Source organism: Harmonia axyridis, chromosome 3 (genome assembly GCF_914767665.1).
Source record: "Harmonia axyridis chromosome 3, icHarAxyr1.1, whole genome shotgun sequence".
In the NCBI taxonomy this organism is placed as follows: Eukaryota; Metazoa; Arthropoda; class Insecta; order Coleoptera; family Coccinellidae; genus Harmonia; species Harmonia axyridis.
Window position 1 is genome coordinate 36,156,482 of NC_059503.1, and position 105,995 is coordinate 36,262,476.

Sequence of the window (105,995 nt, forward strand, 5' to 3'; positions counted from 1 at the left end):
TTGAAAAACGTCATGAAAATCTTAACTAAATAAGCACCTAAAAATTAACAATTGAAGTTTAAATATTCCTCCAAATTATAGGGTTCAATACCAACAAGAAAATTAAATATCTGTCTCTTAAAAACTTTCAAACAATCTATAATTCTCATTTGCACAGGCAGCTTATTGAAAAATTTCAAACTTGCATAATATGGCCCTTTTTCATATCTACTTAACCTATGTATAGGCAGTGAATACAAATTGACATTACGGGTACTGTACGAATGACCTGATGCAGATGTTGAAAATTTTTGTTTATTCTTAAACATAAAAACTAGACACTCATATATATAAATAGCATATACTGTTAATGAACAATTATTTCTAAAAATTCCTCTACATGATTCCCTTGAATTTATGTTGTAAATTATACGCAAAACCTGCTTCTGAACTACAAATATCCTATCTACATCATGATTTCTTCCACCACCCCAAAACAATATACCGAATCTAAGTTTTCCAACAAAACAAGAAAAATAAACAGCTCCCAACGATTTCAAGGATAAATATTTTTTTGATGTTCTTATGCTATAATTCACGCTATTCAGTTTTTTCCTGAGTTCATCAATATGTGATTCCCAATTCAAATATCTATCGACTATCACACCCAAAAATTTGGTGTTATCTTGAATATTTTCTTCCTGATCATTGATACTGATTTTCCTGTGGTCCAAATTCTTGTTGATACTGAATAATATATATTTTGTTTTATTTTTGTTGATTACAAGTTGATTCTGCTGCATCCAGGTAAATACCTTATTCAAAGCATCTGTTGCATTTATTGCAACTCATTGAAGTTGTTTGCAGTTATCAATATATTAGTGTCATCAGCATAATTCACTATTCTTTGTCCACTACCATCCAGTACACTGCAAAGGTCGTTGATGAAAATGCAAAACAGCAGAGGACCCAATATACTGCCCTGAGGAATTCCTAGTGAAACCTGGCTCACTTTCGACCTTACAATAGAGCCATCTTTCCTGATAACAACTTGTTGCGACCGATTATCAAGATAAGAAGCTATCCACCTATTTTCAAGTCCTTTTATTCCGTAACGGTCTAATTTTTTCAGTAAAAATTCATGATTGATACAATCATAGGCTTTTGAAAGGTCCAAAAACATTCCAAGAGCCATTTCATGATTTTCATGTGCATTCAATACATTATTAACATATTCAAATATAGCAGTTTCTATATTCCTTCCTTTTATAAAACCATGTTGATTTTCACTGAACATATTGTTTGTAATAAAAAATTCCATAAGCCTATTATAAACTATCTTTTCGAAGATTTTTGAGAATGTTGTCAACATACTAATAGGTCTGAAATTTTCATTTAACTTTGTATCCCCTTGTTTATGCAAAGGTGTTACAACTGACAACTTCAAAAGGTCAGGGAAAATTCCGTGCTGAAGGGAACTATTAATTATCAACATTAAAGGTTTAGTGATTGATTTGATAACCTGCTTCATAAGAAATGGCGACATCTCATCATATCCTGAACTCTTCTTATTTTTGAAGGATTTCACAATTTCTTCGATTTCCTGTTCAGTTGTCATTTTGAAATTTAAATTAACCTCATTACTTGGTATTTTATTGAAAGATATGGGAATTTTCACTTGCTTTTCAATTAAATTTGTAGCTGAATTAATAAAATATTCATTCAAACTATCAGCTTTTTCCAATAAATTATCACTTAAAGGGATCACATCTCGTTTTGACTTTCCCAGCCGGTTAGTCACTTCCCCAACAATCTTCCAAGTTGTTTTTGAAATATTGTCCGATTCCAATATATCTTGTTCGTATTTTTGTTTTCTTTGATGAATGAGCAGTTTTTCTAATTTTATTTTTTCTCTATTATATTCTTCCCGATATTTCTTATCGTAGTGTGTTAACAGTGAAAGTGAACTTAGATTTCTTTTACTTTTTTCTATTTCATGAGATGTTATTTTTTTATTTTTGTTAACATTCCGTTTGACCTTTGTGACTGGAAATGCTTGATCAAACAAGGCATAAACGGCACTTGAGAAGAAACTCCAACGTTCATTAACCTGGCCTTCTGAAAATTGGGATAACTTTTGCCAGTTTTCAACAGTAAGGAAATTCTCGAATTGTCGAACTCTCTCATCACTAAAACATCGAACATACTTCCAAGCATTCATTTCATCGGGTATCATAAAATGTATTACTAACTCAGTGGATCTGTGATCAGAAATGTTAGAATCAAAAGTTTTTGAAGAATATTCTTTGAAAGATGTGAAGAAGTTATCCAAACATGACTTTTTTCCATTGTAATGAGTTCTAGTGTATTCCTTGATTGCAAGTTCAGTATCGAACGATTCCAGCAAAGATTCGAAAGATTTTACTCCCACATCATTTTTATTGAGGCTATCAATATTGAAATCACCTCCGACAATGAAGTGAATTTCATTTTCACTCAGAATTTCTAACAATTCATGAATTTTCGCCAAAAAAACATCCAACTTAGTCTCTGGTTTTCTGTACACAGCTACAATCACCAACTTATAACTTCCCAACTTGAATTCTGCTGCAGCGCACTCAAAAATTTTATATACACTAATTTTATTTATGTCAGTTCTGATTTTCACAATTAGATTTTTATCACAGTATAAGGCAACCCCTCCGTGTTCATTCTCTTTTCTGCAATAACTCGTTATGAGTTTATAATTTTGAAATTTGTGATTTTCCAATTGTTCCTTACTTTTCCAGTGTTCTGTTAGAATCAAAACATGACCGCACTCTTGCATTAACAAATCTTCTATTCTTTCTTGGGCATTTCCAATTGACTGAGCATTCTGGTTTATAATAATGAAGTCTTCTTTGTTTTTCTTTACTCGGTCCGTTTTATTTGACCGACTTTTTTTAAAAAAGGATTTATTACGACATACTCAGGCCAAATATTGGGATTTCTAAACTCTTTGTCATATTTTAATGCAACGGAAACCTTAAATGAAGAGTACTCATCAGGATACCGCGAATTCATTCTCTCGCATTTCACATCCTGTATATCTTTGGACTTCAGATGGTTAATCAAATCGGTATCTTCGAACTTTGGTGGGAGCCGATATACATGATAATCTTTGTTTTTGACCACCCCTTTGAATTCGAATTCTGTCGCCTTACCATAAACTCGATTTCCTCTTCTGTTTATATTTATTCGTCTCCTGTACTCATATCGTGGAATTTCCCATATGCCATCATCTAATCTGTTGCCACTTTTTTCTGATCTCACAGATGTCTGTCTATCGAATGTTGTATTCGGTTGCGTTTTTTGTGGAACCGATAACTTCTTTGCATCTTGATTGTTTACTTTATATTCCGTTGTTTTGAATGAGTCATTTTCTATACCTGCATGCATTTTATTTTTATTAGGATGTTTATCGATTGGTGATTCTTTCTTCAACAGGGATATAATCAGTTTTTGATCATTAACCCTCTCCTCAAGTTGTTGAATGAGTTTTCCACTTACATTCAGTTCTCTTTGAAGTGAATTCGAAATTTCTTTGTAACTGGGTTCTTGCACTCCATCAACTTCACTCATTTTCTTCCCAAAACTATCTGGTGAGCTATGAATGCATTTATGCAATTCCTCACTAATTGATAAACCTTCTGGTACAGTTTTCTTAATTATTATTTCAATTAATTGCGATTTATTTAACTTATTTAACTCCGCTAACAACGAACGATACTGTGCACTTTCAGCCATCTTGAACATATCTTCTTCGTTTCCCAGAGAGAGAAGTGGCACTAGAGCTAAATGATGCACATTTTGAAGGAGAGGTTAAAGTCGGTGTTTCTCCTCAATAATTGGTAGTTGGAGTGTCAAATCTCAATCGTTTTTTTGATGGAGATTGTATTTTAGAATCATATAGAGATTCCGTAGAGTCCTGTACTTCAATACTTCCATTGTCTTCTGAGTAAGGCCTGCAAGTTGTTTTATGTTATATGGTTATATTCTGAGGAAGATTTTCATTGCAAGGAATTATAATAAATATGACAAATTATGAAAAACGGTTTTCGTTACAACTTACAAAAGTATTTCCAATTTAATTTCAGAAGGCAAACTTCCTTGGATAAGCCTTAGGTTCTTAGTCTCACTAGAGCTAGAAGATGCACATTTTGAAGGAGAGTTAAAAGTAACTGAAGTCTCAAATCTCAATTGTTTTTTTGGTGGTGATTGTGATTGATTTTTTTAAGTCCTGTGCATCAATACTTCCATTCGCTTCTGAGTAGGTCCTACAAATTTTTTCATGTTATATGAGGAAGATTTTCATCGCATGGAATTATAATAAATACGACAAATTATGAAAATAAGTTCTCGTTACAACTTACAGAGGTATTTCCAATTTGATTTCAGAAGGAGAAGGCAAACTTCCTGGGATAAGTCTCTTTCTTAGGAGGCGTTAGTCGAAAGCAATCTTCAGGAAAGTGATTTGAGCAAAGAAAATTTTTTTTTTCCAAAATCGGTCGGTTCCAAGAAATTCTCTGCAATCATTTTTCTCGTTCAAGTTGATTCGATAGAAGTCTTAAAAAAACATATATTAGTCGTATAAATTAGTTTTGGATTGTTTTGAATTATAACTGAATATATGCTTTAAGGAAAAAAAATCAGGATTCTGCACGCCTATGGATGGAACTCACCTGTGAAGACTAATCTCACCTCCCACAATATAAGTGAAACCACACAAAAAACACTTGCTAGGCATATCTAATATCACTTCTAATGGTTATAATTGAAAATACAAAACAATTAAAACAAGGAATAATGAAGATTTAGCCAACTGAGGTGGTCTAAAGCCAGAACAAAATGACAGAATTCCCGAATGCACGTTCCACATCAACAATTTATCTGAATTGTCGGAAAAATTTTGATATTCTCCTTCGTTCATTCCTTCGTACTGAAAATAGAGCTGGAAACGTTTTCAATTCGTCTAGCTCAATTGTGATTGGCGCGTCTAAGCTTTCATCTCTCTTGTATTCGGGATCGGGTTCAAATGTTTATTTTCCGTTCCTTCTATCTATATTCTAAGACCTAAGCATATAGCAAATAGGATACTTGTAATGAAATACACATGCCAATCAATCTCACAACCAGCGGGGTGAGGTGTTGTTGAATGTAAGATGTCGGCTAGATAAAGAAATTGAATATGAAAAATTCATTATATAATTCGGAGATTGAATTGAAGGTCGAAGTAAATATTAAAGATTATAAAATAAATAATTTTGAATAGGTATTCAGATTTTATTATTTCAATCTCTTGAGGGTAGAATAAACCCCCCGATAAACCAGTAAGCATAGTTAAAATGGATGTACTCGGCTAAATTACTTGCTGAACTACTCGACTAAATTTTCATTGTTCAGACACGTTTAGTTTATAAATAACTCTTCACACTGAAATAATAGTTTAATTGCACGCTCTCAAGTAGGAATCTACATCTAGTATCAGAATTATGCCACAGGAGCGATGAAGTAAAAACAAATAAATGTGCCATTATATTTATTAAGTCTTGAAATAATTTTTATTCTTTGAAACTATGTGCCTAGCTAGATGAAAAGATATGACATGAAAATTTGTTATACTTATTACTGTATACATTATAAGGAAGCCGATTGGATGCATTTTTTAAATATGTTTTACCTACTTCAGTTCTGATCGATACATCTAATATTGTCAATTTTTCAATTGATATCACATTGTAAAAAATTTTTATTCTCTTGGCTGCAGAGTAACTTTGAATCCATTAGATGGTCTCATCATCAAATTAATTTTCAGTTGAATTTCTTCTATGCTTTTATATTCCGTCTTGAGTTCGAATTTTCTTACTATCTTCGACAGAATTAATTTCATGACGATCATGGCATATCTGTATCCTGGATAAAAGATATTATCATTGATTGAATTAATGTATTCAAACTAATGATGTACGTTACCGATACATACTCTCGGTCCTCCAGAGAATGGTAAATAAGAGTATGGGTGCACCTTGGAGAATTTCTCAGGTAGAAATCTGTATGGGTCGAATTTTAGCGGATTTTCCCAATATTTGGGGCTTCTGTGTAAATGCATAATGCCAATAAGAATTATACTATCCTTGGGTATGGTCAGATCGTCTAGAAAAGAAAATATTCAGTGTTTCCATAATTATACAGGGTGTTTCATTTTATACCGGACAAACCTATAAAGTCATGTAGATGACATCAGGAGAATCATTTTTGCCTTATGACAAATACTTCGTTTTCGAAGCATAAGCGAGATACAGGGTGTGCAACGTCATTTCTGGCCAATAATCTATTGAGTCTGGTCAGTTATGTATAACCTTTGAAGTTACAATTTTTGATCGAATCATAGTATTTTTGAGTGCTCAATTCTGAAAAGGTGAAGCTCGAGGTGAAGAACCTCGAAAAAAAATTCAAAATGGCGGAAAACCTGCCACGTTTGAATTTTTTTCCTCGGTTGTCAAATTGAATTTCATTTTCTGAATCAACTCATTTTTCTAAGAATTTCTGTGAGAAATTTTTTTTTAAAATCGAACACAATTTTTTTTTACATGTAAAAAGTATTTCACCCGAAATTGGTGTAAATTTCTCACGATTATACTCTTTTTTATACCTAACACGAATATGAAAACAGCTTTGAAAAATATCAAACGGTTCCTACATAAGGGCCATCCAAATTTCTTCTTCAGTCCTATAACATAATTGGAAAAAACAACTGGTTGGGCTATGAGGTCCAAAATTTTAAACATTCCAGATGGAAGTATGTAATGTTTGTGCGAGTTGGTAGAAGGATGTAGGTATTCTGTTTAGCTCTTTTGTGTCCCAAGACTTAACTAGATCAGTACTCTTTTTTTTGGTTATGAATGGTTATGAAATAAAGTCATAAAACGTTTTCCAGCATCGTTGTCAACATGGATTTTTTCCAAGTTCAACATCAACAATTATTGGTTATCAAAATATTCTCATGCTTATTTTTGGATTTTGTATTCGATTTAAAAAAACTGTAGATTTTGAATAGTTTGGCACAATGTTATTCGAGTAACCAAACCAATTTACGAATTTGTTGGATATTAAGAACTCGTATGTCCATACCTGAAATGTTGGGGGGAACCTTGGTCACAACAGCGGATTAATTGCATATTGGGCTCCTGATGCCTTGTAATGTGGTGTTAATAAAATGTTGTGTATATAGTCTATTAGATATTTGAGTGTATATATATATTGTGTACATGAAGAGTGGAACAAATAATTTCAATGTAGATGCCTCAAACAAGGTGCCTACGCACCTTCGAGGTAAAGAATAGTTTATTGATTTACCTTTGTATCCATATTTAGGTTGAATTGTACTCAAATATGTTTGGTATAAGAAACTGTACTCTGAAAAATGTTTTAATTTTGCTCAATTTTTGCTCAATAAACTTATAATTTTGAAGCAATAGATTCAACATCATTAATTGGTGGCAACAGTAGAGAATTATTTGAATCGATTTCGAGCGAATAACTTGGTTATCATTGGTAATTACCAACCATAACCAACTGCATTCAAGCTCTTTCGATCATTGTTATTATCACATGACATCATGAACTAGCCCTTCAACGTCTCCAATTTCGGCCGCATATGACCGAATTTAACCACAATCAAGAATTAGGAAAAACTTCGGGTCATTAAAAAAGTAAGGTTGAATTTGATCAAAATAATTTCTGAAGTTGATATCTTGCTTTCTGAATATTCATTTATATATTTTGGCTGTGTACTTGGGTCAGTATGTTATAATAATATTTTTTTTTAATATTCATATGAATGTTTGTTTAATCGTAGTAATAATACGTACTTACTTAGATTTAACAAGCACTCCAACATTCAATTGTAATATGGTCAATTATGAAACATTTGAAACATATTCTTTGATTGAACGAGTTTAGATTTGAGATCCTAAAGTAGGCCCTACACTATCAAGCGGCTTGATCAAATGCTTGAACCTCCGATTGATGGGAGCTTCAAGCGTGCTTCAATTAACACTTCAATCTTTTGATCAAAACTCTCTTGTCAGTCGAAGCAGAGAAGTTAGTTTTACGATCTAGCTTTCGCTTTTTCGCGTTACAATTGTCGAATTCAGATTTGGCCTTCCTAATCACAACATTGGTTGCCGTGAAGCAGAAAAAGAAGGAAAAGAAGGTGGTCTAAAGAGTGGTACAAAATGAAAAACCGCTTCACTCATGAACATCTCCTAAATACATGTCATTGTAATACCAAAGCAAAGGTTCAGGGATGTCATCTGTAGATGTCCCCGACACTTTTTTAGCCTCGATGGCTTTATACTCCCGGTTGAAGTTAGTTCTGAGAATATTAATTTTTTGTTTCAATTGTTTCACGCTGATGAAATCCGGTTTTAACTTTCTCAATGGTCCCACGATTTTTTCAAATTATTTCTATTGAAATAATCTTTACTTTTTTCTTTCCACAACTCCGGACAATCACGATATAAATCAATCAACAAACTAATAAACTCCCGCTCCGAGTTTTCTGGATCGGTTTGGAAGTGAGACGCGGTTTGGGATGTTGACGCCATGGTTTCCAAAGAGTGACTGACTTAATGCTTGACGAAAATTGCCCTACACTATCAAGCCGCTTGATCAACCGCTTGAGTCATTCAAATTTTCTATCAATCACCGTCAACGCTTGCTTCAAGCGTCGAATGGGCTTCTACACTATCAATCACGCTTGATACAATCAATTTGCTCAAGCATTTGATCAAGCCGCTTGATAGTGTAGGGCCTCCTTAAGATCTCAAATCTAAACTCGAATTTTATCCATTAAAATCTTATATTATTCATCTAAATGAATAATATAAGATTTTAATGGTTAAAATTTATATCAGATGATTATGGAAGAATATGGATCAGGTTGACGTCATAAAATTTGGTAGTTTGAACTCACCCATTTTGAAATCATCTGAAGCAACCCTAAGAAGAAAAGGTCCGATCGGGAAGAGTCGTAACGTTTCCTTGATAAACATTTCTGTGAATTTAAGCTTTGGTAGATCTGCTTTGGTTGGATATCTATCTTGGCCCAACACTTCTATCGCTTCTTCGTAAACTTTTTGCTGATGGAGAGAATAATGAGTGTAAGTATTTCTGTTTGGGTCTTTATTTGCTAAAAATAACCAACGTTTACATAGATTGAACGTTGTTATTCGTGGATATACAAAATTAACAAATTTTTCAGTGGGGCAAGATACCCAGGAAGTTGGCAAAAAATCAAAAAATTAAAATCAGTGTCCAGGATTTTTTTTGTATAGAATACGTAGTAAACCATCCTACGGATTAGATAATACCTTTATTTCCCCCACCGAACTTTTAAGTGACTTGTGAGTTGGCTATTATTGTGACTGTATCAAAATATTTTGATGAGCTGTAAACTTCAGTTCATTGTGTACTCAACTTTTGAATAGTTAGTTTGTTATTATTTCGTAATAATTCTTGAAAACCAAATATGGAAGCTTCAACCTCAGGTAAGTGACGATAATTGTACTATTGGAAAGTAATTATATTTTCAAATATAGTAGGTGAATGAGGCATTTTCAAATAAGATGTACAAGTGTTGAAATTTATGCATGTCACGCATATATTTTGGATTTTTTGTTATGGAGCTCCACCAGATACCGCTTTCATTTTATATTCAATCGAAAGCTTGAGATGTCCTCTTTGAAATATACTTGTCTTTGTTTGCCTTTTGTTGCCTTTTAACTCAAAAGGACATTAATTTCATGAGTAGTTTTGATACATAATGATAATGCAACGTAACCTGCCTCGGAGTTCATACTTGTTTATATTTATTTATTCAATTCATTTGTATGTTGAGAATGTTTTATGGAATAAAAAATAAAGTCTTATATATTAATATTAATAATAATACTAATTAGCAGCCCAAATTGTGACCCGAAAAATATTTTAATTCAAGAAAGGTCTCGATACCATGATTTAAAATATGTATTTAATTGTAGGAACTGAGTAAAGTCTATAGTTCAAAAAACTAATAAGTGTCTTTTCCTTTCTTTTATAGGTTCATATCTTCTGCACAACTACCTATTGGATAGTTGAGTGAGGAAGCTCAGGAAGCACGGAATAAGTATTTCAGAAGATGCATAATTCTAGAAAGTGTAGTAGATCTAGAAGAAATGAAGATATTTTCAATTTATTTTTGATCAGTAACGATCCAGGAATTACAAGCAAAGGGAAAATAAAAAAAAAGGAAACAATAAAAAATTCCCAGAGCTTGCAATTGTTGAAAGTTTCATCTCCATTTGATTCATCATCAGAAGAAAAAGAGGAGAAAGAAAAAATTTATAATGATACCGATTCTGATTTCTAAATAATCAAAATATGTATCAAAGTTGTTTTTTTTTCGTTTTTCATTGGAGAAAATCATTCATTAAAATTCTTAATTTTTAGTAGCCTCGAATTCTTTTCTGTCGGAAATCGATACTCTACCCGTGGTTTTTTTATACTTTTATTTTTTAATGGGCTTCATTGTACCTTATTAATGAATAAATAAATCATTTCTTAAGTTAAAAACAGTTTTCTGATTTTTTGCCAACATTCTAGGTATCTTGCCCCACTGTGCGCCGGGTCAATTTTATCATTTCCAAAAATGATTTTATGGTGACCTCTTATATTTGGAAAAATATCCTCAAATTGGTCTATAAGAGATATACCTGGTATTCGGGATACATTCCTAGCGTCATACAGCAAAAAGACAGAGCAACAGCGGTGGTATCTGAACCCTGAAAAACAATTACGTTACAAATTTTGGCGTTACTGATAATCAAAAATCCAAACTTACAGCAGATATAAAGGTATTCACCTCATCTTGGATTTCTTGATCTGTGAATCGGATACCCTTGTGAGATATCTCAAGTAATAACTCTAAGAATGTCTTAAAATTTTTGTCATCTGAAAAAAAAATTAAATCATGTCCTCGTCCGCAAGTGCCACTCTCGCATTTTCGAGATTGTGTTGTGAAAACAAGGCGCTTAATAAAAATGATTCACTAAAATTCTTTGAAGGTATAATTTCAGTTTTAAAAATAAAAGAAATAATATCTACTTATTTCAAATTTTGAAACGGTTATAACTGATCGTCCTAGTGCAATAAGTTTCGTAAATCTTTTGGACAAAAAGTCATCCATATGGTTCACCGATGGATCAAAATCAGAGAGAGGAACTGGCATTGGGGTATATGGACCTAAACTGATGATCTCTAAAGCCCTAGAAAGTGAGCCCTCTATTTTACAGACCGATATGATGGCTGTTTACGTAATGAACCCCAAAGGGGAGCACATGTCTACATCCGCATGGACAGCCATACCACGCTGAGATCCCTGGAATCATGCTGTTAGGGGTCTCTGCTGACCTGCTGAGTGCCGTAATACCATAAGGCAACTGGCCAGAGGCAATGAAGTAACTCTACTATACGGGTACCAGAGCATTGTTGTATGAAGGAAATGAAAAAACCGATTAACTTGCAAAAAGGGCATCAAGATTAACACCTCCTGGACCTGAGCCTTTCTGTGGGCTAGGAAAAGACCACATGACATACATGTATGTCTGACGTGTTATTCGGTCGGTCCCCTAAAAATTGGAAATTCTCGTATAAAAATTCGCCAAGAAATTATAAATTGCAGTTTGTTGTTATTTGTCACTGTGCAGTGATCGATCTGAGTGTGATTCGGGGGTTAGTTGAATAAATAACTATATTTGGTTTTTGTTTTGTGTGTAAACAAATATGGCAAGCAACGATTATAACTTGTTGTTGTTGAAGTCGGAACATATCAATCAGGCGATTTCTTATTTCAATGTTCGTCTGGACGAGGCGATAAAAATGAATAGATCACGATCCAATTCTACAGGAAAATCATCTCTGGAGACAATATCTAAACAGTTCAGATCAGATACACTATTGTTTGTGGAGAATCTAAAAAAAGGGTTAAAAATAACTGTAAACAGATAGATAATCTCGAAAACTGTTCTAAGCAAAACAGCGATGAACATAGAAATCGACCTATTATTGTGGGGTTTGTAATGTATAATTCGAAACGAGAGATATGGAAATTTGAGAAAAACTTGAAGGGTACCAAGGTCATGATTACTGAGTCACTCTCAAGGATTCGTTTGATGGTCTTCAAGGAGGCTAGACTGACGTTTGGGTACCAAATACTTGGACCTTTGATTGTAATATTTTTGTGAGCAAGGTTATTGAAGTTCAGTTCATGGATCAATTGGAGGAGATAAAGTTGAGGAGTTCACAACCAAATTCGAAGAAGGTGACTAGATTTCAAACATCTGTCAGTCAAAAGGCTGAATAATGTTATGTTTATGTCGAGGACCGGCTTGCAAATGGTACATACTCATACCTAAAGTAATTAAAAGGCCTTACTGCATACTATATATAATTTTCATTTATTATTATTATTATATATTATTATTCATTGTTCATTATTTTTCATTCATTTTTTTTCCGGTTTTAAAATTGGGGAATATTCTCTATTCACAAAATATTTCTAGTTGTTAGTATTGAAAAGGTGGGATAGGTGGAAGTGAGGTTGAGGGAGCAGTCCTGTATTTTTTTTTCTAGGTATATGTGAACTAATTGTCTTTCCTCAGAATATCTTCAATATTTTTCAATTTGAAATATAAACTTGTATATGTAGATATATTATTGCTTTCAGGGTAAATCCTATTAGCATGATATTTTGCTCTGTAGAGCTCTTAGAAGATATAGAATAGCGAATTTTTTATTATTAAATATTAAGAAAAAACCGAAAAAAAGAGGGAATTTCCATAGTCAATATTACATGAATTATTTTTAGTGTGAGAATCCTATGCATATACTCGATTCACGTTCTCGAACTAGAATGATGTAGGAATATCGTGCTTACCTTGAACTTGAAAATTATCATCACAGGGTGTTTCAAATATTGTGCCAAACATTGTAAACAAAATTTGATCATAATTTTCGATTTTCAAATTAGAACCCAATTTTTTTATGATTGCGTTGGATTCTACGGAGAAAAATAAGAGTAGTATCCTGACATGATTATACTCCCAAATACAATAATTCAAGAGTTATTCGAGAATTTATGAATTTATGTATACGTAGGATCAATTTCATTGATGCTGTTTCTAGAGTGCGTTTCAGAGCAGTATTCTATGATCATAGAAATTAAGGACAGGTGTATTCATTATAGTCCAGGAGCCAGGTGCAAATTTGGTTGATTATTTCCTCTCGAGAGATACTTGTTGAGATGCATCAGATAATAATAATAAAAAGCCTCGTGAACGTCAGCTACGACTCGGTTGGGGGGGAGAGCGGCGGCAGCCCCCCAAACAAGAAGAAAAAAAAATTACATTCAGTCATTTCCTCCCAACTGAAAATTTGTCAAATTGTAGCTAACCCAATATCTAGACGAAAAAATACAATCAGCTGGCTATAGCATGGTGGATAATACGTCAGCTGGTGCCTCAAACATGAAAAAAAAATTATATTGAATGATACTGAACCAGAGAGTGGAAGTAACTAAATATTATTGTGCAACATGTGGAGAAAGCCCTTTTCTCGCGAGTGTGGCACTCTCTGATTCATTATCAGAGTCGCTGTCAGAGCTGTCATTGAAAATTTTTTTTTTCATGTTTGAGGCACCAGCTGACGTATAATCCACCATGCTATAGCCAGCTGATTGTATTTTTTCGTCTAGATATTGGGTTAGCTACAATTTGACAAATTTTCAGTTGGGAGGAAATGACTGAATTTATTTATTTTTTCTTCGTGTTTGGGGGGCTGCCATCACTCTATCCCCCCCCCCCCCCCCAGCAGAGTCGCAGCTGACGTTCACGAGGCTTTCTATTACTATTACATGATGCATTCTACAAATTACCGTTTGAGGGGAACTTGGTCATGTATATCTGTTACTGGCTCCCGGACTATTATTGAAGCTAGTAGATTATAATTTCACGAAATGAATCCCTGTTATTCAAATAATGAAATTCTGGATCTACGAGTATTCCATATCCACGGTGAATGCAACAGAATTGTTTCGAGAACTTGTCGAGTCCAGCAATGGGAGTTGAATAACAGGATAACCCACTGGACAAACACTCCTGGACTTACTCAGGTCAAGAAATTCGCGATGATTTCACCTACCAATGCCAGAAAGCTCTTAAGTTGTCGCGAGCCGAGCTTCGGGTGATGGTGGGACTGCCGACGGGGCACTGTCGGAAGAAACATCATTTGTACCGTATGGGAAAGTCAGCAGATGAGATTTGCAGGCTCTGTGGATCAGAAGCAGAAACAGCTAAACACATAGTATGCAAGTGTCCAGAGCTGACTAGCCTAAGAACCATTCATATGGTGAAGCCGGTCCTGGATACCCGAGAGGTAATGACCAAGGCCCCTAAGTAGGTTGTCAGTTTTATCAACGCAATTGACGATCTCCTTAGGTTTCCATGAATGAGTAGGGTAGTAGGTAGTAGGGTACATGGTCGCAGTTCCCGGAAGGCTTACCGAGCCATAACGACCCCAGTTCAAATAATAATAATATTTCAAATTTCGAAGAAGTAAAATATCTTCACGAAAAATAAGACATTTCGATACACGATAGTCAACGTAAGACAAATAAATAAGTCAAATGCTGTAGCTAGAATCTAGTTGTTATCTCTTGTTGTTACGAAGAGATTTGATTTCAAGAAACTGCATATTGTTCTAGCATATTTCAGAAGCTCAAAAAAAACACTACAATTATGTTTATCATATACAAATTTCGAACAAGTAAGTGAAAAAGGGTTCGTATTCAGAAAAAAAAATCACCTTCTTCTTCAATGCAGTCTCCTCGTAACTTTCGCTCGAATTCAGTTCTTCGCTCAGCAATAATCTGAAACAAATATGAATTATATTTTTAGTGCAACCACATAGAGCCCCAACCTGAATTGCTTAATTTATTTGGATTCATAACACGAGCGGGCTTCAAGGCGCAGCCCTTTCCCCCAAAAAATACCTACAATTCAGAGAATTATGTCGATGGAATGAGCCTTATGTCTCCAATAGATTTTCGTTTATTATTTATGGTTATATACCGCTGGCATCTCTCTCTAGAAAGGTCTCGATCTTTCTATCGAGCTCTCGGTGCGTCCGGTACCTTCTAGAAAGAGGCAGTGGCGTAGGGCTTGCGAATTCGTTACAAGTGCAGTTTCATCAGGAACGACACTGTTTGGAAAATTAGGTCATCAGTGATGGAAACCTTCATTTTTCCTCTGAATAAGTACACCCAAATATGTCTAGCCATTTAATTTGAAAAGATCCATTACGGTTTGAAATCGTAGTGGCAGTAAATTTGTATCCAGACTGAAGTTTCCATAAATTTTCTAACTATGAAATATTTTTTGCATCTGATAAAGAACAAAGAGAACTTCTTTACATTAATTTCCATTATGGTCGACATTTCAAGTCACTTCGTAACTTCATTTCACAACTGAAGCTTGTGGTGCTCGTACAAACGACATCGCCTTACAATACATAAGCAATTTGGTCATTTTCATGACAACACGCTGTCATACAAAATTATCGGTAATTTGTGCAATTACACTCGATAATGATCTACACCAGCCATACTCAACGTGCGGCTCTTTGCCCCTTTTTATGCGGCCCTAGCAACGGCCTAGTCCAGTATTACAATTTTCACAATAGTATCACAAATAAAGTTTCGAAATTACGCAAAAATAACGGTTACATTATTCACTCATTTACCTTTGTTTTCTCCCTTATTGCGTACACACAGAACACTATATCCATAATAAAGGGTGTTTTTTTTAGAGCTATAGAACTTTAAATAGCAATAAAATAACGATGGATTATTCGATTGACATGAATTTTATTTATCTGCAAGATAATCTTGTGGTATTACATTTTAAATATGATTTCTGCCATATGACCGCCACGGCTGGCTCGGATGTAGTCCAATCTGGACGTCCAATTTTCGATGACTTTTTCCAACATTTGTGGCCCTATATAGGTAATAACACGGCGAATGTTGTCTTCCAAATGGTCAAGGGTTTGTGGCTTATCCGCATAGACCAATGACTTTACATAGCCCCACAGAAAGTAGTCTAGCGGTGTTAAATCACAAGATCTTGGAGGTCAATTCACAGGTCCAAAACGTGAAATTAGGCGGTCACCAAACTTGTCTTTCAATAAATCGATTGTGGCACGAGCTGTGTGACATGTTGCGACGTCTTGTTGGAACCACAGCTCCTGGACATCATGGTTGTTCAATTCAGGAATCAAAATATTTATTTATTGACTGTAACGTTCTCGCCATCATCGTTTTTGAAGAAGTACGGACCAATGATTCCACCAGCCCATAAAGCGCATCAAACAGTCAGTTTTTCTGGATGTAACGGTGTTTCGACATACACTTGAGGATAAGCTTCACTTCAAATGCGGCAGTTTTGTTTGTTGACGTAGCCATTCAACCAGAAGTGCGCTTCATCGCTAAACAAAATAAAATGGACGTAGTGCGCGATACGTATTTAGCACAGAACCATTGTTTTCGAAATAAAATTGCACTATTTGCAAGCGTTGTTCAGGCGTGAGTCTATTCATGATGAATTGCCAAACCAAACTGAGAATAAATCACTTGACAGCTGATAAATCGGTCGCCATCTTGAACAGTAATGCCAACTTAAAGTTATATACCTCGAAAAAAAAAACACCCGTTATAAACAATGGATTCTTTATGTCATAATATACCTAATCTTCTTAGCGAGAATACCGTATCTCGCGTTTTTTGCTCTTGTAGTTCTCATTTCTATGGATTCTTGGGTGCGTTTTTTTAGCTGATTATACGGTTAAATTGTCATATTATTGTGTAATTTTTTTTCTGGTCACTACCATGATTTTTAAAACCTCTTATTAGCATTATTTCGTGAATTATGCTAATAAAAGGGTTTAGAAATCATGGTACCTACCAACATAAAAAATTGCGATAACAAAAATTATTCCAATTTTCTTAAAATCGTCAATAGTACCCCTATTTTCATTGTTGGGAGCGTTTCCTTAACACCCTGTATATTTTTATTTTCGCACTTCCCTACTAAAATTACAAATGCAAAAAACGTAACCTGCCTGTCTGTTAACTTTGACGCATAAACCACTGAATCGATTTTGATAAAATTTGGTTCACAGACAGGAACTACTAGTGCTTAGGAAAGGACTAAGGCTATTTTGAAACCGGTTAAAAAAAGAAAAGTTTTGATTATGCGCGATAAACTAAAACTGCGCGGGCTAAAGCTAGTTTTACCACTAGGTAAATTACTGCGGCCCGCAAGAATGAACAGTAGCAATTACGCGGCCTGAGGTGAAAAAAGGTTGAGTATGGCTGATCTACACTGTTAAAACTTGATCAGTTACGGAAAAGACTAGACGACTACTGGAAACGGCAGAAATGCGGGTGCTTAGGAGAATAACTGGGAAGACATTGCTGGATACGGAGCGGAGCGAGTCGATCAGGATAACATGTATAATGGAGAATATAAATGAGTGGATAATGAATAGAAAGGTCGAACGGAACAGGCACATTAACCGAATAAACGATAACCGAATGGTGAAAATCGATCGTGATAGGAAACCTTCAGGTCGCAAGGAAAAGATGGAGCGACAACCTAAGACCTGACTAGGCAAGGGGGCGAAGAATGAACAGGCAACTTACCTTACATTGGGTACTATGGGTACCAGGGCACTGTGGGGTTGAAGGAAATGAGAGAGCGGATGAGCTTGTAAAAAGTGCATCAAGGTTAAGACCTGCTAGACCTGAGCCTTCCTGTGGGATAGGAAAAGACCAATACAAAGCTGCGGTCCAGCTATGGGAGTTGAACAGTAGGATAATCCACTGGACTAACACTCCTAGACTTGCTCAGGCAAAGAAATTCGTGAAGATTTCACCTACTTACACCAGAAAGCTCCTGAAGCTGTCACGAGCGGAGCTTCGGGTGATGGTGGGACTGCTGACGGGGCACTGTCGGTACAAACATCATTTGTACCGTATGGGTAAGTCAGCAGACGAGATTTGCAGGCTCTGTGGATCGGAAGTAGAAACGGCTGTACACTTGATATGCAAGTGTCCAGAGCTGGCTGGCCTAAGAACCATTCACATGGGCAAGCCGGTCCTGGATACCAGAGAGGTAATGGCCAAGGCCCCTAGGGAGGTTGTCAATTTTATTAACGTCGTTGACGACCTCCCTGAGTTTCTATGAATGAGTAGGGTAGTGAACAAAAGATCTGCATGGTCGCAGTTCCCGGGGGGCTTACCGAAGCAAAACGACCCCAGTTCAAATAATAATAATAATAATACCTTAAATTGGAGAATGAAGAAGAAGAAGAAGTTCTGTAATTGTAATGTAATTCTTTATATTACAAGTTTTCTTTAAAATTACGGAAATGAGAATATTGCTAAATAAAAGCAGGTAAAAAACCATCAAGGAGTTATTGAGAATCTCGCCAGTTCAGAGAATTATTCTATTTGGACTCATCAAATTACACTCAACAACATTTTCTATACTCACTTTCTGCGAAAATCCATTTAGTTTGGTTACCAATTTTCCAAGTTGCTTTCCCATTGGATTCATGTCGAAAATTATCTTTGGATGGTAGTAAAGGTGAAACATTCTATATGTTACTAATTCCATTGCTCTGAAATAACCGTGGATTTATTCTCTGTATATAAACCTAAATAGGAAATGTCCCTTTCTTGATAAAAAACTCACTTGTCTAATAATCGTCCATAAAAGTTTGAACTTGTTTGAGCTTCAACTTCAAGGCCCATGGCAGTTTCTGAAAAATAATAATTATAACTGATCTTTATTGATAACTAGTTATCAAGGGGTTCTAACTAAGGTTACAACGAATAATGTGATGTGATTTGCAACAAAATTCGCATTATATCTACATTATACTGCTTGAATTTGAGGATGGATTTCTCATCATCGTTTGAGACCATTCCCGGCCCAAAATTCGAAAATAACAGAAATAATGACAAGCTCTCAATAAAGGAATAATTACCGCATATTATGTCTAATGTGCATCCTGCCATCTTCTCGTAGATGTTGAAGTTCGACTGGCCCACATGTTTCCCGAGAATTCCAATCAGAATATCGCATTTTTCGGAGAAACAAGCAATGAACGAATTCAATGCCTTCTGATTGAAGACTGGGTTGATCAGTTTACGATGTCTCTTCCAAATATCCTCTGCAATGTAAATAAAAGATATAATCACATCGTCAGAAAACCGCAGCCAATGGCTGCGTTCAGCGGAAAGAGCAGTTGCAAATCTGATCCCCGAGCTCTCACAGATCCTTTAGTGATCAGTGAGCGGTTAGAAAAATGGAGTCCGCTCATTAAACATGTTGAGCATGCGCTCACTGATCAGATTCATTCAGCGAAAATTCTTCCAACTGTTTTACAACTGTTGTGTCCGCTGAACGCATCAGCCATTTTATAAAAGCTGAAAGTTTTTTCGGTGCATATTCCCTACACATGTGAAGCAACCAGCAACTAAAGAGTTTGGATTTAGGTTACTTTGGCAGATAACAGGTAGTAAATGTGTATAAAATTGTACCTTTACCTTAAATTCGTTAAAGTATAAATCTCATTTTTTTTTCCTACAATTTTGCATTTGGAACTGGTTAATGTTAATTGCCAAATATTTTCATCTGAACACATGTTTGTAATCCCAATTATTTCATTTCTTTTCATTTCAATATGTTTGCATTCACTAGAATGTAGATTTTTCATCGGAAAGAGAAAGTTCTGTATTATCATCGGAGCACGTGCTTTTTTTTTTGTTGGGGGTGCTTATGAGGAAGGTCATGTTGTCATTGATGCTTTTTCATCAGAGGCGCCGAAAATTCTTTGCTTCAGGTGCCAAAATTACTCGCGCTGGCACTGCGTAGGCTGGAGAAGAATAGAACTCTCAACATATCATTCGACAGAAAAACCGAGTAGATCAGAAACAATATCAATTTATACTTCATCATGAAATTTGGGAATTGTATATAATATGGTTGAACTCACCAGTAGCAGAAAAAAGTCCATCGCCCATATACGGTTTGGTGAAGGCTACAAGATGACTCTTATTCATAGTGTTGGGATTTGTTAAAACTATTTCCATGTGTTCTGGTTTGCTAACTCCTATAAAAAGTATATGGCCCAGCCAGAACTTGAAGATATCTGGGCTGTTTCGATAATAGCTGAGAAGTATTTTCAAAATGTCTGAAATATTAATAAACATTAATCGATCTGAGAGTGAAATTGTGAATGTGCTTTGATCATTCTCATTCAAACTTCCAACCCATTATCTATATTACCTCAATTACGTGAAAGCGGAAAGATCGGTTGTATTTCAAGTTGCGAATACGAATGAAGGCGGAACGATAGTGAAATAAACAATATAGAAAATAATTTAAGAACAATTAAAAAAATTCTACAAATACAAAAGAAAATGCTGAAATGTTGAAGAGTATTGGTTGGGACTAGATAGTGATTTTTACTGTTGAATATAATTCATATGGAACTCGGAACATTTTTTCAATCTATGCAGATATTTTGAAGTATATACTATGTAACTAAATGAAAATACAAGGTAAACCTGATAATGTTGTCTTTTGAAAAGAAGTGCTTACAGGTTACTGGATAACCTAGATTTGTGTTTGAAGAAGCGCTCGTTCTCCGAATTGGACGCATAATTTCAATGGTCCCAACCCTGTTAACATTTTTACTCAAGGACGTGAAAACAACGAATCTATTCATACACCAGGGAATTTCTTTCTTTAGTATAGGGCAGAGATAAGGTAATCATGTGGCGACACAGCTCAAACTGATAATTAAATTGAACAGAAGAATGGCAGCGTTAACTAATAGGAAAATATTCTTGTTGAAATGAAGACGAAACATAATTTTTACTAACCACATAAAAACAACATGAAATGTCTAGATAATTTAGCTTTGGAATACGAGAGTCCTTATTGTGATTCATGTGGTAGATTGGTGAACAAATTCAGAAAATCAATACTGAATATAGAGATCTAGATCACTATATGGCAATTAGAGAAAACCCAAAATGAAACAGTCAGCATAACCCGATTGCAATCACACCTGCCTGGGACCCTATTCTCGACAAGTGATGTTTCAAAACATATACGAACTTTTCGAATGTCACACGTTTTGGTATTCTTGACACGTTCTCAGTGCGAATCCTTACTGCGAGCGCTTTTTGGCATTCGTTTTGATAGTTTGACAATCTGAAGGCCATAGAGATATATTCATAAGTCATATTTATTCTTTTGATATAATGTAAGACAAAATAGTACAATTGTTATTGATGGATCTATTGGATGATATTAGAGATATAGACAGCGCGGAGACCTATTCAATGATTTGAGTGAGAAACAATTTGTTCAAATGCTTATGGATATCCTCAAAGAACATGAATAATGACACCTCTGGAAAATGAACCAGTAGAAGGAACTCCAAAATATTTATACAACAAAAAACAGAGAGAAATCGGAAGCCTGAAAGATGAAATGGGGTTCTGAAGCTGTGTACTAAAGCATAGGGTTCTTCATTGTACTTCGGAGACAGCAAGTAACATTGTCAATGCTTGTGTAATGCTCCATAATATTTGCATTGAAAATACAATGTACCAGAACGATGGTACATCACAGGCTGATTTTGGAACATATGACTTACTCATCAATAGTAGAGATCGAGTAGAAGTGAATACTCAAAGGATAATTCCGGAATTGGCAGAAGATTGGTCGAAGATTGAGATGCATTATTTTATTCGCAATCATCAAGCCGAGTGATTTGAAAATTTGTTAACATTATAATATATAACAAGTAAATCAACCAAATGCATAACATAAAACATTTCTGCTGAAAGTCTCCTTATATCCCTCGAAAAATACTATTTCAAATTATCTATTATATTCTTTTTGGTTTTGGATAATTCACTTTCCATAGGAGGCCCACCGCATGTTCCTCTTGCATGCTTTTTTTCGCTCACTTTGGTTCTTGACTTTAGGTCTTACCAAGTCTACAAATTTTACCTTTCTCCAATTCTTCCAATCCCTAGAAGCACCTCGCATACTTTGAGTATGTTACCAATTTCTGCCCATTTTCTTTATGCGCTTTTCTAAGTATATTGATTAGAGAATTTACCTTTTTAAAGATCCGCGTTATTTTAAAAACTCAATCAGAAAATATTTGTGACAATCAGTTTTCAATTTGCTGGGACATGTTTAAATATATTAGTGAACAATTTCTCTTCGAATTTTTTTTTTCAATTTTAATTGACGGAACTAAGATGCATCTGAGCAGTGCTCTTTTAATTTTGACTAAGATGCATAGAATACCTGGTGTGTCTACCTATACCTGTAAAACTTTCAGACAAAACTGGAGATTTTTCGGATTTATACCTACTTGATTTCGAGGGATCGCGGGCTTTTCAGATGGCGCATACATCGTTTACATTTGACATTTCTCTCAATTCTCGACTCTTGTGAACCAAGGGCGTAGATCTTTTTTTCTTGGGAAGGGATAATCGAAAAAACAATTTTTGACGACAACTTTTATTCATATCTGTAATGTTAGAAAAAGAAGTTTGATAATGAAGTTTGAAACAAATTACTCGAAATAATTTTTGTTGTTACTAATTCGGTTGTTCTTACCTTGTTCTCAAATAAGAGTTACGAAAGAAAATGAGAAATTACTAAGATAATTTTGAGAAAAAAAAGTTTCATGAATATGAGCCGACAAAGGCTTTGCTTTCAATATACAGGTTGTTTCTAGTGTGTAGTACAGTTTATCAAATATTTATTAATCTTCGCTACAGATTAGGTAAATAAATAGCAAAATTTATAATTAATGCATTCATTAGAGCTTACTAGCTGGATCTTTATAATAATTTGGATTTTCCTGAGGATTACTAGAGATTTTTCTCGAAATCGATAGCAGATACGACAAAACTATAACAAACCAAAAAGTGTAGTACTGGACCAGAGTTTTTTTTTCTACATTTTTCTAAAATAACAGCCATTCACCAAAATATAGTTTTGAAGGAAGGAAGCAGGCATCCTTCCAGAAAATATATCATCCTGTAGATTTGCATTCAAAATTAGCATATCACAAAGTGAAACCTTTAAACTGGAATATCTATGGCCAATTCATATCAAATATCTTGTGAAGGGAAGGTTATATGAGAAAATAACTTGAACTTCAACACATGTATCTCAAAACAAAATGTTTGGGGACTCATGTTATAGGACTTTTTTTCTTAAAATGATCCGGAAATCTGTCATTTTCATTTATATCTCCAATTTAGGAGCACCGTGTAATTACCCCCAGTATCACCCTATTTCTACGCTCTTGTCGTGAACTTTGAGTATAGAACAATAATATTTTATATTCTATGGTCTGTCATTATATTCCATTCATTTGATGAAAAATTCGATATGAACTGAATTGTAATTTATTGCGAATGTTTGCAGTGTCTAAAATCAGTATTTCCTTTTTAAACGGCACCAGACAGATGCGGGAATTCGAAAAATTTTAAAGAGCGCCACCTTACAGCACTCTGGTGAAGCAGACCACCAAAGCAACAGGTGGGTCTCTCAAAAAGTCTGAAACAAAATCGAATCAGTAAACACACCAGGTATTCTATGCATCTTAATTTTGACTGTCAATATGACACAAGAAACTTTGGAAAACGTCATGCGTTTTTCGACTGCAAGAGATGTTTGGCTAGAATTGCAGAGACTTATGGATAGAAATGTCGAGAAAAAGACATATGATGTTTGTATGCAATTTTTCAGTTACGTAAAACAAGCAGATGATTTTTCTATATCAAGTATGGTATGCCCCAAGTAAAAAAAAAAAATGTTTTCAACATAATCGGCACAAGATGAAAACCCTGACAGTGAATTTGTTTCTAAGGCTGAATAATGCTATTTCAAATTATCTGGAGAAAAATTGATTGTGGAGAAGTCTCTCAGGGGGCTTATATAAACTTGATATGAAAGCCATAAGAGCAGAAACTTCGAGTGAAATCAATTTTATTGATAAGGAAAATGCATTACAGCTCTACCACGAAAGATTTGGCCACCAGAACAAAAGACATGTGAGAGCGGTATTGAAGCGTGAACTAGGCATAGAAGTCAACCTAGGTCCTAGATACCTAGTGACGTTTGCGAGGGGTGTGTTTATGGAAAAGCTCATGTAATAAAGTACAAGGGAACGTGCCAGCTCACCTGGTTCACTGATACATTCAGATGTTTGTGGACCTTTCGAAAACAAGTCAAAATCTGGTTACCGCTACTATGTGCGGTAGGACGACTATTGCAGATACCGCGTTGTCTATTTCATCAAGCACAAAGCTGAAGTCGTAGAAAAACTGAAGATAGCATTGCTGAAATCAAAGCTGAAGGATGTGGCATAAGAGAGATTTCACCAGATAACGACAGTGAATTCGACAATTCGGCATAAAGCATGGTAAGAAATTTCCCGTTTAAAGAATCAGGTAAATTTTCACTCTTTTTAGGTTTATTCAAAATATGACTGTAATTTCAGAACTTTCTCCACCGATTATTTAACAGGCTAGTTCCATTTAATCATTTTCACGATACTAAAATAACCACTGCATCATAATTTAAATAACCCTGAATTAGCAGATCTTTCGCAATATCATAATCAGTTCTGAATAAAGTGGCCCATCAATTATGATTTTCTATTTTTCAATGTTCTGATAATTTCTTCTTTAGTTAGGTACTTCTTTTGGATCTTCTTCCATTTCATTGTAATCATTTTCTGTTATAATTCCATGTATTTTAACTGATTGGTTAAATTAGTAGTCGTTGATTTTTGGTTCCGGTTGAATTGACGTTCCAGTGATTCTGTAAACATTTTTGCCTCTCCTTCATTTGTAATAGCTATTCAATTTTCCTTCTTGCACCAAAAAGTGACATATTCAGGATCGAAAGGAGTTTCAACAATCATTCTCGGATTTTACGAGCTCCAAATGTGACAATTCTACTTAACGAGGCTCTTAACGTAGCCTTCGAGGTAAAATGGGGCTCATCACTAAAGATTTACATTTTTCGAAGAAAATCCGGATCATTTTGATGCATTTCAAGGAACCAATCAGCGAATACAGTGAAACCTCTACTTGAGGACATCTCTATTAAGCGGACACCCCCTTTAACAAATTCTCTGGAACGAAGGTTTTACCTATGTGTACATACAAACAAACAACATATATACAAAATCAACTCCTATAACCGGACACTCTAATAACCGGACGTGGACAATTTTTTTGGTTCCAAAAATACTGAGACCTTTCTTAACCGGACGTGAACCTCTAACAACCGAGTTGTATGTAGTAAAATGATATTTGTATATTGGCTGTAAAATAGCGTAAGAGACATGCGATAAGCTTTAAGTGTATTTCGGAGAATCAGCAGATGTCAGTCAATATGACGTTAATCAGTTTGAAATAAAGTTGCCATCGCTTCTTCTTGGGTATTTACTAGATGATGTGTACAATACCAATGAACCAGGCATTTTCTTCCTAGCCTTACTGAAAAAACCTTCGCCTTTAGGCCTGAAAAATGTTATGGTGGAAAGCTTTCCAAGAAAGAAGATATGTTGGTGATACGAAAAGCGGCCTGTCCTGGCATTCAAAACTGTATGTTATGTGTAAGTTACAGTATCAATGAAAGATTTACCGGTTATGTGAAAGTCAAAAAAAAGCATGTATGAGAGGGTATCATACAAAATTCAAATTCTTTATCGAGGCTCAATACTAAAGCACATTTTATTACATACAAACAGCTTAGAATAAAGTTTAATTAGCAATAATACCAACAAGGGCGGCCCCAGCCTTAAATTTTGGGGAGGGGGGGTTTTGATGGGACCATTTCCTACCTTGTCTGCTTGAAACGCATATTAAGTGTTAGGTGGTTTCATTTGGGGGGGGGGGGGTTTATGATCCCCCCCCTGGGACCGCGCTTGAATATCAAATTGTATAGAAAAGCTCGTTTTCACAAAAGTAATGGCGGTTCTGCATCGAACGAATGGGATTCAGAAGATTATCTTCCAAAGAAATGAAAATAACACAAGAAAATCTTGAAACATATGTTCAGATCGACACTATTGCAGCAACAAAAAAATTGGGTTTCAACTTTGACGAGGCGAGTGAAAATTTGATTGACCAAGAATATAATTCACCAGAAGAGAAACAAGACAGCGATCTCAAGAATCACATTGTTGAAAACAGTAACATTATCACTTTAGAGTAAAGTGAAAGTAATAAATGATTTGAAAACTTTTGCGAAGGACGACTTCATCACCTGAAAAAATTTAGACGATCATTATTTATCTATTATTTTAAGAGAAAACAATGCAAACATGCGTCGACCGAGCATTTCGGAATTCATATATAAGAATATTCGATACAAAATGTGTATGAATAATATGAAGGTATTTATAATTCTAATGAATGTATGTCTTGAGATTCCTACTTTTTTCACACCCATTAAGGATGACAACTCTTATAAGCGGACACCTCTAATAAGCGGACGAAATCTGAGGAACCGTGAGTGTCCGCTTATTAGAGGTTTCACTATATATAGGGTGTTTTTTTTCGAGGTATATAACTTTAAGTTGGCATTACTGTTCAAGACGGCAACCGATTTAACATCTGTCAAGTGATTTATTCTCATTTTGGTTTGGCAATTCATAATGAATAGACTCACACCTGAACAACGCTTTCAAATAGTGCAATTTTATATTTCGAAAATAATGGTTCTGTGCGGAATACGTATCGCGCACTACGTCCATTTTATTTTGTTTAGCGATGAAGCACACTTCTGGTTGAATGGCTACATCAACAAACAAAACTGCCGCATTTGGAGTGAAGCTAATCCTCAAGTGTATGTCGAAACACCGTTACATCCAGAAAAACTGACTGTTTGGTGCGCTTTATGGGCTGGTGGAATTATTGGTCCGTACTTCTTCAAAAACGATGATGGCCAGAATGTTACAGTCAATGGTGATCGGTATAAAGCCATGATTACTAACTTTTTCATTCCTGAATTGAACAAACATGATGTCCAGGAGCTGTGGTTTCAACAAGACGGCGCAACATATCACTCAGCTCGTGCCACAATCGATTTATTGAAAGACACGTTTGGTGACCGCCTTATTTCACGTTTTGGACCTGTGAATTGGCCTCCAAGATCTTGTGATTTAACACCGCTAGACTACTTTCTGTGAGGCTATGTAAAGTCATTGGTCTATGCGGATAAGCCACAAACCCTTGACCATTTGGAAGACAACATTCGCCATGTTATTGCCGATATACGGCCACAAATGTTGGAAAAAGTCATCGAAAATTGGACGTCCAGATAGGCCTACATCCGAGCCAGCCGTGGCGGTCATAAGCCAGAAATCATATTTGAAATGTAATGCCACAAGATTATCTTGCGGATAAATAAAATTCATGTCAATCAAATAATCCATCGTTGTTTTATTGCAATTTAAAGTTCTATAGCTCTAAAAAAAAACACCCTTTACGACGTTGCTGGTGATCGAACGGCTTGAATATGAGTTCTTGTGTTAACTGAACTTTGAAAGCCTTAACACTCTTCAAGCAAAATACGGTGTATTACCGTTATTGAAACGCCTAATTCCCAAGATCGACGAGGAATTGACAAACCTGGTTTTCGTCAACAATGCAGACTCTAGCGTAATTTCTCAAATGATCTTGAGTGACGCACCCGATTTCGATTCTACACATCACTTGGTTTTCCCAACAGGTCAAATTTTTCTACTATTTTTCACTATTACCGGTGATTCACGACGACCCAAATGTGCTTCAGTTTAGAGAAATGTGACGTCAAAATTTTCACAATTTTTGTAGTAAATTTTTACAATTTCATTGCATCGTTGAAGCGTGTATCGTTTCATTATCAGTGAAAGCATAGTTTTTACTAGTCAAATGTCAAAAGATAATATCTTCAAAGTGACAGCTTCCTAGATAGCAGGCTATTTCAATTAAATCTCTTATTGGAAAACCCTATATAAGAAATTCAGGAACTTTCATAAATTCCAATTTGAAATGACGACAGACGCCCTTAACAGAATTGAAATTAGAAAAAACTATAGTTTGATTTTTGTAGTGCCAATTCTTTTAAAGTTATCAATTTAATATTCTTTATTGCTCTCCAAATATTATTATTCTTTCACTTGTGCACCAACCTCTCTATACTTCTATATGATTTCGATTACTGATGAGCGAAGACTATTCAGTTCCAGACTATTTCAGTCTTCAATTTAATAAGACACAGTGTATAAAATGGTTATTAATTACTTACCGTCCCTGGGTTTTCCAATAATTTCTAAAGCAACACCAAAGAAAGGTATCTTCTCAGGACCAGGAATTCGTGATGCCAAAATGAAGAAGTGTCTCCTATGCCAGTAAAGTTTGACTAGCCAAAGTGCGAGTACTAATATCCACAGGAAAAGAATCATTCGAATATCGCTGCCAAAAATTTGCTTGCCCAGTGACCTCTCCATTTTTAACCTCTAAAAATGTATATTGAAGTTGTAGGCGATTCTCTCTCCATTCGATTTTTAGTGAACGTTAAAGCAAATTTTTTGCCCCTATCCTGAAATTTTCACTTTAATCATTGAAGCATTTGCTTCTGAAAATATGAGATTGATTTGGTTGATTTGGAAATATATTGCAGGAATAATTCCAATATAATTACATATACCGTCTTTACGAGTATGGTGAATAGATACAGCTGATAGTGCTAAATCTAGATCTAGAAGAAGGAGTTTTGGACTATTCCAGTACTCTACCTTATGTTAATGAATAATTTTGTTTGGAACCTGAAATCTCTTCAAATTAATTAACGTAAACTCAGTAACCTATTAGATATAGTAGATATAGTATTTATGTGGCATTTTTGTTGGAATATATACCGAATACATAAAATAGTATTCTATGTGCGCCATGCGCAGTATATGTATGCTCTGTGCACTTTTTGAAATCCTAAACGATACTCTCACTCTTCTCTCTCGACCTGTGCTAGTGTAAGTTCGTTGTTATACCATCTTTGTAGTATTATTCAGTAGGTACCTATTTTCACAGCACGGTTATTTCTGTTGATATATTAATAAAGACTCTGTGAATAGAACAAGCTACGTTATTTCTTGTTTTATATCAATTTTTATAATTTTACCCACTGGTAACGAAATGATGGAGACAAATAGGGCGAAGAACTGACGTTAGGAGTTTTTTCATTAAAAAAAAACTTTTTTAAGGTCCCCATCTCTTTAGATGGCGACCTTGAAATGTTTCTTTTTCTCGAGATGGTTTCAGTGAGCATCGAATTTGGTACACTCTGTACAGTATGAGTTGTACAGTTTCCCTCGAATGAGCATTTTTCGAAAAAATATTTCTTATAAAGAAAACCAGTGGATTTCGCCATATGGTAGACTTGATAGAATTTGTAGAGCATTCGTTTGTGCATCTTATCTCTTAAATATCTTATCAATCGATAGTATACGAAGTATTCAATTTGAAATGAGGAAAAATTTTCAAATTTTTATTCACAAAATTTGGCAAGCTGTTTTTCATACCTTTAATAGAACTGATCTATATCAGATATACCGTTCGGAATAGTAATTCATGAATAATATTCGATCCGATAAACAATTTCTATTAGACTTGCCATAACTTTGAATTATCAAATATTCCGATTGATCAATTTCGGACAAAACCTGTCGAGCTAAATATCTCGAAAACCGTCAATATTTTCGGAGTCGGGATTAGCATAAAGTAACTATAATTTTATATTACAAACCGAAAAAGTGTAAAAAAAACTTGCTTCCCAAAGTTGGAAACACAGGGAACAGACCACCCTATGTGACCTCTGTTTTATTACGTACTACTCGAGTAATAAGGATATCTGATAAAAATTGGATTTCTATCTCTTTCCTAAATGAAATATGGAACAACACGCCACTACTGCAGATTATTATTAATTGTTTCAACCCAGACTCATATTTTGCTCATTAAGGTACTCGAGATATGAACACTATATTTTGTCCTCAATCAACAAGACATTATCTTTCAGACGGGATCTAATTTGCTCAAAATTATTGAGCCAAACTGAAGTTACAGGCGTTTCAATCAGTCAGATTTCTCCCTTTCACCAACCATTATTTGATGTCGTAAAACCGAAAGTGACAATTCAAAAAAAAGAGAATTTTCCAAGGATTACAGTGATGATATTTTTTCTTCAACTTCATATGAAACATTTTCGAATAAAATTCATTTTTGTACTCGACGGTAGCTATTACGCCCCCTAGCGGTAGAGGTATGAACTTCAAAACAATTGCCAGTGTGTTCTCTTGTACACGTTATTGGTAAAATTTTTTACCGCAAGTCTCTACGATGAGTGGATCCTGAGATATAGCCGCTTACCTCGCTTATTTGCCCACCCTGTACATGAATTTTTTGGCAGTCAATACAGGTTAACATAAATTCTTCTGATTTAACTTTTTTTGATGAAGTAACCTTGTTTTCGATCACTTAACTGAGGTTTGAATTTGTTTTGAAAGATGTTTTTTCAGAAATGCTTTCGGTAATGGAATAGTATATTGTGCAACAAGTGGGGAAAGTCCAACTTTTCTCGCGAGTGTGGAAGTTTGTGGCACGAGCCTGAAAGGCGAGTGCCGCAAACACACGAGCGAGAAAAGGACTTTCTCCACATGTTGCACACTATACTTTTCCTACAACTGCACAAATTTCAATAATTCAAGTAATGGACTTGATTCCAATCAAAATGGCCTTCGTTGACAGTATGTGCTAATTTATTGCATTTCCATAGAAACGACTCAAAAAGCCCAATTTCATTGGTCCACCAAGCTAGGTGTGGGCAAAGTGCCGTGGGGAATAATATTTCCCAATGTATGCGCAATACATAGTTTTGCAATTGAGTAAGCTATGAAGAATACGCTACTTTCCATAGCAGTTGTAGGAAAATATATTTAAAATTTAATTAGAACATCGAAAATTTTACCCAATATTTCCGTGACCACTCAACACATTGAGTTGAGATTATTCTTGGGTGTAGATATAAAACCAAAATGATCACTCTAATGTCATGCAAAATTTTAAAAGGGTTTGTATTATCTGAGCGCTGAGCCCCTCATCTAGATACATTGACCGACAATAATAATAAATCACATCTCTTATAGTATTCTGTGGTCTCCATGGGTTCATGTGAATTCATTAATGAACGAACGAAGTATAAATTTACTTATGTATTTGAGACATTCAAATCAACATATTTTCAGCCATTCCGGAATAATAAATGAAAAATATAAAATTGAACGAAAAACACATCATTAAATTATTCATACTAATCAATTTCCCACATTTCGACAAGAATAATTATTCATTGCAGTTATTTATTGATAGTAATTCAAAGCTACGGCTTAACATCGAATATTTATCACCTACCATGAAGAGACAGTATCTGCTTTAATGATAATTTATGTCGACAAGTCCACATTTTTGGCAAATTCTATGCAAAATCATTTTTTGTACTGGAATAAAATTGTTGGTTCGTAAGTTAAAATTAATAGCAATTAATTGTAGATATTTGTAGCTAAGAATATACATAGCCGAATTTCTAGTATATAGATAGTAGCTTACCAAGAATATCACAGTATATACTAACACTTGTTTAAGCTCCTACAGAAGATTACCTTTTGAACGTTACCTATATATAAAAGTTCTTTTATTATTGTGAAGTGTGATTAATTAAATGATTGTCGGAAGATTCTGCTTACAATCCAATGCGTCAAAAGTTATTTGCCACTTGTATCACTTTTTTAGATTCGAACAGTGGCTTAAAATGTTTTTTTCGAGGACAAAGATAATTGACGATTATAAACAAATACAATGTATCGGAATTTTTCTCTTACGAGGTCTTAACATGCTTACGGGAGCAGGCTATATGTTTTCAATGTATCTACTTCATTTTTTGAATATGAAATGTATTAATGGAATAGTTATCTGTTATTTTTGAATTTCTTCAAATCACTTCTCACCTTAAGGGTGTTCAATACCTTGTTCATACCACTGCTATTTCAGTGCTAATCAACTACATTTCCAATTCCAAAATACAGGTCGGATTCATTTCATTTTTTGAGTGAACAATGACGTGATAGTGAACTTGAAGGTCTCGTCTCGATTTTCAAAAAAAAATCGATAGTATTCCGAAAATTGAACTTTGAAATTAAACACATTCTTTAAATGTAGGTAGTCAATCACTACTTTGTCGCCTAGTAAAACAAATTATTGTGTGAATTTTATTTGGCAATAACCCTTTTCATCCGATTTCGATGAAACAAAGCTTGAATATTGAACTTAGATGAGCTGAATATATCTGTAAAAACCCAAAGTGACACCCGATAGACAGAACAAAATACAACTTTTCATTCCTATTCTGTTACTCTTTTCTTATTGCCCTCACTAATTTTTGTTCACGACTTATAATACGTGTCAAATGTCAAATGATCATTTGAATAATCATTCTGAATTTCAGGAGAATATCAGAAATTCTCATCTAGATAAAGAGACCGACAACAATAACCTACTAAATCGCATATCTTATATTCCTATACACAGTGTTGTGGCCTCCAAAGGCACATAAAATGAGAACTCAAAAGCTTTTCGAATTTAAATTCTAGAAATCTCAATATGCAAATTTTTCTGATTTTCTCTGTGAAATCATACAACCAGAGATGATCATATATTTTTTCTCAATTCGAATAAATTGCTATTTCTATTATCCATACTCAAAATAAGTCCATGACAGTGGTTCATTGTCATTTCTAACTTCACAATATTTTCAGCGATTTTCTTATTAAGTATTATATACCTAAACAGTGGCGTACCCAGACATAAGCCTTGGAGGGGGGATAAAGGAAAAAAAATCAAATTTTCCTTCTTTTGAAGAAGTTTTCCAAAGAATTTTGCTTACTCATAATAAGATTGTGATATATAAGGTTGTTACATATAATGGATATTCCTCCTGGGGGTATATATCCCCCTTATCCCCCCCTAGTATACGCCACTGTATCTAAACTGAACTGAATTTCTAAAGTTTACAGAAACACAAATTTACTCTTTGCTGGGCTTCATCGAGAGTTGAGATTTTATTAGGGGCAATAAATACCAAACAGGCGATTCTTCAAGTTGAATGGGTGTGTCAGGTACAAATCTACCAAAAATTTTTGGGTAGCTCCATCTAGCGGAATTGCAGTTTCAGCGCAAAGTAGTCTACAACCTTAAGAACTGCTGACAAAAGTAAAAACTATGAAATTACTGCTTATGCTTACTTAACGAAATACAGGGTGATGAAGTAAGAAATATCGTTTTTCCTTGGAAACCACAAAATATTTCAAAATAACCTTTTAAACATTGCTATAACTTTTCAAACAATACAAATTAGTGTTGGAATTCTTACAAAAAATGGTGAGGGGTCGGAGAATACAGGGCTCGCGTGAGTTTTATTCACCCATATTTTTGAAGGAGCATCTGATTGGTGTATAAGAGTAAAATTTAAAATGAATTTGTCTATCGCATAAATTTTGTTTCTTCCTGCAATTTGATATTCACAAGCGTTTCCAGAAAAATAAATCCTGAAACTAAGGCTGTCATAGTTTTCGCAATGCCTCATGTTTCAAATATCATAATTAATTAATTGAAGTATTCATTATCATTTCAAACCAAAAAGACAAATAAAAAATTTTCTCCCTGTATTATGGTATGGTAAGCATATAGCAAATAGGATACTTGTATTCAGGGCCCCATCAAGGGACATCACTGCCCGCTTGCGGAACATATTTTGGCGCCCCTTAAAGGAGGGAGGTGGAGAAAAGTACTACTGTATAATCGGAAATTTTTTTTTTGAAGTTTTGTTGAGAATTTAGTATAGAATGGTTGAAAATCTATCAGCAACCTTCATTGCCTTAAGAACTTCATGGTGTTATTTGTAACATAATACATTTCAAATGTGTTTCAAAACTTAAGCTGTATTCTTCTATAAATCATTATTCATAAAGGCATAAACATTTAATTAGGATCAATCCAGAAATTGAATGGATGTTTTTCTAGATTTGGCTGCTGCAAATTCTGTTATATTATCAATCAATCAATTTTATCGAGTATCTCTTGCTCTATATCTAAGATTGCCAATCCAGAAAATATTTCTTGAGACATGGTAGACTTCAAATAGTTTTTAAAAATTTTTAATTCAGTGAATGATCTCTCACCAGAAGCAACAGACACAGGACACAGGTAAAGTGGGACGGATTCTTGAGGCAGTACTAAGATTCGGTAGAGAAGAAGTTAGATTATTTTCAAAAATATATTGTAGAATTTCAAGAGGATTTTCGCTTCAGATAATGAAAACAATCTTAGGGCTTTTATCTCGTTGAATAAATCATTTTCTTTCACGTCAGTCTCTTTTTTTCCTGTCATCAGTTAGCTTTTGTTGAAGAGCATGACAGCATTTCAATAGATATTTGTCATTTAATTTAAGAATATCACAAATAAAACAAAAAACATTAACGTTATCTACTATTTAAGGAACTTAGTGTTTGATCAATTATTTTCTAAAAGAAATTTATTTTAAAAGCGATTTTTGGATCTTCCGTCTGTTCATAATCGAACAATTTTGGTATATACTTTCGTCTTACAGTATATAATGGAGAAAACCCTTGATCTATCTCAAGAACAGCCGCTAGTTTTCCAGCTCCCGCAAGTTTTTCCTTGAGAACATTATCATCCCTATAATTTTTGAAATGATCAACTAAATTCTTCAAATGGTTTTGGCACACTTTAATGTCAATCGCTACACTTTGCATCATGTTGCTTACAATATAAATCTGGAATGAAACATCATAAGAAATTATGATACTTCAAATAAATTTAAAAGAATGAATATTTAATAAAAGAGAATTTGCTTTATGTCTAGTTTTTATGTCAAAATTATCATTTTCTGCTATTTCTAAAAGGCTATCACATATTTGAATAAAATGAAACTTTAGCATCAATTCTACTTGACCATCTAGTATCACTTAGGGGTTTTAGACTTAACTGAGGATCATGCTTTTTTATAACATTCCAATCTCTTTGTGGATGAAGAGAAATATATATAAAGTTCTTTTACAATATCAAAAGAGTCCACTGTTTTATTTGAAACCTTAGCAGCATCATTTTCAGTTAAATTTAAGCTGTGTGCAGCACATAGCGCAAAAAATGCCCTAGGATTAGCAAGGAGTATGCGTTTTTGTAAACCAATATCTGGCTATTTCATGCCGATTGCGACGTTCGAAAACTTGTATAAATTGCAAGAAAGAAGTTTTGAAAAAAAAATTGTTGAAAAATTTGAAAGAATTTTTTTCGAAAATCTTTGGTCCATCGGTTCTTCATGCGGTCTATAAGAGGTTTTGGCGCCCTTTTAGAGTGGCGCCCGCGTGCGGTGCACGCGTTGCACGCGCGGTTGCGGGGGCCCTGCTTGTATTAAAATACATATGCCAATCAACCTCACAACAAGCGGGGCGGGGTGTTGTTGACTGTAGGATGTTGGCTATATAAATAAATTGAATATGAAAAATTCATTATATTATTTGGATATTGAATTGAAGGTCGAAGTAAATACTAAAGATTATAAAATAAATAATTTTGAATAGGTATTCAGATTTTATTCAGGTGTTCCTAGGATATCAAATATATTCTGAATATCGAATTGAAAATCATAATGAATATTTAACAGAGCGAGCCCAGTCGATCTCTTACTTCCCATTGTACTTCATAAATACGTTTTCAATCTCTTGAGGGTAGAATAAAACCCCCTTGTTAAGTCGATAAACCAGTGAGCATGGTTAAAATGGATCGACTCGGCTAAACTACTTGCTGAACTACTCGACTAAATTTTCATTGTTCATCAGACACGTTTAGTTTTTAAATAACTCTCCACACTGAAATAATAGTGTAATTGAACTCTTTTAAGTATGCATCTACATCTAGTATCAGAATTATGCCGCAGGAGCGATGAAGTAAAAACAAATAAATGTGCCATTATATTTATTAACATTTGAAATAATTTTTATTCTTTGAAACTATGTGCCTAGCAAGATGAGAAGATATGACGTGAAAATTTGTTATATTTATTACTGTATACATTATAAGGAAGCCGATTGGATGCATTTTTTAAATATGTTTTACTTAGGTACTGATCGATACATCTAATATTGTCAATTTTTGAATTGATATCACATTGTACAAAATTTTTTACTCTCTTGGCTGCAGAGTAACTTTGAATCCATTAGATGGTCTCATCATCAAATTAATTTTCAGTTGAATTTCTTCTATGCTTTTATATTCCGTCTTGAGTTCGAATTTTCTTATTATCTTCGACAGAATCAATTTCATGATGATCATTGCATATCTGTATCCTGGATAAAATATATTATAATTGATTGAATTCATGTATTTATATCAATAATGTATATTACCAAAACATATTCTTGGTCCCCCTGAGAATGGTAAATAAGAGTATGGGTGCATCTTAGATAGTTTTTCAGGTAGAAATCTGTTTGGATCGAATTTTAGCGGATCTTCCCAATATTTCGGGCTTCTGTGCAAATGCATAATGCCAATAAGTATTATACTATCCTTGGGTATGGTCAAATTGTCTAGAAAATAAAATATTCATTATTTCTATAACAATATACCAAAATTTGTAGGACGTTGAGAAAGATGAGTGTATAGATTATTGTATAAAGCAATTTCCGAAATCATCTCTGCTGTCAGCTATAATCCCTAGAAGATACTCCCTAAAAAGGCGCTCTTCAGAAATATTTGGAGTATCCTCATAAAATTTGATTCAGAGTATGGTTTTTCATGACAAGTATTATTATTGGTACTTGGTACATAAGAATTCGCATATTCCAACATTTTATACTTCTTGCGTGGGTTTATTTACTTCTTTGTCGTACAACACATTTAATAGAGTCTGATAGAACTTTTTGAGCAGAAGCAAGAAATAGAAATAGTAATTACGAAATCAAACCTTCGATGGAAGAAGTGATGATATGATTGAAGATCTCATATAATTAACAAAAATTTCATTGTACAGGGTGGGCAAATTTGGATGTTTTAGCACTACAACTTTTAAACCAGAGGTGATAGACAAAATCTGATACCCACTTCTCGATCTCTTTTTCTGAGAAACTATCAAGGGTAGTATTCATTTTTGGCCACCTTCTTTTGTTTTCGAGTTATAAGCGAAAATTGGAAAAATGGCGATATCGAAAAACATTCATATCTCCGTTGATATTGATGATAGAGCTCATAAATGAAAACATTATACAGGCACTTTTTTACGTAGAATCCAGTGGCGTGCTTGTCTTTTCAAAATAATTTTCAATTACGAAGCTATGACCCAAAGTTATGTTTTTTTAAATAGGAACACTATATTTCTGTGACATTTTTTGAAACCTCAATTTTTCCTGATTACAAAAATATATAACATCGTATAGTTTGTATCAATATAAATAATGGAAAATGATCAAAAACTTTTCTCACCTGAGTGTCTCAATATATCTATGGTTTCAAATGTTGATGAGCACAGAAAAATATAGCTTCTTATAACAAGAGCAGTATCCTTCCGTCAATCTGATTATTTATATGATTTTTACTAATTTCGACAAAAATGTTCATTGTGCCTGTTGAATATCCCAGCGCTACTTAAGTGCACTTCATCCGACCATATAATTTTTTCAAAAAACGACGGGTCTTCTTCTAGTTTTTCTATATACCAATGGCAATATTCTAATCGGCAGGCAGGATCCCTAGGCCGTAGAGAAGGTTGTTTCTCTAATTCTGTGGTTACTCCGTTCATTCTTCCACATCTTGTAGAACAAAATCGTGCGAGAATATATCAGAAACGCACAGTTTTCATGGTTATATTTTATTATTATATGTTGGTACTCCGAACTTTCCGCCACGGCTTTATCTGTCAATTCATCAATTTGCCTCGAAGAAATCAGTTCTGCCAACCAAATTTTTTCAAGCCAAAAATCACTAAAGGATATTTATGGAAATATTTCATTAATTTCAATAAGAATGCAATGAATTAGAGAAAATAATGTATAATACTCGTACAGAACGCTCATTCTATCAAGAATATCAATGCCTTCTGCACTTGTATTAAAAATAACTATTCCTATAGGTATAGGGTCGAAATTAATTTTTTTTTTAATATCCAGAGCTCGCTTTCTAGCTATACCAGTTTCTTCTTCTATTTGACGACTCGAAATATTAGGGTTTGCGGATACAGTACCGATTACACTTAATACACTTTTTTCTTCGTCATGTATATTATACTTCTTTGGTCTTTTTTTTGTCAAACTTCCATGTTCAATCAAATTGTTTTTGATTCGTTCAAATATTGACTTGTGCGGTTGACTTCTTTCTGGAAAACTATTCAAATAGTCTTGTGATGCTGCATCCTCATTATAATTGCATCTAATGTAACATTCGAGCATATTGAACTTTTCGTTATTTCCATAATTCATTTTGAAATAGAAAAATATACAAGTATTTCGAAACAATGATACTCGTAGCGCTGATTTGATTTCAAATGATATAAATTGATGATTTGACAGTCAAAGCTCGAATCTCTATGATAGCAGTCCATTATTCTGTGAGAAATTGAGTAAAAAGCATAGCAATGAAGAAACTAATAGAAGGAGACTGTGGCAATGATACAATGCTAAATTTTTCTGTGCTCGTCAACATTTGAAACCATAGAAATATTGAGACACTTAGGTGAGAAAAGTTTTTGACCATTTTCCATTATTTATATTGATACAAACTATACGATGTTATATATATATTTGAAATCAGAAAAAATTAAGCTTTCAAAAAATGTCACAGAAATATAGTGTTCCCATTTAAAAAAACATAACTTTGAGTCATAGCTTCGTAATTGAAAACTCTTTTGAAAAGACGAGCACGCCACTGGATTCTACGTAAAAAAGTGCCTATATAATGTTTTCATTTCAGAGCTCTATCATCAATATCAACGGAGATATGAATGTTTTTCGATATCACCATTTTTCCAATTTTCGCTTATAACTCGAAAACAAAAGAAGGTGGCCAAAAATGAATACTACCCTTGATAGTTCCTCAGAAAAAGAGATCGAGAAGTGGGTATCAGATTTTGTCTATCACCTCTGGTTTAAAAGTTGTAGTGCTAAAACATCGAAATTTGCCCACCCTGTACAGTGCATCCCATTTTGGGTGAGACAGCCAGGTTTCTCGCTTGTTATTTAAGATAGAGCCTTGCGGTTTTCACGTTCCGGTCCTACTTTTTCGTGAAACTCAAGTTGGTCTAATCAGATTTTGCATAACTCTTTCCGTTCAAGAGATACAGGGTGATTTTGGAAATTGATACTTTTCGGAACCCTCCTTTATCTCAGAAGTTATCAGAAATAATGCTGAGCTAAAAACTGCGTCTGAATCATAATTCTGCCTAGAATCCAGTGGCGTACCCATTTTTTTTCCGGGGTATGGTTTTTAAGATTCAACACAAACCTATTTTTTTTTTGATGGAACACCCTGTATTTCATAACTTCGTTGAATTCGTTATTTTTTTCCCTTCAAAATGATGTATTATATTATGTAGGTAGGATGTTAAATTGCTGGTTATTTAAGCTTAAAAATTATCTGAAATTTTTCAGCTGTGCTTCAATATGACCTGAACTTCAATAAGATTTTATCCACTCTCGGAGGTCTCTGAGAAACCTCCCAATACTTGTGCGAGATGGTAGAATTATTGTATTCTGTGTAGGTTTTTTGTCCCAATATTTTACTGGATCAGCACTCCTATAGGCTATTCCCTTTAGCTATGAAATGACGTCATTAAACGTTTTCCAGTATAATTGTCAACATGAATTTCATGAAATTCAGAAGGATGATGTTGAAATAAAACTTGGTTGTCTTTGGTTTTATTACAGCACCTTACATTAACAGCTTCATTAACAGCTTCATTAACAAATATGGTGGTCCATAACCCTCGCCATAACCCATACTTGTGCTTGTGCTTGTGATGCTTTAACTGCCTAGTTTAAAATGATTGAGTAAGAACCTTCACCAACTTGATAACTAAAATTATTACTTTGGATTAACACAACTCCATTTCTTTGTTAGTTTCATTTTCTGAAGTTGGTATCTTGCTTTTTGAATATTTAATGTGCTTGTTTAATCTTAATAATAACACTAAGATTAAACCAGCCCTCCAACATTCAATTATATTTATACTCGAAAATGGTCAATTATGAAACACTTGAAATATATTTTTTGTATGAAAGAGTTTAGATTTGAGATCTTCGATGAAAAAACTAAGATTTCAATTGTTAATTATCAGTATAAGATGTGATCATCTGATATTAATTTAATTATTATTGATATCAATTTCTTCCATATTTGGAAAAAAATGGATAAGGTTGACGTCATGAAATTTGGTAATTTGAACTCACCCATTCTGAAATCATCTGAGGCAACCCTGAGAAATAAAGGTGCAATCGGAAAGAGTCGTAAGGTTTCCTTTATAAACATTTCTGTAAATTGAAGCTTCGGTATATCTGCTTTGGTTGGATATCTGTCTTGGCCCAACACTTCTATTGCTTCTTCGTAAACTTTTTGCTGTTGGAGAGAATAACAAGTGTGAATATTTTTGTTTGAGCCTTTATTTGATGAAAATTCATTCATATTCAGTAGTAGCTGATATCTGGGAGCTTTCAAGCACCAAAGGTTTCAAGAGTGAGGAGAATATTATAAGTTTTCAGCATTTTCTGATTCTATATTTTTTTAAAAAGGAAATGTTCAATTTCATTAGTGATAAATAAATGCTTTCGATGCACTACATTTGCAGGTACCGCAACCAATCGACGCCCTATCGACGGCATCTTTGGTGTTTAATTGCCGCTTCATCATTTTACAAATCTTCCTACCCAGTAATCTATCTAGCATTCTAGCTCATAAAACTTGCGAAGATTGCCAGGATTGAGTGTTTCTTACCCTCTTGTTCTTAATGGGGAAAGTTTTCCAAGAAAATGAGAAATGGCCAAGGCCACCGAAATTGGTTCACGTGTACCTCGTCGATTATGTGCTTAGGTAGTTTGAACACTTTTCATTATCCGTCTTACCAGTAGGTTGGCATTCCTTTGAATATTCAGGTTTATGGACAGATTGTAAATTGAAGATTGAAAATTTTCATTTCCTTTATTCTCACCATTCTCTGTCGCCGCTGTCTCGCTGTCACCGTTTCTGCCCTCGTTTCTGCAGCATATATGAGAATCGGTCTCACGTATGCTTTGTACAGGGTGGGCAAATAAGAGAGGTAAGCGGCTATATTGAAGGATCCACTCATCGTAGAGACTTGCGGTAAAAATTTTTACCACTAAAGTGTACAAAAAAAACACACTGGACACTGGATTGTTTTAAAGTTCATACATCTACCGCTAGGGAGCGTAATAGCTATCGTCGAGTAGAAAAATGAATTTTACTCGAAAAGGTTTCATATGGAGTTGAAGAAATAACATCATCACTGTAATCCTTGGAAAATTCTTTATCTTTTTGAATTCTCACTTTCGAATTTACGATATCGAATAAGGGTAGGGGAAAGGGAGAAATCTGACTGATTGAAATGCCTGTAACTTTAGTTTGGCTCAACATTTTTGAGCAAATTAGATCTCGTCTGAGAGATGACGTCTTGTTGATTGGGGACAAAATATACTCATGATAAATTTGTTTTTGCTGCTTTCGATAGGGAGCGCTAACTCAGAAGTTCATCATTTTGTTCATTTTGCTCCGAAATTTCAAATGAAATGATAGGATTTTCTCAACAGAAACAGAAGTTCAATCAAATTTGCATGAAAAATCCTATAGGTCGCAAAGCGATAGTTCCAGGCGTTCTGGAGTTATGGCCGAAAGAAGATATTCTTCAACTGATGCACTGAAAAACCAAATTGTTTCTTCAAGTTCTGACAGAAACATAAATCCCATCAAATTTGTATGAGAAAACCAAAAGGTCGCAAAGCGATAGCTTCAGGCGTTCTGGAGTTATGGTCGAAAAAAGTTATTATTCAACTAATGCACTGAAAAACTAAAGTTTGTCTTCTTTGGTCCATAACACCAGAACGCCTGAAGCTTTCGCTTTGAGACCTTCTAGTTTTTCCATATAAATTTGATGGGATTTCTGTTTCTGTCAGAACCTAAAGACCCAATTTGGTTTTTCAGTGCATCAGTTGAAGAATATTTTCTTTCGGCCATAACTTCAGAACGCCTGAAACTATCGCTTTGCGACCTCCAGGATTTTTCATGCAAAATTGATGGAACTTCTGTTTCTGTAAAAAACTGGTTATACATTTATGATTCAAAGTATTGTCCATCGGTGGCCACTATTTTCTCCCATCTTTCGGGCAGCATACGAATCCGGCATTGAAAAAACTGATGATCATCTCTTGAAGCGATCCACGAATCGATCCAATTTTTTACTTCTTCATAAGACCTTCGAAGTGCTGGTCAGCCAGGCGGTGTGCCATTGATCGAAACAAGTGGAAGTCCGAGGAGGCAAAGTCTTGAGAATGCGGCGGGTGGGATAGGACTTCCCATTTCAACGTGTTCAAGTATGTCTTGATCACTTTCGCAACATGGGGTCGAACATTGTCAAGCTGTAAAATCAATTTATCATGTCACTCGTTGTATTGCGGCCATTTGTTTATCAATGCTCGACTCGAACGCAGTAATTGCGTTCGATAACGATAGCCTGTGATTGTTTCAGTCGGTTTCAACAACTCATAATACACAACGCCGAGATGGTCCCATCAAATACTAAGCATGACTTTGGAACCGTGAATATTCGGTTTGGCCGTCGACGTGGAAGCATGGCGAGGATATTCCCATGATTTTCTGCGCTTGGGACTATCGTAATGAACCATTTTTCCTCTTCAGTAACAATGCTATGCAGAAATCCCTTCAGTTTTTGCCTTGCCAGCAAAGTGATCACAAGCAAACAAATGCCGTTCAATATATCTCTGCTTCAACTCGTACGGAACCTAATTTCCTTGTTTCTAAATAATTCCCATGACTTTCAGGCGTTTTGGAATGGCTTGTTGTATCACTCCCAATAATCCTGCCAATTCTTTTTACGTTTGACTCCAGTCTTGATCAAGTAATACCTCCAATTCTGCATCTTCGAAAAGCTTCTCTCCTCCACCGCCATGCTGATCCTTAACGTCGAAAGCACCATTCTTGAAGCGTTGAAACCATTCTCGGCATGTTCTTCCACTAATAGCGACCTAACTATAGGTATTTGAGAGCATTCTATGAGCCTAAGCCGCAGATTCTTTTATATTAAAGCAGAAATTCAAAACCTGCCTCAAAACGAGAATTTGGCTCGTAAGCTGACATGTTTAATCGAGAATAACTTTATGATGCAGACACAAATCGACTAATATTTCGATGGCGATATGTTTACAAATACCTAAGGTTATTCTATCTACGATCTATTTATTTCAACTACCGCTTGCCGCTACAGTCATCTATTGCTAGACGGCGGAAGCAAAGTTGTACACCTTATATATAGGTACGAGCTTTTGTTTTGTGTTTCATGGTCTTGTTTCTCCAGATGATATCTCTTAGGCATCCAACAATCTTTGCAGTCCTGTACGACTATGCTCTGACTTCTCCCATACAATGTTCCGTTCACTAGATATTATTACACTCAAATAATTAAATCGTGTCCTTTGTATGATTTTACCGTTTATTACCAACTCACATCCAAAAGCGTTCTTCAGCGACAACCATTGCTTTGGATTTCTCGCAGCTAATACTCAAATTCTGCATCATTGGCATACCATAGAATCTGGAGAGAGCAGTGTTCAATCTTCTTCGACGGAAATACTGCCCTGGGCTCGTAGCGCGAAGCATTAACAGGAAAACTTCCAATCGATGGTAAGTTAAAATCCCCAAAAACTTAGGTTTCCCGCTTGATCGATCCTCTGGGTCCCCAGATTCGATTCCTACGTATCGGAAAAGTTCATCTTGTACCCAAAATCAATTGAGTGAATGCTCACTTTCGCAAAAAGCTCAAAGCTCAGATTTACCAAGCAGTCGAAAGCTCATACTCATCCATCGTGGAGACCAAAAAACTGGCTTGAGCTTTTGATGAATTAAGTGTCAGTGTCCCATTTTAGAAAAGAGCGTTCATACTCTATAGTCTTCTTTTTTAAACTCATATATTTCATAAGCTGCATCTAATTTTCTCTTTTACAGCAATATCTAATTGGAATTTCTTTGAAAATTCATCTTTTTCAACTTTTATTACATGAGATGCAATTAATTTTCTCCAAAAAATGTTTTGCACAAATTTACATAACTAAAAAATTTTCGGACAATTTTGATTGAACAATCGTTATAATTTGGTTAAAGTCACTGAAATAATCTTGGGCTGATATCACATGAAGATGATTTCAATTAATATATTAACTTACTAAGAAACATTTGGTGAAACATAGATAATATAGCAAGGAGTAAATGATTGAAATTTGGAGAAAAAACGGAGAGTTTACAATTTTTTAATGAATGTATTAATAATTGTTTGTCCCCCGCAATTATCTATACACTCCCCAACACGTGTCGGCATTAATGCAATAAGATGGTCTATTTCTCCCTTAGGGATATTATCTCAAGCTACAAAAATCAGTGAGGGTTGGGGTAAATTTCCAAGCCTTCTACCCATGATGTCCCAAACATGCTCTGAGGGCGAAAGATCAGTTAAAACTAACTCTGGCAACATGAGGTCGGCCATTATCTTGCTGAAATATTGGATTCTCGAGCCGGTTAAGGTAAGGGAGAACATATGGCTTCACTATTTCTTGAAGGTAACGCAGCGCTGTCATGTTACCTCCAATAAAGACCAAAGGTAACCTACTTGCATGTGCAATAGCACCCCATACCATAACGCCTACTGTTCGGTGTACATGATGCTCAACGTCAAACTGAGATTCACGTCTTCCTCTCCGAAGTCGTCTAAGCCTTCTGCGGCCATCATGTGCACCCAAGGAGAATCGGGATTCATCAGAAAATACGACCTGACGTCATTCCACATTCCAATGTTGACGTTCCCTGCACCACTGTAATCGTTGCCGCCGATGCTCAACCGTCAGAGGTAACACAAAATGGGGTCGATAATGCTGCAGTCCAAAAGACCTCATCCGGCTGACAATTACAGGATGGCCTTGTTCTCTTAACCACTCATTAGTCAAAGGTCGAGTTCGGTCTCTAATAGTCTTAGACGTCGATCTTGAACTTCATTTGTGCACTTTCGACGTCCGGTGCCTACTCTTCTTCGATTTTGGGCATTATCAAACCACGATTGGCAATATCTCATAACAGTAGTTGAATTTCTGTTCGTACGGTTAGAGATTTCTCGATATGACAATTCCACCTCCCCTAGACTAACAATTCATCCTCTTTCAAATACACTCAGCTGGCGATAAATTCCGCGTACACATGCTCTATTTATTTTAACAACTAAACATCGACTTTGGATCCCCTCGAACAGCTGGTTTGACGTATTCAAGTCACAAAAATTGTTGTTGGTTTTTCTCAAAATTCAATCATTTACTCCTTGCTTTACTATGTTTCACAAAATAAAAATCAATTTAAACAGCTCCTTCTGGGTGTTGCAGTTTCTTTCTCAGTTCGTATATTATGCAATTGTTCACGAAAAACGAGAATATTTATTTTAGTCAATATATGAATCATTTGATATTATTGTTTTTCAGGAATGTTTACCAGCTGTATGGACAGTCTCTGCGTCAGATGATCCGATAGGTGATAATTATTATTATTGAAAACGAGGAATGATCGAAATTGGTATAAATATCCTCGATACCTATAATTAAGTATTTGACTTCCGTGAAATACGTAGATAATACCTAAACACAACAAGCATACCTATCTGGTGGCTCCATAAAATGTATGTTGAAAATGATTTATGTCAATTATGTTTACCGCCAATCATACTTATGGCTCCATCTGGGCAGGATCGACGCCAGGATCGCAAACCGGATATTTTGCCGGGGCGCCAAATTTTAGGGGCGCAGTCAGTTGAAAAAAAACAAGACATATTTTTTGACACAATGTTCTCTAAATTTTAACCTGTTGTGAATTTCAATATACTTTTTCTGTTTATTTCTATTTTATTCATTTTGTTTTATTTCTGTTTATTTTTATTTTATTTATTTGTCTTCTCTGATTATTTTTCTAAATCTTAAAATTCACTGAGCTATCGTTGCAACACGTAAATGTTTTCTCAGTGAAGATACCACTGCTTGTAGTAAAATAATAAAATTACCAAGAGCAAATTTTTTTTGAATCGAATAGGCGCTTATGAAAATACGAATAGGTACCGAAAGGAACCTTTAAAACCTACGTTGTCTTTTCAATATAAACGTATAGAGCGTCGTACATTTAAACAATGCAGGACGTTTTTGATTAAATCGACAAAACGTCCTTTGATAAATTTGAAAAGGTGAGTTAATCTTAAAAAATGCGATTTCATATGAAATTGAAAAAATGCCTGAGGGGAATAACCAAGGTTCCATTAAAGAAAATCCAGATAAATAATGCAAAGCAGGGCGGAAAAATTTTATTTTACCGAGGAGCCAAAATGTCTGGCGATGGCCACAATATTGATAAATGAAAATATGTTCAATTTAGAACGGAAATATGTCGCTTAAATACAACTCAAAATGGTATTAAGTTGCTTAATAGAACCTTTTCAGGACTTGCCCTCAGATATGTTCAAGCAAATAAATGAGAATCTACTGCTTCAATGCGCTTTTTATATGTAGTATTGATGCAGATTTTCCGTCAATTACAGATATGTTATTCTGCCCATTTACGCCAGATATCTACTTTTTAGTACGTAAGTAGGTATCTACCAATAGCGGGCAGAATGAAGATTTTGAAACGCTCTATGATTGCGTATATTCGTAACAATCTATACTAACTGACAAAGAAACTGCAACACCCAGAAGGAGCACATGTTGCCAGAATTGGTTTGAACTTTTTCGAAGCGACCCATGTGAATATTTTCCCATGGCCGCCCAGATCTCCCGATCTTTTGCCCATAGAGCATGTTAGGGACATCGTGGGTAGAAGGCGCTTGAAAATTTACCCCAGCCCCACGGACTTTGGCGGATCTCACACGTGAAATATAGGTAGCTTGGGATAGTATCCCTCAAGAAGAAATAGACCATTTTATTGCATCAATGCCGAGACGTGTTGAGGAGTGTATAGATAATCGCGGTGGACAAACACATTATTAACAAGTTTATTGAAAAAAATTGTAAACCCTTCGTTTTTTTCTCCAAATTTCAATAATTCACTCCTTGCTTTACTTTCTATGTTATTTTAATTTAAACAGCTCCTTCTGTTTGTTGCAGTTTCTTACTCAGTTAGTATATTTTGTTTTATCTTCGTCTCCTTCGTTTATAAATAAGTCCAATTATTTTCGGTAATTTTCCTTGTAACAATCTATGCAATATTCTTAGCTGTTTTTCTTATTCTTTTTTCCTCTTCTTTCTTTTATAATAATTTCGAGTATTATTGTTCAATTAATAAAAATACCTATCATAAATTGATCCCTAAATAGAAATCGCGATGGATACTGCGTATTCAGTCGCCTACGGAGGACCAAACTATCTTATTGAAGTGTATTTTCATCCACACAAACACACCGATTTTGGACAGCCGGCATAAAAGCGGCCGATATTTCATCGATAGCAGGTGTTTTTTCATACGCACTGGATTTTTAACGGTCAAACAACCAGTTGTTTTTTTGTTCGTGACACGAGGTTATTGAATAATAATATTAAATAGTGAATCCTATATGGTAGGTTGATTATTTAGGAATGATGACTATAAGCAAATTTTTCAGTTAAAAAAACTTTTGATCAAATTAGTGTTACAATTGCTTCTGGAAATCGATAGAGGCACATCTGTATCGTTGGAAAATATCTCTGATATTTTGCGTCACATATTTAAGTCTATTGGAAATATTTGAAAATATACGGGGTGATCCATTTAAAAAATCAATTTGAACAATCACATTGTTGAATATTTTTTATAGGGAACACCCTGTAGATTAGAAAATAATTTCTCGCTCCTATCCGTTTCCTAATGGATCAAAGCACCTAGTTGCGCTAGCCCTATAGGAAACGGAAAAGGCTGCCCGGTAAGCATTTTTCCGTTTCCTATGAGGCTAGCGCAACCAGTTGCTCTAATCCAGAGATAGGGAACGGCGACGCGCGAGACTACTCCGTTTCCTATGTGATTAGCGCAACTTATACCTACACTAGTTGCCTACTCCGAACGCATGCACTCATTCCTTTTGTGTCCATTGTATAATTGCAGTCAAGTCATATATAGGGTGTCCCGATTATCGATTTGGAGACCCTATATATGTCTTAATTGGAATTATGCTTGAACACATAATGAATTTAATATCGAAATAAATAAAAAATATTTATATATGAGATGTCCCAGCAAAAAATTAAGTAAAAACTCAATATCTCTAAAACGGGTGATATTTTTGAATAATATGGGGTAAAGAACTGCGCGAAAAAAATATAAGTCTCCTATTTCAAAAACACCAACTCTTGTCTGTGAAACGGTATAATTGATTTGTATCACAATAGAATACTATTGTTTCATATAAATTTATTTTTTCGCATGTGACAAAACTGGCCCTAAGTTTTTATAATTTATAACGCCGGGTCAATTTTATTATTTCCGAGAATGATTTTATAGTAACACCTTATATTTGGCAAAATATCCGAAAGTTATGAGTAAGGTTTTTCTCCTCGGCGACTTCAATATACACTGATCAACAATTGCTGGGATCACTTATGAACTTCTCTTCATTTGTATTTTTTTCAAGTTATCTCGTGAATATCTGTACATTATATGTTCTCTAAGGAAAAAGTAAGATGTTTTGAGTTGATTATATCAAAGTCTTCCTCACTTCATCGGCTCTTGTTCACAAAATCGATTATTATCTGTAGGCTGTTACGGGTGGAGTGAAAAGCAATGTGGTATTTGTTATTAAATCTGTTTTTTTCTCTCGTTCAAACACATAAGGTGACAATAATTGAAGAAATAATAACAATATCCGCTTATCAGTCATGCCGAGAAGACGTTCGGCTCCTGTGCAACTGGACCAAATCATACGGTGGATACAGGAAGGTTTGTCCCAGCGAGAAGTGTCCCGGCGGTTGAATGTTTCGCAAAGTGTCGTGAGTCGGGCTTGGAATAGGTTCATCCAAAACGACTCAGTAGCTTATGTTCATGGGGGAGGTCGGCAGCGCAGTACAACAGCTGCCCAAGATCGTCTTTTGATCCTCAATGCTAGGAGAAATCCCACTTACCCGGCGTCACGGCTCAATAGATCACTGAGAGTTGCAACAAGAGTTCTAATTTCGAACCAGACTGTAAGACGACGACTACATGTTCGTGGTTTGAAAGCACGTAGGAGGGTACAACATCCCCGTTTGAATAGGGAACACCGGGTTCATCGACGGCAATGGGCTGAGGAGCACCGCAATTGGACACTTGAAGATTGGAGCCGATGTTTATTTACGAATGAGTCTAGATTTCGTTTGGTCAACTCCGATGGACGTATTCTTGCTTGGAGGGAAAGAGGTCGAAGGTATGCAGAACAGTTTATGGTACCCACAACAGGTTTTGGCGGAGGTTCTATATGTGTATGGGGAGGCATTTGTTTGAACCAACGCACAGAGTTGGTTGTTCCGCAGAACACCACCATGACCAGCCAGAGATATCACGATATGATTATTGAACCCAAATTGTTCCGTTTGTGGCTGCCGTGGGCTAGAATTTCATTTTAATTGACGATAATGCCCGTCCACACCGTAGTCGTCTGGTTAATGAAGCGCTAGAAACTCATGCTATTGATAGGATGGACTGGCCAGCTCGCTCTCCAGACATGAATTGCATCGAACATGTCTGGTCTGAGATGTCTAGACAATTGTCAACCTTAGAACAACCGATCAATAACCTGGAGGACCTTTCTAACGCATTACGGGATATTTTGACGAATTTGCCCCAAAATTTTATAAATCGTTTGATCGAAAGCATGCCTCGTAGGGTAGAATGCTTGAGACGAGCTCGTGGGGGACCAACTAGGTACTAGCTTAACCGAAACTTCAGCCTTCTTGTGGTTTCATCATAAAATTTTTATGTTATTCGAACACAGAATTTTGAGTGTTACTAATAAAAACTTTTTTTCTCTCCAACTTTCCATTTTTTCATTATTTTCTCAAGTGAACCATATTATCAACTGAAAATACTCTGATATCTGACTAAATTTATAATCTTGGAGCGAATATTTCAGAATTAAATTCAGAACAAGTAAGTGATCCCTATCAATTGTTGAGCAGTGTAGACCTATTAAAAACCAATAAAAGTCAAGCTGAATTTGTGAATCTATTAAGTCTTATAATCACCATCACTCAATATTCCAGAACACAAAATAACACCGACGTCACAAACCTGTATAGATAACATCTTCACAAACTACAATAACAGTTATACAGTGCAAGTTATAAACTCTAAAGTTTCAGACCATACTGCTCAAAAATTGAAATTTTGGACGAACCACGAAGACCAGGGTACATATGGAAGGATATACACAGTCCAAAGCAGGCAATCATTCAAAGAAAAATAAAGAGAGCTGTGTTGGAGTGAAATATACGATATAAAGGAAGAGTACGTGAATAGTCAGTGGATGGAGTTCTATGGTAAGTTTCTTCAAATTTTCAATGAGGTGTTTCCCAAAAAAAAAAGAGAATGAAAAGGAAGAAAACCTATATCATCATGAACCATCCTGAAATTGTGAGTATAAAGTCTAAACTAGATCTCCTATTCGTTTTAAGTTCAAAAGATGAAGATTTCAGAATTCAGTACAATCAAACAAAAAAAAATATAATAAAATTTTGCAAAAACATAAAAGACAGAACTTTGAAAAGATGATTTACCACTCCGACAATAAAAGTAAAACCGTATGGAATATTGTGAATTCTATTAAAAATAAAACCCCAAATGAACTACTAACAACTGAATCTCCTCACAAACTTGCAGATGAATTCAATGAATATTTCATAAATGCCGCTCAAAATATACAGGAAGAATCTAAAACTACAGAATTTATGCTAAAAGTAAGGAATAGCAAATCCATGTACTGATATCCAATTACTACAGCAGAACTTGAAGAATTAGCCAGGAAACTTAAAAATAAGAACAGCAGTGGAGATGACGACATCCCCACAAGCATAGTAAAGATTCGATTGAGGAAATAGTGGAGACCCTTACATATATATTAAATAATTCAATTAAGTATGGTATATTTCCCGAAAACCTTAAGATTGCACTCGTTAAACCAATATTTAAGAAAGGAGATATAGAGGAGATCTTGGAAACTATTGGCTTATTAGCCTGTTGCCGTCTCTTTCAAAAATCTTCGAGAAAGCAATGGGAGAAAGACTAATAAATTTTTTGGTAAAGTACAAGATACTGAGTAAAAACCAACATGGATTTGTCAAGGGCAAATCGACAAATACTGCTATTTTTCAGTTCGTCAAAAAAATAGTGGAAACAATGGAGGAGGAGAAAATGAACATATTTGGACTATTTTTTGATCTCTTGAAGGCATACGACAGTGTTGATCATAAAGTATTGTTAAAAATAATGGAGCAATATGAATAAGAGGACAGATATCAAAATGGTTTAGGTCTCACCTAACACACCGAGAACAGAGGGTAGGTATTGATAGTAGAAAATGGGAAAGAAATAAAATCAAACCACAAGGGAGCATATTGAGATGCATTCTATTCGTATTGAATATTAATGATCTAATAGGCATAACTGATATGGGAGAACTGATTATACAAATTTGTTGCTCCGGGATGAAAACTTTCAAAAGTTGTTGACCAACACAGCAAATACTTTCCTCAAGATAGAACAGTGGTTACAATCTCGTAAATTGAAACTCAATGCAGACAAGGCAAGCATAATGTGCTTCAGAACTCATTATTCAAGGCAGAGTAAACCAGAGGAAATTAAAATCAATGAATCAAACTTTAAGCTACATAAAACAACTAAGTTCTTAGGAATAACACTTGACTCGACACTTGATGAACACCTAACATGGAAATAACATATAGAAACTCTAAATAACAACCTTAATTCAGTATGCTATTCCATCAGGGTATTATCCAAATACCTAAGCAAGACGTCATTGAAAACAGTATATTTTGCCAACTTTGAGTCGCGAATGAGACATGGAATGATTTTTTATGAATCTAATCTAATAGGAACATCAACAACATCTTCACAACTCAGAAGAAGGTTCTGAGGATTATATTCGGTCTCAGATATAGAGAATATTGTAGTGGTTTATTCAGAGATAATAAAATCCTCACAATCTATGCAGTGTACATCCTGGATTGCTTAATTTTTTTTCCAAAATAAACAACTTTTCATCAATAATGTGAATTCAAGCAGAAAAGAAAGTAGAAATCCACATTAAGTATATACTAAACACCACCTCACAATAACTGAGAAAAACTGTCATTATTCTTGTTTAAGAATATTCAATAGATTGCCTATGCACATACGTAAAGAAACAAACTAAAAAAAAAAAATCAAAAAAGCAATATATGAAATGTTAATTAATTTAGAACCCTATGATATGAATGAATTCAATAACATGTAGCTCATACATTGTTAATCTTTAATGACACTATTTCTTCTTGCTATTGTTGTTGAATCCTAGAATTAGAATAGAATATATCTTCATTTCTGAGTACTACAGAAATGAAGATATATTATATTCTAATTCTAAGATTCATTGATCACTTGGACTATAAGATATATACCTGGTATTCGGGATACATTCCTAGTGTCATACAGCAAAAAGACAGAGCAACAGCGGTGGTATCTGAACCCTGAAAAAACATTTATCTTATAAATTTTGACGTGACTGACTTTTTTTTTTTTTGCACTGACCAAACAAAACTCCAAACTTACAGCAGATATAAAGGTGTTCACCTCATCTTGCATTTCTTGATCTGTGAATTTGATACCCTTGTGAGATATCTCAAGTAGCAAATCTAAGAATGTCTTAATATGTTTTTCATCTGAAAAAAAAACACATATTTTAAAATTATGTCCTCATTCGAGTAGCAAGTGCCACTCTTGTATTACCGAGGTTGTGTATATGAAGACAAGGTAAGTCGCCCCTCTCCCCGGAAGATGGCCAGAAAGACACGAATCGGTATTAGCTTTCATTCCAAAATATCATAAAAGCCCTGCAACTTATATCTCACTGGAAAGATGCAGACCCTTCTTCGAAATCACAATTATTGATGAATTTATTGCTACGACGTCAAGATTCATTTTGTCCATGTTTGGTTTCGCTCATTTGCTAAGCTTTACAGAAAACTTGAGTAGAATTCTACAGAAAAAAACGCTTGATAAAAGTGTTTCACAAAAATTAGTTGAACTTCAGTTTTCAAAAATAGGAGAGTACTTCCGTCCTTCCATTCGATTTTTGAAAAAGTCAAAGGTCTTTACGAAAAATTGGACATTTCGATACACGATAGTCAACGTGAAACAATTAAATAGGGCAAATGTTGCAACCAATGATTCTAAAAAATATTCCACAATTTCAAATATGATTTAAGGAGCGAGGACGAAAAAGCATAGTCACAAAGTAACAATTGGGAGATTGGAAATTAATCATTTGCCACTACCAACATTCTCACAATTTTTGATTGATACATATAATAATAAAAACAGTTGCTAAATTTATTGCTGAAGCAACTAGGGTCCTGTTGTTATCCTAATAATAAGAAATTTGATTTGAAGGAACTACAAACCGTTCTAGCATATTCCATAAGTTCAAAAAACCACTGCAATTATTTTTATCACATACAAATTTCTAATACGTAAAAAAAACGTTGATATTCAGAAAAATAGTCACCTTCTTCAATGCAGTCTCCTCGTAACTTTTGCTCGAATTCAGTTTTTCGCTCTGCAATAATCTGAAACAATTACGAATTATATTTCTAATGCAACAATATAGAGCCTCAACCTGAATTGGTAATTGCATAATTTATTTGGATCCTGAAACATCAGAATATAATTTTTGAGCGCTTGTTCCACAAACAGAGGGCTATATCATATTTTTGTCACGACATCTGTATTCTTAGAATTTATTTGAATGTTATCTTTTGCTGACAACCATGCGCTTTGAAAGTTTGCTGTCATTTCTTTATTGTTGATTTTATTGGAATGCTTCTTCTTTCATGTTAATATTTTTGTGTAGTAGCTCTTAATGTTTGATTGAATTTATGTCTTCCCGAAACGCTAACCACATCGAATAAATGGTTAAGTAAGATAATTTTTTTTTAATTGTGCTTCAAAGGACAATGTTGCGACTTATTTCTGTTTCTTTATCAACAATGTATCATTATACATAAATGTCCGAATCTGAAAGCTTTATATGTAGGCTTGGTTAATCTCGTCTAGAGGTATGATTCGATTACCTGGCCTTTCGTCTTTTTCTCCGTGACTTTGTTGGATTTGTAATAATTAAACTCTTTTCAATTATTTACATCTATTTACAAAGCCACACTTATACAGTACGAACTCAGTATTGAGTATCCTAATTACGTCTTAATTACAAGTTTCTCACTACGGTACTGAATTTCGTCTTTAACTCGTTTGTTGATTACTCGAAACGTCTTCATTTATCACGTCTTCGTCGTACTTCAAGTTTTCGGTCGTCTCGTCTTTGATTTGTTCGCGACTCTCTTAATCTAGTCCGCGAACCGTCTTTACGTCGTACGTCTTAAGTTGACCGACCGAACTTGTTCTATCTCCCGTCTTAGACTTAACTTCAACTTCACCCGTCTTCGGCTTAATTTGAACTGTGCTCTCTGCCGATTGGAACTTACTCTGTTTCGAATATCGACCTCCCTTCTCTCGGCTTGACCACACCCTTAGGGAATTTACCATCCCCTAGTCCAATAAGAATTTTGCCGTACCGCCCACAAAGATCTTCGCGGATTCCTTGAAATCGAATATTCTCGAAGGACTAGTACCTGATACACAGATGTAACACATCTGGTACAACCGTCTTGTTCTCGAACTTTCCCAACCCCAGTAAATCTCTTAAGTTTTACAACCGACATGACACATCTTCGACACCCCGAAGAATTACACATCCTTTTTACATTATATGTAGAATAACAATTCGTTCCCTGTAAATTCATTGAAACCGTCATGCCTTCGACACTTGAAAAACTAATAGGTCTCCAAGCATCCTGTTGACCATCTCAATTATTTACAGGGAACAATAACTGGATCCTACATATATGCTTAAGAAATTGACCAAACATTTTTAGCTATATTGTTGGAAAAACTTAACCTTCATGAATTATACTTCAGAGATTGTTTGAAGTTCAGAGTATTCTTCTATTTGGACTCATTAAATTACTCTCAACTACATTTTCTTTACTCACTTTCTGCGAAAATTCATTTAGTTTGTCTGTCACTTCTCGAAATTCCCTTCCTATTGGATTCATGTCGAAAATTATCTCTGGGTGGTAGTAAACGTGAAATATTCTATATGTTATTAATTCCATTAATCTGAAATAACCAAAGTCGATTCATTCTCTGTATAGGAACCTAAGTTATGTCATTTTCTTGATAAAGAACTCACTTGTCTAATAATCGTCCATAAGGGTTAGAACTTTTTTGAGCTTCAACTTTTAGGCCCATGGCAGTTTCTGAAAAATTACTAAGGTTACAACGAAAGATATGATATGATTTGCAACAAAATTTGCATTATATGTACATTATACTGCTTGTGTCTAAAATAGCCATAATAGCACTTATTATAGGTCCGTGTGTTATTGAAATACAGGGTGTCCCGTAAAAACCACGTCAAACTGAGGGAGAATGTAGATCAAAGGATAACCCACCTGCTATGACAAAATTCCCATTATAAAATTCTTACCGTTTTCGAGATATTTTATTCAATAGTTTTGCCTTTACGGTTGGTACAATTCTACACCTTTTTGTTTAATTTTTTTCAGTAAAATATTACTGAAGAATTATTTTAAAGTTTACATTAAAAACATTCTCCGAACATTTCAAAGGGGGGCTGTGAGAAATATTTTTATTGAAAATTTTGGTAGTAGATTCTTTCGTTCATGAAGTTTAGCCCATCGTAGTGGAACCGAAATGTACTGAGCTACTACTGCACATTACACCAATGATTGTTTATTTTATAGTGATTTCAAAAAGGTATCACACAAGTTATTTGTTATTCAAAGAAAAAAGATATGGCAGTTTCTGTTAAATTTTATTATTTTCAAAAAACAAACGAAAACGGTAAGACTTTTATAATGGGAATGTTGTCATAGTAGGTGGGTTATCCTTTGATCTACATTCTCCCTCGGTTTGACGAGGTCTTTATGGGACACCCGTATAGGCCGTATATCGACTAATGGCTGTGTGATTTATATGGTCTAGTTTTCTAGTTAAATGAAGAGGACCTGCCTTGGATTTACCACCAAAAATATTGTGATAGTCAACGCTGCAAAAATTGATTTACGAAGATTCCAAAATAAACTCAGCATTGGTTTCAGCTTACAACATTTTTTTAAGCTACGTGGGGTAGCTAGTAGTAGAGTTTCTTGAGCCGACTCCACAGTCCAATAGACATGATATTTCCATCGTGGAAAAGATAAGTAATGAAATTTTCAAAAATAATGAAATAAATCATAGGAAGTTTCAAGTGAAATATGAATAAAAAAAAAAAATTATCTGATGGTATGTCATGATGACAACGTTGTCATTCAATTTTGATGACATAAGAAAGCTCATTATAACGCTGTTATAACGATATTTCGCCCGAATCTCGATATTGTTAGTTATACATTTGAAATTTCAACATGATCAAAGTTTCTAGGTGAGGAAGTAATTGTGATAACAGCCGTACAAACGGAAAGAATCGAATTTGAGGATAGATTTGTCATGAGTTAGTTAAACCTTATCGTTTGAGACTATTCTTGGGCAAAATGAGAAAATTACAGAAATAGTGACAAGCTCAATAAAGAAATAATTACCGCATATTGTGTCTAATGTGCAACCTGACATCTTCTCGTAGATGTTGAAGTTCGGCTGACCCACATGTTTCCCGAGAATTCCAATCAGAATTTCGCATTTTTCAGAGAAACAAGCAATGAACGAATTTAATGCCTTCTGATTGAAGACTGGGTTGATCAGTTTACGATGCCTCTTCCAAATATCCTCTGCAAAGTAAATAAAATATATTGTAACGTTTTTCGGTTAATTAAATCGGTACTTCTGGCTAACACTAATTTATTTCAGGTACACAACTATAAATAACTATTTACAGATGATTAATTTCAACTATTACACTAATTTATTTTCACTACTATATTAATTGATTTCTACAACTTATATCTAATTGAGTGTACGGCACTGACCGCCGTTTCTGTCGCACTGCCCTGCTCTGCGACTTCGATTGGTTATATACCGCTGGCATATCTCTCTAGAAGCGTCTTGATCTTTCTATCGAGCTCTCGGTGCGTCCTGTACCTTCTAGAAAGAGGCAGTGGCGTAGGGCTTGCGAATTCGTTACAATATAATCAATCACGACGAATTTCATAAAACTTTGATTGACCTATCAACCCGTTGACTGTAGTTTGAAATCAATGGGAGTGTCAAAAATTAACTAAAATTGAAGAAAGAAATAATTTGATCGATCAAATCACCACGAAAAAAGTTTTATGAAACCCACCATAAGACTGCTCTAATAATCCAAGAGCCCACGGCGTCCAGACCTTCGTCATTGTTAAAAGCTGAAAGTTTTTCTGTGCATGTTCACCACACAAGTAAAGACGACCAGCTACTATAGAGATTGGGTTGTGGTTACTTAGGCAGATAACATGTAGTGAAGGTGTATAAAATAGTACCTTCACCTTGAACTCGTTGAATCTCAATATTTTCCTACGATTTTGCATTTGAAACTAGTTATTGTTAATTGCCAAATAATTTCAGCAGATCACATGTTTGTAATCCCAATCAGTTTTCGAAGTGACACTGAAACATGCTTGGATTCACTAGAATTCAATTTTTTTACGCACGATTACAAGATTCTTCATCGGAAAAAGAAATTTCTGTATTATCAGCGGTACCGTTTTTTTTTTTTATTAGGGGTGGTTATTATTTACTACACGGATCAAAATTACTCCCGCCCGCCCTGCGTAGGCTAGGAAAGAATAGTACTCCCAACATATCATTCCGAGTAAATCAGAAAAAATGTCAATTTATACTTTATCTTGAAATTTAAGAATTCTATATAATATGGTTGAACTCACCAGAAGCAGAGAAAAGTCCATCGCCCATATACGGTTTGGTGAAGTCTACAAGATGACTCTTATTCATAGTGTTGGGATTTGTTAAAACTATTTCCATGTGTTCAGGTTTGCTAACTCCTATTATAAGCATATGGCCGAACCACAACTTGAAGATATCTGGGCTGTTTCGAAAATAGTTGAGAAATGTTTCGAAAATTTCTGAAACATTAATAAACATTAATCGATCTGAGGGTACAATTGTATAAATGTGCTCTGATTCCATGAACATTATAAATTTAAACTTTCAACGCATTATTCATACTAGCTCAATTACGAGAAAGAGGAAAGATCGCTTGTATTACCTACGAGTTGCGAATACGAATGAAGGCGGAACGATAGTGAAATAGACAATATAGAAAATAATTTGTGGCGGCTTCGCATAAAGCTCCACATAGCAACAATAAACACAGCATTCGGTAGCCTAGACGTTAAGAGGTAGACTCCACTCACCGAGATGCGACAAGGTGCCGGGTTCGAGTCCCGGCGGCTCCCGATAATAATAAATTCCCCAAGCGTCTGTAACACGGCACACACAAGTATACCAAAGTCACACTGATGAGTCCGGTGTGTGTGCCAGGGACGAAACGCATAAGTAGGCATAGGTGAAATCCTACAAATTAAAAAAAAACTCTGCAACTATTGTACTTACTCGTCCTTTCTTCCTTAAAATTGATTACGTAACATAAAATCGCCTTGTAACTTTTAAACAAATATGCATATTTGTTGATAAGTCAGATACCTGAGTAAATAATAAAAATAGATAAAAATAAATTCACCTCACATTACTATAATACATATCTCCAAGAACTGTAGAAAATGATACCAATCTGTAAGACACATAATTGGAACTATTAAGTTATTGATATATTCACTTTTACTATGAAAACATTTTTCCATTAATAATATTATTCGTATTTTAATTTTTATACAATGATATATTCCTAAATATTAAATCTATCAGGCAAGTAGTTGTAAATTATCCAAGAATACAAAAGGAAATGCATTTTTTCAATCTATGCAGATATTTTGAAGTATATACTAGGTAACTAAATGAAAAAGGGAGGTAAACAGATAATATTGTCTTTTGAAAGGAAGGGCTAACTGGTTACTGGATAACCTAGATTTGTGGTTAAAGAAGCGCTCGTTTTCCGAATTCGACCAATTGATCGCCTGCTTTCAATGTTCCTAACCCTGTAAATTGAATTTCAACATATGTGAGAACGTGAAAACACCGAATCTATGCATACACCCGGGAATTTCTTTCTTAATATAGGACAGAGATATGGTAATCAAGTGGTGACACAGAAGCATTCTACGTTCGAGGCAGAGGTTATGTCTAGCAATGAAAGAATGCAAAGCGTAATAAACGAGGGACACGAGTTACTACATTCGATTCACCATGCCAAAGATGAGGTAGTCTGGTAGTCATAAGGCAGGAAGAAATCAAACAGGATTGGAAGAAACTGTTGGAACTCAAGCAGATCAAACATGAGAAGCTGAACGAGGCATATCAAGCACTGCTCTTCAGCAGGTTCATCGAAGAGTTTGAGATTTGGCTTAGTGAAGTCGAGGTTCAAGTTGACTCTTACGATTTCGGAAACGACTCGGCTTCAGATGGAAAATGACTACCAACAGCAACAGCACATAGAGAACTGCGAGAGTATCTTCGAGATGGGTGAGGAGTTGCAGTGGTTGAGCGACAGGGAATCGCTGGTAGCGTGTTTGGACCTAGGTAGCAGTCTTACCGCGGCACAGAAAAAGCATTAGACGCTGGAGGTCGAGCAGAACTCGAAGGAACAGATCATAAAAAGTCGGACAGGGCGGTCAACATGACGAGAATAGGCCACAAGTTCTGCAAGGATATCAGTGAGAAAGTGGAAGAATTGGAAAATCGATACATGATGGTGAGGGGTATGGCCAGTTTGAGGATGTTGAGGTTGCAAGATGCCCTTGAATTGAAGATGTATCACGAGGAGAGTTCAGAAGCTGAGGCCCGTATTCATGTCAAGTTGTCTGCTCTAGCAACAAGTTGGTAGAGTTGGGATTTCCATTCGAATGTTGCGGGAAGAGCTAGATATAATAATAATCTTTATTCAACAGCTATTCAATAGCTTCTGAAGTTAAAGCTTACCAGGAAACAATCGATAAATGGTCCCAGAGATGTAGCAATCTTGTGAAAAGAGATCACTAGATCCAGATAACATCAAGAAAAGAGAGGAAGAAAGAAATAGTGCATAAGTTCAAGAAGTTACGTCAGCTGGTGGATCAGAGAGAAGTTTCACTCTCTGAAGCCCTCCAGTATTATAGTACGGGAGCTAGCAACGTTTGAAAAGTAAGAATTTTAGGTCTGCTGATTTTGTGATATGTCATCCTTCTTGCACTTTCGGTTAGAGTCTGGGCTATCTGGCTGGCGGTAGCGGTTGCGTTCATTAGTGCGCATCCTACCTGTCCAGGTAATAATCCTGGATTTTAAAAACATTTCAGAAGGCGTAATTTTTAATTTTCTGTTTTTAAATAAGTCTACCTGACATACTTTTTTTATTGCCAGACATTTTTGACAATGCTAACTATGTGCCAGACGCGATTTTTTTTTATAAAAATTTCAAAGTATTTTATAATGTCTGTAATTTTAATATTATGTTATTTAAATATAAGAAAAACTAAAAATAAATTTGCCAGACATTAATTCGGTTGTTAAGTCTTGAATTAAAATTAAAAAGTCATGAAAAGTATTGCAGTATAATGCTAGTAGTCCGAGAGAGACAGTTGCAGAATAAGTCGAGAATGATACAGAGAACCATTACGAGAGTAAATTACTTTCCACTGTGCATGTAATAAAAAAAAATAATAATAATAATAATAGATTGCGGACCCTCTCAAGACAGTTGCGGAATAAGTAGAGAATGATACAGAGAACCATTACGAAAGTAAATTACTTTTCACTGTGCATATAATAAAGAAAAATAATAATAATAATAATAAACGGCAAACGAACTCCTCGATCTTGATAGGTTAACAAGGCAAACGATGAACATGAATCGTAGTCTACATCCTAACAGTTCAATACAGAGGATATACCTTCCTCGAAGCCAGGGGGTAGAGGATTGCAATGTTTGGAATATCAACACTATCAACAAACATTGGAAATGGCAGTAGGGATTTCGAGAAGTGAAGATCCGCTTCTGAAATTTGTTGCTCAGCATGAAACTGCGAACCATGGAGTCTTCCTATTTCGAGCTGCACAAAGGGCCGAGCAGAAGCTCCGCATAACCAGCGTATCGATCAATCCTGAACTCGCTGGAACACCGATCACTCAAAAGAAGCAAAGAAGCCTAGCAAGACTGATCCGAAAGTCTCAGTCGGATGCATTACTCGAACAAGTTGCTAGCTCCTATACTATTACGGGTTCCCCCGGGAGTGCACCGAACTCCAGGAATGGATCAAGGACTAGATGACCTAGTCTGATCCTGAAGAGCATTGTGTTGACATTGATCATATGATCAATGTCAATTTTTTTTGATATTTTGATATTGTCGGCGATGTCTTAGCTTAAATTAGAAGTTCTATATAGAACTTCTAATTCAAGCTAAGACATCGCCGACAACATCAAAATCCCGAAGCTTCGATTAAGGACTTGGGAGAAGCGAAAGGATATCTTCGATCAAAACGTGGACGCTCAGCTGTTCAAGAGGAAGGCGTCCGTATTAGACAATTGGTTTATAATGAGGGGAGCGCTTTTAAAGACGAGATATATTACAAGTACAAATTCTGATACGGAAGCATTGCGACTTTGAGGAGACGATCAAGGTTCAAGAGAAGACAATTGGATGCTATTTCCGTAAACAAGGAAATTGCTGAACGGAGAATTCAGTAGATGTAGCCACCGTGCCGGATATGTTCAGGGACCAGCCTAAGAAGGCAGCAGCTTAACGAGCTCGCAAGTCTTATGCCACTGCGTATTTCTGGAAGGTACCTATATGCCTATTTATTAGACAGATATCGTGAATTCCACAACCCATAAATATGTTATTATTATTATTATTTGAACTGGGGTCGTTTTGCTTCGGTAAGCCTTCCGGGAACTGCGACCATGCAGATCTTTTGTTCGGTACCCTACTCATTCATAGAAACCCAGAGAGGTCGTCAACGACGTTAATAAAATTGACAACCTCCCTAGGGGCCTTGGCCATTACGTCTCTGATATCCAGGACCGGCTTGCCCATGTGAATGGTTCTTAGGCCAGCCAGCTCTGGACACTTGCATATCAAGTGCTCAGCCGTTTCTACTTCCGATCCACAGAGCCTGCAAATCTCGTCTGCTGACTTACCCATACGGTACAAATGATGTTTGTACCGACAGTGCCCCGTCAGCAGTCCCACCATTACCCGAAGCTCCGCTCGTGACAGCTTCAGGAGTTTTCTGGTGTAAGTAGGTGAAATCTTCACGAATTTCTTTGCCTGAGCAAGTCTAGGAGTGTTAGTCTAGTGGATTGTCCTACTATTCAACTCCCATAACTGGACCGCAGCTTTGTATTGGTCTTTTCCTATCCCACAGTGCCCTGGTACCCATAGTAGCCATAAATATGTTAGCACAAGGCATATGTATGACAATATTGAAAATTTATTTCATTTATTTGTTCCAAGGGTGATTGTATAATAGACTTTTTAGTGTTTATATCGTCCTTTCTTAGTTTTTACACATTTAACATAGTGTTACTGTTAATTTCTAATATTTTCTGTACTTAGATTAATCATCTTCATTCGACTAAATCAACTTGGTGAGCAAGTATTTCGAACTTTGACCCTGTTACAACTTAAACCTATTTTGTTGGTTTTTTTTTCCCTATAGTCTTGATAACGTCTAAATATAAAAACGAATTATTGGATTAGTCTAAATCAAAATGAAAAGGGTTTTTGAATTTCAAATAAGAACGCAACACTCTCTATCTTATGAAATGACTCCACTAAGAACTCGGATACTTGGACTCCAAATATGACATTGCTGTAAACAATATCTTTAAGAGTATCAATATATTACCGATACCCACTTATAAGTTTATGATTTTATGTTTCATAATTAACCAGAAATAGTTTTCTAATTTGATGTAATGATTTATATCCTCGGTTATTTTTACTCAAATGATGTCGAGTTAATCATCGCAATCAATTAATACCTAATGAATTATCCTTATTATAACTGAGTTTCATTTCATAAATAATCTAAAATTGAAAGCTTTAAAATCTTCTGCAATTCACCTATATTCGAATTTTTCACCTTTTAGTTCAGCAATCATATACCTTTTAAAATATGATGGCAAAAAATCTACACAGACAAGGGGAACTCTCAGCTCAACAATCTTTAAGAGGGGTTAGTTCAAAAATGAATACGCTACAGCTGACTTTTCAACCTTAATATTCCTCTTTCTAGGAGGATCAATGCGATATATAGATCTTGTTTTTGGCACAAATTTCATAAATCTATAATAGTTTCGAGAAAATCTCTAGGTAGATCCTACACATTCTATGGTAAAACTGTGAAAATTTCGATAGAGGTTGAAATTTTTTCTTGCTAGTATGTGGATTGTCCTAGCCAAGCTAAATCTTCTTATTCCACGAAATGATAGAAGGCTAGAACAAGTGCTATACCTCTCTAAACCCAGAACGAATATGATGATTAGATTACCAAGGTATGCAATGTACTTTAATGGAATATGTTTTGATGTTGATGTCTTCAATGATGGTGTTCAAACTTTTTAACTTAAACTCAGGAAATAACTTCGTCTTGTGAATTTGAATTTTGTAATACTTTTTGAATTTGCGTTAAATTCGGTAAAATTTGATTTTGTTAGTGATATCAACTTTGTAGTATAAAATTTTTGTCTTATAATTGTAATTAGGAATAAACTTTATTATTATTGTTATAAAAATTATTATTGTTATTATTATTGTTATAAAAATCAATCATAGCTCGGTAGCGCAATCCATTCATCGTTATACAGTTGCACCAGCCTCATTTTCAAATGATTAAGGTCAAATACAATACAATTTATATGCATAAATCACAACGCCAGCCAAAAAACTGAACCGAAAAGTGACATATTAAGGATGGAAAGGCTGTTTAACAAACATTCTCGGATTTTCCGAGCTCCAAATGTTTCAATTCTACTCATTAACGTAGCCTTCGAGATGAAAATGGGGTCATAACTGAAGATTTACATTTTTCGATGAAAATCCGGATCATTTTGATGCATTTCAAGGACCCAATCAGCGAATATACGACGTTTCTGGTGATCGACCGGTTTGAGTTAACTGAACTTCAAAGGCCTTAAGACTCTTTAAGCAAAATACGGTTATTATCGTTTGTGGATCACCTAATTCCCAAGATCGACGAGGAAATGACAAACCTGGGTTCGTCAACACTGGAGGCTAAAGCATCAACTTCTCAATTGATCATCACTTGCATGTCCCAACAGATCAAATTTTTGTATCGGTTTCACCAGTGCCGATTGAGGACCCAAATGTGCTTTAGTTTTGAGAACTATGACGGCAAAGTTTTCACAATTTTTATAGTAAATTTTAACAATTTTATCGCATAGTTTGAACGTGTATCGTTTTATTTTTAGTAATGGAGGTCTTTTTACTTGTCAAATGTCGAAGGATCATAGCTTCAAAAGTGACAGCTGGCCAGATAGCGAGCTATTCAGAATGAAATCTCTTATTGGAAAACACTAAATATGAAATTTAGAAACTTTCTTGAATTTTAATTTGGAATGAGGACAAACGCCTTCCACGGAAATATAATTTTACAAATATAATTTGATTTTCGTAGAACTAATTCTTATTAAGTTGTCAATTTAATATTCTTTATCTACTCCTATTGAATTATAAACTCATTATTCAACTGCTTTTGAGCAATTAATAGTATCTATTAACAAACAGCGTGATTTATAATAACTCACTACTATAACTCACTATTATAAATCAGAAAATATGGATCTGTGCTTCTATACTTCTCTGCTTCTATTCGATTGGCCGAAAGGGAACATTCCATTATTGTTATTGAGGGGAGGAATGTCCGAGGGAATGTCACTTTTGACGTTTTCAAATTAGGTTGATATCTAATTATTGTGAATGTTTTGCTGAAAACGATTAATTCAGATAGTGAAGATGAATATTATAAAGGTATACATTCCCAAAAGACAAACAGCTAATGTTACCATACAGAATTAATTGCCCGAAAAAATATAAAGGAGTTTGAAAAAATTTTCAAGATTGGTGAAGCAGTAAGATCATTAAGTCATCGTTTACAGGGAATATTTTTTGGTATATTTTAATGCATTTTATAGGAAAATATTAAGGTTTTTCAATAAATTTCTATGTCTGTACTCTGTACTGGATTCGAGCTAGCCGAAGCTAGTTCGATTGTGATTGGTAGCACTAAGTTTCCATCTCTCTTGTACGGGATCGAGCACATTATGTTTATTTCCCGTTCCTTCTGTCTTTATTCTAAGTCTGTATTTTTTCTTAGTATTTATTGATATAGTCGTAGATAAAGTATAGTATTCAACTTGCGGTAATGGTCATAACATCATCTGCGTGAGTTATGACCTACGTTACCGCTCGTTGAATAATATACTATTATTTCCCTGATGTAAACATTATTATTCTTTCGCATGTACATCAATCTCTCTATACTCTCTATGCTCTCGATTACTGATGAGTTTCAGACTATTTCAGTCTTCAATTTAATAAACCACAGTATATAAAATGGTTATTAGTTACTTACCGTCAATAGGTTTTCCAATAATGTCTACAACAACACCAAAGAAAGGCATCTTTTCAGGACCAGGTATTCGTGACGCCAAAATGAAGAATTGTCTCCTATCCCAGTAAAGTTTGACTAGCCAAAGTGCGAGTACTAATATCAACAGGAAAAGAATCATTCGAATATCGCTGCCAAAAATGTGCTTGCCCAGTGACCTCTCCATTGTTTACTCCTTGAAAAACGTATACTGAAGTTGTAGGAGATTCTCATTCCATTCGTGAACGTTGAACCAAATATTTTGCCCTCAATCTGAAATTTTCATAGTTTATATTTTGGTCATTGGTTAATTGAAAAAAGATTTGTTTTCGAAAACATGAGATAGATTTGGTTGATTGAGAATTTGCTGGTGACAAATCTAGATCAGGAAAGAGGAGTTTTAGACTCTTCCAGTACTCTACCCTATGTGAAAGAATAATTTCGTTTGGAACCTGAAATCTCTTTAAATAAATTTACGTAAACCTAGTAACCTATTAGGTATAGTATTTCTCTAATTCTGTGGTTATTCCGTTCATTCTTCCACATCTTGTAGAACAAAATCGTGCGAGAATATATCAGAAACGCACAGTTTTCATGGTTATATTTTATTATTATATGTTGGTACTCCGAACTTTCCGCCACGGCTTTATCTGTCAATTCATCAATTTGCCCTAAAGAAATTAGTTCTGCCAACCAACATTTTTCAATGCAAAAATCACTAAATTATATTTATGGAAATATTTCATTAATTTCAATGAAAATGCAATGAATTAGAGAAAATAATGTATAATACTCGTACAGAAGGCTCATTCTACCACTCGTTCATTCCAAAACTCGCCACTTCGTGGCTCGTTTTTGAATTTTGAACTCGTGGAAGAATATCAATGCCTTCTGCACTTGTATTATAAGTAACTATTATGTGGCATTTTATAATTATACCTACTGCTAACGAAATGATGGAGACAATTAGGGAAGAGCACTGACGTCAGGAGTTTTTTCATTCATGCGCCAATTCTTCCGAAGTTCTTTGTTATCTAAGGGCGGAATTGGTTGCGTGACTAAATCGATTGCTATTATTTCATCACAATGTCTGTATTCTTAGAAATTTCAGCCTGGAATAGTCTCAAACGATAAGATTCGACTCACTGATGATGAATCCATCCTTAAATTTGAATCTGACTTCTTCGCCTGGAAACTTCGATCATATTGAGATTTCACATATATAAAGGGTGTTTTTTTAAGAGCTATAGAACTTTAAACTGCAATAAAACAACGATGGACTATTCGATTGACATGAATTTTATTTATCCGCAAGATAATCTTGTAGCATTACATTTTAAATATGATTTCTGGCATATGACCGCCACGGCTGGCTCGGATGTAGTTCAATCTGGACGTCTATTCTCGATGACTTTTTCCAACATTTGTGGCCGTATATCGGCAATAACACGGCGAATGTTGTCTTCCAAATGGTCAAGGGTTTGTGGCTTATCCGCATAGACCAATTACTTTACATAGCCCCACAGAAAGTAGTCTAGCGGTGTTAAATCACAAGATCTTGGAGGCCAATTCACAGGTCCAAAACGTGAAATTAGGCGGTTACCAAACGTGTCTTTCAATAAATCGATTGTTGCGTCGTCTTGTTGGAACCACAGCTCCTGGACATCATGGTTGTTCAATTCAGAAATGAAAAAGTTAGTAATCATGGCTCTATACCGATCACCATTGACTGTAACGTTCTGGCCATCATCGTTTTTGAAGAAGTACGGACCAATGATTCCACCAGCCCATAAAGCGCACCAAACAGTCAGTTTTTCTGGATGTAACGGTGTTTCGACATACACTTGAGGATTAGCTTCACTTCAAATGCGGCAGTTTTGTTTGTTGACGTAGCCATTCAACCAGAACTGCGCTTCATCGCTAAACAAAATTCGCTTATGAAAATCGGGAACAACGGCAATCTCATTTTGGGCTCATTCGACGAATCTACGCCTTACTTGATGATCGTTTGGCTTCAATTCTTGCACGAGTTGGATTTTGTAAGCACGCAAACCAAGATTCCGCAAAATCTTTCATAAAGTGGATGGACACAGATCCAAATCCTGTGCTCGATTCGATGGCGGATAGACTCATTCGGGTCTTCCTCAATGCTACGCTCTACAGCAGCAACGGCGTCTCAGGGGAAGCGAGTTATCAATAATCAATAAAGCGAGTTATCAGTAAACGTGGTGCGAGAACGTTCCATGGTTAATCGAATTAACTGCTCTGATGGACGATTTTGTCGACGATAAAATGGACGATATGTAGGTATTCCTCCAGAACCATTATTTTCGAAATAAAATTGCACTATTTGCAAGCGTTGTTCAGGCGTGAGTCTATTCATGATAAATTGCCAAACCAAACTGAGAATAAATCACTTGACAGCTGTTAAATCGGTCGCCATCTTGAACAGTAATGCCAACTTAAAGTTATATACCTCGAAAAAACACCCTTCATAAAGAATTACGATATCAAGATTCGTGCTAAATTTTTTTATGATAACGATAGAAAATTCATGCAGAATATCGAAAAAAAACAAAAATTTCACTGATAACAGCCTAAATATCGAACCTTGAGATTCGCAAACAGAAGCTCTACAAGTTTCATTGAGTACATTATAAGGTGTAATCCGCTGGTTTTCCTTGAAAAATCCCTTCTTAGAAAAATGATAAAAATGGGGCACCTTTTTTACGAATATTTCTCATTTATTGCCAGTTATTATGAGATTTAATTGATTCAATGTGATTTTTTGTATGTAGGGAGCCCGATGTAAAAACCACCAACTCTTGTCTTTATCTCTAAAACAGCAATTAATTTCCATGATCTATGATCTCTTATGAGTATCATATATGCCATAATAATTACTGAAATGAAAAAGAATTCTTCAAATATCTAAAATAGAAACCAAGATATAGCGAAATATGTCAAACATTAATTTTTCAAAAACAACCTGTAATTCGATAACGAAGTAAAATATTTATGATTCGATTACTGATATCTGAATGAGCATTTTTCGAATAAACATTTCTTATAAGGAAAATCAGTGGATTTACATTCATTATCTTATGAATCGATAATACAGGGTCCGGCAAAAAAACCTCCCTGATTTTAATAGGCATTTGCAAAAAGAATAAGAAACATATAGAACAATTACTTATATTTGTGAATAACCTATATAATGCCATTTTACATCACTTAGTACACTTTACTTGGTTTTGAAAATTATGTCTGATAAATGATGTCCCCCATTGTTAAGACATTCATGACATTTCCTGGCCCCCAAGGTCACCCAACTTATCACCTTGTGATTTCTTTCTGTGGGGGTACCTAAAGGCTGAAGTGTACAAACATCGTCCCAGAACTCTGCAAGAACTAAAAGATGCCATTAGGCAGGAAGTGGCAGCCATTCCAAGGCTTCCGAAGAACTATGGACAACTTCAGGGAAAGACTTCGTGAATGTCTTAACAATGGGGGACATCATTTATCAGACATAATTTTCAAAACCAAGTAAAGTGTACTAAGTGATGTAAAATGGCATCATATAGGCTATTCACAAATATAAGTAATTGTTCTATATGTTTCTTATTCTTTTTGCAAATGCCTATTGAAATCAGGGAGGTTTTTTGCCGGACCCTGTATAAGTGTTCAATTTGAAATGAGGGAAAATCTTTGAATTTCCATTCACAAAATTTGGCAAGCTGTTCACCAAACCTTGTATAGAATTGGTCTATTTCAGATATACCGTTAGAAACAGTTATAATACATGAATAATATTTGACCTGTTAAACAATTCCAATTGGACTTGCCATAACTTTTAATTAACAAATTTTCCGAGTGACCAATATCGGACAAAACCTGTCAAGCTAAATATCTCAAAACCGTAGATATTTTTGGGATTAGTACCTATAAAGTAACTATAATTTGATGTAACAAACCGAAAAAGTGTGAGAAAAACTTGTTTCTCAAAGTTGGAAATACATAGAACATCCTATGTGACCTTTGTTTTATTACGTAGGTAGTGGTCGAGTAATAAGGATATCTGATAAAAATTGGATTCGTATCTCTTTCCTAAATGAAATATGGAACAACACGCCACTGCTGCAGATTCTTATAAATTTTTTCAATCCCTAGTCAGATTTTGCTCATTAACGAACTCGACTGGCGAGAAACGAGAATACCACGAAAATTTACAGATTTTTTCGGAAATTATGGTGTTTTTACGGACCAGAGGAACGGACAGAATTGAATTTGACCACAAATTCGACATCAGTGAGACGAACATTATATTGTTTTACAACGAACAATTTCTGTACTGAATGGTTAAAAATGATGAACCAAAAATGTGTTGAAAAAACATGTGACAGATTCACTAAAAGATTGACAAAGCTTGATTTTATCACAAATAATAAATATCAATAATTATGATTATAATAATTAATGAATAATGATTAATAGTATTAATAAGAAATCATTAGACAAATATCACTAGTAGGTATATGAGCAGCAAAATTTTCGAACAGAATTAGCAGGCAATTATCATCACAAGATCTATCTATTTGCCCAATTGTACATATATTGTATTTTTGGCAGTCAATACAGGTTAACATAATATATTCTCCTGATTTATCATCTTTTGATGAAGTAACCTCGTTGTCGATCAATTAACTGATGTTTGTTTTGTTTTTTTAGAAATACTTTCGGTACAATTTATGGAAATATATTCAAAATTTTCCTCTATGAAAATTCAATAAAATAGTGAAAATTTCACTCAATATTTTCGTGACCACAAAACAGATTGAGTATTAGACTCGGGTGCAGATCTAAAATCAGAATTTACAGCTTCGTGCTAAAGAAATGAAAGGTACCTTATACAGGGTGGCCACTTTTTCAATGGGATTGTATTGGTAACTTTTAAACCATAACAGTTAGAAAGTCGGTCAAATGGAGAAAAAGTTGCATGCATAGAAGCATTATCAAGCAGTTCAAACAAATCGAGATTATCAGGGCCGGTTATTGAGATATCATAAGAAAAGTGAATTCTGTCAATTTGATTTTTCTTTTTTTCCCACTTTATTTCAAATATTATCAAAAAATGTTACAGGAACTTTTTATTCGACAGTAAATTGTTCTCAATTTGACGTAATCAGATTTCGTATCCAACGTTTCGTGCTCTCTGGGCCACCCTCAACCTCATTTTTTTCAATACGGACCTGTATATTTTATGACACTTTTCGAAATAACTTTCAACGCTGAATTCAACGATATATCATATAATGTCATTCAAAGTTGATTTTCAAGGTGATTTTGACCCTTATCCAAATTTCTTTGGGTCGGATCTGTATTACATTTAGGTATCTTTAGTTCAATTAACAACATGCAATACATTTCGATGAGAAAATCATCTTACTCATCTTGAACTAAATGGAACATATCAGAATCAAATCAAGAAACAAGTAATAATTATTTACATATTTCAATTCATAATAATTAAACGAATCATCATTTAATGAAAGAAAAAGCGAATGATTATTCGAAAGTAAATGAATATGAATGAAGTAAGTGTTCGAAATGTCCACCATTTTGTAAAATGCATTTAACGGTTCCGGAACCCATACTTCTTAAACATATGCTTATTTTGTCTTCTTGAATACCTTCCAATACATTCTCAATCTCGCGAGAAATCACTATTGTTGGATTTGTCATTTGTTCCATTGAAACAAATTACAGAATCGAACTTTATTTTGATATCATTACGATATAAGTTTTGCAAGGCTTGGTATTCAAATTTTAAATCATTATATTCGCGTCTCTTGACTATTTTATTAACAGCAGTTTTCGATAAATTGCATTCACTACAGATCCGACCCAAAGAAAATTGAATAAGTGTCAAAATCACCTGAAAATCAACTTTGAAAGACATTTTATGATATATCGTTGAATTCAGCGTTAGAAGTTATTTCGAAAAGTGTCATAAAATAAACAGGTGCGTATTGAAAAAAAAGAGGTTGAGGGTGGCCCAGAGAGCACGAAACGTTGGATACGAAATCTGATTACGTCAAATTGAGAACAATTTACTGTCGAATAAAAAATTGCTGTAACATTTTTTGATAATATTTGAAATAAAGTGGGACAAAAAGAAAAATCAAAATGACATAATTCACTTTTCTTATGATATCTCAATAACTGGCCCTGATAATCTCGATTTGTTTGAACTGCTTGATAATGCTTCTATGCATGCAACTTTTTCTCCATTTGACCGACCTTCTAACTCTTATGGTTTAAATGACCAATACAATCCCATTGCAAAAGTGGCCACCCTGTTTACCAAAATTAATCGCTCTAATGTCAAGCCAAAATTTTAAGAGGTTTGTATCATCTGAGCCCCTCATCTAGATGCAATGACCGATAATAATAATAAATCATATCTCATATAGTGTTCTGTGGTCTCCATAGGTCCATATGAATGCATGCATGAACGAACGAACGTAGTATAACTTTGCTTACGTATTTAAGACATATTTATCAAAATATTTCCAGCCATTCCGGAATGATTATTCATACTAATCAATAAGACACATTTCGTCAAGAATAAGTTTTATGCGAAAAAAGGTGGGAACATCGAATATTTATCACCTACCATGAAGAGACAGTATTTACATTAGTAATAATTTATATCGACAAGCCAACATTTGGCAAATTCTGTGCAGTATCAAATTGTGTAACTAAGAATATACATAGCTGAATTTCCAGTAGTAGCTTACCAACAGTATCACAGTATTCACTAACACTTGTTCAAGCACCTACAGAAGATTACATTTTGAACGATACCTATATATAAAGGTTCTTATATTATTGTGAATTGTGATTCATTAAATGAATGTCGAAAGATCCTGCTAACAATCCAATGCGACAAGAGTTATTTGCCACTTCTATAATATTTTGAGTCGAACAGTGACTTAAAATGTTTTTTTCGAGGACAAAAATAATTGACAATTATAAACAGATACCTTGTATCGAAATTTTCGCTCACGACGTCTTAACATGCTAGGCATACTTAATGGAGCAGGCTTTATGTTTCGATGTACATACTTAATTTTTTGGATCTGAAATATAGGTTTTAATGGAATAACTATTATTTTGAACTTTTTCAAATCACTTCTTACCTTGGAAAATGTACCTAAGTTAAAACTCTGAAATAACACTGATTATAGTATCTATAATTGAAATGTTATGATTTTTATACAGCGTATTCCAGAAAAACGTCAAAAAATTGTTATTTCTAATATTTGTAGAAAAAAGTTTCCATGAACGTAGGTTCGCGAATGCTTACTTAACAAAATACAGGGTGGTGAAGTAAGAAAAAATCGTTGAAACATTGTGATAACTTTTCAAACACTACAAACTAGTGTTGAAATTCTTACAAAAAATGGTGAGGGTCGGAATATACAGGGCTCGCGTGGGTTTTATTTAGATGGATGGTTTTCACAAACTCAGCTTGAAAGTCAATAACCCTCAACTTCTACCATAATTTCATAAAGAAATATTCAAGTTCTGAAACTAAGGCTGCCATAGTTTTTGCAATGCCTTATATTTCAAATGCCACAATTAATTACTTAAATATATTATCATTTCAAACCAAAAAAGAAAAAATATGGTTACACCCTGTATTTAGGTATGTAAGCATTTGCGGTCTATGTTTTCCTTGGAATAGTCGGAAAAAACTCAAATAGGATATTTGTATTAAAATACGTATGCCAATCAATCTCACAAAAATACCAACTAAAATTGGATTATTTAAGTTAATACATGTATAGTATATCCAAAGTCACTTGAACTAGTCCATAAAAACGCTTGGCCTTAGATGTCCCTTTGAAGTGGATACCGCGATCCGATAAATGCCGGGGTTTAATTTGAAAGTATTGTTAGGCAATAAATTCACTGGCCTCAAAGAAATTTCTGGAAACTTGGACAACCTTTGTATAATTGAAATATTCAGCTTCCTCCAAGTGACTTTGGATATACTATACCTAACCAAATCTGAATTACAATTTCTTATTTCTGAATTCCAAATTATGAAATCTTAATTTCAATTTCTTTGAAATCAATTTTTCTTCTTAATAATTACATATTGCTATTCTGAAATATAAATAACCCATTCTAAACAAATTCCCTATTCTGAAATTTAATTTGCTCTTCGAATACATTTAACGCTTTCTGAATTACAATTGGAAAAGGTGTTTTTCAAAATTTATTCGAACTTGAACCTTATGCCAAAAAGTTACTCGAGACCCTACGGTTTTCAAAAAATTTCAATTCGAAAATCATGAAGTAATAACTAATGCGTTGGGGTAAGTGGGGTATGAAGTGCAAATCAAAAAACAATCATTTTTATTAAAATCAGAAACAACAAAGAAATCAAACAAAGACTTACAAGAAGAAAATTAAAACGACATTTCGTTACATTTAAAAAAAAAGTTGATGACGCAACCGCGAGATGCTAGCCAGCATCGGCAAATAATAAATCATTATTTAAACTTTTTTTGCTCTATGTAAAACGGGTTAATCAGTTATATATCAAACCAATATAGAAAAACTAACAAATGAACTATGCTTCCATGCTCTTGAAATAATTGGTTCGACTCTTTCAAGGACAAAATCAAATAATCCTATCCAAAAATCATTCCTGAGGGGATATTAACGTCCTGAATTTATATTCAGAAATTATATCCATAAAATGAATAAAAATTCAAACTTTTTCCCACATGCATTTTAAGTCGCAAAGATTAAATTTTCCACAGGGTTCGGAAAAAAATTATCACATTATCGGGATAAGTAACAGAGAATTCGAGCAAAATATCTAAAATAATATCCTAGGACTAGGTGACTTGGTTGAAGAAGAAATAACAGGGGTTATTCCCGCGAAAAGATATTGAAAAATAAATTAAATTCTGTCATATAATTTGTATGCATCGAATGTCCAATTAACGCTAATAACAATAGCAACAACATGTAGAATTACGTTTGTATATGTATATGTATATGATAATTAGATAATTAAATCAAATTCAATTTATTTCTGCGCTTGTAGAAAAAATGTGGTTCCTTAATCTTGCGGAAAATGTATTTCCCGGAATGAACTCCGTTTCGCTGAACTAACATGGCAGTTTCGTGCAGGAAAGTACCACTTTCCACACTTGTTAGGAAATAATTTTAATAACCGGTATGTTCTGTCTTAAATATGACGATAAGCTAATCTCGTTAAACTTCTTAGACCAACATAATATCCAGTCTGTCCAACGAATTCTTCCTCGACCCTTCAGGCAGGCTTCTTCTGTCCAAAATAATCTTCCGAAGACTTGGTATATTCCTCCAAACTTCCTCTACGTCTACGATTGGTATCTTATTTTTGGAGACATCGAGATATGTCAGACTGTGCAGAGTAGCGAAGTGCCTAAATTGAATAGTCGCTAAATTGTTCCTGTTCAGATAAAGTCTCTCCAGATTCTTCAAGCCAGAGAATGTTTCAGGTTCTAGGTATTCTATCTTATTACCACTCAAATTGATGATCTGGATATTTTTGAGGGGTGTAAAACAGTTCTTATCAATCTTGATTATACCAGAGTCGGTCCAGTAGAGTTCCTTCAGTCTGGATCCGTTAAAAACTCCGTTACCTGTAAAGAACGAACTATAATAAACAGCCAAGGACAAATAAAGACAGAAAATGTTTAGTCGAAGAAAATATGAAACTAAAAAAGTTTTGTTTTGCGAAACTAAAACTAGATGGCATTAACATTTCCGGTCAAATATTCTCGGTGACTGAAGAAATATAACTGAAAGTTAGTATTTCTTCTCCTTTATTTTATTTCCCATTAAGAGAACCAGTCATAAGTCCAGTTCAGAAACAGGCTTAGCAAACAACCAGTAAGAAACATTCAGTAGCAGAACAAGAGCAACAGAGTTTCTAAAATCCAGATCGTAATATCGCTGATCTGGTTCTACAGAGATTTCACATCAAGGCCTGATACATCTGGAAGAAATACAGTGAATATGAAACAAGACTCTCACGCCCAACTCCTCATGATCAATATTGCTCTAGAGTTGAAGATCACTAATTTAGAGTAATCGAACCAAAAAATTAAAAAAATGATAATTCCAAAACTAATTAGTTCAAAAGAAAGCAGGAAAGAATATTCCTAAGTGAAAAAGGCTGAATATGAAAAGAAGGAGAAATCAAGTCCCATCAAAGGGAAGGGAAGGTGAGAATTATTGAGTACAAGGAATAAAACCAATTCTCAACAGTTCGCATTCTGGAATGCAAACAGATTTCGACCAGCGACAGATGAACAAGAAGTGTTCGCATCATAGATAGATGATAGATAGTTAATTTTCTTTATTTCGAATTTTACACAACAAAAGCTATATCAAAGATGAAATGACATCATAGGAAAACCTATAGTAAACGAGAAAAAACTCAAGCCATCCCACAGGAAACTTAGGATCCAAGTAACAACCTGTAACGTTCAGGAAAACGGAGGAAGAACAGCAATCTACGTGAAGCATGAAAACAAGTTCTACACACCTGCAGTGTCGACTGTAGAACAACTGGAAACAACAGGTAAGGTAATAACAATGTCAAGCGGCCTACTCCACCTTTTTTTCTTGTTACAGCAAACCTGGTAGAATCACTGCTTGGCATAGACCTTCAAATGGTATATTAGGACAACATTCCCACGATTAAAATAGGAGATTTCAATACCAAACGTACCAAATGGATAGAAGCTTTCACTACACAGGATCCCGATATTGTTTCGTGATAATGGCCCCAGAGGAACCAACATACCACAACTATTATTCAGGAATCCCAGACATCCAAGACATTGCCGTAGTGAAGAATGTCAACAGCAAAATTGACCTCACAACCAGAAACGCACTAAGCTTATATCATAATCTTGTATGTACAGTGCATCCCATTTTGGGTGAGACAGCCAGGTTTCTCGCTTGTTATTTAAGATAGAGCCTTGCGGTTTTCACGTTCCTGTCCTACTTTTTCGTGAAACTCAAGTTGGTCTTATCAGATTTTGCACAACTGTTTCCGTTCAAGAGATACAGGGCGATTTTGGAAATTGATACTTTTCGGACCCCTTCTTTATCTCCGAAGTTATTAGAAATAATGCTGAGGTGAAAACTACGTCTGAATCAGAATTCTGCGTAGAATCTAGTGGCGTACTCAATATTTTTTTTCGGGGTATGGTTTTGAAGATTCAACACAAACTTATGTTTTTTTTTATGGAACACCATGTGTATCATTACTTCGTTGAATTCGTTATTTTTTTCCTTTCAAAATGATATATGACACTATGTAGGTAGGATGTTCAGAAATGTTAAAAAAACACTAAAACATCAAATAATGATGATTTTTTGTTAATGGGCAATGGATTTCCCATAGAAAAGAAGAATCAATAATGATAACAATAATTTATAGCGATGACAGCTAGATCAGATTGGTTTTTTCCCTCCAATGCCTACTTGATAAAACAATGCTCCCAAATGCATAGAAGCCATAATAACAACAAGGATGTTTGTGTCATCAATGACCTACTACTTTTAAAAATCGAAAGTAATAATCCTCTTATTGAAACATAGAAAATTCATGGCCCATTTACAAAAAATCATCATTATTTGACGTTTTAGTGTTTTTTTAACATTTCTGACCATCCTACCTACATAGTATCATATACCATTTTGAAGGGAAAAAAATAACGAGTTCAACGAAGTAATGATATATAGGGTGTTCCATTAAAAAAAATATAGGTTTGTGTTGAATCTTCAAAACCATACCCCGAAAAAAAATATTGAGTACGCCACTGGATTCTACGCAGAATTCTGATTCAGACGTAGTTTTCAGCTCAGCATTATTTCTAATAATTTCGGAGATAAAGGAGGGGTCCGAAAAGTATCAATTTCCAAAATCACCCTGTATCTTTTGAACGGAAACAGTTATGCAGAATCTGATTAGACCAACTTGAGTTTCACGAAAAAGTAGGACAGGAACGTGAAAACCGCAAGGCTCTATCTTAAATAACAAGCGAGAAACCTGGCTGTCTCACCCAAAATGGGATGCACTGTACATATGCTTATCGAAAATTGTGCAAAAGAGAAAAGAGGTTAACGATTGGAAGAAGTTCACTGAATCCATCGAAAGCGAGTTTCAACAATCTACAAGAATAGACGGTACCGAAGACTTCGAAAAACTAGTTGCAGATTTCGAAGAAAACCTCCACCATGACAGAATGTGTCTCAACACAAACGGACGATACCCTACAGTATCGTCAAATTGATCAAAGAGAAAACCCGTTCAAGAAGAATGGCACGCAGATCCAGAAATCCGGCCGATAAAACAACAGACTATAAACTTTCATGGGAAATTAGAAAGACGTTAGTTCAAGAATGAGCAATGGCAGCAAAAGCTACAATCTACGATGACAATTCGATCTGGAACAATGTTGTGAGTTTGTTGTCGAGAGGCATCTACAGGATTTACCAAAGTAATTGCCAATATTTCAACTATAAAATATTAAACACAAAATATTAAGATATTACGTTGTAAATGGGACTTGGGATTCACTATCATGAGATGGAATGGCAGTGGTACGTCTTGTTAGTTCCGAACGTGGTAGATGTCGATTGATTCTTACCCAAAATTGTAACATCCACCTTAGATATAGACAGATACTCCAACTGCTTCATCCTCTGGAAAGCATCATGTTGAAATGTAACGTCGGTATCGTAAATGGAAAATGATTTTAGACTCTTGAATCCCAACATAATATTGTTGGTCAGGACCGGAAGACCTCTTACGTCCAGGATGTCAATAGACTCCAGGTACGACATCCGGAAAAGCGACGTCCAATCGAAAGAAGTGAATCTACTGTTGTACATCATAAATCTGAGGATCCTAGGGATGTCGAGGAAGGTCTCTTCGTGAACAACTCCAGAACAGTTCTCGATGTAGATGTTTTGCCCATATTGATAGACATCCAATATTTCCTCTTCCTTGAACTTCTTATGGGTAATGCTAAGAGTTGGGCAGGATTTGTTGAATTCAGCAGCATGAGTGGTCAATATGATGCAAAGGAGAAATAGAACGGCCAAGTTTGTCCTGAAAAAAAAAAGAAGATCACGGGTCGCTACAGATAGTTTTGGAATTGTCTTGTTGTAAATCTAGATCGCTGTACAAAGTTATTGTCAGTATTCATGCATAATATACGAAACATCCAATATTAGAGCAATATAAGACATTCAAGGAAACTGAAAAGGTCACAAGTTTTCACTAACAAGAACCATTTTGCCATCCAACGGTTTCTCATTTTGTTGAATACTGATTCACAAAATGCCCTTTTGGGATTTCAAATACCGCGTCACTCAATAAGTACCGGACCTGGCGCACATATGGCACCACCATGGGCACCCGTAGAAATTTTTCTCAGAGGGGGCAAAATGAAAATTATTGAAAAACGATAAGGCGTCCTTGATTATCATTGAAAACCGGAAAATTGTTGTGAATCCATTACTTTCCTTTTTTCCTTGCTCTTTGGATTGATAAAGTTATATTGAGGGTGTTGTGCTGAAAAATGAGGAAATCAAAATCTCAGGGACCCCCCCCTGCGGGCGCCCATGGGCACCACCAGTGCAATAATAATCTTCAACAAATGCTTGTCAAAATTTTAGAACATAGAGTACAGTCTGGGTCGAGCTATTGAGAATTAAGTAACTCAACTTTAGTTGTTGTTTGAAAAATGGATGATAATGACTTTAAATAAAGATAATTTCTACCTTTAAACATGATCGAAAAACCACCACTCTAGTCGTCCGAATACTGCAGTTGTTACAGAAAACATCCAAAAAGTCCATGTAATGGTTTTGAGCTAAGAGAAATTGAAGTTGCGTAAGACATCGGTAGCGTTGAAGATATCAGAAGGCAGTCTGTATACTCGGTATTTTGCGTGAACATGTGTCCATGTAACAATGATTTGCTCGAAATTCTTGCCGTGCTAGTTCGCCGTTAATCAAAAGCAACAACGCATTCCGAATATTTGGAGCTGTTTAAGCTGTATAAACAGTTTTTTTTTTGTTGCCAATAGGGACGAGGGCTTCTATGATAGAGGCGAATGATATTATATGGCCTTCAAAATGGCAACAAGTTATGGAAAAACTTACCAAGCGAAGCTCGAGATAAAATCGGTGAAATAGCCAGATTCATACTCAAAACAAGATATTATCCAAAAAAAAATGGAAAACGCGGATACAATATCAATTTGGAAGAAAGGAAAAGACAAAAAAGACCAAACGAATTATCGGCAATAAGTGATAGAGAAATAAATTCATAGAAGGTTAAACGATTTCGTAGAAGAAAAGAAAATAATTCCAGATTACCAGTTTTGGTTTTGCAAACATTAAACGATCCACCAACTGGAACGACTAACAGAAAATATTAAGGAGCAAATGAACCTCTCTACAAATACTGATGCAATATTCTTGGATATAGAAAAGGCAATTGATAAAATGTGGCATCAAGGTCTGATATACAAAATGAAGTAGATGAAATTTCCACTCAAACTTACGAGGTAATATAATCGTACCTGTCAAATAGAAAATTTAGAGTGAATATCGATAGTACCAGGTCGATGATCAGAGAAATTGAAGCCGGAGTTCCTCAAGGATCGGTGATAGGACCGCTGCTGTTCAACTCATACATGGCAGACAAACCAAACAATGAATAGATGCAAGATTGCTCAGTTTGCAGATGACACCGCTATTTACTAAAACAGTAGAATGAGGAAAACAATTACCAAGTAGTTACAGATAGACCTAGACAAACTGATAGAAGAAATGGAGATTCAAAGTGAATACATCGTAATCTATCTCGGAAGAACAACAGTAATGAAAGAGAAAGCAGGAAACGTCAAAATAGAAAATCAGAAGATAGAATAGAAAAAGGAAGCAAAACATTTGAGAGTAATTCTAGATGAAATAATGAACTTTAACGAACAGATAGAAGAAAACAGAAAAAAGGCAAGATAATTGCACGGGAGACTGTACAAGCTGTTCAATCCAAAAAGTAAACTTTCCTTAGAAAACAAGATGAAGATAATAAAAATAGTGCTAATGCAGGAGTAAGCTGGTATAATACGAAAGTCAATAATAAAAAAATAAAAACAAGTTGCAAAGTACACTAAATACTGTAATCAGAACAGCGGTTGGCGCCACATAGTATATAACCAACCAACAAATCAGAGAAGAATTGAGAGTTGGAACTATTGAGGAAATAGTTAACAAACAAAGAGACAATAGAAACGCTGAAAAAGCATGAGAATAAGGAATTAAGAAAGATACTACAGATCAAAATAAGAAGGACAGATAATAGGAAATACCTCTTTCAAAGAACTAAATAGAAGAAAAAGGTGACATGCAGTAGAAAGAAAAGTCTCCCATTTAGATAAAAGTAGGAAATCGGAGAAGTGAAAGTAACAGCGTAGGGAATAAAATTCTAGTACTTATACAAAAAAAAAGACCTAAGACTAAGTCCTAAGACCTTTTAAATATGGTAATTTGAATTAAATACTTATTTTGAAGCAAAAATAATTGATTTCTTTTTACTACACTTCATATTTATAATTGATATTTTGGTTATCAGTACAGAAAGAAGTAAACACAATGTTTTTCTGATAGTTATCACTTCGCATTACTAAATATTTAAACATGAAGATTCTAGAATTATACAAAATAATTCAACTCAAGATCAAATAATGAAAATCATTATAATAATTCAGAATGGACAAGACGAAGGTACGTTGCGAATTTGTTGCATATCATCAATCAAGTGTATACAGATAGATATAGAGACACTGGTGACTGGTGACATGACAAAGACAGTCAGTAACAGGTCCTCCAAGCCTCCTACAACCCGAGAAGACAACCATTTTTTTGACTTTATTATCTTTTTATTTTAAAGGCATGTTACAGCAAGGTAATTACCGTTTAGAACAGTTAATAGAAGTTTAGAACAGCGACGTATAGACCTTTAGACCTCTTCTTCAACACTTCGCGCTACAGCAGCAATATTCTCTTCAGCACGCACATATCTTCATCTTGTTTATAACTGCACGAATTGGCACGACCGACTACGTTAAAATTCTACAATATTTCAAGTTGGTTGAGTTACAAAACTTTTTGTTTGATGTAAGCCCTACTTATTGCAATATTATGATATCGATAAGAATAAAGAGGAATAAAAATTCATCAGTACTGTCTAACTTCGTTTGAATTGGTGGAAAAATATACCTAGTACTATTCATTTCCCATAGATTTGGATAATATAAATGATGATATCGCGTGAAAATATTCAATGGATTCAGATATACCTACGTTCGATTAACCATACATTTATCATTATTTTTCTAAACTCACATTCTATTCAAGCAATATTCAACACCAACCACCAAAAAAACCAAGATAATTATAATTTAGTCAACAAAAATTCCAATTTTATTCGCAACTGAAACTATCATGTTCGGATTCATTATTATTTTCACGTTATCAATATATTACGAGGTTAAAGAATAAATCGTCGTTGTGATATGAGAAATAATTCGTAAACATGTTCGTAACTCAATGAACAAAGATCAGATTCTTGAAGATAATGTTGAATAATTATCAAATTATTGGGATAATCCAAAAAATCCGAACAAAACTTGAAATACAGGGCGAGTCGAAAATATCGATTAATAATGTAAGGGGTGATTTAATATCGAAATATATTTTCCTATATACAGGGTGTTCGATTACAAAAATTCAAAAATGGAATGACAAGCTCAAATAATGATGAGTTTCTTCGTCAGATCATTTATACCTTAAAAGCACCATTTACAAGAAAATGGCAAAAAACTGAAAATATGGAGTTTTTTTAAGTTGGTAATTAATGAAGAAACCAATTACGCTGCCGATACAAATTATATTTTTTCAAGCAGACATATTGGCTATTTCTATCCAGAAAAAAAAATCAACTCTTTCAGGCAAGCAGTATTTTTTTCCGATTTGAAGACTGCTCTCCCGAAATATCGATAGCTGAGACATATCTACCGATATTTCAATTTCATAGATCTTATGTCGACTATAGGTGCTTTCCAGCCAACGTCAGGAGCTCCTCGGTGCAGCTCCGAAGCGCACTTGTAGTATTCCAGTAAACAGGGCGTCGAGCCCTCGCGTTACCTTCCCCTTTCCCCTGAAGCACCCCCCGCTTTTGCGGGGCTTCGAGCCTTGATAGGTGTGAGAGAGAAAGAAGACCGTTACTTCGCATAAAGTACGAGACAGCTGTAGAACGCTGGTTTAGGTGCTTTCCAGCCAACGTCAGGAGCTCCTCGGTACAGCTCCGAAGCGCACTTGTAGTATTCCAGTAAACAGGGCGTCGAGCCCTCGCGTTACCTTCCCCTTTCCCCTGAAGCACCCCCCGCATTTGCGGGGCTTCGAGCCCTGACAGGTGTGAGAGAGAAAGAAGACCGTTACTTCGCATAAAGTACGAGACAGCTGTAGAACGCTGGTTTGTTTACGTTGAATTTGACAGTTTCGTTTTGGCGCGTTCCACTCATAGCAAGGGCTCGAAGCTCTAGTGCGCCGAGCCCCGGGGTGACACGCACCTGACTGGAAAGCAGCTTTTGTTTACGTTGAATTTGACAGTTTCGTTTTGGCGCGTTCCACTCATAGCAAGCCTTGCTATGAGTGGAACCCGCTTCAAAACCGGGTGGCAAGTGCCGAGCCGATGATTGATTTGCGAAATGGATGTTTTTTATTACTACCATAATTATGTTCCTTTAAGGACAGTCCACACCGAAACCCATCTACCTAGGCTCGAATAACGAACATTCTATGGATCTTTGGGTCCTAAAAATCCTCAGATTGAATGAACTGAATGTGAAAGTTTGGCTCATTCGGATCGGTTCGAACGAACGAATCATTTTCAGAGAGACGACCTGATCGAACCATTCGTTCTGAAGACCCGGGTCTTTTGATTCGTTCGTTCGTGAACGACACATGCCTATAGCAAGGGCTCGAAGCTCTAGTGCGCCGAGCCCCGGGGTGACACGCACCTGACTGGAAAGCAGCTATTGAATCTTTCACCGAAAAATGAAATATGTTTTGTTATTAGATGCATAGACAAGAGATTAGATGAACACATCGCGATCAGAATTCGAGGGCAGCATTTCAAAGTTGATTAACAAAAATCACATTGTAGAAATTCAAGATAGGAATACCATCAAATTTAATTAACATCAAAAAGGAACCGCATTATGTATTATACTCATAAATATCCAGACTGACGCTTAACAACACGTGCACTCATCAGGGCTTATCGGCGTTCCCTCCGCCTTCGAAAAAAAAATACAATCGAAAAATACGATTGTGAAAAAAAACGAATATAGTACGTACGTAACACCACAAATTGGGCTCATAAATTTCATTTTGGCCTGTTCCTGAGTGTTTAGAATCCCATATTTATACGGGAAACTACTGAACGTATTTTCATGAAATTCAGCACTGATAAGTATTTCACGATGCTGATGAAATCTAAAATATTTTCAAGGCATGAGCACCTCCGGTTTTTCCGGAAATGACGTCAATTTCCGTTTTTCAAATTAGAACACCATTTTTTATTGCAGAAATAGATTATTTAGAAAATTTCCAGTTTTTTTGATGTAACATTTTTCAGTTTTGGTTGGAAAATTCTCTCTGAGCGGGAAAATTCGAAAAAAAAATCGAAAATAGAGCTCCGCTGAAACAAGAATAACTTCGAGGTTTTTGGATGGAAAATTTTCATTTTTAGGATTTTTCAAGATGTAAGATTGATGTATCCACTTTAAAAATCGAAATCGCGATTCATGATACAGGGGGTGAAAAAATCGCTTTCAAAGTTAGGGATGACAAAATCGTGAAAAATCAATTTTTTCAAATTAGAACCCCATTTTTTTATGGTAGATATTGAATCTACGTTGAAAAATAATGTGAGTGTATGCATCACACCCTTGCCCTAAAGTGGATATTTTCTGAGTTATTCACAAAAAACTGTTTTTCGTCTTGAATTTTCAGCTATTTCTTTTCCCTTCACGCCAAAAAGATGAAATTTTCAGGAACTGTTACTTAAACCATGTTTTAGATTTTACTACCCTAATATGCAAGAGAAAAAAGTTACAGGTTGTTCCTAAATAGATGGCGAATTTTGATTCGAATTTGTATCGGAAACCTCTTTATTTCAACTAATCGGCCATCGGTTTTCTCTCCAGTGATAAATAAATAATTCCTTATGAACCATATGCAAAAACTTACCATGTTTTACATTCTTTTTTTTTAATGACAGATATCATTAATTACATCTACCAAATTCCTCTTTATTCAGTAGCATTTTGTGTTTACTATTAATTTGGTGATAATTCGTATTAAGTTATAAAATCGATCACTATGCCTAATTTTACCAATGAAGATTATTTAAATCTCATTCTACTTCATGGAGAATGTAATAAAGTTGTAGATAGAACGATTCGACTGTTCACTGAGAGGTTTCCTGACCGACCCAGACCAACGAGAGATACCATTAACAGAACCATGACAAACTTGAGAAATGTCGGATCTTTCGTTAAGAAAACTATACAGAGAGAAAAAAGTGTAGTAGAAGATGAGAACAACGAAATTACAGTTCTTGCATATTTTCGTGTGAATCCTCAAAATTCTCTCAAAGATGCCGAGATTGATCTGGAATTATCTCAATCGAGTGTTTGGAGAATATTAAAAAAACATAAAATGCACCCATATAAATTCAATAGGGTACAGCATTTGAAGTAAACTAATTTCGTCAGGAGAACAGAGTTTTGCGAAGCTATGATGATTCGATTTCAAGAGAATGAAAACTTTTTGGACTGTAGATATAATTTGGACAGATGAATCTGAATTCACAAAGAATGGTTCTTTCAATAGGCATAACAGTCATTATTGGGATGAAGAGAACAACCACCACTTCAGACAATGGAACTTTCAAGAGACCTGGAGTTTCAATGTTTTTTGCGCCATCAAAAATAATGAAATTCTCGATGTTCACATTTATGATGGGACTTTAACTGGTAAGATAGAACACTACACATGTTTGCATTATTTAAAGAATGTTCTCCCTTAGGAGATAGATATTCTGACATATTGACTCAAATAATTGAGCCGCTAGTACAGAACCATAATGACTTATGGTATCAACAAGATGGCGCGCCTCCACACAATTCACTCAATGTGTCAAATATCCTCTACAGGCTATTTGAAGATCGATGGTTGGCGAACAATGGTCCACATCTTTGGCCACCACGTTCTCCCGATTTAACTCCTTTAGACTATTATGTTTGGGGTAGGATAAAAAATATTGTCTACTCAACTCCACTGACTGATAAAGAGGACTGCATAGAACGAGTCAGAAATGCGTTCAGGTTTGTTTAGATTTTTAGATTCATAGTTTTGAAACTCAATTTGGTTTTTAAACACTTTTGCAGATCTCTTCCTCCCGATGAAATAAGAAGAGCAACGCACGAAGCATTCCTGAGACGTATAAATAAATGTCTAGAAATTAACGGTCAAAACTTTGAGCATCTTCTCTAGTTATAACTGCGAGAGTTTGCCATGGTTCTCCTAATAGTAACTTGAAGTCGGTTTCAAGAAGGGGTGAAAAATCTACAGCATGGTTCAAATAACAGTTCCTGAAAATTTCATCTTTTTGGCGTGAATGGAAAAGAAATAGCTGAAAATTCAAGACGAAAAACAGTTTTTTGTGAATAACTCAGAAAATATCCATTTTAGGGCAAGGGTGTGATGCATACACTCACATTATTTTTCAACGTAGATTCAATATCTACCATAAAAAAATGGGGTTCTAATTTGAAAAAATTGATTTTTCACGATTTTGTCATCCCTAACTTTGAAAGCGATTTTTTCACCCCCTGTATCATGAATCGCGATTTCGATTTTTAAAGTGGATACATCAATCTTACATCTTGAAAAATCGAATCGTTCTATCTACAACTTTATTACATTCTCCATGAAGTAGAATGAGATTTAAATAATCTTCATTGGTAAAATTAGGCATAGTGATCGATTTTATAACTTAATACGAATTATCACCAAATTAATAGTAAACACAAAATGCTACTGAATAAAGAGGAATTTGGTAGATGTAATTAATGATATCTATCATTAAAAAAAAAAAATGTAAAACATGGTAAGTTTTTGCATATGGTTCATAAGGAATTATTTATTTATCACTGGAGAGAAAACCGATGGCCGATTAGTTGAAATAAAGAGGTTTCCGATACAAATTCGAATCAAAATTCGCCATCTATTTAGGAACAACCTGTAACTTTTTTCTCTTGCATATTAGGGTAGTAAAATCTAAAACATGGTTTGAGTAACAGTTCCTGAAAATTTCATCTTTTTGGCGTGAAGGGAAAAGAAATAGCTGAAAATTCAAGACGAAAAACAGTTTTTTGTGAATAACTCAGAAAATATCCACTTTAGGGCAAGGGTGTGATGCATACACTCACATTATTTTTCAACGTAGATTCAATATCTGCCATAAAAAAATGGGGTTCTAATTTGAAAGAATTGATTTTTCACGATTTTGTCATCCCTAACTTTGAAAGCGATTTTTTCACCCCCTGTATCATGAATCGCGATTTCGATTTTTAAAGTGGATACATCAATCTTACATCTTGAAAAATCCCAAAAATGAAAATTTTCCATCCAAAAACCTCGAAGATATTCTTGTTTCAGCGGAGCTCTATTTTCGATTTTTTTTTCGAATTTTCCCGCTCAGAGAGAATTTTCCAACCAAAACTGAAAAATGTTACATCAACATAACTTGAAATTTTCTAAGGAATCTATTTCTGCAATAAAAAAATGGTGTTCTAATTTGAAAAACGGAAGTTGACGTCATTTCCGGAAAAACCGGAGGTGCTCATGCCTTGAAAATATTTTAGATTTCATCAGCATCGTGAAATACTTATAAGTGCTGAATTTCATGAAAATACGTTCAGTAGTTTCCCGTATAAATATGGGTGAGGTTCCTCGTGAAAGACCCTGTATAGTCCAGAAGAATGGTGGAAGTTTCGCAGATAATCTAAAAAGCCAATGAGGCCCTAATTATAAAAAATGGGGGTTTGGACCATATCGAGGACATCTACCGCAAGTTAGGAGAGAATTGAAAAAGGAACCTACGGAAGCTATCGGTTTCGCTTGAAAGGAGTGCTATACAATCTAATTCAACTTGTAGCCTCTTACCTGCATTCTTGTAAGTTGCCAGTTGACGGAGTACTGTCTTCAGAGAGATCTCTTTCAACCGAAGTCCCGTAAACAGCTTTTCTGCTGTCACCGTTATTGTTTACATTATATGTATCCGCCATGCCGAAAACGGACAAAACCTCCAGGGCACTTTAGGATGACAATACCGACATTCTTGCTATTTCGAGGTTTCTCAAAATGGCAACGAAGTACCTACAAGAAGCCATCTCTTGACCAATCATGGTTCGCTCGTTGGAGAATCGAATTAAACCCTGAAAAGAGCTAGGCTGTCCTCTTCAGCCGAAAAATTAAAGAAAAATGTTCGGTAGAAGGATCATCAATGAGGCCAAGTATTTGGAAGTGATTCTTGATAAGAAGCTCAGTTGGAAACAACACGTCACATCAGCGGTGACGGAGGGAAAGACAACAGTGTCGTCATTGGCTGCTTTCAGCGGACACAACAGTTGGAAGAATTTTCGCTGATCGAATAAGATTAGTTAGATTGTTAGAGCATGCTCAATATGTTTAGTGAACGGACGGATTTTTCTGAGCTACTTTGCAACTTATGCAAGCTCACAACACGTTGTGAAAACTGTCCAAGCAGAGATATTTTCTAAGATTCATAGCTATGCAACTCAATATTTTCTAACCTATAATGTGTGGGCGCACAGATATCAGAATTGCAACTGCTCTTTACGCTGAACGAATCCATTGCAACAGCTACTTTTTAAAAGCAGCTAAATGCCTCTCCAAAAAGATTCTTATCTACTAGTACACCATTAGTCCGGTTATGACTTACGCATACTAAGATTTGGGATACGCCTCAAAGATCCATCTGCAGAGACTTCAAGTGGTGCAGAATACGATCCTGAAACAAGCCTTAAATGCACCATAGTTTGTTAGCAACATACGGACACATGAAGACCTGCAAATACAATTTCTAGACGACCATTCAATGGAACTAAGTGTGAAGTCTTTCAATAAAGCGAAAAATAACGCAGGAAGACTTGCGACTACAATGAAAAAGCAAACGGTGCGAACGGTGTGATCTTCCGGATGGTTAGGGAGCTTTTACGATGTGAGGACGGTGTGACATACCGAACTCAATATAAGAAATTAAGAAGACTTAATGCCCATGGTCATGAACCATGCGACGGCGGGCCATTGGTCCATTTGATCATAATATCACAGACTAAAAGTGTTTGATAATATAATATCATATTTGTTTGTTTGTTTTTCCTTTATATGTGCTAGGCTACTTTGGCCATCTACACAGCGAACATTTCATTATCTATAAGACTCTATCAAATTCATTAACCACCACCACACATGCACAACATCCATGACATAGCCAGGATTCGAACCCGGTACCTTCGGCACCACAGTCGACAATATAATATTAATATCACAGATTACTAGTTAGTCTGTGTTAATATAATATGTCTATGGTCCATGGTAATTAGCTATAAAAGAAAAATAAGGTTAGGTTCCGAGTTTAATGAAAATACGAAGTAAATATAGTTCATTAATCATTATTAAACAAGGTGAAGAAATCATAAACATAAACTCTAGAGATATTTTAAGGACCTATGCCTTACTTGGTGCCATCTCAGGGTCTGTTCTATTATTGGCCAGTATAACATTATAATTAAATAACTTATTCCTAAGATATTACCATAACTTATACATCTACTCTTCAAGCGGCAGATTTTAATAATGAGTTCAGTAAATAGATTCGACCTTCTAGCTACTTGCCTTAGAATAGCTGAAGTAGAGGATTATATCGAAGTTTTTGAGAAAAACGGAATTGATTCCTTTAATCTGAAGCTTTTAAATCGTGATGATCTTGTAGCATTAGGAATAACTGATGAATCCATGCAAGAGATATTTCTAGATAAAATATCCACACTTCAAATTCCATCGGAAGAAATTAAAGGCAAACTAATAGATCAAGAGTACGTTCAACTTGTAGTTTACTCTATATCCAGCCAATTACAAAGACATTTGGCTAGTTTATCATGTGCTGTACTGAGAAAAGACATTGTAATAAACGATGTAAGCCTAATACCTTCTCTGACATGTTTAGAAAAAAGCCTTATGTCCCTTCAGAAGGAATGTGAAAGATTTCGGAGTTTGTTAAAAAAACCAAAAAAAAAATCAAAAAAATTCTTTTTCAGTGGAGCTGTAGTTGGGGCTCTTGTGATTGGTTTTTTTGTTCTTTACAAGTTTGCTTGTACTAAATAGTAGTCAATTTGAGTGATTAGGTAACTTTGTTACAGTATATGTTCAAATTATGGTTTCTTTTTCTGTTAATTGCACAATAGGGGACTTAGTATTAGATTGAGTTTCATTATTGTTTACTCTTATTTGCATGATTTCAAGTAATCAAATTGAATTTTTTTTTCAAAATGTTTAATCATATACTAATTCCTTGTCAATACCTGTTACATTTATAATTATATTTATTCAATTAAAATTAGCTTTAAACATGTAGAAATTTGTAGACTTAGGACTCATAACCAAGTAACATCCTAATTGAGGGCATTATCACACCTTTCTATTTGGTTAATAGTTGACAGTACACTTCCTGACATGAAATCTGATCTCACAAGTTGATGAACTTTTGATGAAACAAATAATAGGAAAAAAACATATTGTAGGTTTTCAAGAAGATACCATTCCAAACTATTTACATGCCTTTATTCACAACTCGCTCTGTATCACAAAAAAATTCTATCACAGAATTATTCATTTGAATATATGAATGTAAAACAAATTAGTAACATTGAAATAAATACTAATTAAATAAAAACCGAAACATAACAATAAACATTTTTTACAAGTAAATTCAATATTTTGTATTTCAAATAAATTTTTATGAAAAAAGGAAAAGTGAGTTATTTGATGAGTGAAAGAATGAAGTTAGTTCCTCTTATTCCTAGTGAGCAATTCGAGAAAGTACTAAGAAAAGTTTTATCTTATAAAACAAATTTTCACTAAAAAGGAAACAAACCAATATACTAAATTCATTAAAAATGAGAATATATTGGTCATCAGTTTATCCCAAGCAATCTTTGGTATCTTTATTAGAGATTAAACAGTTGGAACATCGAAAAATCTACATACAGCAAAAGCTTTATAACAAAAAATACCCATCTTTCAAATCAATACTTCCAATTTTTATCACTGCTCATAAAGACTACAGTTGAATAAAAACAAAATAGTTGCATCGTTAAAAAATATTCACTTTACAATGGCAGAGAGCCTACTAAGAATGATTCTCATAACAACATCTATCCTATTATTAATAATCACTATCATGATTAAAGGTTCATAATATTATCAAAGCATAGCAATGAGAATTGCAAGAAAAAAATTGTGCTATATTTATCCATATTATATGAATCAGAAATAATAGTAATTGTACTTCAGCTTATGTTTTTTTTTTCTTTTGGCCTTAATTTTATATACCTATATTTGCATAAGATTCAGACAAAGGTCAAGTTTGGCTTGTCTTCATCAGTCAGTTCCATAAAAATAACAACAGAGTAAAATTTGAGATATAAAAATCCAACTTGATAAAAAATTCAATACAATAATGCCATCTTAGGTTAACATACTTCTCTGATCTCACAGCTCTTCAATTTAATCACGTGATATTAATAACATTCAAACAAAAGTGTATAGTAAATTCCTGTCATAGAAGTGGTACACGCTATTAATATGCCTAAGTACCCTTCCTTCCACTAGGTGTCTTGCATAGTTGACCGCCTCACCTCTATCTCTAGCCAAACCAATATTGATCAACCAATCTACTAGAAGATGGCCAGTGAATACATCCCTGTATATTTTAATCCGCCATCTGAAATGTTAATTTATACAATTGAAGAAACAATATATTGCAATTCGAAAATTTGTTGACAAGCCCGGAAATATGATTTATCAAAAAAATGTGAGATACAAAGCAGTCGAGGCGAGTGGAAAATTTGTCTCATTCTGATCAACTATCAAGTGCATAACTAAAGTAAAGGAAATAATCACAGAAATCTTCGTTCAAATCTGAGACATAGCCACTGATATTTAAGTGTCACACAAAAAAAATTTGTATCATTTTAAACGATAATTTCAGCATGAAACGTGTTTCAGCTTGTCTTGTGCAAGAAGGTAAGTCACTGAAAACATGCTAGAATAAGTCAATTCTGAACCCATAATTATGAAACATAACAAGTAGTCAATAAAACAAAAAAAAGTAAGTCGAAGTTGACTGACAAACTGAAACCATAAAATAAATGTATGAAAAAAGGGTAAAACATTTTTGAATGCACAAGATTTCATTGAGGAGGTTATTAGTGAATATTGACTCACCTTTTATCAGAAGCAATTGCAACTTTACAATTTTGCAAATGGTGAGTAACAAACTGTTCACAGATTTGCTTAGTATCATTACTCAATTCTGACCAAGCAGGTAGATTCAAAGTATCTGCTCCATACCAAATTTGACGGCAATATTTAGCTATCCAGGGTATCGCTATCTCGCTGGTATTGAGACCAAAGATACCAAAAATTATGATACTCTGTCCTAAATTTAGAGTGGCGTCCAAGAAGGACAACTCCACATAAATTCCAGACATCTTGCTCTGCCTCATGAACAGAAACCAAACGCAAAGGGCAAGTCCCTAGAATGATAAGAATTACTAATAGAATTATTACCATAACACTCCAGAATACTCACCACAAACATGGAGCATAAGAGCAAAATCAATAAGACCATATGTCTTAAAATTTGAGGATCATGACTGATATTGAACTCTTCTTCAATCAGTTCTGAATTATCATCCATTTGTGTTTGGTATTTCTGAATTAGATCTTGACATGAATCCTTATTTCTGTTCTGACATCCAAATCCAGATGGACACATAACATAAGAAGTTCTGCAGGCATTAAGTAATTTTTTCATTTGAAATGATAAATGTATTAAATAAATAAATGTTATTAATTATTATTTGCTGGCATGGCAAGTCAGTATTTTGGGATATAATATTAATGTTTTATGAAGAATGCTGATACTCAAGCAGAGAACGACTAAGTTTTCCCCACTTCCCTTCCACAAACAGTGAAAATCGAATTAGAAGCAAGGAGATAGTACATCCACTACCTCTGCAAATCTTACATAACATGCTTATCCTTGAATTTCTAATTTATATATATACACATATTGTGACTCAATTTTATAAACTGTCTATCTTACCTAGAGGACTTCTCAAACAAATCTTCAATTTCAATGGGACTCTCTTCGCAGAGACCCTCATTGATGGTGGGAAGACCGTTACAATGATTACCTCCTTCGGAGCTAGTCCCTGCCGAAATAGCTTGGTTGTCACATAAACTTTGCTGGGTAGTATTGACGGATCCATTACCGCTGTCACGATCTGATATATCTCTTGTGACATCAGTGTAACCCAAAAATCTCTTATGGTAACGCTGATGAAGAATCAAGCAACCGCTAGAAACTAGTTAAAATGGATACCTTAATAATTTAGCTTCATAATTTAGTAGGGTAACTAATTAAATTGCAGAAACTCTTCCTCTCAAAATTTAAATTATTAATTTTATTCATTTAAAAATATTCTTTATCAATTCATGTGCTATTTCACAAGTAAATTTAAAACCAAATGAAAATTCTGAAAATTAATAATACTCCTCACGAACTATTTTTATTGCTATGACTTCAAAATCATACTAAAACTGTGAGTAATTTCCAAAAAATGTTATTAAATTATTGATTGTCATCATCTGACGATAATTAAAAATATTAAAATAAAACTTCTTTGATAAAGACATTTTGACTCATTATGATTTGCAGTCTTGCTTTCATTTATGAAAATTATAGCCTAATGTAATCAGTAAAATTTTTGTATGTTTATTGTACAGCCATGAAAATGATTTAAGAATAAAATTTAAACTAGCCGGTGTTGTTATTTTTTTCTTATAACCTGCCTTTCCTTTTGAAGAATGCAAACAAACTACCTCGGTCAAATTTCCTGATACCCAAAAAAGTTTTAAAGAAAACGCTAAAAAACCAATACTTGGGATCTATGTTCTAGGGATCGTAATTCTCAAAGAACGCATTTTTAAAAATAATACCATTGCACTTCATCTTGGATATCTCGAGCAGGTCTATAAATACTGCGTATCAATGAACTCACCAATAAAACACAACACAAGCAAAGTGACGGATACTATAGCTTCAAACCTCCCATAAACAAAATTGGGGTTAGATTTATCGAATGAAATTTCTGGATATTTGTTGAGAGCCACCATGATCCCAGCTAATATAACAGGAATTCTGAAATATATAATGATTTCATAAAATAACTATTCTCATTCATAAATCAAATCAACCTACCCAAAACCGATGAATATAAAAAGAGGAATAAGTTTCACTACGAAACAAAGACTTCTACATTGTAAGAAGAGTAAGGTTATTGCCAAAATACTTGTCCATAACCTAGTGCTGTAAACACCTACTATAAATAGGGCAAAAACTGAATATCCTGGCCAACCATCTGTAACCTTGAGAATATTCCATAATAATGCACCCAAACAACTTATGAGCTGAAAAATAAAAAACAACAATGTCATTAATTTCACAATAATATAGAAAACTAATGTACTCTACCTGAGATATAAGTAGAAAAGCAGTGATCTTGTGTGGTATCTTACTCATCTTTCTAGTTAGAGCAAATACCACAAGTACCCAAGTACAGGCAACAATTCCTATAATACTAATATCCAAAGTGAAGGAATCTAATTGTTTTATATAATCAGATGGATCGTTACTCGTAACTGTTATCATCTTAGCTGAGATGAACATAAGAGGAGCACTAAGGAAAGTACAAGCAACCATGGAACTTGCAATCTGAAATAAAATAAATAACAATAAAAAAATGTATATTTTCAAATTAGAATGTTTTCGGCTACAGAGCCAGGATTTCACCTGACATTTAATTCACTTCAGTAGGCTAGTTAACGCACCACAATTTTGAGTTAGTTGCCGCATAGCACAATGAACATTTCTGAAGTCAGTAGACTCAAACCCATAAGTCAAAAATTACTGAAATTTTTATCAATGCCAAAGTTCATTATTTTTTTAACTCAATTGACTTCAGCACATGGCGCTCTACTCTAAGTATTTTCTAGAAAATGTGAGTAGAGTTATGTTAAAGTTTGTGCCGATAAATTGAAATTACATTTTATAGAAAAAATGCCTAACAAAGTGTGTATCAGCATATTTTTGACTTAAGAGCTTTAGTCTGCTGACCTAAGACCTATTTCCTTGTTCTATTGATAAAAGATCCGTTATGTTATTTAATTTTTATCTTTTTACTACTTTAGTAGTTCCTAAGTGATTTTACTTTTGGCATTCTTTACGATCTTCCTCAGTTCCCCCGTCATCGTATTGTTATATAGTGTCTAGATATTATGTTTTTGTCTGTCTGGAATTGAGTTTAATTCTAGGTGATCCTCGTAAACAAAATGTCAATTGAAAAATGGCTTAAAAGTTATCTTGGATAGCTTTAAACTCCTAATGTGGATATCTAATCTGGTCATAGAAGTCTTCAGCAGTAATAATAATTAGCTTCACTTACAAGATCAATATCCAAAGCATACTGAGTTGCAAAAACAAATACAGCTGGAGCAGAAGGGAATGTGCCATAGAGAAATCCAAAAGTACTTAAATCTACTGTTTCTGAAGTGTTGTAACCTGCATTTAAAATGCTGACAACTTCTCTTGTTACCAATGGCATTGCCAATCTGAAAAATTGTTTCAATAGATGTGAAATAAAGAAATTGTTATTCAGGTTTTCTTTTATAATTCGTATGATTTCTATACAATTATACAAATTTTCTAAAAATAATAATGATTTATTGGCTTTTTCATAAACAACAAAAACAATACTTACAATTTTACCATGATCAAAATTCCAGGTACAACAAGAGTAGCACCCCTCAAAGTATGAACTTTTCCTACCATTCTTACACCTAATAAGAATAAAGCACTAGCAGCAAAAGCAGAGCCCAATGTCTACAAATTTGAAAGAAAAAACATTAGATAATTTCAAACAAAATCAAATTATGAGAGCAGTAATGTTTTCTATAACTCTATAACTCACATCTAAAATATTGGCGATATATAAGGGTACATTGTTCTTCATTGTAACATTTCCAAGAACCCCTAATAAGGTCATGAACACAATTGGATTCAAAAAAATATTCTTCACAACAGCTGCAATCATCTTGAATTTTTCACTATTAGTGGAATTTTCAGAAACTTCTCCATAACTTAACAATGGCTGCCTTGATTGTGCCTGTCTTTTCTGACTGATTTCCATCAAGATAAAGGCAATAGGATTCAATATGGCCAAATTGATTGGAGCTACCAAATACAGGTATGATACATAATCCGGATGGGTGCTTTTGTAAACTGCTTCAACTACATGAAAGAAAATGAATGTTAGCTATGTATATTCAAATATTTTTAACCGTCAAACTCACCCAAGGGATATCCAATAGCAAAATCATTACTTTGAGTACAGAAAATAGCGAAAATTCCTGCTCTCCCAAGATTTAAAGGTCTTAATACTAACAGAGTAATAGCTAGAACAGTGAAAAACACAATACTTTTCGATACAAATATCGAAAGAAGAAAAGTCCAATTTACAGAACTGAGATCTAACTTGACTAGGGACATAAAGATCAAACTTGGCAAGGAGAATGTTCCAATGAACATATTCATGCCTTTCACTTCAGTCTCAGAGACCCAATTCATTCTGCCTGCAAAGTACCTATAAATAAATTTTTTAGTTTTAATTAGTAACCAATGACCAATATATTTAGTGTCAAAATTGAGAATATATAAAAATTGTTTTGTTCAAGCTCCAATTTTTCAATAGTTGAACTGAGTGCTAACTGTTCGAAATGGACAAAAAAGAACTGAATTTGAGGTTGCTGATTCTTCTCTTTATGGTTAAGATGATTGCTTTAACCAAAATTTTTTGTCGGTCAAATGCTTCTTTATTAATATTATTAATTGTAAATAAATAATTACCCGCATAGAATGACTGCAAAACATTGTGTTAGGGCAGGGTATAAATTGTCTACCGCTGGTCCAGACGAGCCAACATCTATAGTATCTTCCATTTCGAATCCTGATGTTCACTAATACCCTGAATTGGTCCAGATATCTGGATTCTGCTTTCTTAATTCCACCTACACTTTATTCGAAAAAATCAATAAATTCATAAAGGTAACCAGATTCTTGGAAATAATATGGAAGTGCAGAATGCTGATAGAATACAATTTACAGTTCAGTTACCTCTGATACCTCGCCGTTTAGATTTGGCTTATCAGTTTTTGCGATTAATATATGACAAAAATGCTTAATTAACATTATTATTTTTTGCTCCAGTTTGTAACAATAAGCAAGTCTATGGTCGCAATGTCACCAGTTGTCAAGGCTCCTCATCACCTGACTTGGGATTGCGTTCGAAAAATCGAGAATATAAAAATGAAACAAGCATTGATCAGGTATCTGGTATATTTACTAGAGACGGTTGCTAAATAGTTTCTGGGTGGGATGATGTTTGAGACAAATATCACTTTTTGCACATTTTTGACTTTCTATATAGCTTTTACTATTATTCCTCATCTCATCTGGATCTTTTTGGAAAAAAATTGATATAGGTACCTACCTATACCTAAATGAAGGTATCAACGTAAAATCTATTGAATGTGATGAATAATTGAAATTTTAATGACGTTATATGACTTAATGTTCGGGAATTTTGAGATTTTTGCATTCGTCATCGGTAAACACTTAGGTACCTGTTGTTTTCGGTTTTTTGTTTCCTCAAAAAATTTTAATAGTGCAGTTATCGGAGAACTGAACTGCGTTATTAGCTTCGAAAAATTGTCTGTGCTGTGTTTTACAATTTCATGTGTTTCATTCAAATTGCAATTTATTTGTAAAGATATCAGTTTTGAATTGACAAGAAATAAAGTCCTATAACATGGGTCCGGAAACGATTTGTTCTCGAGATACAGATGTTAAAGTTCAAGTTTTTTTCTCATAAAATAGTAATTTACGTAACAAGTCCGGAAAATAGGGTTTTTTTGGACGAATAGACAAAATTCCAGGACGAGCGTAAGCGAGTCCTGGAAGTCTGTGAGTCCAAAAAAACCAATTTCGGGCGTGTTGCGTACAATATTTTTTCGGCAACCATGTAAAATAACACTATCGCTGCTGCTTTCCATATTTCATTGCGATTGCGATAAAAAAACATTCAAATTATTGACAACCAATTTCATATGAACTGTCAGCCGTTATCTCGGTTGCTATGGATTCTATGATTCTTTTCCGGCCTAGTCCGGGAAGTACGTACTTTCCGGACTAGGCCGGGAAATGCTACTTTCTCTGAGAAAAAGCGTCCAGGAAGTGAGCACTTCCCGGACGGTTGCCGAAAAAAGATATTTAACTTAAATTTGGCATAGATATTCCAATTTTAAGTTTTCATCTTGTGATATGCTAATTTTGAATGCAAATGAATGAGAATCTACAGGGTGATATATTTTCTAGAAGAGTGCCCGCTTCTTTCCACCAGAACTTTTTTTTGTTAACCACTGGTAGTTCAGAAAAATGCAAAGAGAAACCGTAGACCAGTACTACACTTTATGGTTTCTTGTCGGTTCCTGTCAAATAATTCTTCAGTAATCCTCAGGAAAATTCAAATTATTATAAGATTCAGTGAGTGTGTGTGTACTTAATTATAAGTTTTGGTACTTATTTACCCAATCTGTAGAGAAGATCAATAAAGATTCGGTAAACTGTTATATGCATCACAAAATAGTAGGACTACAAGAAACACCCTGTATCACGAAAGCAAAGCATTTGCAGGCCCATGTGTAGGACAATCTATTCTTAAAATTATTCAAGAAATCTCTCATTTTTCTTCGTACCTCCAATTTAGGAACAATCGAATGGTATGAACAATTGAATGAAAAAAATACTATTATTTTGAGTAAGTTTTGGTTCAATCTTCATTATCAAACATTTCTTTCTCATATTACAGATGTGAGTAAAAGTTTTCTTAAAAAAAGTTTTTCGATTATCCCCTCCAAGAAAAAAAAAGTTCTACGCCCTTGACATTTTGACATATTTGATTTTAATCCAGAAATGCTTCATCACGATATTTATATACCCGCATAATGAAATATTTAACTGACTAGCTCAGTGCAAAAATCACGTAAGCCGATTGGTTTTTATAACATGTTCAGAAAGACAACAAAATTTATTTTAAATGTATCAATTATGAACTTTTGAATTTTTTGTCTGAAGAAATAAATTGCAGTATGAAGTATTATTTCTAGGAAGAAATTGCGTGATATTGCTTTCATAATATCAGGAAACTCAATAAGAAATCCATCATCCACTATATATTAACGTGGTTCTCCAAGTATTGACAAAAATATTTTATTCTTTGTCATAACGAATTGATGATTTTTTTCATTATTAAAAGTCTTGTGGCTTCTTCAGATTTTCGCATGATTTTTCCTAGTAACTAATGATTTTTTCTGAATCCTTTTGGATTCATTTCACCATAACGTGTGACGACAATTAATTTCAATACAATAAATAGTAAAAATGCTCGCGTTTCTATGGTAACTGCCTCTCAGATATCCATTTATTTTTTTTCAAATTCTCACTCATGTCATACATAATAACAGGGCTGCCGCCAGGACCGGCAAACCGGACATTTTGCCGGGGCGTCAAATTGTGGTGGCTCAAACTCAGTTAATAAAACAAGGATATTCTTTTTGACACAAAAATATTTTCTCAGTAGTAAAATAATAAAATTTCCAAGAGCCAATTTTTTAAAAAATCAAATAGGCGTTCTCAACAATCTCAAATATAGTTATGAAAATACAAATAGGCACATACTAAAATTCACCCTTGAGAACTAAGCAGGGGCTGATCCGGGAGGGCCATGACCCCCATTGCACTCATTTAGTTTTTAATTTTTTTTTCCATTAGATAGCTTTAGTTATCTGTATTTCGCGTTCAATAAGTCTGATCGGGTTCCACTAAATGGCGTTAGAAAGATGAGATTTCGTACTACATAATCTTTCGCGACAGTTTTATGATTAGTTTACTCAGTTTAGTTTGAGCGCGCGTTAAAGATAGAAACTAAATCAAAAGAAAAAAACGTTATATTTGAGTTTTTCTTCGATGAAGGCGAAAATGCAAGCCAAGCGGCTGAAAATTTAAATAGTGTTTATGGTCTTGATACTGTAATAGCCAATTATGCGCAATTTTGGTTTCGTCGATTCCGTTCCGGTAATTTCTATGTAAAAGATGCATCACGCACTGGAGACCAATTGTCGAAAATATCGACAAAATCATGGACATTATCGAGTCCCGTTTCCATTGCTCAAGAGTTGTAGATTGCACAAAAAACCGTTTGGCACCATTTGCATAAGGCTGGTCTTATAAGAAGAAGTTAGATGTATGGGTACCACACGAGTTAGGTACCACAAAAAACTTCTCGGACCAAATATCCATCTGCAAATAGCTGCTGAATCGCAACAAAATCACCCAATTTTTGAAACTGTTGGTGGCTGGTGATGAAAAGTGGATGACTTACGACAACGTCATGTGAAAACGGTCGTAGTAAAAAAGCGGTGAGCCCTTGGAAACGGTCAAGAAGGTTTTGCTGTGTGTTTGGTGAGATTGGCAGGGAATTATCTACATAAGCTACTCCCCTAAGGCACAAATGTTGACTCGGAACTGTACTGCCAATATTTGGGCCTTCTGAGAGCAATCGGCCAGAAGCGACCAATAGGGGAGGAATTGTGTTCCATAGGAACAACGTAAGGCTACACACATCTATAGTGACTCTCTAGAGGTTCTTATGCATCCACCTTATATTCCGGACCTGGCCCCAAGTGATTACCATCTTTTGCTGTCGATGGCAAACAATTTTGCTGGTGAAAAATTCGTTTCAACAGAGGCTTGTGAAAATCGACTGCCTCAATTTTTTGCCAATAACGACTAGGGCTTTTATGAGAAAGGCATACGCAAACCTTCAAAATAGCAACAAGTTATAGAACACTTGACTCAGTAGGCACCAACAAAAAATTCCGCTATTTTGCTAATCGATATGAGTCATGACTTTCTATGGCCCCCCTCTCAGACATCGCCTGGACTCGCCCCTAGAACTAAGTCATCTTTTTGATAGAGTGACAGAACGTCCTTTGATAAATTCGACAAGGTGGTTTTGAGTTGAAGAAAACGATTTCATATGAAGTTGAAAAGATGTCTTACTGTCTGAGAGGAATAATAGAGGCTCCTTCAAAGAAAATTCGGATGAATAAGGCAAAGCAAGGTGGCGAAATTTTATTTTGCCGGGACGTCAAAATGTTTAGCAGTGGCCCTGCATAATAATTACGTTGCTTGTTATTTTAATATAGAATGAAATCAAATGTCGAACATCGCATTTTTCAATCTCAATGGTAATTGAATAATTGTTAAATTAAATATTTCTAAATGCATGATAATTCATTGTCTTTGGTGGTAGGTAATTAGTGTATGTACAATATTCGTATCGAAAAATTCATATTATGATTTTTTATGGGTTATCAAAATTTTCCTTCTCGTATCGTCAGAGGCGTACTGACATAGTATAGGGGGCCTGGGGCAGCTATAGATGAGGGGGCCTTAATATTTATTCATTTTTTTATGATGCAGAACTTTTTAAAGGTTGGTTTTACTGCATCATGATGAACACTCCACATAGTAACACTAATCAGTTCTTTCTAAGACACTCCAAAGTTTCAATAACAAATATAAAATTCTATCAAGTAAAATAAAGGTAACAAAAAACAGGCACAATTATGATTTTTAAGGATATTTGAGATATTTCATTTAAAAATTAAAATACTATGTTGTACAGAACCTATTAAGAGAAAACAAGACATACAGATTCGATGAAAAGTAAATACAAGAAACACATTGAAATGTTTTTTTGCTAGACTCGACTTCTGAGAATTGCTGGATTGATTAATCAAAACTCACATGTTTTGCAATCTCATTTTCAATGAGATAGTTCTTAATCTATTTGAGATTTGAAAAACGCCTTTCACAAGAAGCCACGGACACACTATAGTGGTAAGAAACAGTTTGAGTGCCTCTGTTATGTTTGTCAATGACTCATGGAAGTCCATTTCAACAACAAGCTTCAGCATTCGTAGTGATGTCCATGAAACTGCATCACCCATTTTTATCTCAGAAGCCTTCAGAAGCCTTCTGAGCCTCTTCATTACAGGCAAAATTTCTTCTTCCTCTAAATCACCGAAAGTAGGTGTGAACTGACGTACACAGGGTGAGTCTTTGACTTGTACATATATTTCAACCGAAGATTCTTGAGGTCAAAAGAAACACTTTTTTCATTTACCATTTTTTCCGATTCGGCCCTGGTAAAAAGATATAGCCATTTTAAATTTTCAAAATGAGCTAATTCACCCCTGAAAACCGGAACACTGAAGTTTTCTCAAACATTAGATATATAATTAGAAAAACCATCATAAACTCACGTTTAACATTCCATTTGTTGAACAAAGTAGTGTTTATAATAAAATAAATGAGTTATTCCAATTTCGTTGACGCTAAAGATTGAATATTCTTCTCTTGATTTTCTATTTCATTTTCGATAATTATAACGAATTGAGCTCGCTACCACCCATATTAGCTCTGATATCCATATCCATTCATTCTTTATATTTCATTTATATGATATCGTTGTTTATTTCATTTCGTACAAGAATTGCCATTTAACCTTAAAATCTCAAATAAATAATATTTATCTGTGAAACTTCTAACACAGACTATAGTAATCTGTGGTTTTAAGTTTGAATTTCAAATTTCGAGAGATGCCAAATATAAACACAGCAGTTCGGTTCGAATAATCTATGTTTTTTTTTGTGTTCGGAAAAGATGTATCACATCAAAAAAAAGCTTTATTTCAAAAATCATTTCCTTCGATAGAACCTTTTACGAGATATAGCCGAAAATCACATTTTTTTAACGATTTTCAACAGCCTGTATCTATTTAACCGGGCCGAATCGGAAAAAATTATAAAGGAAAAAAGTGTTTCTTTTGACCTCAGGAATCTTGGGTTAAAATATATGTACAAGTCGAAGATTCACCTTGTATAGTTATTATTGTTTCATCATTTGATTTCACAAGGTTTTCTGAGTGCACAAAAGTAAACTGTTCATATACATTGTTCATCGATGTTAGTATTTTTTCTAGTTCTATATGAAAATTGTCGATACACTCTAACATAGAACGCTTCAATTCTTGTTCTGGAGTCAAACCTACATCCTGAGCCTTTTCTCCTGACATCATCCTTTTGAATCGCTTGCGATTTCTGGTTTCGACGTCAATTTCCACTTCAACATAAGTGGTGGTCACATATTCTAAGGCTTTATTCACTAGTTCTTCCCGACTCTCTTCTTGAAATGTTTTTAAGGTTCTCAGCTTCAATAGGTACACACTTTTCTAAACTATTACCGTGGATTTGGAGGTATTTTTGAGCATGGTTCACTTCCTATAAAATATGGTACCATAGGTGCAAGAAGCAAACAAAATTGAAGTTGCGAATGTTTTTCATCAGCAACTCCGCTGCTCCCCTTGTATCTAGATTTTTCAGAGTTTTTGAAGATTGGTTTTACTACATCACGATGAGCCCTCCACCTAGTATCACTAAGTCTTTTAACGGTCACTCCAACGGTTTCTTTGAGTACCTGCCATCCATGTATTGAACAACAAAACATATTGTATACACTTTCCAACGTTCCAAAAAATGTGACACAAACACCACGATACACTTACATGTAAGTACATCGTGAGGAACATTACCGAAAGCATGAACACCACATAGATTGAGAGAATGGTTTGCACAAGGCTCAAAAAGCCTAGATAGAACTGAATAAAATGGGAAAACCCAAAAAATATCTTTAGGTATCATTACTGCCCGACGAAGGAATTTGAAAAAGTGAAGAATGATACATTTGAACTTCTTGGGCATTTGTGGCCTATGCAGGTGCGGGGCCTGGGCTGGATCTCTGCCATAAATAAAGAATATCTAACAGTTGATTCATTTTTGTTTCCTCTTAAAACATTTTATGAGTGTTTTTGATAAGGAAAGATAATGGTGGAAGGCTTATTGAAATATATTAAATTTAAATTAACAAGACGATTTCATAACTTTTACCTTGGTATGAATTGAATTACGATAAATAAAACACTCCAATATTATATACACATTTGACACAAATAAATACATTCATCCGAATCTCAGATTATTATTTCACTGATTTGGGGTTGTTAGGCTCTATTAGCCTGCCGGGAACTGCGACCAAGTTGATATTTTGTTCTTTACCCTACATATTCATACAAACTCAGGGAGGCCGTCGATGCTGTTAATGAAACCGACGACATTCTTAGGAGCCTTGGCTGTTACTTCGTGAGTACCTATCCCGAACTGACTTTCCCATATGAGTGGTTCTTAGGCTAGTCAGCTCCGGGCAGAGTCTGCAGATCTCATCTGCTAACTTACCCATGCGATACAAAAAAGATATTTGCTCCGACAGTATCCTGTCAGCAGTTTCACCATCACCCGAGGTTGAGCTCGTGGTAGCTTCAAGAGCTTTCTGATATAGGTCGGTGATAGTATGTACCACACATTTTTCTGCCTGAGGAATACTCTGGTTCCTCCAGAGGGTTTTCCTAATGTCCATTTCCCATTTTTGGACCGCTGTCTTGTATTGTTTTTTTGTCAAGCCTAACAACAGAAGTGCTCAGGACCAACAGGTTTCATTTCCT

At 34.8% G+C, this 105,995-nt stretch overlaps 4 protein-coding genes across 6 annotated transcripts; all 4 read right to left on the reverse strand.

Annotated features, from left to right (window-relative positions):
• Positions 1–5,542: 5,542 nt before the first annotated feature.
• LOC123675787 (cytochrome P450 4C1-like) lies at positions 5,543–31,901 on the reverse strand. Its single transcript, XM_045611306.1, has 12 exons — positions 31,883–31,901; positions 28,530–28,738; positions 20,176–20,373; positions 19,165–19,350; positions 18,870–18,936; positions 18,669–18,795; positions 14,920–14,983; positions 10,901–11,010; positions 10,773–10,841; positions 8,996–9,161; positions 5,992–6,171; positions 5,543–5,931 (listed from the first exon to the last, which is right to left on the reverse strand). Exons 2-12 carry the CDS (start codon positions 28,729–28,731, stop codon positions 5,768–5,770), a joined length of 1,533 nt encoding a protein of 510 aa, XP_045467262.1. The 5' UTR covers positions 28,732–28,738; positions 31,883–31,901; the 3' UTR covers positions 5,543–5,767.
• A 4,412-nt stretch (positions 31,902–36,313) lies between these two features.
• LOC123675788 (cytochrome P450 4C1-like) lies at positions 36,314–73,732 on the reverse strand. Its single transcript, XM_045611307.1, has 12 exons — positions 73,455–73,732; positions 66,640–66,927; positions 58,816–59,013; positions 57,538–57,723; positions 56,127–56,193; positions 55,927–56,053; positions 54,384–54,444; positions 53,429–53,538; positions 53,278–53,346; positions 40,789–40,954; positions 36,760–36,939; positions 36,314–36,699 (listed from the first exon to the last, which is right to left on the reverse strand). Exons 2-12 carry the CDS (start codon positions 66,839–66,841, stop codon positions 36,536–36,538), a joined length of 1,530 nt encoding a protein of 509 aa, XP_045467263.1. The 5' UTR covers positions 66,842–66,927; positions 73,455–73,732; the 3' UTR covers positions 36,314–36,535.
• A 1,334-nt stretch (positions 73,733–75,066) lies between these two features.
• LOC123676157 (leucine-rich repeat transmembrane neuronal protein 1-like) lies at positions 75,067–83,344 on the reverse strand. 2 transcript variants are annotated; one of them, XM_045611881.1, is made up of 3 exons: positions 83,161–83,344; positions 79,389–79,852; positions 75,067–76,364 (listed from the first exon to the last, which is right to left on the reverse strand). In XM_045611881.1, coding segments are annotated over exons 1-3 (870 nt in total). In that variant the 5' UTR covers positions 83,163–83,344; the 3' UTR covers positions 75,067–75,960. The 2 variants fall into 2 exon arrangements, with proteins under 2 accessions (XP_045467837.1, XP_045467838.1); XM_045611882.1 differs by lacking the exon at positions 83,161–83,344 and adding an exon at positions 82,729–82,854.
• An 8,391-nt stretch (positions 83,345–91,735) lies between these two features.
• On the reverse strand, positions 91,736–98,586 carry LOC123674863 (integral membrane protein GPR155). 2 transcript variants are annotated; one of them, XM_045609979.1, is made up of 13 exons: positions 98,429–98,586; positions 98,162–98,327; positions 97,609–97,898; positions 97,227–97,546; positions 97,017–97,138; positions 96,702–96,867; positions 95,732–95,971; positions 95,459–95,667; positions 95,259–95,398; positions 94,301–94,562; positions 93,785–93,983; positions 93,418–93,728; positions 91,736–92,914 (listed from the first exon to the last, which is right to left on the reverse strand). In XM_045609979.1, the coding sequence occupies exons 2-13, from the start codon at positions 98,251–98,253 to the stop codon at positions 92,722–92,724; spliced, it is 2,544 nt and encodes an 847-aa protein (XP_045465935.1). In that variant the 5' UTR covers positions 98,254–98,327; positions 98,429–98,586; the 3' UTR covers positions 91,736–92,721. The 2 variants fall into 2 exon arrangements, with proteins under 2 accessions (XP_045465935.1, XP_045465936.1); XM_045609980.1 differs by having other exon boundaries at positions 98,162–98,322; positions 98,429–98,568.
• Positions 98,587–105,995: the final 7,409 nt, after the last annotated feature.

Bases quoted from the DNA above. Each gene is read 5' to 3' on its own strand.
- LOC123675787 (XM_045611306.1), bottom strand. From the start codon at position 28,731: ATGGAGAGGTCACTGGGCAAGCAAATTTTTGGCAGCGATATTCGAATG. The intron at 19,351-20,175 runs GTGAGTTCAACC...TTTACATTGCAG, and splicing joins TGGACTTTTTTCTGCTACTG to AGGATATTTGGAAGAGACAT. The intron at 18,937-19,164 runs GTAATTATTCCT...ATTATTTTTCAG, and splicing joins CACATTAGACATAATATGCG to AAACTGCCATGGGCCTTGAA.
- LOC123675788 (XM_045611307.1), bottom strand. From the start codon at position 66,841: ATGGAGAGGTCACTGGGCAAGCACATTTTTGGCAGCGATATTCGAATG. The intron at 53,347-53,428 runs GTAAGTTTGGAG...ATGTTTTTTCAG, and splicing joins TGAACACCTTTATATCTGCT to GGTTCAGATACCACCGCTGT. The intron at 40,955-53,277 runs GTATATATCTTA...TCTCTCCAACAG, and splicing joins GAATGTATCCCGAATACCAG to CAAAAAGTTTACGAAGAAGC.
- LOC123676157 (XM_045611881.1), bottom strand. The intron at 76,365-79,388 runs GTAAGAATCAAT...CGTTCTTTACAG, and splicing joins GGTGGATGTTACAATTTTGG to GTAACGGAGTTTTTAACGGA.
- LOC123674863 (XM_045609979.1), bottom strand. From the start codon at position 98,253: ATGGAAGATACTATAGATGTTGGCTCGTCTGGACCAGCGGTAGACAAT. The intron at 97,139-97,226 runs GTGAGTTATAGA...TCAAATTTGTAG, and splicing joins ATATCGCCAATATTTTAGAT to ACATTGGGCTCTGCTTTTGC. The intron at 95,668-95,731 runs GTAGAGTACATT...TTTATTTTTCAG, and splicing joins CTTTTCTACTTATATCTCAG to CTCATAAGTTGTTTGGGTGC.